The sequence below is a fragment of the Phascolarctos cinereus genome, unplaced genomic scaffold, assembly GCF_003287225.1.
Source record: "Phascolarctos cinereus isolate Bilbo 61053 unplaced genomic scaffold, phaCin_HiC Scaffold_5;HRSCAF=322, whole genome shotgun sequence".
Lineage (NCBI taxonomy): Eukaryota > Metazoa > Chordata > Mammalia > Diprotodontia > Phascolarctidae > Phascolarctos > Phascolarctos cinereus.
Genome location: NW_027555958.1, coordinates 246724241 through 246848152, shown reverse-complemented (window position 1 = coordinate 246848152; position 123912 = coordinate 246724241). Strand labels below are relative to the sequence as shown.

Below are 123912 nucleotides of genomic sequence, written 5' to 3'. Positions count from 1 at the left end.
TCCACCCAACACTATCCCTTACCCCCTTAACTGGGGGTGGGCTTACATTCTAAGCTCGAAAGTTTCTTCCTATCCTCTTAACTGGGAGGTGAGGCTTACATTCCAGGCCTGAAATTCAAAGACAAGGAAAGAGGCCGGAAGCTCAGGTTGGGGGTGGGGCAGGGCTTATTCTTTCTGTTAAGTGCTTAAAAACAGGGTCTAAGTGGGGGAGGATTTTGAAAGTAATAATCAAGAATTATTTGACCCTTTGAGGAGCCTTCACTTCTGAGAGTTCATTTCTTACACTACCTTCTGAACTCATTACCTTAATTACACTGAGAAGTCTTTACTGGGACATCCCATTCACATGCATTCCTGATTGTGTATGTCTCCTCTCTTTCCCTCCAGAGTATAGGGAAACAATCTCTTGTAGGATCAGGGTGGAGTTTAGGCTTTTTAATGCAGGCAGCCTTGAGACATCAAGGCTCAAAAACTATTACCCATGAAATCTTTAGGTTCACTTCTTAACTCCCTATCACTTTGAAATTTCTGAGGTAATTAGTCTCTGATAGTGCCCAGTGCTCTGGTCACCTTCATTTCCTTTTTGCCCTGCCTGTGGTCAAGGGCTTTTGTATTTTTTTTTTAAATTAAAAATTGTATTCAACTATCACATCTTTTCTCACTTCTCCCAAAATGTGGCTCCCAACCTCACCCCATACACCTTGGAAAAGAAAAAAGAAAAAGACTAACAATCCATTAGAACAAATCTGCATAGTCAAAGCAAAAACAAATTTATTATATTGGCCATGTCCTAAAATGTGTCTTCTTCTGCATATTTAGCCCATCACCCCTCTAACAGGAAGTGGGTAGCATTCATTATCACCAGTACTCTGGAATAATGACTGGATCATTGTTTTGGTCATACTTCTTAAGGTTTTCAAAATTGTTCATTTTTACAATATTTTTGTTATATAGTAAAAGGTGTTCTTTTGTTTCTGATCACTTTGTTCTGCATCATTTCATACAAGTCTTTCCAGGTTTCTCTGAAACCATCTTTTTCATCATTTCTTACAACACAATACTCTTCCATTATATCCATATAATATAATTTGTTTAACTATTCCTCATTGGATTGTAGCAGTTGCAAGTTTTCTCCTTTTCCACCATTGTTCTTGTTATGTAATCTTCCTGTATCCAGGCATAATCTCATAAGGAATGAAGTCCTAGGAACTTCCCCAATGAGTGAATGTGCTTTGGGATCAGGTATGCTGTGAAATGTAGTCTTCATCATATGCATTTTTTGTTACATAGATGTTCCTCACATAAAATGTTAAGGCCTTAGACATCTTCCAGTCTAACCTCTTCATTTTGCGGAAGAGAAAACAAGAACCAAAAATTGGGAAGTGAATTGTCCAAAGTCACAGAATGAAATAGTGGACTAGCCTGGCATATGCAACATACATTTAAATTGTTTCTGGTGTTAGAATCAGTACCAGGTGGCCATGCTAATTTATTAGCCAATATTTTGATGCATGCATTTCCTGTGTAACAGAAGGTAAGTCCCAGGAAGTGTTCGAAGGACAACCTTATGATGCTGCATGCTATGTATGCAGAGGGAGACATGACCCTTGGTTGGCTGAGAGACCTCCAAGACCAAAATATGAAAAGAAACTTTGGAGAAATAGAGAAATGGAGTTCATGGGAGAGAGAGAAGATAATAACTTTTGATTGAGGAGCCCTCAGAACCACTAACATGGAGGGGAAGCTGATTGAGCTAAGATGTTGTCTTATTCCTAAGTTGAAGAGCTCATTTATTCTTATGTATCTTATCTACCCCAATTCCTTGCTTACTTCTAATTTTCATAAATATGTTATTCACTGTTTGTGATTTTCTTTTGTATAACAATCATTTGGTTGGAGGGAGCTAAGCTGGTGAGTCTAAGCTAACTATTACCCTTCTCTTTAGGGCTGAGCAGGAAAAGTAGTCTTTATTCTAAATCCTTAACAGACCTTATTTTACACCTCCAGTTGTCTATTGGACATCTTCAATGAGTTGTCCCATAGGCATCTTAAACTTATCATGTCCAAAACTGAACTCACTATCTTTTCCCCAAGTCCTCCTTCCTTCCTAACTTTCCTATTGTCTACAACACTACTATCTTCCCAGTTCCCCAGGCTTACAACCGATGTATCATCCTCAATTCTTCACTCTCTCTCTCACCCTTTATAATCTAATATGTTATCAATGCCTGTGAATTTTACCTTTGTAACATCTTTCAAACATATCCCCTTCTCTCCTCTAATACTGCTTCTACTTCATCTGCAGGCCCTCATCTCCTCATGTCCGAACTATTGCAATAGCCTGTTGTTTAACTTACTATTTGGCAAAAATTTCTGGGAAAGCGGGAAAGCAATTTGGCAGAAACTAGGTATAAACCAACATCTCACACTATATACCACAACAAGGTCAAAATGGGTTCATGACTTAGACATAAAGGGTGATATCATAAGCAAATTAGGAGAGCATGGAAAATTTTACCTGTCAGATCTATGGATAAAGGAAAACTTTATGACCAAACAAGAGATAGAGAGCATTATGATGTCTAAATGGGATAATTTTGATTACATGAAATTAACAAGGTTTTGCACAAGCAAAACCAATGTAGCCAAGATTAGAAAGAAAACAGGAAACAGGGAAAAAAATTGTTACAGCAAGTTTCTCCAATAACGGCCTTATTTCTCAATTATATAGAGAACTGAGACAAATTTATAAGAATATGAGTCATTTCCCAAATGACAAATGGTTGAAGGATATGAACAGGCAGTTTTCAGAAGAAGAAATCGAAGCTATATGTAGTCATATGAAAAAATGCTCTAAATCACAATTGATTAGAGAAATGCAAATTAAAACAACTCTGAGGTACCATCTCACACCTATCAGATTGGCTAATATGATAGAAAAGGAAAATGACAAATGTTGGAGGGAATGTGGAAAAATTGGGGCACTAATGCATTGTTGGTAGAGTTGTGAATTGATCCAATCATTCAGGAGAGCAATTTGGAACTATGCCCCAAGGGCAATCAAACCGTGCATACCCTTTGATTTGGCAATGCCACTACTAAGTCTATCCCAAAGAGATAAAAGAAAAAGGAAAAGGACATATCTGTACAAAAATATTTGTTGCAGCTCTTTTTGTGGTGGCAAAGAATTATAAATTGAGGGGATGTGCATCAACTGGGGAATGGCTGAACACGTTGTGGTATATGAATGTAATGGAATACTGTTGTGCTATAAGAAACGAGTAGCAGGTAGACTTCAGAAAAACCTGGAAAGACTTGTATGGACTGATGCTGAGTGAAGTGAGCAGAACCAGGAGAACGTTGTACACAGTAACAGCCACACTGAGTGATGACTGACTTTGATAGACTTAACCCTTCTCAGCAATACAAGGATCTAAGACATCTCAAAAAGCCTCATGATGGAAAATGCCATCCACATCCAAAGAAAGAACTATGGAGTTTGAATGCACATTAAAGCATACTATTTGCTATTTTTTTTCTTCTGTTGTGTTTTGTTTCCTCTTTCTGGTGGCTCCTCCTATTAGTTCTAATTCTTACATCAAAAGAAAAAAAGAGGCAGCTGTCAAAAAAGCCATCTTTTTAAAGTATGACTTTCTCTTGTATTCCATTAACACCTAAATTTTCTCTATGTGGTTCTCAATTCCTTTATTTCCTTTCTACCTAATTAAATCCCTTCATAGTCAGGGGTAAATTGATATTCAAGAAAGGCCTCACAGTTGCTATTCTGTTCTCTGGGATCTGTTCTAGCACCAGATTACAACCTTCAATAGCTCTGGAGGGGGGAAAAATGGCTAGGTTGGCAATAGACATTTGTTGAAAAATAATGAGACATTGAAGACCTTAACATCTGATCTTAAGGACCTTTTTATTAGAATGTAAAGTCCATGAGGACAGGTGCTTTTTTTTTTTTAACCTTTACCATTTAGCATAGTGCTTGGTATATAGAAAGCACTCATACTTTTTATATACTTATCAAAAGTATAAGAGGGCATTATTCTATGTACACAAAACTATGTTATTTGAAGTGCTTTGACTTTCCCACAATTTCTCCTCCTTTAAAGAAAAAAATCATAATTCATATTTATATTAGACTTTAAGATTTACAAAATACTTTTAGGGGCATCTAAGTGACACAATGGATAGGGTGCCAGGCCTGGAGCCAAGAAAACCTGATTTCAAATCCAACCTCAGCTACCTAATAGTTATGTGACCTTGGGCAAGTCATGTAACCTCTGTCTGCCTCAGTTTCTTCATCTGCAATATAGGGGTAATAATAACAGCTACCTCCCAGAGTTGTGAGGATCCATTAAGATTAAAATTGTAAAGCACTTGGCACAGTGCCTAGCACATAATAAGTGCTATATAAATGCTAGCTATTATTCTTACTTTCCTCACAACAACCATGTGAAAGAAGAAGCACAATGTTTTGCAGTACACGACTTTAATAGACTTAGCCTTTCTCAGAAATGCACAGATCTAAGACATCTCCAAAGGTCTCATGATGGAAAATGCTATCCACATCCAAAGAAAGAACTATGGAGTTTGAATGCAGATAAAAGCATATTATTTGCTTTTTTTCCTTCTGTTGTTTTCTCTTTCTGGTGGTTCCTCCTATTGGTTCTAATTCTTACTTACAACATCACTAATGTGAAAATATGTTTAATAGGAATGTATATGTATGGCCTATAGCAGATTCTGTACTGTCTTGGGGAGGAAGAGGGGAAAAAATTTAAAACTCAAAAGCTTATGGAAGTGATTGTTGATAAATCAAAATAAATCAATAAATCATAAAAAAGAATTAAAAAACCGTAGTTAAAAAAAGAAGTGACGAGCAGGATGACTTCAGAAAAACTTGGGAATGATGCAGTTTAGGGGTTCAGGGATGTGAGGACTCCAAAATCACAACACATGGGTCCTGTACGAAAGAATTCGAACCAAGCCTTCTTTCAGCCAAAGACAAGGTTTATTAGAACATCCATCATATTGGGCAGACTCTATGCTAGAATTATATTAATCTACTATACCTCAATTATTTGTAGTCTTATCAATCAGTCTTATGAGATTCAGGGGCTTAAGGGTGCTGGGACCCCAAAATCACAACACCCAGGTCCTGTCAAAAAAAAATTCAACCCAAGCCTTCGTTCAGCTAAAGACTAGGTTTATTAGAACATCTGTCATATTGAGCAGACTCTTTAAGGAGTGTGAACATTACTGAGCTATTGGCTAGATCATAAGAATCTGAGCAGTGGCTAGAGTATAAGAATCCCAGCATCATAAAGGAGACAAGATAGACCTTATATACAGAAAGACTGTGGGAGGGATCTAGGAGTGGCCAAGTAGTCTATGAAGTAATAGAATTCCAGGGACCTGGTCCATGTGGCTAAGAGAGAATGGAGAAGTGGCCTAGGGCCATAGGGAGGTCCACAATGAAAGGCCAATTGATGAGACTATAGCCTCAGGGGAATGTCAGAGATTTGGCCATGTGGGAAAGTCCAGGGTTTTTCCTTTTTGGGGTCTAGATCCCGTCCTCTTCAGGAAGACTTATATGAATTCATGCAAAATGAAGTGAGCAGAACTAGGAGAACATTGTACATAGTAACAGCAATATTGTACATTGATCAACTGTGAAAGACTTAGCTGTTTTGAGCAATTCTGGAGAGCAATTGGGAAATATATCCAAAGGGCTATAAAACTGTGCATACCCTTTGACCCACAATACCTTTATTAGGTCTATTTCCCAAGGTGATCAGGAGAAAAAGGAAAAGACCCTATGTGTACAAAACTATTTATTGCAGCTTTTTGTGGTAGCAAAGAATTGTAAATTAAGGGGATGCCCATCAATTGGGGAATGGTTGAATATGTTGTGGTATATAATAAGGGCTGCTAGGTGGCACAGTGCATGGAGCTCTGGGCCTGGAATCAGGAAGACCTGAGTTCAAATATGGCCTTGGTACATGGTAGATACTTAATAAGTGCTTGATGACTGATGGACTGACTGTTGTTTAGTCATTTTCAGTCATATGTCCAACTCTTTGTGACTCCATTTGGGGTTTTCTTGGCAAAGATAATGAAATGGTTTGCCTTCTCAAGTTCATTTTACAGATGAGGAAACTGAGCCAAACAGGGTTAAGTGACTTGCTCAGGGTTACACAGCTAGTAAGTATCTGAGGCCAAATTTGAACTCATGTCTTCTGGATTCCAGGCCTGGCACTCTATCTACTGTCCCACCTAGCTAACAGTGGACTTAATGAGGATGGGATCTAGACCCCAAAAAGGAGAAACCCTGGGCTTTCCCACATGGCCAAATCTCTGGCATTGGCCTGAGGCTATAATCCCATCAACTGAACTTTCATTGTGGCTACACAATCTCCCAATTCTCTATTGCCCTCCATTGTCTTACCTCTCTATGGCCCTGCCACTTCCCACCCTTATCCTAGCTAGGCTCCATTCTCCCTTGGCCCTGTGGTCCAGGTAGGTCCCTGGTCATCCTCCCTCCCCCTCCCCCCCAGTCTACTTGGCCACTCCTAGATCCCTTCCACAGTCTTTCTGTATATAAGGTCCATCTTGTCACCATTAAGATGCTTAGATTCTTAAAATCTAGTCAATAGCTCACTAATGTTCACACTCCTTAAGAGTCTGCTCAATATGACAAATCTTGTAATAAACCTGGTCTTTAGCTGAAAGAAGGCTTGGGTTGAATTCTTTTGGACAGGACCTGGGTGTTGTGATTTTGGGGTCCCAGCACCCTTAAGCCCCTGAATCTCATCAGACTGATTGATAAGACTACAAATAATTGAGGTATAGTAGATTAATATAATTCTAACCTAATACTCCTTTTAGAGATAAGAAAATAAAAGAATGAGGGTTCAGATACAGCCCTTTTGTTCATCACAAAGGTAGAAAGTCTCACCTGGAGATGGGGTGGGTCAGATTCCAAATCAGATCTCTCTTCATACTACAAATCTATATCAGAAGAGGATCAATGTATATTGTGGGGCCAACATTATGTGATAAGATTTCCCTACAATCTGAGAGAAATGTTTATTAATAACCAATTAATATGAGGGAGATCTAGGTTTTTCCCCCCCTTTCTATTTCTTCATTTAATTACTAGGTCAAGGCAGCCTGGGAAGGACTGAGCTGATGATGAGATTGGGCGGGACCCCATCTAACAGAGAAAGTTTAGTTCTGACTAAGGGGTAAAGACCATCCTATCTAGATGAATTTTGGCCCATTGTTGCATTACCTAAATGGTCTGGGTGGAGGGTAGATCCTTTTGTATAAACTGCTGGAGGAAGAATGATATGGGTGTGGAGATGGGTCACTTTGTCCAAGAGTGATTAGAGTCACATTCCTCAGTTCATTAGAATAAACCAAACTCTCATTATAATCATTCTCTTGTTAATTGGGCCAGGATAAGTACTATATAAATGTTATCTACTATTATTATTCAAACAGGGTCCATGCAAAAGCATTGGAAAATAGTAAGCTGCAGAGAGGCAGAAATTCTGAACTTAAAGTACTTCAGAATGAATGATTGCTCTTGGGTATCCACACAACATCATCAATGATCATTTGGTCAAGTTGTGCAGAGACTTTCTCCTAGCTGGAATTGCAAGGAGCTAATTGGCTGCAGACACTGAATGAGGGAGCTGTATAAGACCTTATTCACAAAGTGCCTGTAAGTTCCACAAGACCTCATGTTTTTCCTACTCTGTAGTACCAGCACAGTTGGGGTTTAGGCATGTGCAGTTGGCTCAAGGATGCCTTCTGAATTGGATGTTCAAACTCTTCAATTTTGTTCCATGGAGCAAACAATACATTTCCAGCTTTCTAGTGTAAGGAGGGCAATAATTTTATTTCTGGCAGGAATTAAGGATGAAAAGATTGCTAGCCCCACACACCCTATTTCAATCTTGTTAAGTGAAGCTCTTGGGGGTGATTTTTATAGACCCCAAGGGAGAGGCATGAAAAGGGATACAAGGAATTTTCTTAAGTGAAATAGAAATCAGTAGTCAGAGAACAGTAACCAAAGCAGAAGCAAAAACAGGCTTAATCTAAACCTGAGGGCTTCTCTTGGCTTTTGCTAGCTGGCAGGGTGTGGTTTGGGGGCCTGACCAAGAAAAAATTGAAATATTCCCCAAACTAAGAGATGAGGCCCCCATTCTGCTGGGGAAAGACTTTAGAGCAGTTACAATTCAACAGATGACCGGTAGATGGCAGAAGAGGGTAGTCCAATAGGGCTCCATGGAGGGCCACGCAATCTGAGCTCCCTTTTGATCTCTGCCAACATACTGTCTGCTGGGCACTTCCTTTTGGATGTTCTGGAGGCTTCTCAAATTCATATGTCCAAGATAGAATCTGTTAAATATCCCATCAAACTCAGCTCTTCCTCATACTGTCCCATGTCAGTTCATGGTATTACCTTCTACTTTTCCTTCTCTCTCAATCCTACCCACGTCCAGCCAGTTAACAAGTCTTATTCATGCTACCTCCACAACCTCCCTTGCAACACTCCCCTTCTCTCCAGCTCAAGCAGCCTTCGCTATAATTTAGGCCCTTATCATCTCTCACCCAGACTGTTAAAATAATGAGTTGTTGTTGCCTTTTGTTTTCATGTAAGCCATTTCCAGATATATCCCCACCCCTACCCCTCAACCCCCAAGCTCTACATCCCATGACCATGACTTATAAATGGCCAGGTGAAAGGGATTAGACTTTTCCTGCTGAGTTGCTATGGTAGGATTAATCAAATTCAGGGAATGGCCTGGGGTCAAGCCAAAACTAATAAGAAAAAGCACCAAGCAGGAGTTAAAATCAGGTTAGCAAACAGGGTTGGATACAGAGATCCAAATCTCAGGAGAAGTAGACACAAGCTGAGATTGGTTAGGTTTCCCAAACTCTAGTCAGGATGCAGGAAGTACTCTACCCAAGGACTTGATTGGATCAGGATAAGATTTCCTACATGAGAGTACCCTCCTCTTCATAAAATGGAAACTTTATGAAGGCAGGGATTGATTTATTTTTGTCTTTGTATCCCTAGCATGTAGAACAATGTCTTATACAGGGGTGGGGGACTTGCTGCCTCGAGGCCACATGTAGCCCTCTAGGTCCTCAAGTGCAGCCTTTTTACTGAATCCAAACTTCTCAGTCCAAAGACCACACCCAAAGACCTAGAAGGCCACATGTGGTACTTGAGGTCACAGGTTCTCCACCCCGCATATATAGTAGGTGATTAATAAATGTTTGTTGAATTGAATTGCAGCTCAGCAGCCCTATCTCAAGGGCATCACCAGCTCAGCCTAAGATATTGATAATCATTTGAGATCAATTGAGCCCCAATAGGGGCCAAAAACCTGAATTAATCTTTTTCTGTCTGAGTGAACTAAAAACACCCCTTCCTGTGTCAGCAAATTTCAGGACCAGATGGAGCTCACCAACATTCTTCCTGTTCATCATCACTGAGCCCAGGATGTCTGGGACCAAACAGTCTCTTGATTAATGAGACTTTTCCTTGTTTTGTATCCTATAGACATATGTTATGTAGAGGAAACACATATCCCGGATCTATAATTTTGATTGATACTTTGACATTCTTCTATTGTATTTACAATCTATGCAATTAGGTAACTTCCTTTTTTTATGTTGTATGTTAGGAAACATATGGAGGCTATACTTTTTTTTTTGTAACACAGACATCCTGAGTCTGATCATTCTAAACTGTATAAAACCCCTCTCATTTTGCTTAATCTCCTAGTCAGAATCACATTCTGGCTTCCATGTTAACATGATTCGCTAGCTAAAAGGGAATAAACTATATAATCATGTATCACCTAACTTGTTTGCCTTCTTTAACCAAACTTTCAGGTTAACAATATCAACATCTTTATTGTAGAAGAGCAGCATTAGAGACAGAGAGATGGCTAGTCAGGGGCATTGGCTCAGTAGAATAAATTGCCCTGGTAAGGTATGCACCCAGACAGTAGTTTTTCACATGTGTGAATATTTCCTGGCTACCTTTAATCTTTGCAAATGTACTCTCCCCACATGTGTTCCCTATGTGCCTCTCACCAGATGCTATGAATGAAGGTGATGTGGTTGGGGGGAACCCCAAAACTATCAGGGGTCACAGTGTTGTCTGGAATGAATTCCCAGACTCAACCCATCTTCCAGTCAAGTGGCAAAAGTTTATTATGACTCTAATAAGGAGAAGTCCCTTAAAAGAACTTGAAACTTTATGGAGGTGAAGCTAAAGCATATATAAGAAAAATATGTGCCAACTGTGCCAATTAAATAGTTGGAGCAGTATTAGGGAGTGGTTAGGGAGTGGTGAGTTTTTAAAGAAACACACAGTTTTTGTATTTAGGGGGCAGGCAGTTCCCCCTCCCCCCAAGGGGGGGACCGAGGGGTGTGGTTTTAGGCCTGAAATGTCACTAAGTCAACTTAGTTGTCAGGGTTGTCCTGTCTGTTACCAATCAATGTCTTTGTTAGGCAAAATCAAGGGTGGAGAACCTACTGCCTCCCTTCTAAGTCCTTGGGTGAAGCCTTTCTACTAAGTCCAAGTTTTACAGAACAAATCTTTTTATTAAGGGGATTTGTTCTGTGAAGTTTGGATTCAGTCAAGGGGCCACATTTGAGGACCTAGAGGCCCACAGGTTCCCCACCCCTGGGCAAGATGGATTGGGAGGGGACGTATATCTTGACTTCTGGAATGTATTATGGTAACTAAGGAGAGTTGGCATGAGATAATTAGGGTGGTACAGGATGTTGTATGAGTCAGCATCAGATGGTCTTACGTATGCAAAGGAAATTCTTACTGGGAGAGAGAGTTTGGTTCACTGGGGTCTACTCACTCATGAGTTGTTGCCAAAGATAGGGTGTTTGGGCTGAGGAGAAACATAGTCTTAGGGCGGCGGTCCGAGTACCCCGTCAAAGGAACCTAAGAGATTTTCTAGGGTCAAGCAGCAGAACAGGAATTGTGGGAAGAGAATGGGCAATGCTGATCCAGGCCTTTCTGAATGCCTCTGCAGCCAATCAAATAACCCGTTTTCCACAGAGCTAATGACCAGAATCTATTACAGTATGTCTCCATATACCTCACAGTCTATCCAAGGTACTTCCATTTCATATTATCACAACTCTCCAGAAGTGGGTTTCCTAGCTTCACAGGTGTTCTGCACATGTGCCAGAAGTATGAAATAAAGTTCTCAGCTGAGATGTGGGGGTTGTGGGAGAATTGAAGACAGAAGAGATGTTTTGGGACAGCTTCTCTGGTGACTGAGATAGGAAATCAATTAGGGAAGAGTCATAGGATGACCTTGTTGTAGTGAAGACCCAGCTAAATTTAACTAGTATAAATTTTTTTTGGGGGGAGGCAGTCAGGGTTAAGTGACTTGCCTAGGGTCACATAGCTAGTACCTGAAGCTAGATTTGAGCTCAGGTCCTCCTAACTCTAGGGCTGGTGCTCTATCCACGATGTCACCTAACTTCCTCTTCTTTTCTTCTTTTCTTTCTTTTTCTTCTTCTTCTTTTTTTTTTGGAAGTATAAACTTATAGTGGATATGGTCAGCATGGTTTCCTGATGAGGAAGGTGATTAGGAACAAAGGAGGTAGGTAGATGGTGGAAGTAATCCAAGAATGGGGTTTGGGGTTTGGCATGTCGTGCTTGGCAACAGTACATGGAAACAAGGGATTTGAGAGTAGAGGATAGTGTGGAGTTGGCTCATGTAAGGGTTGAGTTTGGTAAGAGAGGAAATTGTAGCTAGAGCAGAGATAGTACTGGGATGAGGTATGAAGAGATTGGAGGTCATAGTGAAGACAGAGAGTTGGATTAAGATCAGTAAGGCTGAGGGGCAGATGAAAACATGAAAGATTATGATCAGACTGTAACTACCAGGTGTCTCTGTAAGGCATGATTTGGCTCTGAAATCAAAAGCAAAATGTATTTGTTCTTCCAAATTCCTTTCTCTCAGGGGGTAATTTGAACAGTACATTCCTCTGATTGGTCAGGTCCTCCAAGAGCCTCCATTTTAAGGAAAATTCCCAGGCCAGTCATATTTGTTTCTTCACTTCTTTCTGGGCTATACTGCTGACTCTCTGGACTATACTCTAATTCAGCAGCCTTCTAATTCATTGTTGGTGGAATTGTGAACTTATCCAACCATTTTGGAGAGCAATCTGAAATTATTCCCAAAAAGTTATTAAACTGCCTATAGTCTCTGACCCGACAATACCTCTATTTGGTCTATTTCTGAAGATAATTAGGGAAAAAGGGAAAGAACCTATATGTTCTAAAATGTTTATAGCAGCTTTCTTTTGGTGGCAAAGAACTGGAAATTGCAGGGATGCCCATCAATTGGGGAATGACTGAACAAGTTGTGGTACATGATTGTGATGTGCTATAAGAAATGATGAGCTCAATAATATTAGGAAAACATAGAAGGACTTGCACCAAATAATGAAGAGTGAAATGAACAGAACCAAGAGAACATTGAATACAGTAACAGCAGTACTGTTTTAGGAATGACTTTGAGGGGAGGGTGGTGGGGAGGAAGAGGGAGAAAAATTTTAAACTCAAAAGCATATGGAAGTGATTGTTGATAAATCAAAATAAATTAATAAAATTAAAAAAATAAAGATGTTATTGAAGGAAAAAAAAAGAATGACTTTGAGTGAATAAGTTATTTGGAATATTATAAATACCCAAATTAACTATAAAGGATATATGAAGAAAGATGCTATTTGCATCCTGAGAAAGAACTGATAAATAGAAGTATGTATAGAATAATTTTACATACATATGTATGTATGTATATATATGTATACATACACACACACACACACACACACACACACACATATTTGGGTCTAATGGTAGCCATCCCTAGGAGGGAGAAGGAAGAAAAAAAAGAATTTACATGGTAATTTTGTTGTATATTTGAAAGGAATAGCAAGTTGTGCATAGCAGATTTGCAATTTCATATGCAATCATCTTTTTTATTGTACTATGTTATGGAAATGCTTGTTTTATTCTGCAAGTTAAACATTAAAAAAATTAAAAATAAAGTCTTCTCAAAACTGAAAGTCCTTTCAAACTTCTCAAACTGAGGCTCCTTCCTCTGATTGGTCAATTCCTCTCTGCCATCAGTTGGATTTCTCTCTAAACTCTCTCTGGATTTCTTTCTCCACCATTCCCCTGTTTGGATACTTTCTTCCTTCTTACTTATTTTCATATGTTATCTTCCCCCATGGTGACACCCAGCACGTAGATAATTGCTTGGCAAGTGGTAAATGCACTTAATAAGTAATGTTGCTTTAATATGACTTGGTGAAACTTGTGGCTAGACTTCTGAACCAGAGTTAATCACCCAGGAGGAGATACCTTTTGCAAAAGAGAGATCAACTGTAGAGTTGAGAGAGAATTAGAGCTGGGCAGAGAAGCAGGCTTAGAGAGCCCAAATGAGTGAATAGCCCAGCAGAGACATTGTGCTCAGGGAGAGCAGTTTATACAAATCTCAGGTTTTTCTAAATCTTTCATATTCATCATTTCTTACAGTGTCATAATATTTCATTATATTTATGTCATTCCTCAGTTGAATACCCATTTCTTTGATGAACACCTAGTCCTTTGTTGTCAAAAAACAGTGCTGCTATAACTCTTTTTGTACATTTGAGGCATATCCCTACATCTTTAACCTCTTTAACTTAGGGGTATGTGCCTAGTAGTGTAATTGTATGTAGGCATATACCCAGAGTATGTGGAACTTGGTGAATCTGGGGACATAGTCCTAAATTGTTTTCCAGAAGGGTTGGATGAATTCACAGGTTCACCAATGGTACATTCAGTTTTCTTGTCCTCTTACGTTTGTTGTTTGTCCTTCATTTTTGAAGAGGACCAATGATATCACGAAGTGATGTCTTGACTTGTGCATGAACTGGATTGAAGTGAGGCAGAGTTGCCCAAAGTCATCAGGCTCAATCTCTCTTCCAGAGTCATCAAAGTCTAGTGGCAAGACAAAAGTCAAGATGTCTGGCGATGGCTTGGGATGCAGTGGATGACCTTGGAGTCTTTGATTTCTGACCAAGCTCTAAGCGCTCCATAGCATCTGCTTTAGTCATCTTTGTGTTTGTTGGAACAAATTGTTCTTATCTGTCCATTCTGCCAGGGGAAGTCTTCACATGCTTGGGGTTGACATTCCCCTAACTCACCAACGGATCTGAGATTTGCTGGCTACCCTCAACCTGGTTTAGCCTGTTTACCAGGACAGTTTTACTGGGGTGTGGCTTCTGTGCATGCTACAGTTTCTTAGAACCACTGGTGAGAGTTGGGTGAAAGTGGATACCAAAGGTGAATGAACACCTCTGAAAAGGGCTCAGCAAGCCCTCACGCTGGAGGTGCTAGTCCTTCCTGAACAACCCATACACCCTATGTCCTCTGATGGTCCCTCCAACAATTAGCATTTTCTTCTTTTGTCATTTTTTCAAATGCAGTAGGTGTTTTAATTTACTTTTTTCCTCGTTATTAGTGATTTGCAGCAGTTTTTCATGAGTGTTAATTGATAGCTTGAAAACTGACAGTTCATACCCTATGACCATTTATGCACTGGGGAAACGGTTCTTATTCTTAAATATTTATATCAGTTCCCTATATATTTTGTACATCATACCTTTGTCAGAGAAATTTGTTGTAAAGCTTTTTCTCAGTTAATTGTTTTAATTCTAATGGAATTATTTTACCTGTGCAAAAGGTTTTTTAATGTTTTGTAATCAAAATGATCTTTGATGATAATCTCTATGACCTCTATCTCTTGTATAGTCAAGAACTCTTTCCCTATCCATAAAGGTGAATTTATTTCATAGGTTCATAGCATAAAAAATTTAGTGCTAGAAGGGACCTTAGAGGTCATTAAGTCCAAACCCCTCATTTTACAGATAAGGAAACAGAAGCACAGAAAGGTTAAGTGATTCCCTGAGGTTCATACAGTTAGTAAACGTCTGAGGCAGGATTTGAACTCTGGTCTTCTTGTCTCCAAGTCCAACACTATACATTATTTCTATTTACTTGTAATGACATGGCCTTTTATATTTAGGTCCTGGCCCCCTTCGAAGCCCTCTTCCATGGCCTTGGTCTGGACGGGGGAGATGGGCCCAGACTTTGCCTTCTGCCTCAATCCCTAGGTTCTGCCTTTGTCCGCTGGCAGTCCAACATAGTTGCTGACCTCTGCTCTGTCTTTGTCTAATTCCTTGTGTAGTTATCTACTAGGAAAGGGCTTTTTCCACTAGTATGGCACAGATAGGTCTTGAATAGATATTAGAAATCTGTGCTGACCGCAGGTCTGTTAGGCCCTGAATACGGGTTGCTGGGCACCTCTTCCCAGACTCTCCTACCTTGTTCAGTCACCTGTTGAGAGCTGGCCCTATCCCATGTGCAGTCCTGGAAAGGTACTGAAAAGCATGCTGGGTTCACACCTTTTGGAGGATCATGTGGCACCCTACTCTGATACCTCAGCCCCTCTGTTTTCTTGCATATTCACCTACTAAGGAGCTTTGCTCCTGATAGAGCTCTGATTGACCAGACTTGATATCCTGCTGTATTTAGGTCTCATTTTCCAGAGATTATTCTGCCTTCAGTCCCCTCTCTCTCCCTTTTTTTGGTTGTTGTGTTTTTTCTTTTCTTTAGGCAATTGGGGTTAAGTGACTTGCCCAGGGTCACACAGCTACTAAGTGTCAAGTGGTTGGTCTCAGGCTGGATTTGAACTCAGGTCCTCCTGACTTCAGGGCCGGTGCTCTATCCACTGTACCTCCTACCTGCCCCTGGGACATACTTTGGGGTCTACTGAATAAGCAATTTTCTTCCCATTGGACCTTTACTCTCTGAGTAACTCATTAGTTTTGTCCTTCAAGTAGGATGCTGCTCAGGAACTCTGTGGTTTGTTCTCTTCCTTCTCTAAGGAGTATGATACATCAGGAAATTTCCTTTTCTTCTAAAAGATCTGATATCTGACCTCTGGAACTTGGGAACTGAACTTGGGGTTACCCACACGGCAACTCTCAAGGTTGGGACTCCTATCGTTGGCCAAATGGGCACACACATTTACTTCTTCCAAATGTTTCTGCAGAAAAATCTCTCAGTGCTTGTGTGCTACCACCTCTGGAATTGGGAAAGTCCACTTTCAAGATCTCTCCTCTCACGCTATGTGCAACCAAGTGCAACCCTTAGGTATCCCTGCCCAGGGCAGTCATTTTCGGTTCCTGGGGAAAGGGGAGTCTTCAACTGCACAAGTTTCCCTCCTGTCAGAATATTGTATTTATACTTCCTACCTCAGAGCTGTAGAGAGGAAGGTGTTTTATTCCCTTTAAAGCTCTACATACATGCAAATTATTTATTCATGGAGAAGATGGAAGCATGGTCAGGTAACAGAGTGTAACACAGCTCTGTTAAAAAAAAATTATGTCAGGAATGCTAAAGCTCAGAATAAGCTAAGGCTGGCAAGGGAAGCTAAGAACAACAGAAGGTTTTTTGGTTTGTTTATTTTGAAAACTATATTGGGAGAAAAGGGAGGATCAAAGAGGGGAGAGAGCTTTTACTTGGGGTGGATGGAGCGATGATCTCTGAAAACAGTAAATTGGAGCTGCTCAACTAATTTTGTTTCTCTCCTCTGCCAAGGATAATTTATCTTTCTCTAGAAGTGACAGAACAAAAATGACTGTTAACAGGGAATTGATATTTAAGATAAATAAGGAGATAGTAAGAGAACATATAACTTCCCCTGAATTCAAGCTTCCTGGCCCAGATAAACTGGATCAGCAATGAAAGAATTGGCATTCTTTGCTGAGCCACCATTAGTAATATTTGAAAGATCATAGAAAAGAGGACTGGAGAAAAGACTAATGTGTTTTTTAAAAGAGAGAGAGAGAGAGAGAGAGAGAGAGAGAGAGAGAGAGAGAGAGAGAGAGAGAGAGAGAGAGAGAGAGAAGAGAACAAAATTTGCAAATTAGAGGCCAGGGAGCTTGACTTTGATTTCCTGAGAAAATTCTAGAACAGATTATTAAAGTGATGGTTGGGGAATGTTTGGAAAGGGAGGTGATGATGGCAAAGAATCAACCTGGTTTCAAGAGCTAACCTTATTTCCTTTTCTGACACGGTTACTAGACTAATAGATAAGGAGGATTCTGTGGATATAGTTTGCCTAGAGCTTTGTGAAGTTTTAGATAAAGTATCTCATGCTATTCTTGTAGAAAAGATGGTGAGGAATGAACTAGATCGGTAGTCCCTAACCTTTTTCAGTGTCATGGATCCCTTTGGCCATCTGGTGAAGCCTATGGACCCTTCCTCAGAGTGTTTTTAAATGCATAAGATAAAATACTCAGGATTACCAAGGAAACCTAAGGATAGCAGAAATAGAGGGTTTTTCCCCCCCATACAAGTTCAGGGAACCCCCTGAAACTTATCGATGAATCCCTTGGGTAGTCCGTGAACTTTAGGATAAGAATCCCAGGTTTTTTCCCCATACAAGTTCAGGGAACTCCTGAAATTTATCAATGAATTCCTTGGGTGGTCCATGAACTCTAGGATAAGAATCCCTGAACTAGTTCAGTGGTGTCAAATTCAAATAGATACAGGGGCTGCTAAGCCTTATGTAAGGATCCCTGAAAGCTGCATATTGACTTAGAAAGTGATACTTGTTTATATTTTCCTTCTTCTTCTTAAAACATCAGCACATTAAAATCAGATAGAACCTACATTTTGATCTGGTTCAGGCAATACTCAGGAGTGTTGTGGGCTGTATGTGACCTGTGGGCTATGTGTTTGACACCTTTGAACTGGGTGATATTACAATTAAATTGATTCAGAGCTAGCTAGATGTCATTGTGTCAGGAGGTTTCCAGTGGAGTATCCCAGGGATCTATGCTTGGCCCTAACATTTTTATGAATGACTTGTGTAGCTTGAGCATGACATGGATTGCTCTCCTTTCCCCCTAACACATTCTTTCAATCTCTCTCTCTCTTCCTCTTTGTTTTTCTCTATCTCTCCACAAGCACTTTTATGTGAATGGATACGTTTCTTTTTAAGCTGATTTTTATCAGTATTCTACACACAATTGTTCTTTTTCTGCCTCTTTATAGCAATCAAAATATCCATATCACAAAGAGTCAGTAAACTATACTTGAATAAAGGCATAGATGGTATGTTCATTAAACTTCAGATAATACAAAGCTGGGAAGGATGCTAACATAGTGGATGCCGGAATCAGAAACTAAAAGAATCTTGACAAGTGTAGCATTAAGCTGAATCTAATGAAATGAAATTTAGTTGAGATAGATGCAAAGTCTTACACTTGAGTACAAAAAAATCAACTTGATAAGTCTCAGATACAGGAGGCAATATTCTACCTCTGTCCTTGTTAGAACATATCAAGAGTATTATGCTCAGGTCTGGTTCCTGCAGCTTCAGAAGCTGGAGAAGGTCCAGAGTAGGGAAACCAGAGTGGTGAAGGACTGACTTTATATCATATGAGGACTGGTTGAAAGAGCTGGATGTTTTTAACCCAGAGAAGAGAAGGCTGAGGGTAGAAGATGTGGACACATAATAACTGTCTTCAAGAGAGATAAGACTAGCTTGGTTTGACCTCAGAGGATAGAGCCAGGACAATGGGTAGGAACTGTCATGAGGTGATTTTAGGCTTGATGTCAGGGGAAAAAATATTCTAAATTAGAGCTGTCCCAAAATGGAATGGGGGTGGTGGTGGTATATTCCCCCTCCTTGGAGGTTGCCAAGAAAAGGCTGAACTATCACTTATTGGGCACGTTATGGTGAAGATTTGAATGTGGCTTCAAGGGCCACAACAGCTTGAGTGAACTTGGAGGCTCCCTGTAAGATATGTGCTTAAGCAGGACAGGCAATGTGGTATAGTGTAAAGAGCACTGTCTCCAGAGTTCAGATCTAGCCTCTCTGATCTTTACTGCCTGTGTGACTTTGGGCAAGTCACTTGACTTCCCTGTATATCATACTTTCCTCATGTATAAATGAGGGTGTTGGAAATTTGCATCTTGGCCATGTCCAAAAATGTGTCTCATCCTGCACGTTAGCCCCGCATATCTCTCTGGCAAGGGGTGGGCAGCCTTCTTCATTATTGGTCCTCTGGAATCATAGTTAATTACTGATCGTTGCCCACTCTGTGCCAGGCACTGGGCTAAATGCTTTTTCTATAAAGACTCTTTGATGAAATAATTGGAAGCCAGATTTACTACAGCAGGACCCAAAGTATCTCCACAAGTGTAGGCAGGAGAAGCTTAGAGACTCTGGGACTTGGCAGCAGCCAGATCATAATATCAAGATCATAATATCTTATGTCTTTCAGAGTTGTTCAGTTTCACAGTGTTGTTAAAGTATCAATTGTTCTCTGGTCCTGTGTATTTCATTCTTCATCAGTTTATATATATTTAAAAATTTTCAAAAAAAAATGAGGGTGTTAGACTGGGTGTCTTCTGAGGTCCCTTCGTGCTCTAGAGCTGTGATCCTATGATACTTATAACAGCCCTATGTTAGATAGTGCTGGCATTATCACCCCCAATTTATTTATTTATTTATTTAGTGAGGCAATTGAGGTTAAGTGACTTGCCCAGGGTCACACAACTACTAAATGTTATGTGTCTGAGGCCAGATTTGAACTCAGATCCTCCTGACTTCAAGGCTGGTTCTCTATCCACTGTACCACCTAGCTGCCCCTACCCCCAATTTATTGATGAGGAAACAGAAACTTAAAGTAATTACTTGCCTTACTTATCCTGGTTAAATGGCTATGACATGGTGATAAACAGTGTCTTCTCATTCTAAATTCTGTGCCTTTTCTACTTCACTGATATGTAGCCTGCCTTCTTATTTATCTGTTTTGTGACTTTTCTGAAAACAAACTATAAATAGATTTCCAGTCACTCTTCAAAGTCAAATAGCGAATCCAGTTTAATTATTTTACTCCTCAGGGACCCTTTAGGGGAAGGCAGTGAAGCTTAAAATCCATGAAATATCCCAGTCATGATTTATATTTAGGAAGATAATAATAGAGACTCACAGAAAGTAAGAAGTACTTGGTATAATGCAAAACCAGAACCCAACAAACCTTTGAGTTCAACTTACAAAAAAGTTTGACAACTTGTTGGACTGTTATGTGTATATAGCTGTCCACTGATACAAATTTGTTGAGTGAATGGCAGAAAAGGGAACCAGGGATTATTGATTTCATGGGGATGTGCTCTCCCTTCTCCCTTCCCCCTACCCCAATACACATGGAGGAACTTTCCCCCCTGTCACTCCCTATTCCTTTGGCAGCAAGCTGCATAGTTTCTGTGCCAGTTCTGTTTTCAGGGAAGTCAGATGACCCCGTTCCCTCTTCCTAGTAACTCTCAGCCGGTCCCAGCCCCTAAGATTGAGACCATGGGTTTCCTGCATGCTCTCTTGCTGCTGCCCCTGTATGTAGGTAAGGAGGGTGGGGAGAGGGAAGTAAAGATCATGAAGATCTTACCGGGAAAGGGGGAGAGGAAGGCTAGTGCTGTTCAGGCTGGGTTACTCCCATAGGTGTCCTCTTTTTCTTTTTTTATCTTTCTTTTTAATGCCCCTCTCTCTATGTCTCTCCCCACAGGCTTCTCTATTACTGCTCCCTCCTGTTCCAGGAATGTGAAGATTTTGGGTGGCAACTTCACTCTTAGCAACGGTTGGGCACCAGGAAGCCTCCTCACCTATACCTGCCCTCTGGGGCGCTACCCATACCCTGTGTCGACTCGGTTGTGCAACAGCAATGGGCAGTGGAAGTCCCTAGGAGCCTCTGAAGGCACCAAGGCAGTATGCAGATGTGAGGGGACAAGTGTTTTGTCCGGCTGTGGTACAGAGTCAGCCACCTCCCAGTTCTGACTATCCCCTGGCTCTTTCTTCTGAGTGCCCACTCCTGCCCCTCAAACCTTCTTGGCACTGCTCTTGACGGCTATGGCTTATTGCCAGGACCTAGGCACCCTGTTTCCCTGAAGGTCTCCAACTCTCCTCCCAAGCATGTTCTGCTCTCCTGTAGCATAGCTCAGTGAAGTATTGATTAAATTCCATCTCTGTGTCCAGCACTGTGCTAGCGTGTCAACAATCCCTCCCTTTGCCCTAGCATATACCATTCTTTTCTCTCCCTAGTTGTGCGCTGTCCAGCTCCTGTTGCCTTTGAGAATGGGGTCTATAGCCCCCGGCTGAGCAGTCACCCTGTGGGTGGCAATGTGAGCTTTGAGTGTGAGGATGGATACATCTTGCGTGGCTCTCCCGTGAGGCGCTGCAGACCCAATGGGATGTGGGATGGAGAGACGGCTTTATGTGACAATGGAGGTGACTGTCTAGGGGCACCTATGATTTGGGAGGGGCAGAGAGGAAAAGCCATGTGGTTGAGTGACTCCATAAGAGAACCTGGGGGGGGAGGGTGTATCTGTGACTACTAACGTTGCAATTTTGAATTCTTTGGGGCAGTTCTACTGAGGGTTTGCAAATTCTCAGTTCTGCTTTTCTTTAGCCCCATGGTGCTAGATATGACACAAGTGAAGGGTTTATTTGCTTCTGGATATCAAAGGGTCAGATATGGAGTTGTAGGTATAACAATAACAACTCACATTTATATGATGTTTTAGGGTTTACAAAGTAAAGCATCTCTAAGAAAAATATCTGGGGTTCTAGGCTGCCCAAAGAACTATGGCTCTCCTTAAGTCAAGGAGAAGGTATTGGCCTGTTGCATGGAGACATTGGCCTTAAATGTAGGTGAAGCAGGTGGCCACCCATGTGACATGACTTGAGAAGGCATAAGCCTTCCTGTCCAAAAACATCAATCTCCCTACAAATCTTTCCACTGTTTTAGCTTAATTGCTTTGGGTCTTGAAGACTTTTATTTGGGAGTCTTCTAATTAAATGCAAAAAGGGGGTGGGCATTAAAAGCTTTATCCACAACTATGTTAGGTATCAACTAATACCTAGTGGATGGCCATGCAAGAGCAAAGAAGAAATGAGTAGACACAGAATAGTAACTGATACAAGAGTGTGTGGATCTAGGAGAGAAGGAAAGGTTTGATGGAGTTGCCGAGAGGGCATTAGATATAAACTTCCTCTCACTCTTGGTTTTGCCTAGGTTTGCCCGGCTGTCTTGTTTTGGCTTACACACAATTTCACATGTATTTCTAAGTGTGTGGTTATAAAAATGTTTTCTATACATGAAGCAATGTGGCATAATAGAAAGGCACTGACTCTAGAATTCAGATCCAGCTTCTCTGATATTTACTGCCTGTGTGACTTTGGGCAAGCCATTTAATTTTCCTGTGTCTCATCCTTTCCTTATGAGTAAATGAGGGACTGGAAATGGCTTCTGAGGTCCCTTCACACTCTAAAGTTGTGATCCTATGATCCTTATAATAGTCCTATGGAGTTACCTGTTTCCAGATGTGGTTCTAGGTGTCTCAAAAGACAGCATATGGATACTTACAGAACTGTAAGGGAGATTAAAGAGGAGAAGAAAAAAAGAGAATGAGAGAGGGATATGGAATTTAGTGTTGTCTCCATTTTTCTTTCTCCTCTATTTACTTACAGCTGGGCACTGCCGAGACCCCGGAATCCCAATTGGGTCTGTGAGGACAGGGTACCGGTTCAGTGTTGGTGATCGGGTGAAGTATCGTTGTTCAGAGAAGCTGATCTTGATAGGGTCTGAGGAACGAGAGTGCCAGGCGAATGGGGTCTGGAGTGGGACTGAACCCATTTGCAGATGTGAGTAGCAGGTCTCTACCATCTCGTCCCTCTCTTTACTCCTCAGGCCAGCAAGAAACCCTCAGCTGCGCATAACAATTTGTAGTTTAAAAACATTTTCACATCTCATTTATGTCCATTTTAAAGGTTTGGAGATGAAGGTACTTATCACAGTGGTAAGACCAAGATTTAAACTGAGGTCTTCTAATTTCAAGTTCTGTTCACTGCATCCCGCTGGCCTCCTCCAAACCAGAAGTCCCCCTTCCTACCAACACATCATTCCTATAATCATGAGTTGAACATAAGCATCCCCCTTTCTAGGGGCAGCTAGGTGGCATAATAGATAGGGTACCAGGTCTGGAGTCAGAAAGACTCATCTTCTTAAGTTCAGATCTTAAGTTACCAGCTGTGTGACCCTGGGCAAGTCACTTAATCCTGTTTGCCTCAGTTTCTTCATCTGAAAAATGAGTGGGAGAAGGAAGCGGCAAACCAATCGAGTATCTTTGCCAAGAAAACCCCAAATGGGATCACAAAGAGTTGGACACAAGTAAACAACAAAATCCTTCATTCCCTGCAGCTTCTTACTCCTACGATTTCCCTGAGGATGTGGCCCCAGTCCTGGACACCGCCTTTTTTCAAGTCCTTGGTGCCACCAACCCCCTGATGCAAAAATCAGGTAAGAGCTAGGGAAGGGGGCAGGGTGGGGCTGAAGGAGATGGAGAGAAGGTGAGCCTGAGGGAAAGGGGGTGGTGCTGGCCTTTGAATCCAGAGGCAGAAGACCCAGCTTGAGGGCATGAGCAGAAGCTGAAAGGGCAGTTTTGGAGAAGAGAGCTGTGTTCTCAGGAAAGGCAGGGGAGGGCCTGTAAGACATAATACTATGAGGTGATATTTAAATTTATTACAGAAGAGCTTCCCAGTCATCTTAGGTCTGGAAGGTTGGAATCGGGGCTCTGATCCTTCCTTCCCTTCTACATTACACATGTCCTCTCTATCCCATTTTTCTCCCAGGCAATTTGGCCCGGCGCATCCAGATCCAGAGGTCAGGCCACCTGAATCTCTACTTGCTCCTTGATTCTTCCCAGAGTGTCAGTAAAGAAGACTTTGGCATTTTCAAAGAGAGCGCTCGACTTATAGTGGACAGGGTCAGGAACTGGGGTCAAGATGGACTTCACATTGTCTGTGTCTCTTCTTTTGAAATATAACTTAAAACCTACTTCCACCAGGAAACCTCTCAGATGGGGCTCAAGTCAATCTAATCCCTCCCACAGTCATTATGGACCCCCACGTAAACAATTTTATTTTGTTTTGTTTTGTTTTGTTTTTGCTAGGCAATGGGGTTAAGTGACTCACCCGGGGTCGCACAGCTAGGAAGTGTCCAGTGTCTGAGGCTGGATTTGAACTCAGGTCTTCCTGACTGCAGGGCCGGTGCTCTATCCACTATGCCACCTAGCTGCCCCGAACAATTTTGTTTTGAGTGCTCGTTGGCACCTTGTTTGTATGTGTTCTCTAATTATCTCTTGCCTGTGTGTGTTTTCAGCTAGACCATTCAGAGTATCTAATTCAAGGCTCTTCATATGTTGTGCTCAGTGAACATCTGTTAACTTCACTAATATTGACAAAATAACCATGTTGGACTAAGGTCCCTTCCGGTCCTGACATTCTATGGCTCTGTGTCTCTGTCCATCTTTCTGTTTTGAGTTTCATTTTTTGTACCTCTCTCCCGCTCCCTTACATCCTCCCTCACCCCTTCTCCCTCTCCCTCTTTCTCTTTCTCCCCTTCCCTCCTTCCTCCTTCTCTCTCCCTTTTCTCCCTCTCTCTTTCCCCTCCTCTCTCCCTCTTTCCTTCCTTCCTCCACCTCCATCCTTTTTCTTTCTATTTTGTAGGTTCTCATTATGTTCTCTTTGCCTCTGGCTCATCCTCCCACAGATCTTCAGCTTTGATGTCAACGTCAGTGTGGGCATTGTCACTTTTGCTAAGACTCCCAAAGTCATCTTGTCTGTCACTCACAAGAGTTCCCGGGAAGAGACTGAAGTAGCCAAAAATCTGGAGGACATCAAATATGGAGGTGCGGGCTGGGGAGGTTGGGAGGAAGGGAAGAGGAAAAGGGGAGGTGCTGCCTTCAGACGGGAAAGATTGAGAGCACAATTGGGGTTCTGGTTCTGTATCCCCCTCTCTGCTAGAAAAGTTTTGGGCTAGACATAGGAAGAGCGTTGTTTCTCAAGGGAATGTCATGAGATTCCAGGTGCTCTGGTTCCTCAGTGGCCACTGGGGATAGTATGGTCTCAGCTTCCAAATCCAGAATCTACTTGTTAGGGATGTTATAGAAGAGGTTTCCTCCCAGGTACAGTAGAAACCAGATGCCATCTGAGGTCCCCAACTACTTTGACATTTTGTGATTCTACGTATTTCTGCTTTCACCTCCTTCATGTTTGACCTAAAAAGAATGAAGGAAGGAAAAAAGGAAGGGCAAAGGAGGATCAGAGAAAACTTCAGTAGTAGGTAGCCACTGAGTTAGGCTTGGAAAGAAGGGAAGAATTCAATAGTTGGAGATGGGGGAGTCCATTTCAGGCACACAGCATTGTGTCAGCAAAGGTACTAGGTGTCTTTGGGAAAAGGTGGTTCAGGTTGACTGTGGAACTTTACGTTTCCTGTACATGGCAGGTGGGGATTGTCTGAGTGAGCAAGTATGCTATAAGGTTAGGTTCCTATCAGTTCAAGCTAGATTATGTAGAGCATTGAAGCCCAGGATCAGGAGTTAATGACAACTCACATTTATATAGTACTTTACAGGTATAAAGTGTTTTGTGTCCATTTTTTCACTTGGTTCTTCCCCTGTTGGGTAGGTCATAAACTTATTAATATCTTTTACAGATGAGCAAAGTGTCTTGCTGAAAGTCAGGCAGCTAATACAAGTCCCAGGCGGCACTTAAATTCAAATCTTCTGATTCCAAGTCTAGTACCCTCCCTATCCACTAGGCATTGCTACCTAAGAGACTACAGGATGCCATATTGGGATCTCTGGGTTTTTTTTTTTATCGTGACTCTGGACAGTGGCAGTTATGTAATGAATAGTTAGTTTGGTGTTCAACTATGAAAAAGCCCTTGATTTGTGAGTGGGAGATGGAATTGGAGCTCTGGCAGGACCACAGGGTTCTAAAAGTCACTGAGCCGCACCTAGAAGAGCATTTCTTACTGCTTAATGACTTCCTCCCCAGGTATGGCAGCTAGGAGTTGTCTGAGGGATTTTCTCCCTTTTGCTGATTTCAGACCCAGACATTGGAACTGGAACCAACATCTACAGAGCCATGAAGCAAATCTATGACATGATGAACAACGAAATGGCCAGTTACGGCACAAGGCAGAAGGAGTGGGAAGAAATTCGACATGCCATTATCCTTTTAACAGATGGTAAGTGGTACCTGGATGTCAATGGACCTTAGAACTCAGAACACAGGGAGGGGCCAGAAGCAGGGAGAGGTAAGGATATGTTTAAATGAGAAAAAAATCAAGGGTCTCAGTGAGTGAAGAAGAACCTTCTAGAGATAGTGAGATTTGAGGATGTCTCCAGGACTCCCAGACCTACTTAGGAATTCTCCCTCTATTTTGCCCACTCTCAAGAGAGAGCACCATATAAACTAACTTTTCTCACTCCTGTTACAATAATCAATCCACCAATGAGTATTTATTTGGCACCAACTGTGTGTTAGGCTCTCTGGGATTTGGCAGCTATGTGGGGGATGGGGTGGAGAGGATGGAACCCTGAGACAAGGATACCAATGAGGAGGTGATTGTAACAGTCCAGGTAAAAGGTGATGACATCTTGAAGTGGGGCAGAGGCTGTGTGAGTGGAGACTTATCAATAAGAGCTCGAAGTTCTAGAATACTTCGACACAGTTAGGCCTGGCCAATGCTTTTCCTCACCACAACTTTGTGACGTGAGAGGTGCCTATTTTAGGGATGAAGGAATTGAGAAGTGACTTGTCCAAAGACATAAAACCGGCATTTTTAGGAGTGGGGATATGATCTCAGGTGTTTAAATCCAGGCCTTCTTCTACTATCTTGTGCTGCCTTTCATCGCTGTTGTAGGAAAGTCCAACATGGGTGGATCTCCAAAAGCAGCTGTAGACCTGATTGAAGAAGTGTTGAACATAAAGGCAGACAGGAGGGATTATCTGGGTGAGTGCCCCATTTCTGCCTCTAATCATTGCATCCTTCCAACATGTCACTTTTGCATGGAGTTCCTGGACAAAGGATACCTGTGATTGTGTTTTATGGCCAGAGGTGGCCATAGAACAAATAACTCTGAATACTTTGATGGGTCAATTAAATTCTTTTTTTTTTTTAATTAAGAACCTACCATGTTTAAAATGTAGATTCTCCTCCATCTCTCAGTGGGAGTTACCCTTCCTTCAGGGTTTAACTCAGATTCTGTTGCCTCCTTGATGACTGCAGCAGAAAGTTTTTGCTCCTCAGCTATTCCTAGACCACTTTGTTTGGATCTTTTCCTTGCTCCTACCCTATGATATACCTCCTTGTATGTCCTTTTATTTTTCAATTTTGAATTCACCTTCTGACCCTTGCAAGAGCCTTGTACATTATAGATGCTCGATAAATTTGGAATTTGAACTTAAGGAGCTGTGCTAGGGGCTCTTGGAGAGACACAAGGATGACAATAATGATCTGGCATCTATACAGCACTTCAAAGTTTGCAAAGTATTTTACATACTACCTCATTGAATCCTTACAACAGCCCCATGAAGTAGGTGCAGCTAACAGTCCCATTTTGCAGATGAGGAAACTAAGGCTGAAAGGTTAAGTTTGCTTGTCTGTGGTCACACAGCTAGAGTTAGAGGAAGATTCAAACCCAGGTCTTCCTTACTCCAAAGTCCATCATTGTCAGTCAACAAACACTTACCAAGTACCTACTATATGCCAGGTACTGTGCTAAGCACTGGGGAAACAGAGAAAGACAAAAGAGAATCCATTCGTTCATAGAGTGCACAAGCTAACTGTATCCCTTGTGCTATTCTCCAACTGCAAGGCAATGTTATTCTAGGAGCCACCTAGAAAGGAAAAAAAGACTATTTTAGTGATAGTCTTTGGTGTTTTCATTTTGTGCATTCTAAGTAACTTGGCAAGGCTGTGGGATTTGTGGTTTAGGAGGAACAATCTGTCCAGGACTGAAAGATTGTAGATTCTTAGCTTTTCTAGCTGGAGCAAATTTAGGAGATAAGACAAGGTCCTAAGGGGCAGCATCAAATGCAACATTGTAGTTTCTTTCAGTGTTGGGATGGGGTAGTAGTGTGGTCCTCTGAAGCCAATGTTTAACATCTGATGGTGGGGTTGAGGGGCAGGGAGAAAGCGGGACAGGTAGTGGGCGGGAATGTATAACGGACACTTCTAAGTTTAATCTGCATTATTAGTATTTTTCCATCATTTTCTTGAATCTAGACAATCCACAGAAGAAAAAACCAAGCCCTGATTTGTTTTCTATTTCCGAGGTGTCAACACCCAATGCTGAAAATTTAACAATTAGCTCTAGCATACCCCTGAAAGCCCAATGGCCAAATGTGATTTTACTCACCCTAGAGATCAGTTAGATATATCACACTACATTGAGAGGGGCTAGATTTCTAGGGATTTCAGCTCTTCCTTGGAAGATGTTCAGAGTACCTTGCCTTTGAACTTTCTCCTTTAACTATTTTCCAACCTTTCCTGATCTCTAAACCTAATTTGGGCAGTGAGGTGGTGAAGTGGATAGAAGGCCGGACCTGAAGTCAGGAAGACTTATCTTCCTGAGTTCAAACCTTGCCTCAGACACTTGCTAGCTGTGTGACCCTGGGCAAGTCAATTAACTCTGTTTGCCTCAGTTTCTTCATCTGTAAAATAAGCTGGAGAAGGAAATGGGTAACCACTCCAGTATACACACCAAGAAAATGGGGTCATGAAGAGTTAGACACAACTGAAACAACTCAACCCAATTTTGTGCAGCAAACCTCTAGATCCCAGTTTCCTTAGTTAAATTCTGTTATATCTAAATCTCTAGTTATCTTTCCCTTTCTCCTTTTGACAAAGCCACCTTTATTGGATGCCTGATTTCAGTATCTCCTCTGTTTTCCCTTTCTACCCCCTCACTTCCGGATGCTCTAGATCACAAGAGCGTATTTTCTGGGATTTATTTAGAGTAGAATATATACAAGTATAGGGCAGCTAGGTGGTACAGTGGATAGAATGCCAGACCTGAAGTGAGGAAGACTCATCTTCATGAGTTCAAATCTGGCCTCACAGTGTTCACCCTTGGGCCTCATATAAAACTGTGAGCTATGACTCTGGTGAATTTATTGTGGAGATCCAGAATTTGAAAAAGCAGCCTCAGAGATCACTTAATTCAACTCTTTTATTTTCTGGAATAGGGATCTTAGGTCCATGGAGGTGAAAGGACTTTCCAAAGACAAGAAAGGTGGTGATTAGTGGAACTGGGATTTAGACCTCAATCCCCCAGCTCTAATGCCTGTACTCTTTCCATTTCACCATTCTGTTTCTGTAACCGTTATGTGGCATGGTAAATAGATCACTGGGCTAGGAGCCAGAAGAATGAGAGGTCAAATATGGCCTCAGATTGTTGCTAGTTGTGGGACCCAGGACAACTCACTTAACCTCTGCCTGTCTCAATTTCCTTACCTGAAAAGTGGGGGATAATAATAGCACCTACCTTGAAGGGTTGTTCTGCACATAAAGTGATTTAATATTTGTTAAGCACTTTACAAACTTTAAAATGATATATTGTTTTTGTTGTTGAGTCATTTCAGTCGTGCCCAGCTGTTCACGACCTCATTATGGGGTTTTATTGGCAAAAGATACTGGAGTGGTTTGCCATTTCCTTCTCCAGCTCATTTGACAGATGGGGGAATTGAGGTAAACAGGGTTAGGTGACTTGCCCAGGGTCACACAACTGGTGGGTGTCTGAGGCTGGATTTGAACTCGTGGAGATGAGTCTTCCTGACTCCAGACTTGGCACCCTATCTACTGCACCATCTACTTGGCCAAAATGATATATTAAAATTAACAAGCATTATTTGTAATTATACTTGTATTAATTATTATATTATATACCATATGATATATACCATATGATATATATTACATATTATTATGCTATATTTATATATTTTATTATTGTATATTACATGTTCAACAATAATATAATGACATATTAGGCATATATTATATACAGTTATATCAATTATATCTATATGCCTATATTATAATAAGCTTACATATTTATGTCATATATGTGATTGTATATGATGCATATATCCCTGCATTATAATTCCTATAATAGAATAAGAGCTAGAAAGGACTTTAAAAGCAAAATAAATAAATAAATAAATAATAAAAACAAATCTGGCTTTAGGCACTTACTAGCTGTGTGACTCTGAGCAAATCACTTCATCCTGTTTGCCTCAGTTTCCTAATCTGTAAAATGAGCTAGAGAAGGAAATGGCAAACCACTCCATTGTCTTTTGCCAAGAAAACCCCAAAATGGAGTCATGAAGAGTTGGACACAACTGAAATGACTCAACAAAGCAACAAATATAGAAAAACAGAAATAAAACATCAGGACAAAGTGCATATATATGATATATGAATGGAAATTATGTTATGTATTAGGGTCAGCCTGGGTGGTACCCACATTTTCTTTTTTTTCTTTCTTTTTTTTTTTTAGGCAATTGGGGTTAAGTGACTTGCCCAGGGTCACACAGCTAGTAAGTGTCAAAGTGTTTGATCTGAGGCCAGATTTGAATTCAGGGCCTCCTGACTTCAGGGCCGGTGCTCTGTCCACTGCGCTACCTAGCTGCCCCCTAAACTTTCTAACCTAAAGCTTTATCTCAAGTTCCCCCAAGCCTAGCTGAAGCTTCATGATACTCCCTAGTCTGAGAGCATGTGCCATGGCAGCCAGCTTTCTCAAGGATACCAAACAAAATGGTGATTTGCATATCAGAATAGTGCAAGTTGATTTGCTATTTGTAGACACTTGCCCTGTCTGAAATTTGTCCATTCATCTCAAACTCATTCCCAATCACTGAGGATGCTTCCTGGTCCCTTCTGAGATTCTGATGTTGCGCTCACATTCCTAGTCACTTAGATAGTGAGGTGTCTCCTCCCTTCTGCCCTAAAGGGGTCTGGGCTGGGGCATGAACAGCCCTCCTAGCTAGTCTTTCTCTTCACCCAGAAAACAATAACTCAGCATAACTGTCATTCCTCAATTTCACACACACACACACACACACACACACACACACACACACACACAATGGCACGTTACACGTTAAGCTTGTAGCTTCTAGTACTCGAAGCTGTATCTTGGAGCTTTCTACTTCCAAGCACACCAGTTGCCTGCTATGGGCAGCCTCCTTTATCTCTTACTTGGCAGCTGCATGGCCCAAGAATTTTGAATTCTCTTTTCTGCTCTCCACCAGACATCTATGCCATTGGTGTGGGGAAACTGGATGTAGACTGGAAAGAGCTGAATGAGCTGGGGTCAAAGAAGGATGGGGAGAGGCATGCCTTCATTCTCCCAGACGCCAAAGCCCTCCTCCAGGTCTTTGAGAATATGTTGGGTGAGTGAACTTCCCCTCCCAGGAGTCAAAGCCCAAGTGGTCAATATGTGATATGTGAGTCAAATGTGTCCCAGTCCCCCCTCTGCCCATCTCAAGGTGCCCTCCCCTGCCCATTTCATGTGTCTGAGATTGCTTACAAAAAGGTTTTTTTTAACCTAATTAAATAGCTCTAATGAGCTAGTAGCCACCAAGACTGAACAACCTGACCACTGATACCACTAAGTGACTGACTCCCCTGCCTCTCCCCCACCCACTTCCTTATACCCAGATGTCACTCACAATAGCAGGCCCAGATTAGTTACTGATTATAACTATAAAAAGAAGTTTGGAGCATGCACACATAGAGATTTCTGATCATATGCCTTTCTATTAGAAAAAAAAATGCTCACCATTAAGCTGGAAAAAGGACCCTTTTCAATTATCTCCTCTCCAAAATATCTAAATATCTCTTCACTCTTTCATCTTGTTCACAGATGTTTCCAAGTTTGTGGACACCATCTGTGGTGTGGGAAATATGTCAACCAACGCTTCATCCCAAGAGAGGACACCCTGGCACGTCACCATTAAGGTAATGGCTAGATTCAGAATTGGGTGTGCATGTAGGGGTAGAGAGAGTGAGGGGCTAGACAGCAGAGTCCCTAAAACTGACATGGTTCCCTCCTGTAGCCCAGCAGCAAAGAGACATGCCGTGGGGCACTTATCTCTGATCAATGGGTACTGACGGCAGCCCACTGCTTCCATACACAGAATGATACCAAGCTGTGGAGAGTCATTGTGGGTAAGGAGAGGAAGGGAAGGAGCCCCTAACCACAGAGGATCCAGGCTCTTGGTTCAACACTCTCTTTCTCTCCCAGAACTCCTGTTGCCCCTCAGGGATATAGGATCTGGGCTCCTCAACCTGCTACCCCATGTTCCTAGGAGATCCTAAGTTAAAGAGGGGTACAGAGATGCAGATTGATCAGCTGTTCATTCCAGAAGAGTACAATGTTTATGCTAAGAAGAACCAAGGCATTTCTGAGTTCTATGGTAGTGACATCGCCCTGCTGAAGCTGACTGAAAAGGTCAAGATGTCCAGCCATGCCAGGTAGAAGAGCCAGGGGATGTCTCAAGCAGTAGAAGGAAGGGACAAAGCCCTTGGGCAGGACTCTCCTGACACCTTTCTTCTTCCCCAGACCCATTTGTCTTCCCTGTACTGTGGGGGCCAATCTGGCCTTGCGGCGTTCACCAGCCAGTACCTGTTTTGACCATGGTAACGTGGGAGGCAGAGAGAATGATGCCCAAGTCCCAGGGGATAGCAGGGAGCTATGGATGAGAAAAGGGATCGGGGAAGAATTGGCAGGAGGTGGGGATTGGGAGGAGGGAGGCAGAAGATATGCACAGATGCCTGTGGTCTGGTATGAGGGGTGGTGTGGTGATGGTACCTTTCTCTCTGGCTCACAGAGAATGTACTTTTGAAGAAAAAAGAAATCCCTGCTCATTTTGTCTCATTGGATGATCAGATAATGGACATTGTTCTCAAGGAAGAAAATGAGGTGAGGACCCAGAAGGAGATCTGGCAAGGTGGGAAGTGATGGGTGAAGAGAAAGGGGCAGGAGGAGACAAAGCTATTCTTCAGACTGAGCTCCCTACAGGGTAGACCTAGGTATATGCTCTCAAAACTTGACCCCATCTCCTTTGTCCTCCTAGCCTTACCCTTTTCCCCAAGGGCCACTGGAGTAGAAAAATGGGAGGATTGCTCACTGAATTTGGATATTTAACTCCATTATTTAAGATGTGGATTGGAATCCTAGTTCTAGCATTGGGCAACCTTGGAAAAGTCACTTAAAAACTCTGGCCTTCTCAGTTTCCTCATTTGTTAAAAAGTGGGGGAAGGTGGGATTAGACTCTAATGTCCCTTCCAGCTTAAAATCTTTGGATTCTATGAGCCTTTGCAGTCTATCTCCCTAACATTCCTTCCCCTTTTCCCTCTGACCACCCCCCTTCCCCCATCCTAGCGGGCCCTGTGCATCCAAGCTGTCTCTCAAGCCAAAAACCTTTTCCCTAATCTCACCGATGTGAAAGAAGTTGTGACTGACCAATTTCTGTGTAGTGGTGCTGGAAGCGAGGCATCCCCTTGCAAGGGTGAGTGTGGAGGACCATAAGGTACCTGGGAAATGAGCGAGTCAGAGTTGGTGGAGGCTGAAGACTGGTCCTTTTGGTTATGGCTAATTATGCCAATGCCTAGCCCATGTCTTGCCTAAGGTCATGGAATGGTGGCGACTGGAGTGAGAGTGGAAAGCTTCACGGGAGCTGGGTTGATGATGCCTCTTTTCTTCCTTCCCATTCTTGGCAGGAGAATCTGGAGGGGCAGTTTTCCTTCAGAAGAAATACAGGTATTTTCAGGTGAGGAGACTAGGAGCTAACTGGGTTTGACTCTGGGGCAGAGATTATAGAATCCCTGGTACAAAGTGGGATACGGACACTAAGTTACATGGAAAGCTTTGAGGAATAGGTAGGGGCTGGGTTATCTTCTCACCAAATTTTCTTCTTTTCCTTATTTAGGTGGGGGTGGTGAGCTGGGGTCTACATAATCCATGTTCCTCAAAGACAACAAATCGTGCCCTGAAGACAACAGAACAAAATGAGGTGAAACGCCAGCCACACCCAGCTGACCCTAAAGCCCGAGATTTCCACATCAACGTCTTTCGGCTTCAGCCCTGGCTGAGGCAACATCTGAAAAATGTCTTACGTTTTCTGCCCCTTGGGCCAGCCTCCTGAATCCTGACCTTCCTAGTGTCCCTCTACTGACCTTCAAGTCTCAAGTCTCTTTGATCTCAGCCTGCCCTTTATAGCAGGGACCTACCTGGCCTCTAACCCTAGTCGTCCTAATGTTTGAGTTCTTTACATGGCCCTTCTCTTTCTGCCATATCACACTTCCATTCCCTCTCCCCTCTTCCCCAACTTTACTTTTCATTTCTATGTCCTACCCCTTCTAGGCATGCCTGGATTTTCCCAGTTGTGAAATTAATAAATTTTTGATATTTCACCGTACTCCCAACCACTGTTCATCTGTCTATGGGGCAAGGTTAGGTTCTGGCTAGAGAAAGTGCGTGGTGGTGGTGGTGGAAACCACTGAAAAGATTCCAGGAATTAGGGGAGGGCTAGAGGTCAGAGACCTTAATAGACAAATAGTCAATGGACTCTGTCCCCATTACCCAGGCCAGGGAGGGAGAGCTCAGGGTTGTCAGGGGAGAGTAGCTGGCTTTACTCCCTGGTCATTATGGGGAGCAGGGAAAAGGACCTGGGGTTTGGGTAAGGGCTGAGGGCCAGGGAATTTGAAACTGAATCCCTGATTCCTGGGCAGTAAAGTAAAGGGTGGGACTGGTATAGTTTCGGTTTCCTTGGCTGCCTATGAATAGGGCCTTAACACAAATACACACACAATTCCCCTTGGGCATTACTGAAAGTGATGCTGGGAGGCGGGGCAGGCTACAGGTGCCAGAAGAGATTGCATAAAGGGAAGTGGGGGGTGTTGGTAAGGGGAGAGCAGGAACAATCTAGTTTGGGATTAGAGTTTGGACTTGGACATTGAGTTTCGGCCCCTGATAGATTCAGAGAGAGACAAACTCAACTTCTTTACTCCCAGGGCCCTCTCCCCTCAGTTGTCCTGTTCATCAACTCCCAATTTCCCTCACCTAGATAGTTAGCAAGAGGGGCACATATATGTGGCCTCTGTTCCCATCACCATGAAGAAGACATTGTGTTCCTGGTTCTGTGTTCTTCCCCTGTTCCTAGGACTTGTACCTACAGGTAAGTTATTTGCCCTATCTCCCATTCATTGGGTCACCATTGGAGCAGAGCAGCTAAAGCACCCTGCCTTTCAAACCCTCTTAGATTACTTGTTTCCTGCTGTCTGAATTTCTGGCACTGTCACTGAACTGAATTAAAATCCTACCACTTCCATTTACTAGTTCTATCACTGTGGACATATATATATATATGTGTGTGTATGTATTTTTTTTTCTGTGTGCCAGTTTTCTCAGCTCTAAGATTGAGGGCATTTGAAAATCCTATGATCCTTTCTCTCTAGGTGTGAGTTCAGCACCATCTGAACCTTCTACTACCCAACCATGTCCTCTGGAAGGAATAGAGATCTTAGGTGGCTCTTTTAAACTCCTCAAGGATGGACAATTTCTGGAGTATGTGTGCCCATCTGGCTACTATCCATATCCTGTGAAGGTGCGAAGTTGCAAGCCATGGGGATCTTGGAGTACCTTACAGACACAAAATAAGAAGATAGTTAAACAAGCTGAGTGCAAGGGTAAGGAGAGCTTGGGTGATGGGTGGGAGGGGCTAGGGGTTAAGGTTAGGGCTGAGGAGTTTAGGACTGAAGTTAGATTAGGGTCTGTGGTTATAGTTAGGCTTCAAGTTTGGTTAAGTTTGGTAGTATTAGGTTAAGATGAGGTTTGTCAATAGGCTGGCATTATTGTTTAGGATGTATCGTTTGGGATTGGGTGTGAACCAGAGTCAGGGTTACATTTGAGTACCAGGTTGGGGGAAAGGCCTGGAGCATATGCTTTGATTAGCAGGACACAGAGAGTTGGGTTAGGAAACTGGAGGTAGCATGGTTGGAATCCTAATAGCAGTCCTAATCTCATCCCTGATAGTAACTCTGATTTTCACCTCAGAACACAAGACTTAAAGTCAATAGACCTGGGTTTAAATTCTGCCTCCAAAACTAACTAGCTATGTGAGCCTGGGCAAAGTCAGTTTCTTCAGCTGTAAAACTAGATACTTGGAAATACATATATCTCAGAGTTTTTGTGAGGAAACTACTTTGCAAACCTTAGATTCCTGTGTAGATAGGAATTATCATGGCTTGCTTATCTTTTTAAGCTACTATAATAATTATTATTAATTAAGAATCAGGGTTGAATTGAGGTTGTAGGAGATCTGTAGACATGTCTAAGGTAGTCAGAGGAAGATTCTATTCTTGAGACAGGGACTGAAAAATCAGTCTGAGGATTTCTTTCTCCCTTCTTACTCCCTGGCTTCCTCCTTTCCCTCGCTCTATTCCTGCAGCAATCCAATGCCCAGGCCCTGAGGACTTTGAGAATGGTGACTTCTGGCCACGAAAACGCTTCTACAATATAAGTGATCAGATCTTTTTCCAGTGCTATGATGGGTATACCCTACGTGGCTCTGCCAATCGGATCTGCCAGTCTTCTGGCCGCTGGGATGGATTTACAGCTATCTGTGATGCGGGTGGTGAGTTCTCCCCTCCACAAAACTCCCCCTCCTAGTTCCCCAGTTTCCTCAGTGCTAGGATGGATCTCCTGTGGGCTCAGCCTTGTTTCCCCCTGTCACAGGCTTGAGACCTTATCTCATTGGATTCCTACAGCGGGGCACTGCCAAGACCCTGGCATCCCCATTGGTACAAGGAAGGCAGGCAGACAATACCGAATGGAGGATAGTGTCACCTACCACTGTGGCCAAGGGCTCACCTTACAGGGTTCCCAGAGGCGTACCTGCATGGAGGATGGATCCTGGAGTGGCACAGAACCCTCTTGCCAAGGTGTCTCCTAAACCCTGCCTCATCTAACTCTGGCTCTGGGCCTGATCTGGCCCTCCCCCTAGAATTCCCTTGTACAAGCCATATTATTTATAGACCTGAACCATCTATACCGGGGGTAGGGGAGCCTATGGCCTCAAGGCCACATGTGGCCCTCTAGGTCCTCAAGTGCAGCCCTCTGTCTGAATCCAAACTTCACAGAACAAAAGAGGATTTGTTAAAGGGCTGAACCTGAGGACCTAGAGGGCCACATGTGGCCTTAAGGCTGTAGGTTCCCCACCCCTGACTTATACCCACTCCTGTTCTTAATCCAAAATAAACTCGACTATTCTCAATCTCCTATCCTGATTTGCTCCTCCCCCTCCAAACCCCTCTAACAATTTCTTTTACTTCCACAATTTCCCCTCCTCCCTCAACTCCCTGCATATGGTCACTCCCTTATTCGTCTACCATTCTTGACCCCAAAGACTCCTTCATGTATGATACCTCAGAGGAGGTGTTTGCTGCCTTCATCTCCTCCCTGACAGAGACAGTTGAAGGGGCTGATGCAGAAGATGGACACAGCCCAGGTATGTGCTGTGCTTGTGTGAGTGTGTGTGTGTGTGTGTGTGTGTGTGTGAACATATCGGGAACTAGTGGAGGGGCAACTTTTGGGACAAAGTCCCAGGAAGGAGAGTGAAGAGCAAGTGAATCTAGGGAAAGAGGGAGGTGGGCACACTGGGGGAGCAGTTTCCAAGCCTTCTATACTTTGTTTGCCTCTCAGGGGAGCAGCAGAAGCGGAAGATTGTCTTGGACCCCTCAGGATCCATGAACATGTACCTAGTGCTAGATGCATCAGATAGCATTGGCAAGAACAACTTCACAGGGGCCAAAAAGTGTCTTACCAGCCTCATTGAAAAGGTGGTGACTCCTTGGGCAGCCCGAGACTGATCCCAAAGGCCTCTTGCTGCCTCTCCTTCAAGTCAGCAAACATTTATTAAGCATTAATTAAATCTGTGTGACACATGGGGAGAAATTTTGGATAAGACTTAGTTCCTGCCATCTTGGAGCTTTGTCTAGAGGTGGGAGAGATGATGCAGACACAGTTAACTATAATAACAACGTGAGATAATAAGTACATCAAAGAGGCCTGAAACAAAGTGTTGTGTGTGGTCAGATAGGGAAAGTCCTTCTTGACTTGGGATGATGAGGAAAGGATTCCTGGAAGAGGTGGCGATAGAGCTGGGCTTTAAGGAACTGAAGAAGTGCTCCCTCTTCCCATGCCTCTATTCTTCTCTCCCCTCAGTCCATCATGCCACCCTACTCCCTAGATTCTCCCAAATTCTGCTGGCTTTAAGACCCCTGGACCCTGAACCACCTATTAACCACGGGTGCTCTACATCCTGGCTAACTGTCTAACCCAGGAGATACTTCTTCCTGTTACTTCCTGAGTCACCCCAGCATCTTCCTTCTTCTGCCAGGTGGCGAGTTACGGTGTGAAGCCACGGTATGCAGTGGTGACCTACGCCACGGAGGCCAAAGCTGTGGTCAAACTGTCAGATAAGCAAAGCAGTGATGCAGACTGGGTCACCCAGCAGCTGGAAAAGATCCAGTATAAAGGTCTAGCCACCCGTGCCCGTGGGGGTTAGAGGATGTTCCTATGGGGGTTAGAGGAAATTAGCAGTATTACCGTGGGATCAGGAAGTCATATATTGTGTTGGTGGTTAGGTAGAGGGCATGGGGGAAAGGCAAGTCTATCAGATAGAGAGGAAGGAGAGGGGATTGAAAGGTGGGTAAGAAGGTTGTGACCAGAGGCTTGAGGGGAGCAGATGATAATCTTGCTCCTCCTTGCAGACCACGAAGCAAAGTCTGGGACGAACACAAAACGGGCGTTGACGCTGCTATATGAGATGATGATCGCACAGGAGTCATCCCAAAATGACTATAACTGGAATCAAACACGCCATGTAATCGTGCTTATGACTGATGGTTAGAGGGAACTTCTTGAAAGTCTCCAACCCTTCCATTTCCCCTAAACCTTAGGCTCTCAAGGTGCAACTCCCTCAGTCCGTGTGACCATGCAGACCTCTTGGGTGATTCTTCACCTCCCTGGCCACTCCCCAATCCTTCTGTGAATGATTCCTTGTTTAGTCTTTTGGCTTCATGGCCACCTCTGGACTTTACCTCTCTTACCGGTCAGAGAAGTCAAAGAGAACCCTTGTCTCCCTATGCTGCCATGATTTCTAACTCTTTCCATCAGCTTTTTATGGCCCTGACCAATAATGTCATTTCTTCACACCTTAGCTGGCATGTATCAATCCGCCCTGTCACTCTTTTGGGAACATAGTCCTTACTTTCTTTAATACATGCAGGAAATTACAACATGGGAGGGGACCCTGTGGCTGCTATTGAGCAAATCCGAGAGTTTCTGGATATTGGAAAGAACCGGAAAAACCCAAGGGAAAATTATCTGGGTGAGTGGCCAAGCTCCTTTGAACAGTTAAAGCAAAGACCCTTATGTCTGGAGCACATACTTCTGCTTTCAGGGATTCAGGAGGCACTCAAGCTTTGCTCTCATCCTTAGATGTCTATGTGTTTGGGATTGGGCCCCTGGTGGACCAGGAGAAGATCAATGCTTTGGCTTCAAAGAAGGATGGGGAAAAGCATGTGTTCAAGGTTAAGGACATGGAAGACCTGGAGCGTGTCTTCTCCTTGATGATTGGTAGGAGCTTGGAGGAGGTGGGGCTACTACCCAATGATATAAGAATCTGGGCATCACTACTACTGTTTCCAGAGCCCCTGATCATTTAACTACTTGCTCCTGCCTTCTCTCCCTGGGAGTTCAGGGATACTTTCTGATGTCTAATCTCCCTCCATCCTGATGAAATCTTGTTTCCCTCTGTCCCAATTTTTCATTCCCATTCTAGTCTCTAATAACAGAATAATGGAATATTAAAGGCTGAGCTGTCCAAACCACGTGTCCCTTCTCCAGCTTTAACACCCTCACCAGCATGAGTTCACTCCCATCAAGGGAGCTAGGAGGCAACAACTCCCTAGTTTTCTCTCTCCTAGATGAAAGCAAGACTCTGGGTCTGTGCGGGATAGCATGGGCACATCAGAAAAGCGGACACTATGAAAGACAACCCTGGCATGCCACCATCAATATAATTGTGAGTGCTTGAGAATGGGCTGGAGAAGCGGGGAACAGGGTAAGAAGGTCGTATCAGGGAGTGCTAATAGCTAGGGGATATGACCCTTCTCTTGTACCCCACCCCATTTTTATTCACAGCGGTCTACAGGAAAGGAGACCTGTAAGGGAGCTGTTGTGTCAGAATACTTTCTGCTGACAGCTGCACACTGCTTTAATGTGGGTGACCAGGCCCATTCTATCAAGGTTGACGCAGGTGAGGCAGCTCTGGTTCCTTAGGGCTCTAGTTTTTAATTTCTCTCATTCTGGCTCCCTAGTATTCTCTTATCAAAATACTTATCAATGGGAATTTCCTGATAACCTTTATACCCACCTGAATACCACCTCCCACCCCTAACTGCACTTCCTTTATGCTCTTGATCAGGGAGAGGGAGAGTAGAGACAGAATTGGAGACTAGGGCCAGAGCAGTAGTTCTGAGGTGACTTCCTGATTCCCGTTTCCTCTTCCTTTATTCCAGGAGGTGTGAAGAACAGGGAGGTGGACACTGTCTATTTCCACCCTGATTATGACATCAATAAAAAAAAAGCTGAAGGGATTCCTGAATTCTATGACTATGACATTGCCCTAGTCAAGCTCAAGAAGAAGTTCATATTCTCAAAAGATCTCCGGTCAGAATCCCTGGGTCTGGCACAGGGCTGGAGCCTAGAGTGCAGCACTGGCCTTGAATAGCATGGTACTTGTTTGACTTGAGCTCTCTCTGTCTCCTCCGCAGACCCATCTGTCTTCCATGCACAGAGGCAACGACACGTGCTTTGAGACTCCCAACAACAACGACGTGTCAACAACAGGGTGAGATAAATAAGTCATCAAAAGATGAAAGACAACAGATGGATGTATAGTAGCGAAGATGTTAGCCTGTCTCTTTGTTTTTTCCCCCCAGAAAAAGAGCTGCTCCCTGAGAAGAATGTCAAAGCCCTGTTTGTGTTTCAGGATAAGAATTTGATACAGAAGGAAGTTTACATAAAGAATGGGGAGATGGTGAGGAGGGGGTGGGAGGGGCCTGAAGGAAGACCATTTCTCCTTAAGTTCCCCCTCCCATAAACCCATCTCTTCTTATTGTGGCCCACAGAAAGAGAGCTGTGAGAGAGACGCCCTCAAGGCCCAAGGCTATGAGAAGATAAAGCAGGTCTCTGATGTGGTAACACCCCGATTCCTCTGCACTGGGGGAACAGAACCTAATGTTGACCCCAACACCTGTAAAGGCAAGAAAACTTTCTCTTCAGTGCCTTTTCTCCAAAATTTGATCGTCTTCTATAAGCTTATTATGGCTTTCCCCCTCTTCCTACAGGGGATTCTGGCGGTCCACTTATTATTCACAAGAAAAGTCGCTTCATTCAAGTAAGTCTTTCTTTTCTTTTCCATCTCAGGAGGCAAAATGTTCTCCTGAGGCCACAGATTAGCATGGCAGCTCAGTTCTAATGGGTGAAGGAAATCCTCGAATTGTTCTCTGGCTCTGGGAAGGTTCTGCAAAACTTATGTGCTTCTTGGAATTTCCAGTGGGTACCACCCAAATGGTCAACATACCCTTCCCCCTAATTTTTCCTTAGGTAGGTGTGATTAGCTGGGGTGTGGTAGATGTCTGCAAGCACCCCAAAAGACTCGCTCCCTCCCATGCCCGTGACTTCCACATCAACCTCTTTCAAGTATTGCCTTGGCTTCGGGAGAAACTGAAGGACGAGGATCTAGGCTTCTTGTGAGACTTCCTATTGGAATGGAACAAAGGCATGGGAAATAGGTGTTGTCTGGGAAAATTAAAACAAAGAACTGCAATCATTCCTGTGTGAGTTCTATGTGTGGGGGGTTGAGGAATTCTGACAGCCATAGTAGTACAGCCCACACCAAACCAGATGACCTTTTTGATGGGTCCTACCCCAATCCTGGATGAAAGAAATTCAGAGGCTAAGGAGGTTAACTGAATATCCACCTCAGTGGTTTTTACTGAGACCTGGATGGGGAGTGGATGGGGGATGGGGGACGGGAGTGGGGGGAAGAGGAGGAGAGGGAGGAGAGGAGGGATTTTCCTTCCCCCTCTTCCAGCTGCCTAGAACCCATCCACAAGGTTTTCTTTATAGACATCATCATTGTAGACAATCTGGGTCCTCTTGTCCCGATGGCAGCCCTTAGGGCTGCTTTGTACAGCTAGGAAGAAAGGGGAGAGTATGTCAAGAAAACAAAAAACCTAGTCAGACCCACAGAGCAGGCCCACCCTTAGGTTCAGCTATGAAGTAAAGTTGGTCTTCAGCCCTTCTTTTCCTCTGTGGGGATCTGCAACCTCACACAGACCCCTGGAAATGTAGAGCCCCCTATAATACATTCATCTTCTCTGGACTGCCCTCCTGCCATTCTCAAGCCCATGAGTGGCCAACCCAGGCTCTGAGTAAAGCCCTTGAAGCATGGGTGAAGGAAAAGGGAAAGTGGAAAAAAACTGCCATTTTGAATTATATTGATTAACATCATTAAAAGCAATTTGTGTCCTTTGAAATGTCTATAATGATTTTACAAAGTAAAGACGTGGATAATGTTAATATTTAAAATTCTATCAGTACTACAAACAAATAGGATTATTAAAATTCTGAAAGGAAGTTGCATCCTTTTGTCAATAACACTGGTGAATTTTGGGTCTTACGTTAGATAAATTTGGCTTTGACATCTCTCTCCTTTCCTTTCCTCTCTCCCTCACAATGAAAACTTTCTATTATCTAGCTAAAAAGTTGGGAAATGGGTCCATTTGTTAATATTAAAGTGATAGGGACAGATAATGCAGCAATGTAAATATCTCTGTTCCAAGCTAACATATTAAAGGATACAGGTTTAGCTCAAAGTATTCTTATTCAAGTTCCTAACCCTTCCCAAACACATTCTGAGAACAATCTGACCCACCATCTTCACTTTTATGTACTACTGTCCTTACAGATACTCTCTTCCTTTCTTTAGAATGCAGAGAAGGAAATATCCCCCTTCCTAAAGTTAACTCCTCTGCCTGTGCCCTAAGATAACAGTTCTTCCCAACTCCTGGGAAATCTCATTCTCATTCTTCCAATCTCTTTAATTTTTATTCCTCCTTCAAATATGCATAGTTCTCCTACAATCTGAAAACAAACAAACCCCAAAACCCTTTGTTTGATTTTGGCTTAATTCTTCAACTAATATCTTATTCCTCTCCTTTTCACTGCTAAGTCTTTCAACTGATTGGTTTCCAACTACTGCTGACACTTCCTTACTATTCATTCCCTCCCTAAATCTATGACCATGTGACTTCTACCCCATCTGTGCTCCCAAAAAGTTCACCAACAAATAGGAGTAGTGGGAAGAGCTCTAGATTTGGAGTCAGAGCATGTGGTTTCTGCTATGTAATTTGGGACAAGTCATTTCACCTCTTTGGGCCTAATTTTCCTCGTAAATTGAGGGTGTTGACCTAGATAATCTCTAAACTCCACTCCAGCTCTAAATCCTATGGCTATGACTTTGTGACACCCTTGTTACCAAATTGAATGCCTTTTCCTCGTTTTCACTTTCTATGGCAAGTGACACTCTGGATTACCATTCCCCCTTCCCAATTTCCTGAAACTCTTTCCTCTTGGCTTCCATGACATGGCATTCTTCTGGCTATATTCTTATCTCTCTCTTTTCTATTCTTCTCCCTCTCTTTCTACATTTTGAGAGGAAATGGAAGGGAAAATGACTTAGTCCTCAAGGCTCAGTTCCTGGTTTTCTGCTCGTCTTTACAGCCTTACGGATGAACTTATCTTCTTTCATAATTTCAATTATTCTCTATGCTATCAAATGCTGACTTTCACCCACAACCTTAATATCTGAGTTCCAGGCTTGTATATGCATATAGGGCATTTACATCTGAAAGTTCTGCTATCACCTCAAAAATCAACATATCTAAAACTTAACTCATCTACTTCTCCAAAAAAATGACACCCTGAATCCAACTTTCCTATTCTTCCTAATTATTTAAGCTAGAAGCTTCCCTATAGAAAGAAACCTCCTTTTCTGACTCTTTCTTCCCCTTCCCTCTCACCCTTCTGCGCCCAACTCGATTTGGTTAATTTTTTCCAAATATCTTGAGTTCATCTCCTTTCCTTTCCTTTCCCTCCCCACCGCTACCACCCTAGTCCTGGCCCTCATCACCTTCTAGTGAGTGTAGGGTTATACAGAAGAGCAAGATGAAATAGTGGATTATTGTGGGGTTCAGCTGTGAACTGTATTCTTACCAAGGGAGCCCCAGACAGAATTGCCAGTGGCAGCATCTAGCATGGGCTGCTTACGAGCAATGCTAACCTTGAGTTGCACAGATTCTACCTTGGTCCCGTTGAGCTGTGAGGGGAGAGATGACAGGTGGCAGGAAGGGTCAAGAACACATTAGAGAGAATCTATTTCTGTCAGATATATCCCATGGGCAAAATAAGTTAGGAATGAAGAACATGAGAGATCCTACAGATTGAGAATGAGGAGACTGATGTTGGGAAGGCACTCACAACTTACACTCCCCCACTCCCAGTATTTTATGGAGGAAATAAAGGGATCAGGAGAAGGGACAAAGGGAATAGATTTAAGAATTCTGACCTCGGCTATTGCCTGATCTGCTGATTCCATCTTCTCATAGGTGACAAAGGCACAGCTGGGTGAGGATGGAAAATACCATCATCCTGGGGCCCACATCTCTTCTGATCATTCCCTCCCTCAATTTCTTCTACTAGGCCCAATATAAGACTTCCCTTCCCCACTCCCTCCCAACCTTCTGTCTCTTTGTTTCTGGCCCATGAGAACTTTCTCTCTCACTCCCTTGTATTTTTTCCCATGACCCCAAAGATCTTATTGCACCTCACTCTTCTCACTTCCTATTCCAAACCCTCCTTACTTTCGGGGTGGGTCCATGGAAAGGTCAATGATGTTCCCAAAGGGTGAGAAGGCTCCACGAAGGAGGGTGGGTGTCATATCTGTTCCAGATACATATAGTGTGTTTCCCTTACGTGGACCTCGGTACTCAGGGAATGAATCAGACCCTGTGAGGCCAGAGATCATGTTTAGGATCAGGGATCAATCCAATCAACCTGTTACTGGAAAGGTCATTGTGGACCCCACTTAAAAATTCTCTGAAACTTCCTATCCCCTAAGCTCATGTCACTTACTTCGGAAAGGGCCTTCTCGATCCCGGTCTCGGTCCCTGTCCCGATCTCGGTCTCTGTCCCGATCCCGGTCTCGGTCCCTGTCCCGATCACGTTCTCTGTCTCGGTCTCGATCACGTTCTTTGTCCCGGTCTCGATCCCGGTCTCGGTCCTTGTCCCTATCCCGGTCTCTGTCTCGATCCCGGTCCCTATCCCTTTCCCGGTTCCTCTCATGGCTGCGATCTCGACTTCGGCTTCGGGGTGGGGAGGCTGAAGAGGGGGTACCACTTCGCTCCTCATAGCCCCAGTCAAAGCTTCGGGGAGGGCCATCACCACCCCCTGGACCTTCTGATTCCTCCCCTTCTGGTCCTAGTTCCCGAAGCCGATCACTGGATGAAACAAAGCTGTAGAGACATATACTAAGGATGTAAGGTCCCTATCTCATCCCCTCCTCAGGGGTATATGCATCCTCCCCTTTCAGACCCTGGTTCCTTCCAGCCCAAGTCCCATGGCTCCAGGAACCCTGTCCCATCTCTAACCTCTCATATAGAGATTTCCTCTGGGGACGTCTGGATGACTAGATGGAAGAAAACAAAGAATGGCATGAAGAATAGCTAAGTTAATACCCAGAATCAGGTACCCAGTTGCCTAACTCATTTTTCTCCCCTTTCTAACTTTACTCAGCCTATTCCCACCACAATCCCTCCCTCCCCCTTCTACCCAATGCTTTCCAAGCACTGAAAATCCGGGAATTACCTCCTGCAAGTCATCATCGGCTGAGATGCTTCGCTGAAATGGCTGAAAAGTAGGGGCTGGGCCCTTCTCTGGATCCTAAGGGCAATAGAGTGGAGTTAGGACACTCTAGCCAACTGGCCAAAGCCTCCCTTCTTCCTCTTTTGTTTCTTCTCCCTTTTAAAAAATTCTGACAATCCCCATTTCTTTTAACTCCTCTCCAAACATGGCATGTGCTCAACAGAAATGCCCAAATATATTTCTAACTTCCTCAGATAACCTGTAATTCAGTAATACACTCTGGGTTTTCGTGACAATGCCCTCTTAGTTCCACTCCTACCAGTCTCACCACTACATATCATTCTCCTTTGTTTATTCATTATCTATATCCTGTCCCCTAACTGTGCGTGTACTCCAAGATAAATGTCCTGGGTTCTCTCTCTTACCCCTCCATATTCTCTCATTTGGTGAGCTTTTTTTTTTTACCTCTCATTGTGAGCAACTGGCTTAATTATAATTTCTATGCAGATAATTTCAAAATCTATATTCAACTCTATTGTCCCTGTGCTCCAGTCTTAAATTAATTGCTTATTGGAAATTTTGAACTAGATGTCTGTTAGGTATATAAAATGCAACATGTCTAAAACAGAACTCGTTTTCTTTTTCCCAAAACCTTCTTCCAAATTTTTCCATCTCTGCTGAAGGCATCAATATTTTGCCACCCAGGTTCACAATTGTGGCATTATCTTTGACTCTCCAACTTTGCCCCACTCCATGTATCTATCAGATACCAAATCTTGTCTCTACCTCCACAACATCTCCTGGGTATTCTCCTTTTTACTCACACGACTATAACCCTAGTTTTTGAAACCCTCATCATCTATTGCTCAGGTTACTGCAATAACCTTAGTCTCTCAACCTCCAAGTCTTTGGAGACTTGTTCTATCTACCTTTTCCAATCTATCCACACTAGAGTGATTTCCTAAAATGCAGGTACGACCACGTCACTTTCCTTTTTAATAAAGTAGCCAATGGCCAATGGTTCCCTATTGCCTTTAGGACTAAACATAAAATCCTTTGTTTGGCACTTAAAACCCTTTACAACCAGACCCCAACATAACTTCCCAGCAACCTTATATATCACTCCTATTCCTGCATTAAGAGGTCCACTCAGACTAATCTCCTTACTTTTCTTCACACATGATACTCCCATCACCCATCTTGGTGCTTTTTGCACTAGCTATTTCCTTTGTACAGGTATCATCCCCCAGCTTCCTCCTTACCTTCTTTAAGAATCTCTTGTTTACTTTAAAGCTTAGTTCAAGGACTACCTTCTTACTTTCCTTGATCTACTAAAGCTATTAGTCTCCAATGGCCCCCAAACTACCTTCTACTTATTTTGTATATACTTACAATACATACATGCTATCTCCCCCAAAGATGTAAGGGGGTTTCTGTCTCTGTATTCCCAATGCCTAGCACTAAGACTGGCACACAGTAAACATTTAATAAATGCTTTTTGATTGACTGATGAGATTACCTAAACCTTTCTTGAGCTTATTTTGTCTTTGGCTTGTACCAGCTCTCAGATATGTTCTATGAATATAATACCTTTGATATAAAGTAATTTAAAGTCAGAAAGGACCTTAAAAAAAATTCATCTGGTCTGGCTCCCTTATAAGCAAACTGATGCCCATAGAAAGTGACTATTCAAGGTTAAACTGCTACCACTTCTTTCTGTCCTAAAATTGCTTTCTTCCATCCTCAAGAAAGCCTTCCTTTTCCCACTTCAATTCAATTTGAATTATCTCTCAATGTGGCAAATCAAGACCGGACTAACCTGCCCTTTCCTTGATTCCCACTTACCTTCAATTTTCCCTCTAGAGTTCGTGACCGCTTGAAGCCAGAATTCTTGGTCTCCGCTTTAATGGCACTGATAGCTCCTGATTTTACCAGCTGTTTAGCCTGCTCTGTTGCTGTGGCTGTGTCTACCACAGGCTGCTCTGATAGAGCTAAGCAAGGAAGAACAGAGAAAGCATGAAGTGGAGGTGTTAATTTCACCTGACCTATGGGAGAAGTCCTTTTAAGTCTTAATTCCTTTTTCAGTCCACTGTTGGAATCCCTACCAAAATCCACCCCTCTTGCCTCAACCCCTATAATAACAGCATTTAACCCATTACTCACAGCGTTTGACGCCCCCCTGGCTGGCTGTGCTACTATTACTCTGCTTCTTAAGAGCCAATAATGCTTTTTTCTAGAGAGGAGAGAGAAGCAAAAGGAAAACAAAAAGAGTTAATGAGGGCCTTTTCCCACCCTAAGATCCTATAGTTTCTGTGTTGGGAGAACTTCCCATAAATTTCACTTATTATAATTACTGGTAAGAACTACTAAAACCATGATGTCCTGTGGCTCTCCAGGGTGCAATATTTAATGACACTGGGTTCACAAGTCACATACCTGCCTGTTGCCTATCAAGAGCTACTTTATATTAAACTTATTGATAGTGCTACATAGATTGGAAGGTGGTTATTCTTACAGTAAAGGGATCAAAAAAAGGATTTGGGATAAGGGCCTATCCTTCTCTTTGGCTCACTATGCTTGTTTGCTCACCTTTTTCTTGAGTTTGCTGAATTTCTTCTGCAATGCTTCTTCTTCCTCACTCAGTCCTGGGGGCAGCACCAACATGTCAGCTCCCTACTCTGAGCCAGGTCTGGCCCTCCAGAGACGCAACTGTATAGCAAAACAATCTGTCCAAGGGAGGTACCTTTTGCCCATCCATCCCCATAGCCTAAATGCTCAAGATATCTGAGAGGTAACCATTTCACCATGGCCTGCTCCAGGCCCTGCCTTGTCCTCCCAGTGGCATCCCTGGACTCCAAAGGGGAGAACGCTGAGAAATCCAGGACCTGGGTCAGCCATGTCACAGACTCCCAGGATAAAGAAAGAAGTCCATCTAGTCTGACTCTCATCTACTCTACAAGTGAAGAAACAGATTCTCAGAAGGGAAGTGGCTTGTTTGAGTTCACAGCGCTAGTCTAGGACACAAGTTCTGTCTAAATCCTAGCACAAAATCACTTTGGAGGAGGATGCTTTCCAGTCACAATGTAAGAGGTATGGTGTTCCCTCAGAGGTCCCTTTCTTCTCCACCCCCTCCCCCCATACCCTGAGGGCACTCTCAAATCAGGTCAATAAGCACTTACTAAGCGCTTACTATGTGCCAGGAACTGTGCTAAGTGCCGGGAATACAAAGAATAGCAAAAACTGTCCCTGCCCTAAAGGGGCTCACAGTTTAATAGGTGAAACAACATACACACGTTCTCCTGGAATACCCCCAACCCTCACATACATCGTTACTATGGCAACAGCGATCGAACTCCTGCCGCCCGACGAGATGATCATAGCAACTCCAGGGGTTCCCGAACGCCTGGGGTTCGGGCCGGAACTCCCGCCATGTCACCATAGTAACGGGGCAGGAAGACATAAAGAGCCGCAGGCTGAGGAAAAGGAGGGAGGGAGGGAGGGTCCTCACCTGAAAAGGCAGATGTTATCGCCTTCACAGAGTCCACAGCTGCAGCTTCCTCTGCCCTCCCGGGAAAACCAGACGGGCGCAGGGTGATGACGTTGGGGGGGGGGACCTGGAACAGGTAGGTTCTGTAACCAAGGGGGCCGGAGGGGAAGGCACTTCCCCTTAGGCCTTTGCGCCATTTCCGGCACTGTTCCCTTTCTACTCTCGCCCCACTACCTGCCTTATTCCTTGGCCTGAGGCCACTTCCGCCCTTCTCTCTTATGACATCACTTCGCCCTGTAGCCACTGGCACGCCGAATGGCGGCAACTTCCGCCATGCTGGAGGCGGGACTTCCGGAGCTTCGGTCCTCAACGCATTTCCGGCTTCGCGGCGATTCTGGGAGGCCGCGGTATGCTGGAGACAGAGCGACTGGGTAAAGGCTGGAGCAGATTGGGTGCTGGGAGTGGGTGTAACCTTTGACCTTTGCCCTGAGCCTGGACCTCTGCCCTCAGCCCTGACCAGTCTTTCTTGTTTCTCAGTGCTGCCCCCTCGGGGGCCCTTGGACTTGCCCCTCTGTGCCCTGGAGCTCGGATGCACTGGGCGCTGGGAGCTTCTGAGCCCGCCCCAGGTCTCGGACCCGCCGGCCGGCACCGTGAGTGAGCCCTGACCCCCCGAGGGCTGGCACTCACCCCAACCCAGAATGAACCAGTTTTTCTCCTTCTTCCCCGCAATCATTGTGATTCCATGTAGGGGAAAGAACTTTGGGCTTGTAGTCAGCAGACACAGCATCCTTCTTTGAGTGGTGCCGCTCACTCCCTGCGGGACCCTGGATCGGGCTCTTTTGGCGGGGGATGGGCGGGGGCGGTGAGGTGGGAAGAGGACCTGGCCCAGGCTCTACTTGGGCCTCAGTTTCCTCCTCTGTAAAATGAGGTTAATCATGATTAATCCTTTTCCTGCTTTCCTGATTTCATAGGGGAAGGGAGGGCTGTTGGAAGGTTTAGGTGAGAAAATGAATATAAAAATGTGCCATTGCCATTATTAATAATGTTAACAATAACAGTAATTCTTTTCAACAGTTATTCATTGAAATGTCAGTTTTTGTGCCCAACTTTGAGGAGGGAGGGGTGGGGAGAGCAGCATGTATTAAAGAAAGATGTAAGGGAAGGAAAGTGAGGTCCAGCCTTCAAGGAATTCACATTCTGGTTGGGGAGACCAAGGTACCAGGGAAGAGGATTAGTAGTGACACAGATATGTAAGTGCCCTTTACTAGGAAGCTATACTGTGAGAACTCTGGGACTTCAGAGGAAGTAGAGGCCTTTGAAGGCTGGGGGATGATGAGGTCTGGAAAAATCTAACTCAATTTAGTACAATATTGAATGCCATTTATAGTCTAGACATTTTATATTGGAAGTGGGATTCGAGGATCCTGTCCTAGTGGATTGCAAATTCCTTGAAGGCAGAGGGTAGAGCAAAAGTCCTTATCCTATTTAATCTTTCAGTTTCCTTTAGCACTTAAGTGTGTAGATAATACGTTCTTAAGAATTGGAAAGATATGAAGAATGACCACATTGTCTGAAGTCAGGGATTAACCCCCTTTTCCCCCTACTTCCTGCTCTCCTTGTCCTCACATCATTTTCTTTCCCTAAAGTTTTTACCTTTGCTCTTAATTTGCTCCCTTGCCTCTGATGATTTCTTTCCTCTCAGCATTTATTATGTTACCTCTTAGGTGAGCTAGCTAATTGTCTGAAGGTAAGTCTGGGGAGGGAAAGTCTGAAGGCAGACTGTATCTTTTATTTCTCCGTTCCCTTTAGTGCTTGTCATAGTGTAGACACATAGTATATGCTGAAGAAGTACTTATCAATGTATGCCTTTCCTTTGATCCTGCTATTCTTAAACTCTGACCTGCTCTTCACCTTCCACCTTCATTTAACAAGGAACCTTAATCTGTCTTTTTTCTCTCTTGAGCAATTTGTTCTCTTTCCTCTCTACCTGCCACTCCTGTGTTTCCCATTCTGTGTTTGTCTTCCTTTTGTTTTTCCAGCTCTCCCATGGACTACCACCCTGTGCCCCAGAGTTGCAGGGAGAGACTGAGCAACTGTTTCTGTCTTCCCCTGAATGGCTGCCCTTGCACGGTGTGGAACGTGTGGCCTGGTGAGAATGGTTCTGGTCACCTAATATGGGAGTAAGATATGATGGTGGGAAGGAGACTGATTCGTTTCTTCTGGTCTCCTCAGGAAATGGCAGAGGAAGACAGACCCCTGGTCTCTCCTGGGGCTCCCAGGAGCTCCTGTCCCATCAGATCTACAGGCTCAGAGACACCCAACCACTGGCAGAGTCCTGGGCTACAGAGAGGTTAAGGGCATCTCCAGTAATGTAAGACAGATAGGAAGAGAATAAGAGATGGATTTAGCTTCATTGTGTCACTGTGTTCTCTCCCAGGTCTTGTTGGAGGACACAAACCTCTCGGCCACAACTTCCCTGTCTCTACGCCGACCTCCAGGACCCCCATCCCAGGCCTTATGGGGCAACCCAACACACTACCCATTTTGGCCAGGTGATATTTGAGGAGGGAGAGTGGAGAGCAGAGTGAGGAAAAGGCTCCTGTGTCCTAAGGAAGCAGAGAGTGAACTATTTTTCCTTATGTACTAACTCATTTTTTCCTGCTGTTTGCCTTCCTCCCAGGTGGGATGGATGAACCTACTATAGCAGATTTGAGCACATGTGGGGACTCTGAGGAAGAGATTGACTTTGAGAAAGGTGAAGGGGGGACTAAATGGGCAGATTGAATTTTGATTGAGGATTGGAGATGGAAGGGGGATGTGGTCTCTCATTACTGTAGCTTTCCACTGTTGTTTTCCAGATCTCCTTACCATCCCACCGGGCTTCAAAAAAGGTGTGGACTTCACCCCAAAGAGTAAGAGTTTTCTCTGGTGTGGTGGAAGGGGGAAGGAAAGGTGTCAGAAGAGGCAGAAGGGAAATGGTGACTGTACTTCTATTTCTCTTGACCCCTGCATCTTGCCAGAACACTCAGCCCCTGCTCCTGGCCTCCTCAGTCTCAGCCATCTCCTGGAGCCCTTGGAACTGGGTGGAGGGGAGGAGGAGGAGGAGGAAGAGACTTCAGGAAGATTGGGGGGTCCTGGAGGGGACAGTGGTACAACCTCTACCTCTGAACCTCCATTGGTCCGTGCTAGTAGCCTGGAGGATTTAGTCCTAAAGGTAGATAGGGTATGGATGGGTGGATAACTTGGTACATTCTGTTGGGGAGAGGGTCTAAGAGTGGGATGGGATATAGAGGTCTGTGTTAGTCTGATGCTTTTTCCCTTACTCCATAGGAAGCATCAGCCCCCATGCCTCCTCCGGAACCTCCAAAGCCCCCAGTCTTGGAACAGTGGGCCATTCCTGTGGATATTACTTCGCCTGTGGGAGATTTCTACCGTCTCATCCCCCAACCTGCTTTCCAGGTCGTGAATCTCACCTTTTCAACTCCCCTATCTCCAATGCCATGTTCCATAGTCTCCTGCCCCTTCCTGATAGGTAAGATTCAGAACTGGTCCTACTCCAGACTCCAAGAGGTATACAGATAACATAAAAGCCACTACCCACCTTACCCGCTCCTGGCACAGGATACCATAACTCTTGTGTACCCCTCTGTGACATTCCCTTTTACCTTCAAATGAAGTGTGTGTAATAGGTGCCATACTAGGGCTAAAGTTGGGATAAGGAACCCTACCTTTACCTCAATATTCCTAGCCACTTTTCCCCTTCTTTTTCCTACTTATTTCTCTCTAGCGTGAATATAGGGTTATGGATCATTTTATTAAAGAATATTTCTACTTCTTCCTTTCCTCACTCACTGGATCCTTCTCACATCGTCTCTACCCTGTATCCATTCCTCTCACAGTGGCCGTTTGAACCAGATGTATTTCAGAAACAGGCTATTCTGCACCTGGAGAGACATGACTCTGTTTTTGTTGCTGCTCACACATCTGCAGGAAAGACTGTTGTGGCTGAATATGCCATTGCCCTTGCCCAGAAACATATGACCCGGTATGGCGGCAGGGAGAGGGTAGTCCTGATCTTATCCCTAACTTGTCCTTACTAGTTCAGCCCTCTTCCATCTCAGTGCCTGGGACACAAGAAGGAGTTCAGGGGAGCCTGTGGGAGATGATGACATGGAGAACAGGAGAGAAAGAAAGAGACAAGAGAAGAGATCCAATGAGGACAGACTAAAGTGGTTTAGAAGTGACCAGAGTTATTTTAGAAGGGCTTTCTGAAGGGGTGAATGTAGTGCCAGGTTTGGTAGGATTTGTGGAATGGACCTGGGGGAGGAAGAGGGAAGGAGATCTGAGCTCAGGAGCAACAACTCATGTGAGTGAAAGTTCAAAATTCCTTCATCTTCTCCAGTACCATCTATACATCACCCATCAAGGCCCTGAGTAATCAGAAGTTCAGAGATTTCCGAAACACATTTGGTGATGTGGGACTCCTCACAGGGGATGTCCAGCTACATCCTGAAGCTTCCTGCCTCATTATGACCACAGAGATCCTTCGGTGTGTGGATGTTAAGATCCTGGGATTCGGGATATGGGGTGGACCTGAAGTCCATGGCCAGAGTTGTATACATGCCTAGGATCTAGGGGGAAGGATTTAAAATTTGATTGGGAAAACAAAGTAGGAATCACAAGGGGGTCAGGTTATTAGTTGAGAGAAGGAAGTTCTAAGTATGTTTTCATCTATTTCTGTTCCTTCCACCTAGCTCCATGCTGTATAGCGGCTCAGATGTGATTCGAGACCTTGAGTGGGTGATATTTGATGAGGTCCATTACATCAATGATGCTGAGGTGAGGAGGGTGAAGCTGACGTTACCCCTAGGAACTGGCCTTTGGACGTTTCAGTCCTTTCCTGTCTAAAGGCTTCTTCCACCCCTTCACCTCCACTCCCAACTTTATCCCCAAGAAGGCCCCTATGACACAGCTTTCCTTTGAGGATAAAAGGAAAGGTCCTGGGGGAATAGGAGTTATGTCATCTTGTGCCTGATGGGGGCGAGGTAAATGGTGACTTGTATGTGTCTATCTTTATACTTGTTTGCAATGTTTGTGTATCTTTGATCTTTCTGTGACTAGCGAGGAGTAGTATGGGAAGAAGTCCTCATCATGCTTCCTGACCATGTTTCCATCATTCTCCTCAGTGCTACTGTCCCCAATGCCCTTGAATTTGCAGACTGGATTGGGTAAGGATCAGAGACAGACACAAAGGTTTGAGGTTTTGAGTGATATACTGTAGGAAAGGGGCACGTCCTATTATTTCCATATCTTTGGAGAGGATAAGCTGACGCTAACAGCCAGGAGGGCAGTCTAACTCCAGGGGGTGGGTGGTGGTAGTGATGCTGGTAATTTCCTTCAGCTCTCCCTCTTGATCAAAGATCATCACTAAACTTGGCTGGGCATGTAGTATTCTCATATTCACCATCCCTTGATCCCTGCCCCTTTGTCCAATGTAGATTCTTTGGGGAAAAGGATTGGAAGGAGGATGATTGTGGAGGCAAGGAGAATGAGTGATGGGATAAAGGCAGAAGGGTCATAGGATCATAAATTTAGAGTTAGGAGGGACCACAAAGGTCATCTAGTCCAGCCCCCTCATTTTACAGATGTGTTCACTGAGGCCCATAGGGGTTAACACGCTACGAGGTCACACACCTCACCCCTTCAGGAAGCCTTTCCCAAGGCATTTCCTAGAAGTCTTTGGACAAAAGCACGGAAATAGTCACAGAGCCAGAGATGTGATTCAAAGTGGGCAGTGGGGAGGAAGGGTGGTTACACAATGTTGTGACCTCTAACCTTTGCCCCCTTGCCAGGAGGCTGAAGCGTCGGCATCTCTATGTGATCAGCACAGCTGCCCGACCAGTTCCCTTAGAGCATTTTCTGTTCACTGGGAATAGTCCAAAAACCCAAGGAGAGCTATTTCTGCTTTTGGATTCACGAGGAGTCTTCCACACTAAGGGGTGCGTTGGGGGAGGGAGCAAGGAGTAAGCCATGGCTGGGAAGGACTGAACACCTGAGGCTTTATCTACCTTTCCATTCATTTGTCTTAGATACTATGCAGCTGTGGAGGCCAAGAAGGAGAGGACTAGCAAACATGCACAGACCTTTGGGGCAAAGCAGCCAATGCACCAAGGAGGGCCTGGACAGGTGAGATCTGGGACGGGAAGGGGGGGTGGATCTGCAGGAATGGATTCATTGCTTAATTGCTACCCTTTTCTCCCCAGCTACTTCTTTCTTCTTATCTAATCCTCCTTTCCCAAGAACCCCATTGAAATAGTTTTCAGCTCCTCCCCTTTTCAGTCTCCATATTCCTTGTCAGGGCCTCATGATCTCAGCCCAGTTCCCTTTGGTCTCAGACCCTGGCCCTTTCTTCTTTGCCCTCCAGGACCGAGGCATATACCTGTCCCTCCTGGCCTCCCTACGGAGCCGTGCCCAGCTCCCCGTGGTTGTGTTCACCTTTTCCCGGGGGCGCTGCGATGAGCAGGCATCAGGCCTCAGCTCTCTCGACCTTACCACTGGCTCTGAGAAGAGTGAGATACACCTTTTCCTGCAGCGCTGCCTTGCCCGACTTCGTGGCTCAGACCGCCAGCTACCTCAGGTATATGGGGCCTGCAGGGAGGGAAGGTTGGAGGTCTGTGGGAGATAAAAGCTGAATCAGGCTTTGGGTACCTTGTGACTCTATTGTGACACCCAAATTTTGCTTCCTCAACATTTCCTCAAAGGTACTGCACATGTCAGAGCTCCTTCACCGGGGTCTAGGTGTCCACCACAGCGGTATTTTGCCTATTCTCAAGGAGATTGTGGAAATGCTCTTCAGTCGTGGTTTGGTCAAGGTAGGATAGTAGAAACTTCTTGGGTAGGAGGGGATATGTGTAACCCTGAGAAAGTACCCAGACTTAGGAAAGTCAGATTTGGTGTCTTTGGAGGCCAGGAGAGGGAGCTTCTCCTAATTGCTGAACCCTTTTCCCCCAGGTCCTGTTTGCTACGGAGACCTTTGCTATGGGTGTGAACATGCCAGCACGGACGGTGGTGTTTGACTCTATGCGCAAGCATGATGGTGCAACTTTTCGTGACTTGCTCCCTGGGGAATATGTACAGATGGCAGGGCGGGCAGGGCGTCGTGGCCTGGACCCTACAGGCACGGTCATCTTATTGTGTAAGGGACGTGTGCCTGAGATGGCTGATCTGCATCGGATGATGTTGGTGAGTAAGTCTGGGGAGGTGGGTAGGGTGGCAGCTTCCTATCAACTCAGGAAGGCAGGGAAGGATAGCTCTCTTTCCCCATATAACTTTTTTTTATCTCTTCTAACCTTCCTTTTTCTTCTCTCTCATCTTTTATAAGGCAGCATCTCAGGGACCTCTACCTTCTTTCTTTCTTTTTTTTTTTCTTTTGTTTTGTTTTTGCTTTTTGGTGAGGCAACCGGCGTTAAGTGACTTGCCCAGGGTCACACAGCTAGTAAATGTCAAGTATCTGTTTTGAACTCAGGTCCTCCTGACTCCAAGGTTGGAGCTGTATCCACTGCACCACCTAGCTGCCCCCTTTACCTCCTTTCTTATAACATTTTGGGTGTTTCCATTATAGAAAGTCAAAGCTGGAAGGGACTTTAGATCATCTAGTTCAACTCCTTCATGTTCTAGATCAGGAGTGGGGAACCTGCAACCTTGAGACAACATGTGGCCCTCTAGGCAGAAGGTTCCTCACTCCCATTCTAGATGAAGAAACTGAGGCCCAGAGAAGGAAATGATTTGCCTAAGTTTGCATAGCTGTTAGAGCTGGAATTAGAATCCAGGTCTTTACCTCTCAATGAGAAGGGTGCAGTCAGTTCAGGTAGTCAGAGGAAATACCCTTGATTCTGGAGAGGGGAATGGAAGAATCCTTCCCATTTCCTTCTTCCAGCACTTTGATCCCTACATCTCATCCCCAGGGGAAGCCTTCCCAGCTACAGTCCCAGTTCCGCCTCACATATACAATGATCCTTAACCTGCTTCGGGTTGATGCACTCAGAGTGGAAGATATGATGAAGAGAAGTTTTTCAGAGTTCCCTTCAAGAAAGGACAGCAAGGTGTATATGCATGCACGTGTGCACATATTTGTGTGTTGGCGGGTGTTTGGGGGACATGTCTGGGTCCATGGAAGAACCAAGGAGTAGGAAGACTAGATCAGATCCTTAAAGAAAACACACGTGGGAGTTGGGAGGGGTCCAGAGCCACAGATCTGGCCTTTAAATTTCCTGAAGCCTCATCCTAGTCCCTCTCTCCTCCCCACCCTTACAGGCCCACGAGCAGACTTTGGCAGAACTGACAAAACGACTTGGGGACCTGGAGGAGCCGGATACGTCGGGTCAGCTGGTTGATCTTCCTGAGTATTACAGCTGGGGGGAGGAGCTGACAGAGACTCGGGGCCTGATCCAGGTGATGGAAGAAAAGGGAAATGGGGACATGGTGAGGGTAGGGGTGGGGACAGAGAGAATGCTGCTATCAGCATACCAGGGAAGTGACCTAAGGCAATGAAAAAACACTCCTGAGTTTATTTTTCAGCCCCTCCTCTGACATCTTGAACATCTCTTCCCAGCGACGGATCATGGAATCAGTGAATGGGCTGAAATCTTTGTCGGTGGGAAGAGTGGTGGTTGTTAAGAATCAGGAACATCGGAATGCACTAGGAGTGATCTTGCAGGTGAGGGGGAGTGGTCTGGGGACCCCTAGATTGAGGGATTGGTAAATTTCTTCCTTTGTTTTCTAACTTAAACTCAATTACATTGATATATTGTTGGGGTTTTTTTTTTTGGAGGTGGGGAGGGTTGGTGACTTTCACCTTCAAATCCCTTCAGGCCCTCCTCCATGTCCTTCCTCCATTTCCAGCGCTATCCCATGCTTTCCTTCCCTCACTATCCTGACTTAACACGTGCAATGGTAATCATTTGCATTGTTTACTGTGTCCTGGGTTTGTATTCTGAGGGCAGGATCTCCTTCATCACCCTCAGATAGGGAATTCCTTAAGGATAGGAAGCACATCTCTTGTCCAGGTTATGCTAGTCTAGGGGAAGATGGGTGTGACCTGAGTAACGCTGTTTGTCTCTCCCAGGTCTCCTCAGACACCACGAACCGAGTCTTTACAACTTTGATTCTGTGCGAGAAGCGGCCCCTTGAGGGGCCACTGCCTGGCAGTTCCAGCTCCCTTCATGTCCCCTATCCTGATGATCTGGTGGGTCACAAGCTGTTCCTGCCTGAAGGTAAGAGCTGGGTGGGAAGTGAGGCAGACACTTGGGTCAGGGATGGGGTAGGAAGGACAGGACAGGAACTTGATTCTGCTGTTCTGTCCTACAGGGCCTTGTGATCATACTGTGGCCAAACTTCAGCCAGGTGACATTACTGCCATCACAGCAAAGATGCTACGGGTGAATGGGGAGCGAATCTTGGAGGATTTTAGCAAGAGGCAGCAGCCAAGATTCAAGTTAGTAGCTTTGGATGAGAAGGGGCAGTTTGATGAATCAGGGAGAAAACTTTACCACCTTGGGGAGAAATGATTATAGGGTAGTGATGGTGTGTAGGCTCTCCAACCCTGGGAAAAGGGGGTTAAAAGGGTTTCTCATCTTTTTCTCTTAGGAAGGACCCTCCTTCTCCAGCTGTGACCTCTGCTGTTCAAGAGATGCTTCGCTTGGCTCAGGCACACCCAGCAGGGCCCCCAGCCCTGGATCCAGTCAATGACCTTCAGTTGAAGGAGGTGTCAGTGGTAGAGGGTGGGCTTCGTGCTCGGAAGCTAGAGGAATTGATTCGAGGAGCCCAGTGTGTACACAGTCCCAGGTTTCCAGCCCAGGTAAGACCACCCAGTACCTGGCTTCCCATAGGAGGTGGTTTCTTTCCCTGGTCTTTTTGCTAATATGTAGGGATGGAGTGATAGGAGAGGGGCACAATCTGTTCTTCAGCTCTTCCCCCTAAATTGGAAAGGGTAGAGGGAACCAATGTTACTCTTTCCTCCCCTTGCATCTTCTTTCTTTAGTACCTGAGGCTGCGGGAACGTGCTCAGATCCAGAAGGAGATGGAGAGATTACGGTTTCTACTCTCAGACCAGTCACTGCTCCTGCTGCCGGAGTATCATCAGCGAGTGGAGGTGGGAAGGAGCTAGATGCCTGGTGCCCTGAGGCTAGGGGGTCAGGGAGAAGGCTAGAATAGCCAGATAACTGAATTTTATACTCCTATTTCAATATCATCCTCTTCCCTATCCAGATTCTTCGGACATTGGGCTATGTGGATGGGGCAGGAACTGTGAAGCTGGCAGGGAGGGTGGCATGTGCCATGAGTAGTCATGAACTGCTTCTGACAGAGCTCATGTTTGACAATGCACTGAGCGCCCTTCGGCCAGAGGAGATTGCTGCTCTGCTATCTGGCCTTGTCTGCCAAAGTCCTGGAGATCCTGGAGACCAGTTGCCAAGCACTCTTAAACAGGTGAGGGACACATCCCTCACCATCACCCCCGTTCTCCCCCTCCTTCATTCACATAGGCCTCTGGATTTCCATCATTTCCCTTCCTTCCAGTATAGCTTCACACATCTCCAAGAAGACTTTCCTGATGAAATCCACCTCCGTCCTTCTAACACACTTCCATTATCAGACTGGGTTCTCTCTTCCTTAAGCCATAGGTGCTTTTTCTGTTTTCCCTCAGCATCTGGCTAAGGGCTTTGCCTGTTTACCTTTTCTTCAACCTTCCAGGGCATAGAGCGTGTCAAGGATGTGGCCCGACGGATTGGTGAGGTTCAAGTGTCCTGTGGCCTGAACCAGACTGTGGAAGAGTTTGTGGGAGAACTACACTTTGGGCTGGTAGAAGTTGTCTATGAGTGGGCACGAGGCATGGTGAGTTCCTGAGGGTAGGAGGAGAGCAAAGCAGCCATGCATTTGAACATCTGAATCTCTGGGAGAGCCAGAAGCTTATCACTTTTCCTTTCTTTGTAGCCTTTCTCTGAGCTGGCAGGGCTGTCAGGGACCCCAGAGGGCCTTATTGTCAGATGTATCCAGCGTTTGGCAGAGATGTGTCGTTCATTGCGAGGGGCGGCCCGGCTGGTGGGAGAACCTGTCCTGGGTGCTAAGATGGAGGCAGCTGCCACGATGCTCCGTCGTGACATAGTCTTTGCTGCCAGTCTCTACACCCAGTGATACTTCTGTAGTTCCTACCTGGTTGGTTTCTTCATGGCCCTCTGCCAAAGAACGGGTCATGAAGGAACCAATTTCTTTTTAAAAAATTAATAAAGCAGCAAATCATGCTAATGTGTGTGAGCCTGGGTATAGAATATTTCTTTAATGAGTTAACTAAGGCAGAGGGAGGACAAAAATGAGGACAAGATAGTGAAAAATGCCTTTATTGTGTGTTTAGGAAGGAGGGACCAGCCCCCTCTTGATCAGTCCTCTGGAGAAATTAGTTCCCTGGGCAGGGTGTCTTAGCAGGTGAAGGGAAGTCCTGGGTCACAGCATCCACATACCAGGTAGGCAGAAAAGCATAGGGAGCATCATGATGAATAGACACAGTAACAGGGCCACCTGGCTCCCAGGAGAAGAGGTGAACAAGCCTGGCAGGGAGAGCAAGAGAGACAAGTAAGGAGTGGGCATTCACAGGCCTAAGTCTTGAGAGAAGTAAAACTAGACATGAGTTCCTCACCTGGGGTCATCTTGAGTGACTGTGCTTTGGGCAAAACTAAGGAAAGCAGCACAGAAGTTCATACATACGGATGGATTCCAGCCTTCTCGGTAGCCTGAGGACAGAAATAGGTGGATGGACGTACAGTGGGAGACTAGAGGATCTAGGATTTCCAAGGAATTGAAGATAAGGGAAAGGATCCCAGTGTAGAACTCTGGAAAGAGTGGAGGTGTGAAAGTATGAGGTTATTATCTATTATTACCCTGATGAGCTCAAACATCTCCATGGTGGGAAAGGTTCTGAGTGATCGGATAGAACCTTCAGGATCTCGGAAGCCAGCAACCACACGTGGAACCCCAGGCAGGAATGACTGAGCCCACCACTTCAAGAGCTTGTGTCTGTGAAGCACGAGATAAAAGATCACTAGAGACCCAAGTAAACAGGGACCTAAGTATTTCGTCCTCTAGCTTTATTTTGATTTTGTATCCTCAGCTCAGCTGCATCAGTCTTACCGATAGAAGCTCCTCCACTGACCAGGGCTGTGCATTTCTTTTGAGGTCTTGAGCTCCACATAGCAGGCAGGTGGCTGTGTGGATGGGGCTTTAGGGTCTGTGCAGTCCACCTCCCCAGAGAAGAGCAGGGGATGGGTTCCTAATCGACTTCGTAACACTGAGCAGAATGCCACATTAGTGTTGACCTCTCCAGAAGGGTCCGGAGAGCCTCCAGGTGTGTCTATAGGAGGAAAAGAGGGAGTTAAAAGAAGGGCCATAAGAGAAAAGGCTTGAGATCAGAGATGAGAAAATACTTTGTAAACTACAAAGTGCTATGCTGACATATTTTAAATCCATATCAAGGCCCTCACCTGCACACATGTACTGTTCAAACTTGTATCCCATGTACATGAGTTCCCGGAGGAGAGGAGGACGAGCAAGTCGCTGTGCTCTAGCAGCAGGTGTTTCCACTTCACTCAGGTAAAGGGTGCCCTGTAGCCGTGAAGCTGCAAGCTGCCAACCTTCCCGAAGTTCATAGGGTGTTGTCAACAGCTTTGTCAGATGCCCTCGCCATGTCACCACAGCCCCTGCCAACCAGCCTGGGCCCCTATGAGAAGAGATTTACTTGTTAGGGGAAACTGGTCTGAGGGGAGGACGAATTCATCCAAAAAGGGCCAAGATTCGGGTATCCTCCAAAAAATATGGCTAAAGGAGGGAATTCTGAGGAACTTAAGTCACAGCACCAGGAAGGCTAAGGCTGAAAGAACTATTCTGGACTTCTTATCCCTTTCATCCTTTGTCTTTGATTATTCGATTTCTTTGGGACCTTGGACAGCATCTGGTTTCGAACCCCTCATTTTACAAATGAAGCAAGTAACTACAACCTGGAGGGTCATGTAACTTACCCAAAGTAACCAGCCTAAGGAAGACAACCCAGGCTTTTAGTACCTTTCCCAGGCAGAGCCGCCCTCTGGGCACTCACCCCTCTAACTGGCCTCGGTGCTCCAGGAGCCATCGAAGCAGGTGATCCAGTCCCTCCCGGGTCTCCTCGTCCCGGGGCCGGTAGCGCTCAGGGTAGCCTTCCCGGAGGTCGAAATCAGGGGCAGAACCGTGGGCTGGGGGAGGAGCAAAGTAACGCAGAGCCCGGGAGTCCCCGTGGTAGCGGCGCTCGGAGTCCAGGGAGAAGCAGCCCAGCTCGGAGGGGCGGCGATAGAAGGGGAAGGGGCCCGCGTAGAGGGAGGCATCGGTGGGCAGCGAAGGGGCCGGGCGGGCCCGCTTGGGAGGGCCCCCTGTCGCCCCATCTTTCATTTCCCCGGCTCCTCGCTTGGCACCTTGGGGCTCCATAGGCTTCTGCGGGAGCAAAGACGAGAACCCCCCCCGCCCCCAAGCCTGGGTGAGGGAGCAGACACCCCTCGCTTAACGCCTGGACAACCAAGGAGGGGTCATTTTCTTCCCTCCTCCTCTCTACCTTCTCCCCTTTCCCACCTCCATCCTCAGCTTCGCCCCAATTTTCCTCTCCATCGGGGGGAGCCTGAAGTTCTTGGCCCATCTGGACTTCTGGGGTTCTCTATTCTGATTTCTGCACCCCCCTTGCTCCTCAGCTCTGGGGTCCCCATTATGATTTCTGCCCTCCTGCTTCTGACCTGTGCTCTCCCTTCTCCCCACCCCCGCCCATGTTTCCTTCCATGTAGTTATTGAAGGGGCTTGGTGAGGCCAAGCTTCTGCTCGGGGCGGGGGGATTGGGTCGCCCCTCTGTCTCCCTCCCCCAGCCCCCTGGGTTTGTGTGACATCGTAGTAGTACCGGAAGCGCCGAAAGTGGGGAATGTGACTTGTCTTCATCTATGCATGACACAATCAGGAAGCGCCAGCCACAGACTTGCCTAGGGCTTCTCTCAGGGTGGGGGTGGATGCAGCTCTTACTCGAGGGGCAGGAGTAGGAACGTCCACTTAGCACGCGGTCCCTCCACGCCTCCACTCCGTCCCGGCGTAGCGCGGGGCTCGCGTCATCTCGCCGGGCTGGTCCCCATCTCGGCCACAGCGCTGGCTATGACGTCATCGCCCCGCGACCGTGCCGGGCCTGGGCCCGCCCCCCCAGTCGCCGGTCTCCGGCAACGCCTCATCGTTTACCCCGACATCCCAATTCCAGACCCCATTTCTACCCCCCAGGCTCTGGTCGCGGCCCCCCCACTCTCCCGTCCTCGCCAACCCTCAAGGGTCAGAGGTCCCGGGCTATGAGCCGGAAGCGTCCCCGGCTCGTCCCTGAAACCTTCGGGGCTAAGAGACGACGAGGACCGGGATGGTCCGGAGAGGAGCCCCCGGGGGTAGAGTCAGGTAACCCGGGAGGGGAACGAGGGGAGCCATGAGGGATTCCTGGGACGGCCCTCAGGGCTGGCTCCCGGAGAGAGGAGGGTCCGAGGCCCTGACGAAGCCCCTTCCCCAGGGTCGGTGCTCAGGGCTCTGCGGGAGCTGGGCGAGCTGTTCCCCCGGCGCCTCTTCCAGGACGCTCTACCTCCCGTCGCCCTCAAGAGCCAGGTGTACAGCCTCGTGCCGGACCGGACCGCGGCCGACAGGCAGTTGGTGAGGGGCAGGGGGCGGGCGAGAGGGACCCTGGGCAGTCTGGACCGGGGCATGACGGCTGTGCAGCTGGTGAAGGGAAGCACGGAGCCGGGGCATGGGCTGCTAGTGGGGGGACTTGGTCAGCTGGGTAGCTGGGTGGGACCAGGGGACTAGGGCCAGACAGCTGGTCAGAGGGAACCAAGGGCCCAGGAATTGAGCATCTGCCAAGGGGAACCAAGAGCCAGGCAGCTGGTGAAGGGGACCAGGGGACAAGAAGACCCAGTAGATGGTGACTAGTAAGGGGGACCAAAGGATCAAGGGACTGGTATCTGGTTAAGGGGACTAAGAGCCTGATAGCAGGTGAGGGGGCCAAGGGATCAGGGACCAGGGGCCAGGCAGTTGGTGTGGTAGACCAATGAATGGGGTCAGAGGCTGGGCAGCTGGTGAAGGGGACTCAGGGACCCAGGCACCGGCAGCTTGTGAAAGGGGAGCAGAAGCAATGGGGAGATGGAATTGAAGGGTGGCTGGGAAACAGCTGGCAAATAGAAAGATAGCTGGTGAGAGGAACAGCAAAACAGGCAATTTGTGTGAAGGAAAGAGAAAGATACTATATGGTGATGTCATATAGACAGCCAGCCAGTAAGAGGCATTGAGTGGACTAACGGGAGAGATGTATGGATAGTTGATGAAGGGAGACCGATTTTGAGCGTCAAACCAGCTATTAGCTACTCCTAGTTTCTACAAGCCTATACAAATGGGAAGATCTTTCCTATACTGAGAGACATATCAGAAAAGAGCCGTCCTTCACCACCTCCTCCCATTTTATCATCCTAGAATCTATTCTTCCCCCATATTAACTTATTCCCACTTTCCCCAAGCATAGCAATAGTTCCTTTTTTTTTTTAATTTTTAGGCAATTGGGGTTAAGTGACTTGCCCAGGGTCACACAGCTAGTAAGTGTCAAGTGTTTGGTCTGAGGCTGGATTTGAACTCAGGTCTTCCTGACTTCAGGGCCGTACTCTATCCACTGTGCCACCTGGCTGCCCCAATAGTTCCTATTTTGATGCCTCTCATTTTTCATCTCTCCTGGGACAGAGAGAACTTCGGGAACAAGGGAAGATTAGAGTCATTCAACTTGGCTTTGACTCTGATGCTCAGGGGATTGTCTTCACTGAGGACTTCAGGACCAAAGTGTGTGTATATGTGTATATGTGGGGTAATGGAACCAGGGATTGGGGAGGATGTTAAGGTCTAATAAGACTAATAGAAGGATTTCAAGGAAGGAGAAAAAAAGTATTGTGGAGGGAGATGCATATTCTGTGTGTGTCAGTCAGTCAGTAAGCATTTATTAAGTGCCTACTATGTGCCAAGCACAGTGGATAAAAAAGACAGTTCCTGCCCTCAAGGAGCTTACAATCTAATGGGGGAGACAATAAGCAAACAACTTTGTACAAACAAGTACTATACAGATAAAATAGGAAATAACTCTGTGTGTGTGTGTGTGTTGTGGGGGGAGAAGACACTATGAAAAGAAGTATGGGGATATCAATGGAAGGCCAAATTGGAATTTGGTTGCCCTTTCTCTCTTGTTTTCCTTCAGGCCCTGGAATCTTGCAGGGGTCAGCCATTTGAAGGGACAGTGCAGAGGTTTCTGGCCGTGGTGCTTCCAGCCTGTGGAGACCTCAGCTTTCAGCAGGATCAGATGATCCAAACCTTTGGCTTTCGGGACTGTGAGATCACGTGAGACTTGGGGCAGCATAAAACCTAGGCAACTGTCAACTACATCTATGGTCCTAGTTTAATCTTTCCCTTACTCTTTTAAACTCTACTCTCAATAACATTTTTTTTGCCTGGCAGTGATGCTTTCTCCCCCATCCTTGCTAATGGAATCATCTGGACTATCTGGGAGGGTTGAGAGATGTATATGTCACATGAGAGTATAGGATTTCTCCAAGTTGAATTTCATCACTTAAAAAAACCCCAAAGAAACATCAAGTTTTTGCAACAGTGACCCACTCTTATCCCTACCCTTATATTACCATACTGATGCTGGAACAGAACAAGGTTGGTTTTCCTCTTTTCCTTACAACATAATAGAGGAGATCAGCTTTTGTTCTTTTTGAAAGAGGAGTTAAATAGTCAATGAAAAAATATGCTGTTCATATCACCCCATGAAATTGATGGGTTTTGTTTTTTTATTTCTCCCACTGCAAAGGGACCCAAGCAGCTGCCATTCCCTCCTTCCTTAAGGTAGGAATTAAGGGGCTGTAGAGGATGATTCCTAGAGGTCACATTGTCTCTTCCCTTCCCTTCCATCCTAGGCAGCTGGTAAATGCCGGAGTCCTTACAGTCCGAGATGCTGGGAGCTGGTGGCTGTCAGTGCCAGGAGCTGGGAGATTTGTAAAATATTTTGTTAAAGGTGCTGATTTCTCATTCCCTTCTCTAATTATTCCAAAAGCATAAACCAGAGTTATTCCCCCCCCACTCCTGCCCCAACCAAGGATACTTAGGAGAGAGACCATCCCCCAGGACTAAGGCCCAGTGATCACATCCATTGTCTTGTCTCATCTGCTCTGCTCTCTTCCTTCTAGGGCGACAGGCAGTACTTGGGATGGTTCGAAAGTCCAAGTATCGGGAGCTGTCCCTTTCTGAGCTCTTAGGCAGACGAGCTCCTCTGTCTGTGCGGCTTGGCCTTCCCTACCATGTACATGATTTAATTGGAGGGCAGCTGCTTGACATGTAAGTATATAGCTTTACTTGTTCCCTTTCCTCCCTATTGCCAAGTGTTTCAACTACATCATGTAAGACTAGAGCTCTTCCTCATCATGATGATCTGTAGGCATTGCTCTTTAACTGACTACCCCAGTTTTCTATAAACATGGAGACCCTTATATCTAGACCCTAGTTTTTCCCGTCTAGCTTTCCTCTCACCCCTCCCACCCCCAGCTAGGTGGCACAATGGATAGAGCTGTGGGCTCTGGATTCAGGAAGACCTAAGTTCAAATCCTGTTTTGGACACTTACTAGCTGTGTTAGCATGGTCAAGTCGTTTAACCTCTGTCTTCCTCGCTTTCCTCAACTGTAAAATGGAATAATAATAGCATCTGTGTCACAGGGCTGTTTTAAGGATGAAATGAGACAATATTTATAAAGTGCTTAGTATAGTGCTATTTACATAGTGGACACTATATAGATGCTTATTTTCTTTCCCCTTCACCCTACAGTGTCCCCACCACATCTGGGACTCTCCTTCGCCTGCCTGAGACGTGAAGATTTGGGTTTTCTTTTCCCAATTCATCTGTTGGACTGGGGAATGAAGTAAGGTGTAGATATAACATGCAGCCAGCAAGACGTCTTGATGGAAGTGGCATCTAGGGAGGGGTTACCCCTTGAAGTCTCTGAAGTTGAGACTACTGTTCGGTTCTCTAGGTGGATGGGACAGATATCATCACTGCTGTTTACAGGTTTGGGGTTTGGACCATGCTTGCCCTGCCTTTGCCAAGGAGAAAGATTGGAAACTATGTCATGTTTTGCTTATTATCGCCTTTCACATAGGCATAATGTCATTTTGTTCTGGGGTTCTCTGTCTTTTTTTTTTTTTTTGAAATTGCCAAATAAACAATATCTTTCTGTGATGTTTTCTTTAAGTCCTCATTTAAATGTAAAATGTCTATTTGATGCTCAGTTGTAGGGATGGGCAAGGATAACTCTAGGTCTGGATGCCTCCCTCCATAACAGAATTCATATAGGAGAAAGGTAAACATTGAAAAGGGTCTCCAGTAACAGTATGGGTATTACTGTGATTTCAGTGAAAACCTACTCAAGCCTTAGAATCTGTGGTGGGTCTTATACAGAGTAGCATCCAAGTGTCACTAGGGTTATATGGGAGTGAAGGTTGTGGAGAGGAGCTGCATACCCTCACTTCACTTGTATAAATATCAGGATTGGAGAGACGACACACTTAAGAGAGACCATCCTGTTTCAGAAAGACCTATATTAAAGGGATCCAAGATTTCCTCACAGGGGCCCAGGTTTCCAGTACTTTCAGTACTGGGCTTTGGGCCAGTTGCATTTCTTGATTGTCACGTGTTTTCCCAGCTAAACTAGAGCAGGGGTGGAGCAAAGTCCAAAGTTATCTCCCCTAGACCTCAGGATAGCCAGAAGGGAGCCAATGGACAGCTAGGATTGACCATCCCTGCAGTCCTCTCAACCATGAAGCTCTTATGGATGCTGCTTTGGCTTTCAAGCCTCTTCACTTTGACTGTGCAGGAAGCCAGGTCTTGGGTCCCTGAGGGTTATGGAGAGTGGGGATGGGAGACCTAACAGCTATGGAACAAAAACACCCGGGTGTCTTGGGAAGCGGGGTCTTGGTTGAAGGCTAGGGGGATGGGTCAGTGGCTTGGGGTGAGGGAAGAAGGGAGCTCTATACCTGTAGGTCCTAACCCCACCCCCTTTCCCTTAGGCTGCTGATCTTTTCACCCGCTGTGGTTCGCCTGGGTGTACCACTTTCGGTGGGACTGCAACTCCAGGGAGCTCCGAAGGGGCAGAAAGTCAAGGGCGTTATCTTCCTGAGAAATCCATCAGGGCCCCCAGTGCACTGCTCTGAGGATGTGCCCTTTACCCTGGACTCTGACCATGACTATCAGCTACTTAGCCTCCCGGTAATTGTACCCCCAACTCCCTGCCCCCATCAGCCTACCCCTACTTGCTCCTACTGTCTTTTTGTGCCTGCCATCTAGTTGCTCTCTCCATTCTGTTTTTCTTTACATGCCATTTACCTCCTCGCCTCTGATTCTGAACCTACATCTGTTTTTCTGGTCTTGGTCCCTCCCCTGGGATCATTCCTACTTGGTCTTTCCATACCTCTGTCTCTCTCTTACTCTTCACTTTCTGCCTCTAACACTATCCCCATCTGCCCTCAGGTCCCACTGGTCCATGTACAGCGCTGTGGTCTCAGTAAGCTTTATGAGTCCCGTCACGTGCAACTTCTGGCCAAAACATCATGGCTGAAATCGACTCTGTCTCGACAAACAGACACTCAGGGTGTCAACCTGTTATTTTCTTCACGTCGGGGTCACCTTTTTGTACAGACAGACCAGCCCATTTACAACCCTGGCCAACGTGGTGAGGAGTCCATACCTTCAATTCCTTCTTATCCAACAACACAAATTTATTGCACAGGCATACCATGTACAGAATAGCCTTTCTTTGTATAGGGAAAGGATGAGAAAGAGGAGAGAGAAAAATAGAGCTTATGGAATCTCCTCCTTTGGCCCACTGACACCTGTATATCATTTCCTCTAGTCCGATTCCGAGTCTTTGCTCTGGATCAGAACATGAGACCATCCACGGATACCCTGACTGTTACTGTTCAGGTGAGTCCATGGCCTCTAACTCCTCAACTGTGACCCCTGATTTCTAACCTTCTGCCTCTAGGTTTATTCACTGAGTCCTTCTTCTCCTAGAACTCTCATGGCCTTCAAGTACGGAAGAATGAGATGTTTTCTAAAAGATCCATTTTCCAAGATGATTTTGTAATCCCTGACATCTCAGAGTGAGCTTTTTCTTGACCCCATCCCACTCTGGAATACCTTCATATATCTCCCTTAAATACCTTCTTACTTTCTACCCCTTTTCTCAGTCACCTCACTCCAGACCCCAGGGATTCTGCCTGCTGCATAGTCCACTCTTACCTGTACAGCCCCACAGATTGTTTCCCAAATTCCCCCATCGTATATAAGAACAACATTCTTTTTCCATTAGGCTCTTCTCTACCTGCTTATGCTGAGCCACCTCTATATTCCTTCTCAGGCCTGGAACATGGAGGATCTCAGCTCGATTTTCTGACAGCTTAGATTCCAACAGCAGTACTGAGTTTGAGGTGAAGAAATATGGTAAGAGCTGGAGACTAGGGAGATAGTGTCCTAAGGGGAGAAAAGGTTGGAAATGGATACTGGATCCCAAAGAGAAGGGATGTTTTCATTGCTGTTTGACATCTCTTCCCCTCTACTCTCACTTAGTTCTCCCCAACTTTGAGGTGAAGATCATACCTGAAGAGCCCTATGTGCTGGTGGCTCCTGGTGTTGATGTGAATATCCGATTGAATATCCAGGCCAAGTAATCCTTTCCTTTATTTCTACCTCTGTGTACTGTTCCCCAGTAACCCTTGCATCTCTCCTCATTTGCTCTTCACCCTTCCTTAGGACTCTTCCTTTTGCCCTATTTCCCCCTACCCCCACTGGGGCCTCTTCTCCCAGGGGTCCTTCCAAATATCCCTTGTCTCTAGGTATGTATATGGGAAGTCAGTGCAGGGAGTAGCTTATATTCGATTTGGAGTCCTGGATGAGAGTGGTGAGAAGAAATTCCTTCGAGGGCTGGAAAAGCAGTCCAAGGTAGGGCTCAGAGGTCATGGAAGGTACTTGGGGAGGGGAGGGTGATGGAGTAGTAGGTGGGATTTTCACCACAGATGTATGTTCTGTCTTTTATTTTCTCTTCCTCAGTTGTCAGATGGCCTCTGTGGCATTACCCTCTCAGGAACAGAGATCCAGAAGGCATTGGACATCTCTGGGATGGACAATCTTCAGGGGCTTCGCCTCTATGTAGCAGCTGCTGTCATTGAATCCCCTGGTGGGTGACCTTAGACCTCTCTACTCTGATCCCTGCTTTGGACATCCACTCATAGTCTCCTTTTCTCCTCCAACCTTCCCCTCTGAGCACCCACACACCCACAAACTCATTCTAGAGAGGGAAACTTGAGGAGATGGTGATCCCTGTGTCTTTCTGTCTCCATCGCTGTCCCCTATTTCTTTGTCTCTGCTTTTTTGCCCCCGACTTCTTATGTCTATCTATTTCCATGGACCCAGGGGGAGAGCTAGAGGAAGCTGAACTTACCTCTTTGCGCTTCGTCTCATCTCCATTTTTGGTGGATCTCAGCAGCACCCAGCGGTATTTTGTACCAGGAACTCCTTTCCTACTACAGGTCATTCCTGGGGGTGTTAAAAAAGAGGATAGGGAGGGAGAGTACAAGAGAGGTTGGGAGAGGCAATACAGATAAAGGGGATGGCACAGCGTTTTTTCTCTATTTCTTCTTCTCTGACTTCTCTTTTACCCACCCTCAGGCCTTGGTTCAGGATGTCTCTGGCTCTTCAGCCCCTGGGATCCCCATCAAAATTTCCACCAAATTTATCACTTCAGGAGTTGGTTCTAATATCCCGGTTCTTAACTTCAACACAGATGAGAGGGGTCAGCTCAGCACCCTCATCAATGTCCCCCAAGCCACTCAAGAGTTGCAGCTCACGGTGAGATGGGAACCAGATACTCTAGGAAAAAAGTGGGGACAGGAGAAGGGGGAGCCAAGAGCTGGATGGTTGTGTTGCTCAGGAGCAAGGTGGAGATCTGGCAGTTGAAGGACCAGATTGCTGAGTCCCTCTGACCTTTCCCTTTATTGCCTCCTTCTAGCTATCTGCAGGATCCCGCTTCCCAGCGGTGGCCACCCTTACTGCCCATTCTCCCCCTTCTGGAGGCTCGGGGCTCTTGTCCATGGAGCGGCTGGATTCCAGGCCTCCCCGTGTGGGACAGACGTTCACTCTAAACCTTCGTGCCGTGGGAGCTGATGGAGCTACTTTCTCCCATTACTACTACATGGTGAGGATAGGCCAGTAAGCGCAGGATTGTTGGAGCAAAGATCAGGGCAGAGGTGGACAGTCTTTCCCTGGAGGTGGAGAGAGAGTAAGGAAGACAGGTTAGAGAGGAAGCTCCTTTCAGATCCTTCTGTCTTGCCAACCACTATGGCACCACCAGGTCCTGTCGCGTGGAGAGATCATATCCATGCATCGAGTGGCAAAGGGCGCCGTGACCGCCATCTCGGTACCTGTGACCGCCCAGCTCGTGCCTTCTTTCCGCCTCGTCGCCTTCTATTACCACAATGGTCTACCAGTCGCCAACTCTTTGAAAGTGGATGTCCAGGCGGGGGATTGTGAGGGGAAGGTAACTGGGGGAGGGAAGGAGAGATGGAGGAGAGAAGATGTGATGCGACAGAAGTGGAGAGAGAGAGGGAGGGAAGAGGAATGGCCTCAAGTTCAAAGAAAGCACCGAAGATATGAAAAATAGTAAGGAACTTCTTCCTCCCAATAATGTTGCCCTGCTTTGTTTTTTTTTCTTTTCTATCCCTAGCTGGAACTGAAAGTGGATGGGGCAGAACTTCGACCTGGGAACCAGCTGAGGTTAAATTTATACACAGATTCCTTGGCCACTGTAGCCCTTGGGGCTGTGGATACTGCGGTGTATGCAGCAGGTGGCCAGAGGCACAGCCCTCTCCATATGAACAAGGTCCCCAGAGTGTCCACTTTCTCTTCCTTTTGCTACTTTCCCCTGACTCCTTGGCCACTCTGTCCCTCCCTCCAGCTCCCCCAAACTTCTCTCCTTTCAGGAGTCCTATTTTAGTTCCCTTGCAGACTTCACCCTTTTCCGTAGCCCTATCCCCCCATACTCAACGCCCTTTCTCTCACAGCCACCCTCCTCTTTCTGCTTCCCCTATCCCCCCTCTCACCAAATCCCGTACTTCTCCCTTTCCCTCAGTCCGTTCACTCTTTTCCCTATTGTCTGCTCTTCAGTGCCCATCTTCCAAAGCAGCTCTTGCATTTCTTCACTTCAGGTCTTCACTGCCATGAACAGCTATGACCTGGGCTGTGGCCCTGGGGGTGGGATCAGCGCTCCCCAAGTTTTTGAGTCGGCTGGTTTGATGTTTTCAGATGGACACAAATGGACCCAGCCCAGGAGCAGTAAGAACAGAGTTTGGAGGTGGGGGGAGTTAAAACAAGAGGATGGAGAGAGGATAGGGAGGGAGAGTGGAAAGGTTAGGAGTATGAAGGTGAGATAGTTTGAAATAGCAGTGGTCTGGGAGTCAGGAGACCTGCCGTTAACTAGCTGTGTGACCGTGGCTTTCCTTTCTCTGTGCTTCACTTTCCTTGTCTATAAAACTAGGGAGTAGGAATGGATTATCTTTAAGGCCCTATTCAAGATTTGATACTCTAGGGGTAAGGAGAGAGAATGGGAAGGGGAAAGGGAAGGGGCAGGTAGGGAAAGGATGGAAACAGTTTTCTATAAAGAAGGGAAGGACAGGACGTGGGATTTGTGTGACTCGGCCTCCATCCTTTTATCATCTGCTACTGTAGGTCTGAGATGCCCCAAGGAGAAGAAAAGCCGGAAAAGAAGAGATGTGGATTTCCAGAAGGCAATTCTTCAGAAGAGTGAGTGATGAGACTAGCGCCAGAACCTCAGCTGTATCTGGTTTGGGGGGGAGCATTCCTAGTGAACCCTCTTCCACTGCCCACAGTGAGTCAATACGTCGGTCAAGCCAAGCGCTGCTGCAAGGACGGGATGACGCCATTGCCAATGCGCCGATCCTGCAAAGAGCGAGTGGCCAGAGTATCAGAACCCACCTGCCACGAGTCCTTCCTGTCCTGCTGCCAGTTTGCCGAGGAGCTTCGTAAAAAGACTCGCGTCAGGGGCAGCATGGGGCTTGCCCGGGGTAACAGTGATGGGCAATGGTTATGGCCTGGGTCTCTAAGGTCAAGGGTAGGTGGGAATGCTGGTGGTGCCCAGGGCTCTGATCTTGCTCCCTCATCACAGTCCAGGACACATGGGAAGAGGAAGAGGAACTGCTTGTTGAAGATGATATCCTCATCCGGAGTTATTTCCCTGAGAACTGGCTCTGGACCCTGTACACAGTAGACAAAGTTAAAAAGTAAGGAGGCCAAGGAGACCTTCCAGATGCCACCCCCAGAACTGCCATGCTCCTTGGGGACCCCAGCATCCAGCCCCCAGGTTTGATAGACGTTCTTTCTGCTCCTCCCACACAGGGTGTCTGAGTTTGTTCCTGATTCCCTGACCACGTGGGAGATCCACGCCGTGAGCCTTTCCCAGACGAAAGGTAAAGGTGATGATGATACCACTGCACATCCTTTCCTCTTTGCCTTCTCCCCTCTTAACGTCATCTTAACAGGGAGTCTCCTGTCCCTTAGGCTATCCTAGTTAGCTTGTGGTTTCCCAAGGAGTAGCTTCCAGGAAGGGAGGGGAAATTCTGCTCATTGGTCTTGAAGCCCTGGGGCTACCTTGGAGAGTGAGCAGAGTCAGGGCCTTAGGGGCCTCCTAGGCACCTCAGTTAGTTGTGGTGGGACAGCTTATGTCCCTTCCTGTGCTTTTCCCAGCCTCTCCTGTGCTGCACCCTGCCTCAAAACTATTCTTTTTCTCTTTCCTTCTTAGTTTTTTTTTTTTGTGTGTGAGGCAATTGGGGGCTCAGAGTCACACAGCTAGTAAGTATTATGTGTCTGAGACCGGATTTGAACTCAGGTCCTCCTGACTCCAGGGCCAGTGCTCTATCCACTGTGCCACCTAGCTGCCCCCCCTTCTTAGTTTTTCTACTCCCCTAAATGCCCCATATAAATATAATAATAGTATATCATATATATGTCTTATATATATTATATATATAAGTATAATAATAGTATATCATATAGTGTATATATATATATATATGTCTTTAAGATCATTGACTTTATTGCCTCTTAAATAATTGAACTAATATTATTTAAATCTTATCAAAACAATAAATGTATCCCATATTATCATTTGGATTAATAATTATGTCTTTAATTCATTCATATAATTTCCCCATTCATGATAAATGAAATACAAACATTCAACGTCAGTCAACTATTACGTTGGCAATCTTCCAGGCTCCGGCCCTGTTGATAAACCACCCCCAAATAAAAATCCTACCTAATGCCAGGCAGTTCAGTTATGCCGCGTTATGGGCTGAGTAGCACTCAAATCATCACATATGCCTCGACGAAAAGCATAGAATAGCTGAATAGGGTATTATGGACCTGAAGTAACAACCAGTAGCCAGTCAAAGAACTTCTAGGTATGTCCGCAATTCATGGGCCTGCTCTGAAGGATCGCCCGTTCCTCCACTCTCACTGAGTGTATCATGCCTCCACTCTCACTGATCTCTATGACTCTATCCCCCCACCAGGTCTTTGTGTGGCTCAGCCTGTCCAGGTTAGAGTTTTCCAAGAATTCCACTTACATCTTCGCCTTCCCCACTCTGTCCGAAGATTTGAGCAGCTAGAGCTTCGACCTGTCATCTATAACTACTGGAATAAGAACTTGTCTGTGAGATTCCGTGGGGAGTGGGAGAAGCAAGTGGGGAACTGAGAGGAGAGGGCTACTTGATCCCCATGATTCTCTTCATTCCTCCTTCCCGTCTCTACCTTCCCCTCGCCCCCCAGGTGAACGTCCAGGTGTCCCCTGTGGAAGGGCTGTGCCTCGCTGGTGGTGGTGGCAGAGTACTAAAGCTAGAGGTGCCTGCTACCTCAGCGCGGCCTGTCTCCTTTCCTGTGGTGCCCACGGCTGCTGCTGCTGTGTCTCTGAAGGTCCTGGCCCAGGGCCCTTTTGGAGATGCTGTGTCCAAGGTCCTGCACATCGAGGTGAGAGATGGGACCCTGGACCCATCCTCCAACCTCACCTACCTAACAAATTCCTTCCTCAAACACATTCCCAAGTCCCCAAAACTAAGACTGTAGTTCCCTTTCTCATGGGACCAGTCCCGAAAATCTTCTGCCTGGCCCTCCTGCCTACTCCTAGGCTAGCAGCTCCTTTCCCTCTTTGCTGCATGCCACCCCACCCCCCAAAAGTCTCTGCAGCCCAAACCCTAGAAACAAGGGTTGAGAGTAGTCTGAGACATAGAGATGGCTCAGGCCTTGTCTCCTTGGCTTTTGAGTGATCACTTTTGCTTCCCTTTCACCTGACAGAGAGAAGGAGCAGTCCAGATAAAGGAGTATGCCTACAAGCTGAACCCCCTAGGTGAGTGATCCCCCAGACTCTTACTCCCTAGGGTTCATGCCTCATTTCTTGGTCCCCTACTAATGTCTGTCTCCCCTCAGAATGTTTGAGGAGTAAGATTTGAGGGAGAGTATTTAAGAATCTCCAGGGATGAGGGAATATGATATTCCCTTTCCTGGATCCCTGACTCCCTACTTTTCTTTAGACTTCCGTGGCCGGAGCTTCGATATTCCTGGGGAGAATCCATCTAATGTTATCCCCGATGGAGACTTCAGTAGCATTGTTCGTGTTACAGGTACTCAGTTCTGCTGACTCCAGATCCCCAGGTTGCCTGACCCCTAATTTTCCCCCAGTAACCTCTAATCCACCTTGTTCCCCCAGTCACCTTCCTCTGACCCCTATTGATGCTCCCCTTTTCCAATCCTATGGCCTCTGAATCCCACAGTAATCTCATGACCCTTCTGCACTTCCAGTCTTTCATCTTGAAGACTTCAGTCATGGATTCTTTTCTTTTTTGTCCCATGTAGCCTCTGAGCCCATGGAGACCCTGGGCTCTGGAGGAGCCCTCTCCCCAGAAGGGCTGGGGTCTTTGCTGAGGGTGCCCCGGGGTTGTGCAGAGCAAACCATGGTCTACCTGTCCCCTACACTTGCTGCTTCCCGATATCTGGACAAGACTGAGCAATGGGGGAAGCTGCCTCCTGAGATGAAGGACCATGCAGTGGATCTCATCCAGAAAGGTGTGAAGTAGAAGTAGGGGGCTGGGAAAGAGGGGGGTGAAGGTGAAGGTCAGGGGATTTGAGAGAGCACAAGATAAGAAGAGAAGGTGGGAAGAACCTGGGACGCTTGGAGAAAAGTAGAGAATCAAAAAACATTATTGGGGGGGTTGGAGGGGGGAAAGAGACGGGAGGTAGAATGGAAACCAGCAGCTCTTTTCTGTCCCCCAAGGCTATGACCGTATCCTACAGTTCAGGAAAACAGATGGCTCCTATGGGGCTTGGTTGCACCGGGATAGCAGTACTTGGTGAGATGGACCACCAGGAAAAGAGCAATGACAAGAGGGTGGAGAGAGATTTGGGCAGGACAACAGGGTTTCCCAGTGAGGGGGGGGACTGGGAATGGTGGTATGACAACGACAAGTTGGGGGGCTGTGCTGACTCCTACCTCCTCTTCTCTCAGGCTCACAGCCTTTGTCCTAAAAGTGCTCAGCATAGCCCGGGAGCAGGTGGGTGGCTCTGAGGAAGGGCTAAGGGAGACGGTCCAGTGGCTTCTGACAAAGCAGCTTGGCGATGGCTCTTTTCAAGACCCCTGCCCAGTGCTTCACAGGGATATGCAGGTGCTGGGGTCAGGGTGAGGTGGAGAAAAGGGGAGGGGGCTTGGTCCCTGGGTGAGGGTGGGAGAGACCTAAGAAGTGTCAAGTCTGCTGAAGGGCAAGGACATGGAAGGCTCTTTCCCTGCCTCGAGTGGTGATATCTTCTCTCTCTCTCTCTCTCTCTCTCTCTCTCTCTCTCTCTCTCTCTCTCTCTCTCTCTCTCTCTCTCTCTCCTCTCTCTCTCTTATACCTATGTTCTTTTCTTCCAGGGTGGCCTGGTGGGACCAGATGAGTCTGTGGCCCTAACCGCCTTTGTAGTTGTAGCCCTCCAGCATAGCTTGACTGCCTTCCAGACTTCTGAGAATAATCCTGACGAGGAGAGAATCAAAGAGCAGCTGCAGAGAGTGGTAGATGCAACACTCATCTTCCCTGCCCCCAAACTTTTCCCTGAAAATCCTATTTCCCTTGGGGAGCCAGAAATTCAAAGAGCCCCTTTCCCCCCTAGAAAGCCTCCATCTTACGTGCAGACTCATTCCTGGTGGGAAAGGTAGCTACTGGGCTCCTGGGATCTCATGCAGCTGCCATCACAGCCTATGCCCTGACCCTGACTAAGGCCCCCAAAGATGACCAGAATCTTGCCCATAACAATATTATGGCCATGGCCCAAGGAGAAGGAGGTAAGTGCCCAAGGACTCAGTCATGACCCTGGGAGCTAATAGATGAGTCTGGATTCTTGTGTTGGAAGGAAATAAGCACCTACCATGTGCCTATGCTGTGCTAAGTGCTTTATAAATATCATCTGATTTGGTCCTCACAACAACCCTTTGAGATGGGTCCTAGTATTCCCATCTTACAGATGAGGAAACTGAAACACATAGAGGTTAAGTGGCTTGCTCAGGGTTACACTAGTAAGTGTGTGAGGCCAAATTTGAACTCAGATCTTCCTAACTCCAGGCCCAGTGCTCTATCCATTGTACCACTTAGCTGCCTAGAAAACTGAGTCCATTGTGAAAAGATTTAAAGGTTTGTGGCAGGAGAAGCCCAGGCTTGGGAGGAGTCAGCAACTTGGAGGGTCAGGATGTAGGAGAGGATGAAAGAATTCCTGAGGGCCAAACTTCAGAGATAACAAAGGAAGGCACCAGACTTTAGGCTTCAGAAGAAATTTAGAAGAATAGCAGGCCACTCTTGGGATAAAATAATAACAGCCAAAAAACTGAAAAAGGAGAATTCAGGGATAAGGAGGCATAAGCATTGTGACTGTTTCTAACTCTGTGACTATTTCTGTCTCTGTCTCTCTTTTCTGCCTCTGCTTTTATCTTTCCTGCACCTCACAGATGACCTATACTGGGGTCCAGTTACTGGGTCTCAAAATAATGCTGTCTCACCAACTGCAAGTGCTGGTGGTGGCCCCTCGAATCCCACTCCCCTGGCTCCGGCCCTGTGGGTGGAAACAACAGCTTATGTGTTGCTCCATCTCCTGTTGCGAGAGGGGAGGGCTGAGATGGCTGATCAGGCTGCAAACTGGCTGACCCACCAGGCGAGCTTCCAAGGGGGATTCCGCAGTACCCAGGTATGGTAGGGGAGGGAGGCAGGGTGGAAGTAGATCTCCCTAAGTTCTAGGCTGGAGAATAATGTGAAGTTTTCCAGGACACAGTAGTTGCCCTGGATGCCCTGTCGGAGTACTGGATTGCCAGCCATACGACTAAAGAGACCACACTCAATGTGACCCTGAGTACTCAGGATCGCCAAGGAACTAAGGACCACGTCCTCCAATTAAACAACCATCAAACAGGGCTAGAGGACGATCTGCAGGTGACAAGCCCTTGGGTTGGTAGCTGAGGCTATTGGGGACTGGAGGAGGCGGGGCCTTTGTAGCCCTCAGAAGTGAGCCTAGAGATAGTGCCTCCCACCTGTGCCCCACCCAGCCTTAGCTCCCGACATCCTCTCTCCTCCCCACTTGTTCAGCATCAGAGCTGAGAGGGCTTAGCTGCTGCTAGGGAGCGTGGGTGGGGAGAGGGGCACTTATATAGCTCCTATTCTCTTCTCCCTCTCCCCCATTTTCTAGATGTCTCTGTTTTCCTTTCCTCCTACCATCTCCCTGTCTCTTAGCTAATTTCTCAGCCACAGAAGAGGGAATGAGTTGGGGAGTGGGCAGACAGCTTTTTTTCCTCCTTTGACATGTTTTTCTCTTCCTGCTTTCCAAAAGTTCCCCTTAGGCAGCAAGATCACCGTCAAGGTGAGAGGAAACGGCAAAGGGACCTTAAAGGTGAGAATTGGAGAGGCTCCTGGCACCACAAGAGGTGGGAGAAGAGGCCTGGGCAGGAGGTGGCAGGTGGGCCAGAGAGGTGAGCTGTGATTAGGAGAGTCAGAGTTAAGACTTACTGTTGGCTTTGTATTCCCTGCACTTAGCACAGTGCCTGGCACATTTTAAGTGCTTGGTAAATACTTGTTGATACTGACTGCCTGGAAGGCAGAGAGGGAATTCCTGTCTCTCTAGGAAGGGAAAGGACTTCAGAGACCTCTCAGCCCAGGGCAAACAGTTCATCTTAGAGCTGACATCATGTAGTCTAACCAGCTGTATCATGGAGAAGACCTGTGGTATGGACTGAGTGGGAGAGGCTGGTAGGTGTGGATCTAAATAAGATAAGGAATAGGGGTAGCTAGGTGGCTCAGTGAATAGAGCTGTGGCCTTGGAGTCAGGAGGACCTGAGTTCAAATCCAGCCTCAGACACTTAACGCTTACTGGGGGCAAGTCACTTAACCCCAATTAGGGAATAGGGACAGAATGATCTGGATTTCCCCCTCTCCACCCCAAATAAAATCAAAACCAAATCCCTTCTTCTTCCCCAAGATTCTACGTAAATTCAACATCCTGGAGGAGAAAAATACAACTTGTAAGGACTTCAAGCTGGAAGTGATAGTCACAGGCTCTGTCCAATATTCAGGTGAATGCAGGGTGAGAGGGAGGTCTGTGTGTTTGGGTCTCTGAGGGAAGTGGGGGCCAGGGAGGAAGATCCCTGGATCCCCTCTCATGCCCATATTTCAATGCTAGCGGCATCAAATGATGACTATGCATACTATGATGAGGAGGAACCCCAACTTGGAGATGACCCAAGTCCCTCAGTGTCCCCTGTGACACCCCTGCAGCTATTTGAGGGACGTCGGAACCGCCGGAAGAGGGAAGTGCCCAAGGCAGGAGATGAGAAGGAGGAGAGGGTGCATTATGAAGTGTGCATCTGGTGAGTGCCTGTAGGCTGGAGTGAGGGCAGGTCACCAAGGGAGGTAAGATCTTGGAGGTGGGTGGGCGTGAAGCCAGGGACTGGCTGATCAGATGCCTACATCCCAGGGTGGTAAACAAGAGGGCAGGCAGAGTTTGGATGGGAGGGGGTTGCTGTGGCAGGGGTTGAGCCATGGGGTCAGAGTTGGATAGTGGGGAGGAGAGTACTTGAGGGTCAGTAGAAGCTGGAGTCACCCAAAATATCTCCCCGCAAAGGCGAAGTAATGGGATCAGATTCCCTGGAATGGCTATCGTAGATATCACCTTGCTGAGTGGATTCCATGCGCTACAGACTGATCTAGAAAAGGTATGATCATCCTTCTTCCTCCCAGTTGGGTCACAATTATCTTGTTATCTCTGGAATCATAAGTTCTGGGTTCAAATCCTATTTCTGACATTTACCTATGTGAACTTGACCTATTCATTTAAATTCCCTATGCCTCATCTATAAAATGAGGGGACTGAACTAAGATAGTCCCTGAGTAGCCTTTCAGCTCTCAGATCTATATTCATACATTCTGTGACCTTCCAGTTATGTTCAGGAACCTGAGTTTAGGCTCTCTCCTCTCTGCCCAGACTCAGCCATCTTAGCTCCCACAATTAGTCAGTTATTCATGCCTAGGTGAGGCAGTCATGCTAGGGATTGTACTTGTCCCCCTTTTCTCCTTCAGTGGCTCAGGTCCTTTCAGTGGGAAGCTCTGTGGTGTTTCCTTGACCTCAGTGTTTTCTCCCTAGTTGACCTCACTCTCAGATCGTTATGTAAGTCACTTCGAGACCCAGGGACCCCATGTCCTGCTGTACTTCGATTCAGTGAGTATGTGTGTGTATCCATGGGGGGAGCATAGAGGGGTACAGAGGGACTCTAGCAGCCTCTGCTCTATATACGCCATGTTGTGCTGAGTGTCTAGGAAATACAAAGACATGGGTCCCTATTCTCAGAAAACTAACAGTTTAGTTAAGAGAGAGAAAACTCATATATAATTATGACTGGGCCCTCACTGTGGCAAGGCGTTCCTTTTATACCTCCTGAATCGATTGACCATTCTCCTCACCACAGTGGCTTTTCCAGATCTTTTCCTCTCTCCTCAGACTGCCAAAAGTTCCCCTTCCCCCCACCCTCTCAGCGAGAACCATTCCTCATATTTCACTGAAAAGAACTGAGATCATTTGAGGGACCCCTCTCTTTTCCCCTTTCCTCATCTCACATTTCACTAACGTCATTCGACTGAAACTTCTCTTTCCAAAATTACTAATGATCTCTTAATTGCCTGATCTAATGACCTCTTCTTAATCGTCATTCTCTTTGGTCTCTGTACCTTCTGATGCTGTCAATCTCCATCTTTTCCTTATACTCTCTTTTCTCTAAGTTTTTGGGCCTTCACTCTCTCCTGGCTTTCCTCCTACCAGTCTGACCTCTCCTTCTCTGTCTCCTTTGCTGGATCTTCATCCAGTTCAGGTGTGCTTACCATGGTAGTCACCCAAAGTCTCTCTCCTGGGCCCTCTTCTCCCTCTATTCTATTTCATTTGATGATCTCATTAGCTCCCATGGCTTCAATTATCATCTCTATACAGATGACCCTCAGATCTACTTGTCCAGCCCCCAACCTCTCTCCAGTTTCACATCACTAAGTACCTGTTAGACATCTGGAACTGGATGTTTCATAGGCATTTTGCTTTTGTAACATTTCTTGTATGAGCCCCCTAATGCCTGGTGACGCTGCTACTACCATGGTGCAGGCCCTCATCACCTCTTGCCTGCACTATTGCAGTAGCCTGCTGGTGAGTCTTCCTGACTTAAGTCTTTCTCCATTCCAATCCCTACTCCACTCAGCTGTTAAATTGATTTACTGAAGTGCAGGTTTGACCATGTTACCTCCCTACTCAAGTCAACTCCAGCTGCTCCTTATCATCTCCAGGGTCAAATCTAAAATCCTCTGTTTGACACTAAAAGCCATTCATAACCTAGCCTCTCCTCTAACTCTGCAGTCTTCCTATGCCTAATGTTCTCTCCATCTCCCCATTCTCCAAGATCCAGTGACACTGGCCTCCATGCTGTTCCTTGACCAAGTCACTCCATCTTCTATCATCTTCACTGGCTGTCACTGAGGCCTGGAATGCTCACTCTGTGCATCTCTACCTCCTTGTTTCCTGGCTGTTACATTTTAGTTGTGTTGGACTCTTAATGACCCCATTTTGGTGGGGGGTTCTTGGCAAGGATACTGGAGTGGTTTGCCATTTCCTTCTGTAAGGGCCCCCTATTTTATAGTTGAGGAAACTGAGGCAAATAGAGGTTAAGTGACTTACCCAGGGTCACATAGCTAGTAAGTGTCTGAGGCTCAGGTCTTCTTGACTTCAGGTCTAGCACGCTATCCACTGTGCCACCTAGCTGCCCCTCTTATTTCCTGAACTTCCTTCAAATTGCAGGTGAAATCCCACCTTCTACAGGAAGCCATTCCCAGTTCTCTTTAATTCTAATACCTTCTCACTGAGATTATCTCCAGTTTATCCTGTGTGCAGTTTGTATACTGTGTATAGTTTGCACACTGTCTACCTCATTAGCCTGTGTCCTCTGTGTGAAGGGACTCCTTTTTGCCTTTCTTTATATCCCCAGCATTTAGCATAGTTTTTTGGCACGTAGTAGGTGCTTAATAAATGGTAGTTGACTGACGTGAAACAATGGGAAATAATATAAGACAGCATATGACTTAAATAGCTTTATATTAACTTTATATATATAACTTTAAAGTTTATAAGGCCCTTTGTTTCAATGAAAAGTTAACCAGAGGGAAAAAGCAAGACAAATCACATCACACAGAACAAAGAACTGATGAGTTTATAAAGTACTGAGATCTAATCCTTTTGTAGATCCAGCCTAGCCACAGATTGGTGGACTGAAAGTCAACATTGAAAATGCTCATTCATGGGGCAGCTGGATGATGCAGTGGATAGAGCACCGGCCCTGAAGTCAGGAGGACCTGAGTTCAAATCTGGCCTCAGACCAAACCAAAAAAAGAACCAAACTTCTAGGGGGCAGCTAGGTGGCACAGTGGATAGAGCACTGGCCTTGGAGTCAGGAGGACCTGAATTCAAATCCGGCCTCAGACACATGATACTTCCTAGCTGTGTGACTCTGGGCAAGTCACTTAACCCCAATTGCCTCACTAAAAAAAAAAAAAAAGGAAAGAAAAGAAAATGTTCATTCATTCACCCATTTATTTATTTATTTTTATTTTTTATTTTTCGGCTAGGCAACGGGGTTAAGTGACTTCCCCAGGGTCACATAGCTAGTAAGTGTTATATGTCTGAGGCTGGATTTGAACTCAGGTCCTCCTGAATCCAGGGTTGGTGCTCTATCCACTGCGCCACCTAGCTGCCCCATTCATCCATTTATTGAGCATTTATTAAGTCTCTACTGTATGCAGAGTACTGTATTAGTTGTTGAGAGTTAGAAAGCTTAAATCAAGAAAATTCATATTCATGTAATGCTTTGAGATTTATAAGCACTTTCCTTTCAAACAGAACTGTGAGGTAGGTAGGGCAAGTTGGGTTATTCCTATTTTGTGTCTTTTCCTGTAATGTAATTTACCCTTGTCTGTCTCCTCCTTTCTCAATGCATTTTCTAAGATCAGATTGATCCACTTATTTGGATCCATTTAACCCACTTGATTAGATTTTTTTTTATCATTACATCAAAGTCAACTAATATCCACCCTCTTTATGTATACTCCTTTAACATGGTGTAATAACAATACAGTTCTCAAGGGTTGCAAGTGTCATATTCCCTTGTAGGGGTTTAAACAGCCCCCCCCATTAACAACGTATTGTATCTTTCTGTCCCATTTACCTTTTTAAGTCCTTCTTGAGTCCTGTACTTGAAGATCAAATTTTTTGTTGAGCTCTGGTCTTTTTATCAGGAAAGTTTGGAAGTCTCCTATTTCGTTGAATATCCACCTCCTCCCTTGAAAAATGATGCTCATTTTTGCTGGGTAATTGATCCTTGGCTGCATTCCAAGCTCCTTTGCCTTACGGAATATCATGTTCCACCCTGCGGTCTTTTAATGTAGAAGCTGCAAGGTCCTGTGTAATCCTGACTGTGGTTCCATGATATTTAAATTGTTTCTTTCTGGCTGCTTGCAGCACCTTCTCTTTCATCTGGTAATTTTGGAATTTTGCTATTATATTCCTTGGTGTTGTCAATTTGGGATCTCTTTCAGGTGGTGATCGTGGATTCTTTCTATGGTTATTTTCCCTTCTGGTTCTAGGACTTCAGGCAGTTTTCCTTTATGATTTCCTGAAAGATACTGTCCAGGCTCTTTTTTTCATCATGATTTTCAGGTAGTCCAATAATTTTTAAATTGTCTCTCCTGAGTCGATTTTCCAGGTCGGTTGTTTTACTGATGAGGTATTTTACATTTTCATCTATTTTTTCATTTTTTTGTTTCTGTTTGACTGATTCTTGCTCTCTCATAGAGACATTAGTTTCCATTTGTCCAATTCTAGTTTTTAACAGATTGTTTTCTTCTGTTAGTTTTTGTACTTCCTTCTTCAATGGCCAATTGTGTTTTTTAGGGACTTGTTTTCTTCAGTGTACTCTTTTGTTAGTTTTTGTCTTCCTTCTTCAATTGGCCAATGGTGTTTTTTAGGGACTTGTTTTCTTCAGTGTATTTTTTGGCCAATTGTATTTTTGAAGGACTCTTCTACCTCTCTCATTTGACTATTAAAATCCTTCTTGAGCTCTTCTAAGAAGGCTTTTTGGGCTTCAGACCAGTTCATATTCCCTTTTGTTGTTGCAGATGTGGGTTTGTTGACAATGTTGTCCTCTTCAGAATTTCTGTCTTGATCTTCACTCTTCTCATAATATGAATCTATGGTATGTTTCTTTTTACTCATGGTGTTTCTTTATTCCCTTTAAAGAGATTGAGCTGTCCTGCTGGGGAACAGAGGGTACTGACCCAAGCTTCTTGTGTTGGGAGCCTAGGTCTTGATCACTGGCTTTGTGTGCTGGGGATTCTTATGCTGGCAATTGGAGGCTGTAGGTTTCTGGCAGCTTACCTCGTGTTGGGCTGGAATCAGCAAGGCTGGAACTTTCAGGCAATTCTAGGTTGCCTGCTTTTCCTTTCCTTTAGCTTTCTTCAGCTCCTTTTAGATGGGTGCTGCAGGGTGTTTATCTGCCTGGGGCCCCCTGCAGTGTTGTCTCCCTGGTTTCTGCTAATGCACTGGGAGATTCCTTTGCGGTAGAGTGCTGAGGCACCTGGTGGTTTTCTGAGCTGGTTTCCACCGGTTCCCCCAGCCCTCACTGAGGCACTCGGAGGTCCAGGTGTTGGTGTTTGCCCGTTCTACCACCTGGGCTTCAGGATTTCTTCACAATTGGAGGCTGCAGGGCTCTGACAGCTCACCTGGTGTTGGGTTGGAATCAGCAAGGCCAGGGCTTTAGGAAGCCTTTAGGTTGTTTTCTTCACCTCCTTTCAGATGAATGCCGCAGGGTACTTATCCACCTAGGGCCCCTTGTAGTTCTGCCTCCCTTATTTTTGCTGAGGCACTGGGAGACCCATTTGCTGGGCTGCTGCACTGCTGCTCCCCGTCTTTCTTCTAGTTCAGGTGTTCCAGGGGTTTTTTTCTGGGGTGATATTTTCTGGGTTTTCAGAGGTTGATGGGGGAGAGTGAGAGCGACTACCTTTTCACTCCACCATCTTCAGTTATTCCTGTTTTATAGAGGGGGAAACTGAGGTGTAGAGAGGGAAGAGATTTGTCCAGTCTCCTCCCTTCATGTGTGGTGCTTTTTGCATGAGACTCTGTTGCCTTTCACAGAGCTTATAGTAGTTTAAAGACAATGGAAAGATGTGGGTTAAACAAGTGGACACCTTACTCATTCCCATTCCTTCCCTGAACCCCATCTCCCCAACTCTGGTTGAGTCTGCTTCACCTTCTCTGTCTTATCCCAGAAATTCTTTCATTGGGCCTAAAGGGTATCCTTCACAGACCTTGAAAATGTCTCCCTTCCTCTTCTTCTTGAGGTCCCTATAGGTTAGGGATTCTTCATTTGATAAAATCAAGGGGTCTCTGAACTTTGGATGGGAAAACACATCTCTTTTTTACTTACCTCTGACTGAAATGTAGCATTGCCTTTGATCTTTTAAAAATAGTATTCTGAGTAAGGGTCTTTAGGCTTCACCAGACTGCCAAAGGGGTCTGGGATGCAGAAGAGCCAAAGAGCCCCTGCTCTGGCTGCTCTTCTGGAAGCCCTACCCTCATGTTCAACCATTTCTCTCTGCCTCAGTCACGTGCTTGAAACCTGCTAACATGAGCCATTGTTAAAGCTGGCTCTGCCTGTAAGTGAAATTAGGTGTTCCAACAGGCATTGAGGTCCAGCATCATTTCATGGACAGTGTTGGTTACTGCCGCCAAGACTGCCCGCTGCCAGTAACCCAAACAGATTGACTTTGTCTTCAGGTCATGCCCTGCTGCTTTCTCCCAGCCCTCCTCTGACCTACTATGAAGTTCCCATTTCTAATTAGACCCTGGGATGTCTGTAGTTTTCAGCCCTTTGATGACATCAAGATGATAGACATTGCTCATGTTAGTAAGTTAGTAATCAATTGCTCATTGGCTCATGTTAGTAGGTTTTAAGCAAACTGTTTGAAAATATGAATAGGGCTGATACCTAAACCAGGAAGAGGCAAATCGGAGAAAAAAATATTATAGACCAATTTCCCTAATGAATATTGATGCACAAATTTTGAATAAAATATTAGCAAGGAGATTACAGCAATGTGTCACCTGGATAATACACTATGACCAGATGGGGTTTATACCAAGAATTCAGGGCTGGTTCAATATTGGGAAAACTAGGGGCAGCTGGATGGTGCAGTGGATAAGTCTCCAGCCTTGGAGTCAGGAGGACCTGATTTCAAATCTGGCCTCAGATACTTGATACTTACTAGCTGTGTGACTTTGGGCAAGTCACTTAACCCCAATTGCCTCCCCAAAAAAGAAAAAATTAGGAAAACTATTAGCATAATTGACCATATCAATAACAAAACCAACAGGAATCATATAATTATCTCAATAGATGCAGAAAAAGCTTTTGATAAAATATAGCACCCATTCCTTATTAAAACGCTAGAGAATATAGGAATAAATGAAGCTTTCCTTAAAAATGATAAGTAGTAGGGGCAGCTAGGTGGCACAGTGTATAGAGCACCAGCCCTGGAGTCAGGAGGACCTGAGTTCAAATCTGGCCTCAGACACATAACACTTACTAGCTGTGCAACCCTGGGCAAGTCACTTAACTCCATTGCCTCACCAAAAAAAAAAATGATAAGTAGTATCTGTCTAAAACCATCAGCAAGCATTATATGTAATGGAGATAAGCTAGAAGCCTTTCCAGTAAGATCAGGGGTAAAACAAGGATGCTTATCAGCACTATTATTCAATATTGGACTAGAAATGTTAGCCTTAGCAATAAGAGAAGAAAAAGAAATTAAAGGAATTAGAATAGCCAATGAGGAAACAAAACTATCACTTTGCAGATGATATGATGGTATACTTAGAGAATCAACAAAAAAAACTACTTGAAATAATTAACAACTTTACCAAAGTTACAGCATGGAAAATAAGGGTAGGGTTTCCAGAAGAACAGCTATAAAAGGGGCTCTTTGCCTTTTCTGTGTCCTAGACCCTTTTGGCAGTGTGATTCCAGTGAGTGTTCAGACCTCCCCCAAGTTGATATTGCCATCTCCAACTAAAGAGAAGTTCTCTGGCAGCTTTTGGTATTGCAGTATTTTAAACACACAGCAATAATACAGACTAAGAGAAGAGTCATTACATCACATGATATAATGAAAGCAGATGAATCTGGTGACAGGATTAGAAAGGAGAAAGCCTGGAAGCAAGGAGACTGGTTAGGAGGCTTTTTTAAGAAATGAGGCTTGAGGGGCAGCTAGATGGCACAGTGGATAGAGCACCAGCCCTGAAGTCAGGAGGACCTGAGTTCAAATCCGGCCTCAGACCAAACACTTGACACTTAATAGCTGTGTGACCCTGGGCAAGTCACTTAACCCCAATTGCCTAAAAAAAAAAAAAAGAAATAAACTAGGCTTGAGAGGATGAGGGCTTGGACTAGTAGAGTAGTAATGAGAACAGGGGAAAAGACAGATAGAGAGATGTTTTGAAGGAAAAAATTAGTGGGTAACTGTTATAGGTGATGGAAAGGAATTATAGATATCTCGTAAGCTGGCATCTAGGGAGCACAGTGGTTAGAGCCCTGGGCCTGGAATCAAGAGGTCTCAAGCTGAAGTCTGGCCTCAGATACTTACTACCTGTGTGACCCTGGGCAAGTCATTTAACCTCTGTTTGCCCCAGTTTCCTCAACTGTAAAATGGGCATAATAACAGCACCTACCTTGTAGGGGTTATTGTGAAGATCAAATGGGATAATATTTATAAGGCTTTTACTTAGCTTGGCATGTAGTAGGTGCTATAGAGATGCTTATTCCTTTTCCTTCTAGGTTTTAAGCCCTATTGCCTTGAAAAATGGTGGCACCACTGATAGAGACAGGGAAATCAGAAAGGGGAGTTGGTTTAGAAGGAAAGATAAATCCAATTTAGATGTGTTGGCTCTCCCCTATTACTTCTAGGATCAAACAAAATTCCATTTGGCATTCAAAGCTTTTCATTACCTGGGCTCTTCTTATCTTTCTAATAATTTTCTTACACATTGATCTCCTCCACCCACTTTGTGATCTAGTCGTACCGGCCTACATTGGTGCTGCTCCCCTACGATGCTCCGGTTTCCCACTCTCAGACCTTTACAACTGGCTGTCATCTTAGAGCAAATGCCACCTTCTGCAGAAAGCCTTTCCTGGCCTCTCAGCTGCCCATACCTTCCTCTCTGTCTTCCATCTACTCAGCATCGTAGATTTATAGATAGAAGAAACCCCCGAAGTTTTTTGCACTCCACGCTTTTATTTTGCAGATGAGGAACTTGAAACCAAGAGAAATTAAATGACTGGCCCAGGTATATATAATTAGTAATTAGCAGAACCCAGATTTAACCCTGGGTCCTCTGATGCCAAATCGAGTGCTTTTCCTTACTACATGATATTATTTCTGGATTAGAATAACAGACCAAAATGAAGATGGAGCAGAGAGCAAGGAGATAATGGAGAAAGCGAGTGAAAGAGAGACAGTAGACTTGGGGGGCAGGGATGGTCTCAATAGCAACTTGAGCATCCTTACACTGTGACTCCAGGTTTCGGCATCTCGGGATTGTGTGGGCTTTGAGGCTGTGCAGGAGGTGCCTGTGGGGTTAGTGCAGCCGGCGAGCGCTGTTCTTTATGACTATTATGAGCCTGGTGAGTAGAGAGAGGGAGTATGGGAGAACCTGGGCCTCTGCCTATGGTGGGGCAGGAGCAGGGAGGAAGGGGAATGATGGGATAGCATGGGATCTGCAAAGACCTTGGGCATTCTGGGAAAGCATAGGATTATTTGGAATTCTTGACTATTTGGAGATGGAAAGGGAGTCCTGAGCCTGAGGCTCCGCCCTTCTTCCATATTATTGTGCCATGGACTTTTCCTCCTCTTCTTCATGGAGCAGTAGGAGGGGAAATGGGGAGACAGGTTTGTGACTCTCTGTGACTTCTTCTTCCTCACATCAGGAGAGAAATGTGTTGTGTTCTATGGGGCCCCAAGTAAGAGTAAACTTCTATCCACGCTATGCTCTGGGGATGTTTGCCAGTGTGCAGAAGGTGAGTTATAAGCAATAGTGGTTGGGTAAGATATGGTTCCAGGGGGAATATGACACATACTTTTTGGAGCTTGAAGGCACCAGAGATAATGAGAGAGATACAGAGAGAAATGGAGGCATAATGCTTCATTTCTGTGTTGCTGTTCTCTCCTCCTCCCCCACAAAGGGAGAAGGCAAGAAAAACAAAACTATTATAAACACATATAATTAAGCAAAGCAATTTCTGCATTGGCCATATCCAAAAACACCCCAAAGTAAAAAAAAAAGTTTATTTGTGTTGTGAGTGTATGTTTCATCTTGAGTTCTGTGAAATTGTGGTTGGTCATACACATACATTGTTTTTTCCTCTCTCTTTCTTTGCTCATTACATCTTTTGTTTTCCCCTTTCTTAGGAAAATGTCCTAAAAAATACCGAATCACAGAAGTGGAGAAAATGGAGGAAGAGGTCAGGATGAACTATGCCTGCTATGATCCACGTGTGCATTATGGTGAGTTGATAACCCTCAGGCTTTTGCCTTTTCCTTTAGGGATCCAGGAAGCCTAAGCCCTCTAGTTCTCCAACTTTTTCTAGACACCTCCCACCCCTCAAGCTTTTGACGTAACATCCAGCCATAACAAATGTAATTCTCTCCATCCCTGGGGTGACCTCTGCTCCCTTCTTCCCAATAACAGGTTTCCAAGTTGAGGTTCTCCGGGCAGAGGACAAAGCCTCCTTCCGACTCTTTGAAACCAGAATCACCCGTGTTCTACACTATAGTACTGACAGGGGCTGCAAAAGTTGGGTGGGGGTAGCTGGGGAATGGCGATATGGATGGCAGGTGGATATCCTTGCCCCTCTAATGTTTTCTCTTTCCCCTAGCTCAAGATATCAAAGCTAGTGTTGGCCAGACTCGAAACTTCCTGGTCCGAGTCTCATGTCGCCTGCAGCTGGAGCCTGGGAAGAAATATTTGATCATGGGGCTTGATGGAGTCACCTTTGACATTAAGGAACAGTGAGTTATCTGTGACTCAGAGACACCCTGCCCCTTATGTCCTTGGCTTTTCTTCCTCCTTCCCTTTGAGGACCCAAGCCCCTCCCTCCCTTGGGGACTCATGGACCCAGGCCTTCCATCCCTCTCAGGCTCACATCCCTTACTACCTCTTTCCTACATAGGCCCCAGTATTTGCTGGACTCCATGACTTGGATTGAGGAGATACCTTCTGAAAAGAACTGCCAGGCCCTGCGATATCGGTCTGCTTGTGCCAACCTCCATGAATTCCTCCAGAAATATGAAACACAGGGATGTCAGGTTTAGGGGGTGACATCCTCTCCCTCCCCTCCCCTACCTCCGTGGAATTTCCTCACTCACGGTACCCTAAATCTTGTCCTTTACATCTGCCCTACACTCTCTCATCTCTTCTTCCTGAAAGGAAGGGAGGTCTAATTCATCCAGGACTATACTCTTGACTTCCTCTTTCCCTCCTATCGTCGTCTCCCAAACTAGAGGACAGAGAAGAGCTTAATAAAAATTCATTTGATGATCAAGTTAGTGGTGTTTGTGTTTTCTCCGATCCCTGTGACTTTCTCTGGAACATTGCTCTTGGATATATGACCTCTACATCTATGACCATTGTACCCTACTTCCACTTTCCCTAACCTTTTGTCTTACCCAGTTACTGTGACCCCTTCTAGCTTCTCCCAGACTCATTCTTCATTCCTTTGACCTTTTAGCAAATTATGACACTTAGGTCTCCTCCTACACCTTCTCACCCACCTCTACTCTTCTGCCTACTTTATTACTCAGTCAGCTACCCATCCTTACCTCTAGTGACATGTCCATTATAACTTTGGAATCGATCCCTTTGGGAACATGTGTCTATCAGCATTATATTACACATTTCATGGCAACAAGTTCCTGCTTTCCCTGATCCATTTTGCTTGAATTATTCACCATCCTGTCCTCTTCCCATTTTGGTCTGCTCTCCTTTTATTCCTTATTCCCTTTCTTCTCTTTCCCTTAAGACCTATGCTTCCCCTGGCTCTGGCTCTATTTTCCCTCTGGCTCTCTCTTTCTCTCTGGCATCCCACCTTTTGCTTTGTCCTCTTTCACATCTTCCATTGGTACATATAACATAATACAACGAACACCAGCCCACTGTTGGCCGTGCATTGTGTTAAATATTGGGGAAGTAATTGATTAAGAAACAGCAAACTCCTTGACATAGATGATCTCACCTGAGCCTTACAGTAATACTATGAAATAGATAGTATCCCCATTTTACAGATGGAGAAACTGAGATTCAGAGAGGTTGTGAGTTATTTGTGGCCACATAGCTAGTAAGTGTCAAAGTAGGGATTTAAATGCTTGTTTTCCTAAGTCCAGCATTCTGCCCACTATGCCACACTGCCTCCATGGCAGAAACCAAGGATGGATAAGGAGGCATGTGGTTAAGGTTATCCAGACTTTGTTTCTGCCATTGAGGTAGTATGGTATAATGAAAAGATTACTGATTTTGGAGGCAAAGGGCCTAGGTTCAAACCCTCATTCTGTTATTTACTATCTGTGTGACCTTTGGCAAATTATTTAAACTTCTATGGTCCACAGTTTGTGTAGAACTTGTGGAACTGGGGAGTGAAGGTAAGGGTGGGAGGTATCAGATTAGTGAGCTCTAAGGTTCCTTCTGACCCTAAATCTTGCTTTGTTTTGGGTTTATTTTGTCCTTGAACCAATGTTCACCACTTCAAGAAAAATGCCAGCAGCTCAGTGGGAGTGACATTTAAGATCCAATGGTAGTGATACTTGTCCCTGGGAATAAGATTGGGAGGGTAACCTTGGGAAGGCCTAGGTTGGATCCTCCTAATTCATCTTTCATACAAGAAATCTTCCCATCTGATTAATTCTGAGTTTAGCTGTGTAACCTGACATATACTTATACTATTCTTATACATGCATTGAGTCATTCTGAGCCTCGAGCTTAGGCCTAGAGGACCAGTAGTGATGCTATTATAATCACGTCCTTGCTTCTTCCTCTCATAGCAAATCTCTCTAACCAGGGCAAACTAAGCTGTGATTTTAGCATCACTTATTGTTTTCAATCTAAGACTATAGTCAATATTTGTTCTCAACAATAAACAATCCTTAATAACTGAATCCATCCCAAACTATAGCTATTGGAACTTGCTATTTAAGGTTAGACCTTATGGGACTGTAATTGATATTATTCTGAGTCTGATTCCAGGTTTGATCATCAAGAAATGTTACTGAGCCAATGATCCGCAATGCTAGTAACCCCATAGGGGTGGAGTTCTGTCTCATGGGGAAGTCTGGGAAAATGACTTTTGGCATGGACTGAGGTCGGGTTTTCCTGACACAATTTCCCCATTTCCTCTTAAGTGGAAAGTTTCCCACATGGCTGACTCTAAGCCAGGCCTGCACAATGTACAGCCTGCAGTCCACCAAAGGATTTTGGGTGGCTTGTGAGAAATGTAGAGTTGCCACTGTGCGTGCTCTCCTTTTTGTCACATGACCCTTGGCAATCAACCATCATCAATCCGTCTCTAGTCTAACCGATCTGCGGCCCGAAGAAGTTTAGCTTATTTTAATTTTGGCCCCTACCTACTGCCACGTTGTGCAGGTCTGCTCTAAGCCTTACTATGACATTTTCTTTTTTCTTTTTTTTATATAATATTTTTCTTTTAAATGTAAAAACAATTAACTTTTTTTTAAATAAAATTTTGAGTTCCAAATTTTCTCCCTCCTCCCTTCTCTCTTCCCTTTCTAAGATGGTAAACAATTTGATATATACGTACGATCGTGTAAAACATATTTCCATATTAATCATGTTGTGAAAGAAGAAACAGAAAAAAAGGGAAAAAAAACTCAAAAAAATTGAAGATAGTATGCTTTGATCTGCATTAAGACTCCATTAGTACTTTCTCTAGATGTAGATAGAATTTTCCATCATGACTCTTTTAGAATTGACTATGACTTTTTCTCAATACAGTAGGCCACCTATTTGACTCTTGCCTGGGATTAGCATAAAGTTAGGGAAGCATTTTCCCCTTACTATGGCTATGTTCCTGGTTTTCTTTCATGGCAAATCTCTATAATCATGGCAGGTGATCAGTATGAGCACGATATTAGATCTTTTATCTAATAGGCTAATTCTGGAACACATTTGAGCTACAGGTATAAGATACAGGTGTATAAGATCTGAGCTATTCAGCCTAGAATTATAGTTCTTTCTTTATCCTAAACAACTGAATAGATGAGTACTTGGGCTTGCCATCTGCCTGTTATTTGTTTCATATATATATTATATATATATATATTATATATACACACACGTACACACACATACATACATATATATATATATTCCTGTATATTATATTTTATTATAATATATAACATATATAATATATATCCCAATGTATTATATAGATGGTATAATATTTACATTCATACATATATATTCTTGTATAAGATAAGGTCCTTTAATATCTCATAATGGTATGGAAATAATTAGATAATGATGTAAGGACATGTGAAGTTAGTGAGGTTAATATATGTGTTTTCTGTTCTGTGTTAAAGAAAAGAATTTCAGTACAATTAGTTATCTTAAATCAGTTTGCTTTTTAGAATCACATCATACTCAGCTCTACCCCACTCTTTCTTTTGAACTACTCAATTACTATTGACAATCTTATACCTATGGTTTACATTTCCATGCATAAAAAGTAAACAGTTTGTCTTTACTGAGTCCCTTGTAATTAGTCTTTCATGTTTACCTTAGATCTTGTATGTCAAATTTTCTATTAAGTTCTTTTTTTTTTGCAATAAAATCCTGAAAGTCTGTCAATTCATTGAATAGCCACTTTTTTTTGTTCAGGATTATATTTAACTTTGCTGGGTATGATATTTTTGGCCATAACCCCAGTTTGCTCTTCAATATATAGTGTTCTAAGACCTTTGATCTTTTAGTGTAGCCTCTGCTAGGTCTTGTGTAATTCTAATTGTGGCTCTGCCACATTGGAATTGTTTTTTTTTTTTTCTTGTTGCTGATAATATTTTTTTCCTTGACCTGGGGGTTTCAGAATTTGGTGGTTTTCCTCTGAGGATCTCTTTCAAGTGGTAATTATTAGATTTTTTCTATTTCTACTTTCCCCTCTTATTCTAACACTTCAAGACAATTTTCTTTAATTATTTCTTGTATTGTATCAAGATTCTTTTTCTGATCATAGCTTTCAGGTAGTCAGATTATTCTTATGCTTTCTCTTCTTGATTTGTTCTCCAGATCAGTTATTTTTCTTATAAGATGTTTCATATTCTTCTCTATTTTTTATTCTTCATATTTTGTTTTATTATTTCTTGGTCTCTTATAACTTTGCTGGCTTCCCCTTGCCCAATTCTAATTTTCAAGGAGTCATTTTCTTCCTTAAGAGTCTGGATCACCTTTTCTAGTTGGTTGGCTTTCTTTTCATAATCTTCTTGTTTTTCTTGGATTGTTCCTCTGTCTCTCTTACTTGATTTTTGAAGTCTTTTTTGAGTTCTTCTATGAATTCTTTTTGGGCAGGTGAGCATTTGACATTGCTCTTTGGGGTAAGAGAGACTTTTTTGACTTCAGTATCCTCCTCTGAAGACAAACTCTGGTCTTCTCTATTCCCATAGTAACTGTCTATGGTTGGGTTCTTTCTCTTTTGTCTGCTCATTTAAAAAAAAATTTTAGCAGCTTGTTATTATAATCACCTGTAATTCTGGGGTGTGGGGGATGGTGCCTCTGGGCTGAGGTTTTTTTGGCTGTTATTTTTCATCTTTGTTCTGGGTCCAACCTCTGCTCTCCTTTCCCTTCAAGCCACAGCTAGGGCCCCAGGCAGACTATGCTGGAAATGAGCTTGCTTCCTGAGAACCCTCCAGTGGCTATGACCTTCAGTTCTCCCCTCTGGCTTGGAACCAAGACCAAGAACTCAGATCTCTTGTAAGTGCCCACAGCCAGCAGCGTCCCTGACCCACTGCTTCTTCACTTACCAGGCATTTACTGGTTCCTTCTCACCCAGGACCTTGTCTCACTAGCATAGCTGGGCCTGGGTCCCTTGTCAGCAGAGGCTCCCTCAATCTTCCCCCACTCGGATGCCCAGCTCCCCACACTGTGTGGGAGGTAAAAATGCTTGTGGCTGAGGTAAGGCTACCTCCCAACCCAGCCTCCCTCAGGGCTTGCTGCTTGTTGTTTCAGTGTGTTTACACTTCACTCAAGCTGAATCTCCATCCTGGGATCTTTCTTTGGATCTTATCTAGTTGTCCCAGGAAGACCACTGCTCTGCCCCAACTCTTGCTTATTTTTGCCACTCTATGTTCACCCTGAGGTGCTGTTTTGTCTTGTTTGTGGAGGAAATCTGGAAAGCTTGGAATTTTCTGACCTACTCTGCCATCTTCCCATAATCCTCTCCTGCAACTAGTTATCTTAAGAGAAGAATAATCCATGGAATATCTTTGTGTTACCTCAGTGAAATAGTCAATTTTATTTGGGTTTATTATTTAATTTGCAATTACTGCCTGGGTATTGAACATGTCTTGAAGTATAAACATGTTTTATTATAAACAACTTATTTGATATGCATATGTTTTGAAATTGATTACTCAATGTATTTGCATATCTCATCCCAGGACCTTTTGCAACAACTGAAGTTAACTCAGCAACTTTTAAGTGAATTCATTTGTGTGTTAGAGGTCATCCTCTTATAAAAAATGTTCTGTTATCTGTGTTTTATAGGAGGATTAGATCTTTCTCAGTCTCTACTCCTCCTAAGGGGGGATATGAATTAATTAGATGTAATTGTAATTGGGATTAATTGGAGTTCTAAAAAAATTAAGGAAACATTTTGAGAAAACAACAAGGTCAAATGACTATTTGTAATCTAACATGTGAGAATTCTACCTTCTGTGGTATTTTAAATTGTTTGGCTTTTGAATTTTCAGTTTGTATTTGAATTCCTAATATCAATATGACAATTTGCTAATTTATATCACAATGCAAGTATAGGTAATGAACTGAAGTTTCTTCCCTTTCTGGAACTTGAATCTGAGGTGAAAAATGAAATAGATGAATAGCAGATGTTAAGTGATGGTGGAGTCAATGCCAATTTAAAAACCACTTTTTAGTCTTAGCCTGAATAACTATATTGGTAGATGTCAAATTCATAACTAAAAGGGCCCATTCTACAAGTCAGATCCTCACAGAGTCTTTTAGATTCTCCCTTCAGTCCGTTGTTGGCAGTGTCCAAATATCTGGTTTAGATAAGGATTGGAGCAGCAAGGAATATGGAAAAATGTAAATTCTCTGGTCTAGAGGTTCCTAATTTGATGTTCTTATTAGAGCCATAACATTTGAGCCAGCTCTTAACATGACCTGGTTATTGGCAAAGCAAACTTAAAATGCAGTACTAAAATGTATTAGGATCCATTTTGCGAGAAATTTTTGCAGAAGAAAAGATGTCTACCAGTAACCTGAACCAGATAAACAAACCTGCTAGAAGAAGCTGTTCTGAGATCCTGCCTATTCCAGAATGCCTAAAAGGAGAGATTCCCAGATCACCAGACTGCATTAGATGTTCTCAGAAACCAGAGAGCTTTATGAGATGTCTAAGCCCTAAGATATGAGGGACTGGTGAAATGGACAACGAGACTGAGTCACCCTTTTCTTTTTACTTCATCCCTTGTACCTTTGTTCTGAGTAAGTCCTGCTTGCTGGAGGGGATTGCCTCCAATGGCTCCTGTCAATACGCTGGTCAATCTTTCTCCCCTTTCTCCCATATTATACCATTTAGTGATTCATTGAGAAGATGGTATCTTCTCAGAGAATTGGAGGGGGGAATGACAGGAATATTAATATAAAATGTAATATTCCCTTCTTTGTCCAAAGGCTATACTGACTTCTTCTGAAAACATAAAAACCAAGCCTAACAACTCAAAGATTTTCTTTTTGTCGTAGTTACCTTTCTTTGTGACTCTTAACAATATTAAAAAATATTTGGGTTCTGAGAAGACATTTATTTCTTGTTCCTCTATTACATCTACACATTTAATCTACACATAGTCCCTTCCAAATAAACAAATGTGTATACATTTCTAGGTTTCAGTTCATGTGTTTTCATTTCAAAATGTCTACTCAGTTCTGGCCTTTTTTTTTTATCAGGAATATTTGAAAATCCTCTATTTCATTAAAGGTCTATTTTTTTCCTCTGGGTAATTATACTTAGCATTGCTAGATATATTATTGTTTGTTGTAAGCCTTTATCTTCTTTGGAATCATTTGGAATATCATATTTCATGCTCTCCTCTCCTTTGTAATGATAGTTGCTGAGTTTTGTGTGATCCTTTCTCTGTCTCCTTGATACTTGAACTCTTTATTTTTGACTTCATCCAGTATTTTTCCCTTTGACCTGGAAATTTTGGACTTTTTCTTTTAATGTTCCTGGGAATTTTCATTTTGTGGTTTCTTTCAGGAGGTAGTGAGTAAACTCTTTCTATTTTCACTTTACCATCTGGTTCTAAGAATTTTGGACACTTTTTATTTATGGTTTCTTGAATTATGGTATTCAGACTTTTTGGTCATAATTTTCAGGTAGTCTAATAATTCTTAGATTATTTCCCCTTGACCTATCAGTTGTTTTTCAATTTTTAAAATATTATATTTCTTACCTTTTCAGTCTTTTGATTTTGTTTGAATATTTCTTATTGTCTTATCTAGATATTTCCCACTTGACCTATTCTAATTTTTAGGACTTTAAGTTCTTGCAAGGGGAATGTTTCCCATCATCTGTCCTAATGTATCCTTTCCTTGCTATTTTAACTCCCCACTCCTGCAGCCACTCTATTTTATATTTTTGTTTCATTTCTTCTAGGTACTCCTATAATCCTTCCAGCCAGTTCATTTTTTTTTTCTCTGAGACTGAACTTGGACTTGTGGGGTTTCTTTCTCCCTTGGGATTTGCTCCTTGGGAATCCCCCAGACTGAGGTATTTCCTCGTGTATTTGGTGTTTTCTTGGTTTTCTCATCTCAGTACCCTCAGTTTCTAGGTTTGGAGTTGGGGAAGTCTGTACTTGGGTCAAGTTCCATTCTTGCATTCCTTAATGAGGTGGATAAGTCCTGCCTAGTCCTGAATGTATAGCCAAAACTGGACTTCCCTCTTCTGTAAGAATTGTTTAGTTTTGTCTTCTGTTGTGATTCAGACCCAGGCTGCCTGAATACCACTCAGGGCCTCTCCTCTACTGTGTCGGCTGCTGACTACGTCCTTTTCCTCCTGCTGCTGCAGGGACTCTTGGGCCACCCTGACATGAAGGTCCCTCTTCTGTTGCATTGGGGCTGCTTTGTGCTGTGTCCTCTCTCTATCCCAGCTTTTACACTTTGGGGTTTCTGCAGGATTATGGCCATTCTTCTGTGCATCCTGGGCTGAATATAAGAATCTGTTTTCTTTATTCCTTTTTTAACTGGCATATTTTTGAGCTTTGTGGGGAATCTGCGCTCCTCTAGGTCCTAACATGACACCATTTCCCCACTAAGACTAGTGTTTCCCAAGAAATATCCCTTTCCTGGTTAAAAAGCTAGATTTTGGAATTATGCCATCCAGGAAGTCTCCCGTCTTTATAACTAGAAGAGTAGGGCTCAGAAACCACATTTCTTAGTGAAATACATGCCTATCCATTGCCTTCTTGGCCCACTGATACCCTCTTGCCTATCTGAATGATCATTTATGGGATTGTATATTGTGTATGTTGTAAGGGACCTTAGATGTCACTGAGGGATGAGGAAATAGGATCTCAGAGAGATTAAGTGATTTACCCAGGGTCACATAGCTATTAAGTATCTGAAGCAACATTTGAGTTTAAGGTTTTCCTAACTCCATGTCCAGCACTCTGTATGCTATGCCTACTACCCCCAGTGATGATGATGATGAGGAGGAAGATGAGTATTTAGAGACAGTGAGTGCTAACAGGGTTCCTGAAGACTCTTTCCCTCTTCATGTGTCAGTCTCATATTAAAATAGAATCACAGAATTTGAGAGTTGGCAGGGACCTCAATGGTCTTGAAGTTCAACTCACATATTTTTTTTTTAATATTGGACTTTATTAAGAAGATGATAGATCAACAATTAGTGTATGCAAATTTTCTGGTCTATATAATTTTTTTTTGTAAGAACCATTGATGAACACATTGAAGGCATCCTCAATGACAGCATTAGTAATAATAATAATAGGCACTAAATAAATGCTTTTTTCCCTTGTTCCATGATCTTCTGATCACAAATAGCAGGAGAGGCAGAAAAAGGTATGCCATCATGGACAAAGTTAGTATGCTTAGACAGTAAGACTTGCATAAGAGTCTCACATGAATGAGTGTCAGACCATCCAAATGGAAGAGATCATAAATCTTTTTGAGTTTTGAGTATCTGAGTACAGTAAGGTCGGTTCTCCTTAGGGATAGCCAAAGCCCAGGCACCTGAACAGCTCAATCAATCCATCAACAAGCCTTTATTAAGTACCTACTATGTCCCAGACTCTGTGCTAGAAGCTGGTTTTTTTTATTATTATTGTTTTTATTTTGATTTATCAACAATCACTTCCATATGCTTCTGAGTCCAAAATTTTTCTCCCCCATCCTCCCCACCACCCTCTCCAAGACAGTGCACAATCTAATATAGGCTATGTATATACATTCTTATTAAACATATTTTCAGATTAGTGATGTTGTGAGTACAAATTAGAACCAATAGGAGGAACCACCAGAAAGAGGAAACAAAACTCAACAGAAGAGGAAAAAAAAATAGCGAATAGTATGCTTTGATCAGCATTCAAATTCCATAGTTCTTTCTTTGGATGTGGATAGCATTTTCCATCACGAGGCATTTGGAAATGTCTTAGATCCTTCCAACTCACATATTTCTAAATTTATGGTGTTGGGTTTAGGTTCTGGTTCTGGTTTCGGTGTCTCTACTATAACACTTGATAAGAGGTAATCCAGTTTCTGCATGAAGACCTTTAAGGAGGGGGAAGCCATCACCTCTCAGGGCAGCGAATTTCACTTTTGTATAAGTCTTACTGTTAGGAAGTTTTCTTTGTTGTTGTTCAGTCATGTCTGACCCTTGGTGACCCCATTTGGGGTTTTCTTGGCAAAGATACTGGAGTACTGGTTACTAGAGTGGTTTGCCATTTCTTTCTCCAGGTTATTTTTCAGATGAGGAAATTAAGGCAAACAGGGTTAAGTGACTTGCCCAGGGTCACACAGCTAGTAAGTGTCTGAGGCTGGAATTGAACTCAGGTGTTCCTGACTCCAGGCCCAGAACTCCATCCACTACATCATTTAGCTGCCCCACTAAATTTTTTCGGTCAAACCTAAATTGGCCTCTTTGAAGTTTTCATCCCTTATTCCTAGTTCTTCCCTCTAGAAGCAAACAGAATTAGTCTAAACTTTATTCCATTTGACAGCCCTTCAAATACATGAATGCAGTTATCATGTTTCACCCTGAGCCTTCCCTTTTCCAGGCTAAATATACTTGCTGTTTTCAACTGACTCTCATGTCGTGGATTAAAGACCTTCAACCCTCCTGTTTGCTTTCTTTTGTACACTCTGAGCTCATCAGTGTCCTTAAATTGTTGTACCCAGAAGTGAACAGAGTATCCCAGATGAAGTCTGATAAGGTCACAGTATAGTGGGACTAACCATCACATCTCTATTCCTGGATCCCTTTTAATTTAGCCCAAGATTACATTAGCTTTTTTGGTTGCCATATCACAAAAAATTTAACGTATCTCTACAGCAAACTTGTGTGTGTTTATTCAACTTCTTTGCCCAATTAAGATGGTTCTGGGAATTTTCTTTCTTTCTTTTTCTTTTTTTTTTTTTTGGCCAGGCAATGGGGTTAAATGACCAGAGTCACACAGCTAGTGAGTGTTCTGTGTCTGAGAACAAATTTGAACTCAGGTCCTCCTGACTCCAAGGGTGGGTGCTCTAGTCACTGCACCACCTAGCTGCCCCCTGTTTCTCTGGCTGTATCCTGTGCATGGTATGTTCTTTTTTTCTCAACGCTGCTTACTGGCTTCCCTGCCTTCTTTCAAATCCCAACAAAAATCCCATCTTTTACTGGAAGCTTTCCCTAACTTCTCTTAATTCTAGTGGCTTCCCTCTGTTAATCATTTCCTATTTATCCTGTATACTGCTTACTTTGTACATATTTGTTTGCATATTTTCTCCCTCGTTAGATAATAAGCTCCTTGGGGGCAGGGACTGTCTTTTGATTCTTTTTGTATCCCCAGTACCTGGCACATAATAATGTGGGTAGCTGAGGAAGTTAAAGCAATTCCATTTTGTCTGCAGTTCCTGTATCTTGTCCCTCACCCTGCTTGTACTGCAACCCCTACCCTGTCTGCAACCTTCCTTATTGGTGAAACAGTAAGGATAATCCTATATGTTAGGGCAGGGGTTATGAGAGATAGCTAACTTGGAGAAGAGCTTTTCCTATTACTAGCCTCCAGCAACAGTCTTGTCCAATCCTAAGGCACCCCATACCCAATTCACTACCTGCCTTAATTGAAACCTATATCAGCTTTGTCTTTTTGTTCCTTCAGGCAGTTTCTGCCTTTGCTGGTGAACTCAATGTATGATATTGGATTTGGGTTCTGGTTCTGGTTTGGGAGTTCTGGTTTGTGGCGGCATTGACAATTTTACCCACAATAGGCACTTAATAAATATTTATTGATTATTGGTAAGGTTCATGAAGTTCTCAGTCCCCTCACTCCACTCCATGTTTGTGTACTCCTTATCCACCCCGATTATGAAAGTAAATAACTAGTTTCTCCTTCCTCTTTTCTTTTTCCCTAGAATATTTTTTTAAACTCCTTTTCTTTCCTTTCTTAAACTTGCAAGCAGCAAGTCCTTTTTTCTTGAAGAGTAACATGACATCAGAGAGGTGATGCCTTGACATGCAAATGAATTGGATTTAAGTGAGGGAGGGCTGTGCAAAGTCACCAGCCTTACTTTCTCTGCTCACCCCCAACCCCCAACCATCTGGGTCCAGTGGCCAGATATGGATCTGGACAACTGGAGATAGCCCAGGATGCAGTGGGGGACCTTGGCCTTTTCAAACTAAGGTCTTTAACAGGTCTGAGTTTGATTGAGGCAGTGCCCATTCAGTGATTAAAGCTTAATGAAAAATGAGGCAAAGAATGGCCTCTTTAAAAGAAAAAATAGATCTGGAAGGGGAAGACCCTTAGGGTCTGGTGAAAACAGAAACAATTGTTACTTACATTCATTCTGAGCCAAGCAGGGCCCAAACAGTGACTAAGTAGGGCTTGGTCTGGGACCAGAGTGATTTGGGCTTAAGGCTGGTCTTTAAGAGAAAAAAAAATTAAAAAAGTTTCAGAGATTAAAATTTACATTCCCTTTGGGCAGAGCACTGGCAGGTAAGGGTGTGATACCCTATGTGGAGAGAGAAAAAAGAAATGAGAGAGAAAGAGAGAGAGAGAGAGAGAGAGAGCGAGAGAGAGAGAGAGAGAAAGAAAAGAAGAGAAGAAAGAGAAAGAAAGAAAAAAAGAAAAAAAAAGAAAGAAAAAAGAAAGAAAGAAAAAAAAAAGAAAAAAAAAAAAAAAAAAAAAAGAAAGAAAGAAGAAAGAAAGAAAGAAAGAAAGAAAGAAAGAAAGAAAGAAAGAAAGAAAGAAAGAAAGAAAGAAAGAAAGAAAGAAAAAAAGAAAGAAAAAGAAAGAAAGAAAGCCATGTTGCCTAGTTTGGTCCTTAGTGGGCAGCTCCTTCTCTACTCTACTTTCTTAAACTAACTGAACAAAACAAAACTGAACAAAATTACACATTATTATTAATAATCTCTTTGTATTATAATTAACTCCCTCTGTGACCCTTGAAGGTAGTAATCTTATGAACAGGAAACTTGTCTCTTCTACTTCTATTAGAGTCTAAGCATATTATCATTATTTAGCTTCTTTCAGCTGTTCAAATGTATTTACTTTTCTAGGTTTCACTGGACTCTTGAGTTTGCATTTCAAAGTTTCTACTCAGTTGTAGTCTTTTTATCAGGAATATTCAAAAGCCCTCTATCCTATCAAAGAGCTATTTTTCCTCATAGAATTATATTCATTATAGAGTAATTTATTATTTGTTGTAAATCTTTATCTTTTGCCTTTTGGAATATCATATTTCAAAATTTTCTATCTTTTATAGTTGTTACAGTATAGTCTTGTGTGATCCTGACTATGTTGTTCATTAAGTTCATTTTTTTCTGATTATTCATTATCTAGTGTTTTCTATTGATCTACTTTTTTTTGGATTTTATTAATTTATTGATTTATCAACAATCACTTCCATATGCTTTTGAGTTGAAAATTTTTTTCCCCCTTCCTCCCCCCCACCCTCCCCAAGACAGTGCACAATCTGATATAGGCTTTACATTTACATACCCATTAAACATATTTTCACATTAGTGAAGTTGTAAGTAAAAATTAAAACCAATAGGAGGAACCATCAGACAGATGAAACAAAACTCAACAGAAGGTAAAAATAAGTGAGAGCAATTTGACTTCCATAGTTCTTTCTTTGGATGTGGACAGCATTTTCCATCCTGAGGCCTCTGGAGATGTCTTAGATCCTCATAATGCTGAGAAGGGTTCAGTTTAACGTTCTTAGTCATAGCATAACGTGGCTGCTATTGTGTACAAAGTCCTCTTGGTTCTACTCACTGCACTCAGCATCAGACCATATAAGTCTTTCCAGGTTTTTCTGAAGTCAGCCTGTTCATCATTTCTTATAGCACAATAGTATTCCATTACATTCATATACCACAATTTGCTCAGCCATTCCCCAACCGATGGGCATCCTCTCAATTTCCAATTCTTTGCCACCACAAAAAGAGCTGCTATGAATATTTTTGCACATGTGGGTCCTTTTCTCATTTGTTTGATCTCTTTGGGATATAGCCCTAGAAGTGCTATTGCTGGATCAAAGGGTATGCACATTTTTGTAGCCCTTTGGGCATAGTTCCAAATTGTTCTCCAAAATGGTTGGATCATTTCACAACTCCACCAACAATGTATTAGCGTTCCAATTTTCCCACATCTTCTCCAACATTTATCATTTTCCTGTTTTGTGATGTTGGCCAATCTGATAGGTGTGATGTGGTACCTCAGAGTTGTTTTGATTTGCATTTCTCTAATCAATAACGATTTAGAGCATTTTTTCATATGACTATAGATGGCTTTAATTTCTTCATCTGAGAACTCTCTGTTCATATTCTTTGACCATTTATCAATTGGGGAACAGCTTGTGTTCTTATAAATTTGTCTTAATTCTCTATATATTTTAGAAATGAGGCCTTTATCGGAGAGACTGGTTGTAAAAATTCTTTCCCAATTTTCTGCCTTCCTTCTAACCTTAGTTGCATTAGCTTTGTTTGTGCATATCTTATTGTTTCTATCTTCATAACTTTCATACAACTACCACTTTAGTTTAGGCTGTTATCACCTCAACCTAGATTATTGCAACAGACTCCTAAGTAGTTTTTTACCTTCAAGTATCTCTTCACTTCAGATCATTTTCCTCTAGCTGAACCAATACTAGGGTCTTCCCAAAGACAATGATGTTACAAAAGTCTACCAATAGATAGTTTATATCTTCCATTATTTCCAGTTAGTCCTCTCAGTAGCAGGTACTCTTGAAATGTCTTGGGATGTAACTTGGCAAAAGCCAGCAGAGCAGATGAAAGCAAACTTCTTGTCTTCCTCTGCCATAGGAATCTGGTAGTAGCCACTCCATAAGCCCAAATCTCAGAATCACTGGCTGCCTAGTATCTACCGAGGGTATCTTGAATTCTTGGCGTAGTGTACTGGTCCATTTTGGTTCTTTGGTTCAAAGTCTGGAAGCCTGTACACATATGTTATCTTTTCATTCTTCTTCTGTACTACTACTTTTGGTGTATGTACAACTGGACTTTTTTTTAGGCAATTGAGGTTAAGTGACTTGCCCAGGGTCACACAGCTAGTAAGTGTCAAGTGTTTGGTCTAAGGTTGGATTTGAACTCAGGTCCTCCTGACTTCAGGGTCAGTGCTCCATCCATTGCACCACTTAGCTGCCCCATGATAAGCAGGTTCTTGAGATGGTCTCTGAGTTCATCTGTCACAAAGATATTTTTCCTGATTGTTCCCAGAATGAACAGGTGTCAGTGAACAGGATCCTGTGAGTTGCTCCTTGCCACACTCCACTCATGCAATGAGAATATTCGTGTCCTCTTACAGTCTTAGCCATTCCTTCCATGTTTGGGAATGGAAGCCACTCCATTGCAAAACTCCTTGAAATCTATTTCTGAGTGTGTTGTGTTATTCATTGTTGCTACTTGCCTTTGTTCTGCTGTAAACCTCTTTGCAAAGTGAAGTAGGTCAAAATGGGCAGGTATTGGGTTCCTGTTTGTCCTTTGCAGCATCCTGTTAATATCTTGAATGAGCTGGAATTAGTTCTAATCAGGGCTGACACTCCTCTGATAAATACAAATGGACCAAGCTTGCTCTGTCTTTCTTTGTTAGTCTCACTTTCCTTTCCTCAAATCAGCTAAATATCTAGTTTATTAATTTTTAAAAGCTCAGTCCAATTTACTGTATCAATAATCTTTTTGTTTTCAGTTTTATTTATTGCTCCTTTGATTTTTCATTTCGATTATCTCTACTTTGAGAATTATAAATTTATTAATTTTTTTAAAATTCAGGCTCACTTTGTTTATAATCTCTCTCTCTCTCTCTCTCTCTCTCTCTCTCTCTCTCTCTCTCTCTCTCTCTCTCTCTTTCTCTCTCTCTCTCTCTCTTAGGTTGCTGTCATGAGTGTTTAGAAATGTAGTCTCCTAAAAATTGCTTCAGTTGCATCCCGCAGATTTTGGTATATCTCCTTGTTAGTTTCTTTAACATAATTATTCATTGTTTCCATGAGTTGATAAATTAGGAAGTGTACAGAGTAGGACAATCAGGATGGTGAAGAGTCTTGAGTCCATGTCATTGCTTTGTTTGGATCTAGAAGGCAGAATCAAGGAAAATGGAAGGAACTTTTAAAGAGGCAAATGTATGTATGATGTCAGGAAAAGCTTCTCAACAAATTGTTATTTTTCAGATTGACTTTTCTTTAGAGTTTTCTTGGCAAAGATACTAGAGTGTTTTGCTATTTCCTTCTCCAGTTCACTTTATAGATAAGAAACTGAGGCAAATAGGGTTACATGACTTGCTCAGGATCACACAGCTAGTAAGTGTTTGAGGCTGAATTTGAACTTAGAAAAAAGAGTACTCCTGACTCCAGGCCCAGCACTCTGTGCACTATGGCGCCACCTAGCGGGCCTCTTAATAAATAGAACTGTCCCAAGGTAGAATGAACTTCTTAGGGAATAATGGGTTCCCCTCACTGAAGGACATCTAACAGAGGCTGGATGTTCACTTATCAGGTATGTTACCGTGGGTGTTCCTTTTGGGCTCTGTGTTGGGCCACATGGCCATGGGAGTTCCTTTCAGTTCTGAAATTCTATAATTCTTTGATCTATTCATTTTTTAAAAGTACTTTCTTGTATAAATTAAAATTTTTTGGTTATCTTTTAAATTCTGAACTTTCTTCTTCCCTCCCTCCCCGCCCCACACTGGAGAAAGTCACCATTTCTTTCTTTCTTACACACACACACACACACACACACACACACACACACACACACACACATCATACTATGCATATTTTTATTTATCAATTCTTTCTCTGGAGGAGGATAGCATCTTCCTTAATAGGTCTTTTGTAGTTGATTTGAATCTTTATAATACTCAGAATAGTTTACTCATTCACAGTTATTCTTTGAAAAATATTGCTCTTACCGTATACATTGTTTTCTTGGTTCTGCTTATTTTACTCTTTATTATTTCATGCAAGTCTTTTCATGTTTAAAAAATTTTTAAAAATTTGTTTAAAATCTAAATACAAAACGTGCATAGCAAAACATAGAGGATTCAGTATAAAACAATAAATTTCCATTTCAAACTGTTTACTTTTTTTTGAAAACCTATGTAATAAATACTACACATTATTTTCAAAGCCAGCTTTTCTGTGCTTTCTTCTAAGTATTCTTTTGTTCTCTGCTTTGTGCTTTTTATTTTTTTCTCCCTCCCTACCCTGCCCTAGAGAAGGCTACAATTAAACATGAACACACACACACACACACACACACACATATAACATACTATATATTTATATACATATATACATATACACACGTACATATATATAAGAGCACACTATAAACATTTCTATTTGTCAGTCATGTTTTTCTAAAATCAACCGGCTCATCATTTCTTACATTATGGTAGTATTCCATCACAATCAGATACCACAACTTGTTTAGCCATTCCTCAATCGATGGGCATCCCCATAATTTCCAGTTCTTTGCCACCACAAAGAGAGCTGATGTAAATATTTTAGAACATATAGGTTCTTTTCCTTTTTCCCTGATCACCTTGAGATACAGACCTAATAATGGTATTTCTGTGTCAAAGGGTATATATACAGTTTTATAGCTCTTTGGGCATAATTTCAAATTGCTCTCTAAAATAATTGAACCAGTTCACAATTTCACCAACAGTATATTAGTGTCCCAATTTTTCCACATCCCCTCCAATACTTGTCATTTTTTCCTTCTATCATTTTAGCCAAACTGATAGGTGTGAGATGATATCTCAAAGTTTTTTAAATTTGCATTTCTCTAATCAATAATGAGGGGCAGCTAGGTTGCACAGTGGTTAGAGTGCTGGGCCCAGAGTCAGGAAGAACTAAGTTCAAAGCTGGCCTCAGATACTTACTAGCTGCGTGACCTTGGGCAAGTCACTTAGCCTTGTCTGCCTCAGTTTCCTCATCTGTAAAATGAGCTGAAGAAGGAAATGGCAGACCACTTCAATATCTTTGCCAAGAAAACCCCAAATAGGGTCACGAAGAGTCAGACATGACTGAAACAACTGAACAACAATAAGAAATCAATAATGATTTAGAGCTTTTTTCCCGGAAGACTATATATAGCTTTGATTTCTTCATCTAAAAACTGCCTGTTCATATCCTTTGACCATTTATTAATTGGGAAATGACTAATATTCTTATAAATTTGACAAAGTTCTCTATATTTGAGAAATGAGACCTTTATCTGAGAAACGGTATATAAAATTTCCCCCTAATTTTCTTCTTTCCTCCTAATCTTGGCTACATTGTTTTTATTTGTACAAAACCTTTTACATCTAATGTAATCAAAATTATCCACTTTATATCTCACAATGCTCTCTATCTCATTTGTTCATAATTCTTCTCTTATCTGTAAGTCTGCCAGGTAATATGTTTCATATTCTTCTGATTTATGATATCTCCCTTTACATCTAGGTCATACATCCATTTTGAACCTTATTTTAGTGTAAGATATTGGTCTACGCCTAGTTTCTGCCAGACTGCTTTCCAGTTTTCCCAACAATTTTTACCAAATAGTGAATTCTTATCCCAAAAGCTTACATCTTTCCATTTGTCAAATACAAGATTACTATAATAATTTACTATTGTGTATTGTATTCCTTTCTGTTCTATCTTTCTATTTCTTAGCTAGTACCAGATAGTTTTGATAATTACTACCTTATAATACAATTTAAGATCTGGTACTGTTAAACCTCCTTCACTTAATTTTTTTTCATTAATTTCTTTGATTTTCTTGACCTCTAGTTCTTCCAAATGGATTTTGTTATGATTTTATCTCTTCATCTTTAGGACAACATTATTTAGTATCTAAGTCTGAAATTTTTGTTCTTATTTCCCCTACCAATTACAATTTTATTTTATTGAAGTCCATAAAGAACATCTGGGCAGCTGGTGGTGCAGTGGATAAAGCACTGGGCTTGAAGTCAGCAAGATATGAATTCAAATCTGTAATCACACACTTATGAGCTGTGTGACCCTGGGCAAGTCACTTAACCTGTTTGCCTCAGTTCCTCATCTGTAAAATGAGCTGGAGAAGGAAATGGCAAACTGCTCCAGTATCTTTGCCAAGAAAACACCAAAGGGAATCACAGAGTTAGACACAACTGATTAAACAACTCAACCACAGAAATAAAGAATGCGTTCAATAATTTTGATTTTGCCATTTATTTTCTTTATGCCATAGCCCATGGTCAATTTTTGTAAAGTTACTCTGCAATGCTGAAAAATTGGCATACTCATTAAAATATCCGTTCAAAAACTGTCAAAGTTTGTCACATGTAATTTTTTTTTAACATGTTCAATTCAAATCTGTAACTTATTTATTTATCTTTCTGGCACATTTGTCTAAAACAGAAAAGAAGCACATTCTAGTCCGCAACAATCCTTGTTTAACTGTGTAGTTCTTCCTGTCATTTACTTCCCTTTTCCTTTAAGCATATAGATGCATAAAAGAGGCAATGCCCTGAATGGGAAAACTCTGCAAGTCCATAGTCTGGGATGGTGCCTGGCCTGGGGACAGCTAGCCAAAGAGCTCTGACTGGGACACTGAACCCTGACAGAACTCTAAGTCCAGACTCATGACAGGAAGGGAAATCAGCAGCAAGACGGGAAATCAAGTTCGGTATCAAACAGGACTGATGACCCCATTCAAGAATGAAAGCAGTGGGGGGTGGAAGGGGAGGGAAACCTGGCTTTGACACAAATCCCAAATCAGGAACTTAAGGCCAGAGATGTGAGTGAACAGAAGAAAACATTGAACTCTGTGAAGAAATATTGTGAGTCAAGAGCTGCTAGGGAGGAAAACCCAGAACAATAGCTATTAGAAGAAGAAAGTAACCCCATAACAACTATAAGCAAAGCTTCTGCAGAAAAGAAAAAAAAACTTTAGCTTAACTAAAAGAACTACAAAAACTCCTGGGAAAAAATGAAGCAAGAGAAAACAAAATGAAGTAACTGCTCTGGAGGAAAAAAATTGGAAGGAGAATAAATAGCTTAGAAAAGAAGGTTAAAAAATATTATTCAAGTACTGGGCTCCCTAAAAATTAAAATTAACTAAATAGAACTGTTTTTCTATGAAGTGAAAAATATTAGCTCAAAATAAAAAGACTGAAAAATAGAAGAAAATGAAATTTATCAACTATTGAAAATAACTGATCTAGAAAATACGTTAAGGAGAGATAATTGAGTAATTATTGGATTCCCTGAAAACCATGACAAGAAAAGTACCTGGATACCATGGTGTTCATAAATAAATACTTTCCTGATTTGTTCTAAGCAGAGAGAAAAGTAAAAATAGAATTAAGCAGTCACTTCTTGAAAGAAACCCAAACAATGTCATAGCCAAAATGTAGAATTTCCAGATAGAAAAAAAAATACTACAAATATCCAGAAAGAAAGAATTCAAGTACTAAGGAACCATAGTCAGGATCATACAAGACCGGGCATCTACTACTATAAGGAAAAGAAATCTTGGAACATGATATTCCAAAAGGCAAAAGGTAAAAGTTTACAACCAAGAATAACTTACCCTATACAAGTGAGGGTAATCCTAGGCATAAGGATAGGCTGAGCTTGCTACCAATGCTTCCACTTTCATTGTAAGTTACAGTTTTAGAGAGTTTATCTAGAGCACTGAGATTAAATGACTTCCTGAGAGTCTTAAGGCCAGTATATGTCAGAGATAGGAACTGAACCTAGGTCTTCCTGGCTCTGAAACCAGTTCTCCCTCTGTTGCCACTCCTGGAGTAAAAGACTTTTCAGCATTCATAATGAAGGCATCAGAGCTGAGTAGAAATTTGAATTTAAATACAAGAATCAAGAGAAACTTAAAAGAGTAAATACATTGGAACTATTGAAAAGGATTAAAGAATGATCAAGTATTTACATTCTAATAAGGGAAGGGGAAAAGCATTTGTTGAATATCTAGTATGTTATGCCAAGTATCTTTATGAATATTATCTTATTTGATTTTCACAACCCTGAGAAGTAGGCACTATTATTGTCCTCATTTTACAATTGAGGAAATAGAGGCAGACAGAGGTTCAATAATTTGCCCGGAGTCACACAGCTACTAAGTGTCTGAGATAATATTTGAACCCAGACATTTTGACTTCGGGACCAGAGTTCTATCCCCTGTGCCACCAGTTGCCTCTAATAAGAAATGAGACAGGTGTCCCTTCATAAGCCTAATGACTTCAAGCATCACATGGAAAATGAAATACATTATGTTGCTTCCCTGTTACCTTCCTTAAAATGATAGGAATACAAAGTATATCCAGTGAGGGAGCTTAATTAACAGGGATACAATATCTGAATTGTCTCCTTTGTTCATGCCACCTAAGTTATAACTGTTGCATTCCATAAAGTCTGGTCTGGTTTTTGAATTGTTTGGTATGTAGCGACAAGCTTAGAATTTAGGTTATTTGTAACTGAACATGCCATCCTTTCTCTGTGAAGGTAAACATACAAGGCTTGCTGGAGAATGTATATACATATTTATACTAGCTTCCTATGTGAAGATTTTCTCTTCTAGAACCTAATATTTATGAGTAAACTCTTCAAGGAAAGCTGCCACCCCTTAAAGCAAAAACTCTATCATCTTTCCAGAATGCATTTTAAAGCTATTTTCCCTGGCAATAATCAATTTAGAAGCAAAAAGTTATCTGTTGGGAAGCAACAGAATTATGATTATGATTATGATTATGATTATGATTATGATTATGATTATGATTACTCTGCCTACATAGGCAATTTGTTGCCTGTCACTGTTTTTGCCTCTTATCTATAAATTGCTGAGATTTTCTGTTTCCAAAATTATGGTAATGCTCATCTTAGCCCAAATGAAGTATTTTTTTTTCTTGATAGCTTCCTATTTTCTACAGATTAGGTCCCCACCCCTCTGCCAACTGCCTTCTCCCCCTGAACACGTGATCTTGTTTATTCTGAGCTTTTCAAACACACACACACACACACACACACACACACACACACACACACGCAGAGAGAGAAAGGATGACATTAAACACTCCCCAGCATTGCAAAAAATGTCAAAGGTTATTTAACCAGCTTAGCTTTCAGAAAACATACAACAATAGTTCCTCTTTGAGTGTGCCTTCAAAGTGGAGATTCTATGGCCTTGAACTTCTCCTTGACATCTTCTAACAGCCCCTGCTAATTAGTTAACTCCAAAGCTCCTGACTCTGTCTTAAAAGCTTTTTTGGTATTTGGGGCATGGCTGCACTTGCTCCTGCCCTTTGATCTAGCTTCATCCAAAGTTAACCCACCAGCATTATCTTGGTTCAGAATCGGTGGAAAAAAATGCTTCAAAGTCCAGAGACACTGAGGAAGCACAGGAACCCAAAATTCAACCAGCATATGTCCAAAGTGAGCAATTCAGTTCTTGATGTCATGTGGGTTTAAACTGGAAGGTTAGAAGAAAGAGGACAATGGTCATGACAAGTCTTGAAAAGATCAGATTCATTTATCCACTAATAAGAATCGTAAGAAAACACTTGTCACATTTCTTTTTCTTGTGCCTGTGAGAATTGTGGGAGCTATTACCAGAGATAGTCATTATCTTTCTTTTCATTAAAAAAAATCATCCTTAGGGTTTATGGGAAAGGGAAGAGAACAGGTATTTATTTTTTAAAATATATCATTATTTATTTATTTTTAGTTTTCAACATTTGCTTTCATAAGCTTTTGAGTTTTAAATTTTCTCCCTCCCCCTCCCCTCCTCTCTCCCCAAGACAGCATGCAATCTGATATAGGCTCTACATACACATTCCTATTAAACATTTTCACATTAATTATGATGTAAAGAAGAATTAGAACCAATAGGAGGAACCACAAGAAAGAAGAAACGAAACAAAACAGGAGGAAAAAAAGAGCAAATAGTATGCTTCAATCTGCATTCAGATTCCATAGTTCTTTTTCTGGATGTGGATAGCATTTTCTATCATGAGATTTTTGGAGGTGTCTTAGGTCCTTGCGTTGTTGAGAAGAGCTGAGTCTATCAAAGTTAGTTATCGCACAATGCGGCTGCTACTGTACACGACATGAGAATAGGCATTTATTAAGAGCCTACCATGTGCCAGGGACTGAGCTAAATGCTTTACAAATATTATTTCACTTGATCCAAAAAATACGTTTATGTCAAGAAAGACATAGGGAATGTATAGGGCATAGGAGAAGACTTAAGAATGTATTTTCCATTTTCCCTGAAGACACTGCTTCAAATTAGGGCTTGGTTGATACCTGATCCTGGTTAAACTGCTTGTTGATCTGGATTTAGATAGACATGTAGTGGTGGATAACAATCCAAAGAAGGTGATGAAGGTATTTGGGCAGGACCACTCAGAAGAGGATGTTAAAGTCCAGAAGCAGCTTGGCCTTTAACATCATGATTCTGAGGAGAGAACCTGAAGGGGTCCCCACAATCTCCCTGAAAGAACCTAATTCTTCTCCAAGGACCTTGAAGGGAAAGCAGCAGCACAATTACAGCTAGGTTTTACACAGCTGAGGTTTGCAAAGCATTTTACATATGTTATTTTACCTGATCTTCACAATAGCACGGTGAGGTAGATGCTTTTTCTTTTCCCTGTTGAATAACAAACTGAATAAACAGATAAACAAACTGAAACTAAGAGAGATTATGTGATTTGCCCAGGATTACACAATTAGTTTCTGAGACAGGATTTAGACTCAGATTATCTGGACTTTGAATCCAGTACTCTAACTACTGTGTCACCTAGCTGTCACCTATAGATACTATATTTCTGTATCCTGAAGGGAAGATTAAAAAATTCTGGTTTTGGGGCAGCTAGGTGGTGCAGTGGATAGAGCACTAGCCCGGGAGTCAGGAGGACATGAGTTCAAATCTGACCTCAGACAAATAACACTCACTAGCTTGTGTGACTCTGGGCAAGTCACTTAACACCAATTGTCTCACAAAAAAAAATTCTGGTTTTATATTCACTATCCCTTTTAATCAATCACTGTCCTAGAATGTCCTTTAAAAATTTTTGACGCTGGAAACTTGGTTTTCTTCTCTTTTAATAAATGAGCTAATGGTATTTGTATTTTATTTTTTTAAAGTAGACTTTAGTTTTACTTACCATTTTAACAGTTTTTTCTTTTAATTTGGTTAATCTCTTTTTTGATGTTTAGGATTTCTACTTTGGTGTTTAGTTTGAGGTTTTTTGATTTGTTGCTTTTGTATTTTTTTTTCAGTTGAATGTCCAGTTTAGTAATTTTTTTCCCCTTTTGTTGATGAAGGTGTATAGAGAGATAAAATTTCCCTTTAGGATTGCTTTGACTGCATCTTAAAAGTTTTAGTGTATTCTCTAATTGTTGTCCTTTTCTTTGATGAAATTATCTATTGTTTAAGTGATTTGTTCTTTGACCCACATATTCACTCAGATTAAATTATTTAATCTTCTTTATGTATGAATATATTCTTCAGATGCCCTTTATTGACTATAATTTTATTGTATTGTGGTCAATAAATCATGTGTTTAATATTTCTGCTTTTCTACATTTGTTTGTGAGGTTTTAATGGTCTAGCACATAGTCAGTTTGTGCTATGCACAATGAGATGATCAATATTCCTTTCTATTTCCATTAAATAATTGTTAATGCTCTATCATGCCTAACAGTTGTAAAATTCTATGCAAGTCCTTAACTTCTCGTTTATTTATTTTTTTAGATTTGGCTTTCTAAAACTTTCTAAAATTATCTTTCCTAAAGTATACTAAGTTCTCCAAAATATAGTTTTGCTATGTATTTTTAACTGTAATTATTTGCCTTCATTTATTTTCTTTAGTAGAATCCCTCACTTCCTTCAAGATGTAAGCCTAGTCGCTAACTTCTACATGATGCCTTTCCTGATCACTTCAAGTGCTAATGAGTGCACCATTTCACTAACTGTCCTTCTTATTTTTATGTTGCATCTATTTACATATGTACATGCTATCTTCCCTGATAAAATATAAGGTCTTCAAGAGCAGGAATTGTTTAATTATTTTTGTCCTTTTATTAATTGACTTCCAGATATTTTGTACATTTCATGATTGTTTTGAATGGAATTTCTTTTTCTGTCTCCTCCTGCTGAGTTTTGTTGGCAATATACAGAAAGGCTGCTCATTTTTGTAAGATTATTTTATATCTTGCTGCTTTAGTACTGTTGTTTATATACATTTTATTATCTTTAGTAAAAAAAAAAAGGAGGGGGGAATCCAGTTAAATCACTGCTGAGAGGCAGCTCCTCTACAGGTGGCTGATAAAGGTCCTTCTCACATGTTATTACTTCAAAACTTTTCTTGACTGTTTCTTAACTATTGGAACCATTGTCATTTAGAGTCCTCTCAATGTAGTGTCTTGGGATGGTACCAGGAAGCTTCAAGCTGATAGCAGACATTCACAGTCCAAAGCTGTCTCTGCAAAGCCTGTATGGGGGACAAAGGGCAAGCATTTTGGGAAACTGATGGTCCAGCCCTTTGTTGTTTCTTCTTTTTTCCATCCATTCATCCATCAATAAAGGTACCCACTATGTGCCAGGCACTGTGCTAAGTGCTAGGATAAAAAAAAAAGAGAGAGAGAGACAAGTCAATCCCTGCCTTCAAGTAGTTAACAATCTAAGGGGAGAGAAAGCAAGCAAACAAAAATGTACAAACAAGCTATATACAGGATAAAGAAGAAGTAATTAACAGAGAGAAGATATTAGAATTAAGAGGGGTTGGTAAAGGCTTCCTGTAAAAGATGGAATTTTAGTTGGGACTTAAAGAAAGTCAGAAAGGTCAGTATGTGGAGTTGAGAAGGGAGAATATTCCAGACATAGGGGACATGCAGAGAAAATGCCCAGAGCTAAGAGAGGCAACAGCCAGGAGTCCAGAGTCACTGGATCAGAGGATGTATTGGGGAGTAAGGTGTAAGAAGACTAAAAAAGTAGGGGGGTGTATTTCAAAGCAGCCTTATTTACTACAGCTTAAATTAGTTTTGGTTGGGATTGGTTTAGAAATGAGACAGAGTACAAAAATATTTATAGCAGCTCTTTTTGTGGTGGCAAAGAATTGGAAATTGAGAGGACGCCCGTCAATTGGGGAATAGCTGAACAGGTTGTAGTATATGAATGTAATGGAATACTATTGTGCTATAAGAAGTGATGAGCAGGCAGACTTCAGAAAAACCTGGAAAGACTTGTATGGTCTGATGCTGGGTGAAGTAAGCAGAACTATGAGAACATTGTACACAGTAACAGCCATGTTGTGCGATGACTAATTTTGAAAGACTTAGCTCTTCTCAGCAATACAAGGATCTAAGACATCTCCAAAGGCCTTGTGATGAAAAATGCTATCCACAAGGAAGAAAACTATGGAGTTTGAATGCAGATTGAAGCGTATTATTTGCTATTTTTTTGTTGTGTTGTGTTTTGTTTCCTCTTTCTGGTGGTTTCTCCTATTGGTTCTAATTCTTACTTACAATGTCACTAATGTGAAAATATGTTTAATAGGAATGTATATGTATAGCCGATATCAGATTGCACCCCATCTTGGGGAGGGAGGTGGGAAGGGAGGGAGAGAAAAATTTGAAACTCAAAAGCTTATGGAAGTGATTGTTGATAATTCAAAATAAATTAATAAAGTTTAAAAAAAGAAATGACACAGAGTCTTAAGTTTGATTTATATATAAGTGTATAGTAAAAGTATTTATTATTAAGATTAATAAGTAGAATAGAGTTAGAGTTAATAAGTCCCAATAGATAACAATAACATATTTAAGTCTCAATCGGCATCAAATCTTGTCACAATCAATCATCACCATCAGGGGAACCATTTACATCTGGACCACATGGGCTAGGGAGTCCCGGCTGTCAGCCTCCAGGGTTCCAGAGGGAAAATCCCAGGCTACACATCTGTACCTTGAGGGAGATTTCAAAGATAAAGTCAGGTCTACACACTTTTAGTAGTTCCTTCTATCAAAGAAGTCAATTTGCCAAAAAATACGAGATCTGTGGGAAAGGAGCTGATCTCCAAACTATCCTTGAGAATATTCCTGTTTATGAATATCCTGTTCCTGGATGGGTGGACAGCCCTTCCTGGGAGCAAATACTATAAAGAGTCCTTCAACGTCTATAGAGCAATGAGATTAATATGAAAAAAAGAGTCAAGGTCAAATTGCAGGCATACTGAGTGAGATCAGAATGTCTTTTTTTGAATTCATTCATCACAGGGTGAAGGCCAGGCTATGAAGGGCTTTGAATACCAGAGGATATTGTATTTGATCCTGAAGGCAATAGGGAGCCACTGGAGTTTACTGAGTAGGGAGAGTGACATGATCAGATCTATACTTCAGAAAAATCACTGGGGGCAGCTAGGTGGCACAGTGGATAGAGCACTGGCCCTGGATTCAGGAGGACCTGAGTTCAAGTTCAGCCCCAGACACATAACACTTACTAGCTGTGTGATCCTGGGCAAGTCACTTAACAACGTTGACTAGCCAAAAAAAAAACACCAAAAACCAACAAACAAACAAAAAAAAAAAAAAGAAAAATCACTGGTGGCTGAATGGAGGCTGGATTAGAATGGGGAGAGACTTGAAGCAGGTAGACCCACCAGACGGCCATTGCACTGTGTGAGGGGATGAGGGCCTGCAGCAAAATGGTGGAAGTGTCAGAGGAGAGAAGGGGGCATATCTGAGAAACGTTGCAAAGGGGAAACCAACAGACCTTTGTCACAGTTTGGATATGGGGGGAGGGGAGAGGTGAGGTGAGAGATAATGAGGGATCCAGGATGATTTCTAGGTTGGGAGCGAGAAGGATGGGAGAATGGCATCGCCCTCTATAGTAACAGGGAAGGTGAGCAGAGAAAGGGTTTAGGGTTTTGTTTTGGCCATGTTTAGTTTAAGATATTGGACCACCATCTAGTTTGAGATTCTGAAAAGTAGTTAGGGATATGAGATTGGAGGTCAGTAGGAAGGTTGGGACAGGATAGGTAGATTTGAGAACCATCAGCTTAGAGATGGTAATTAAGTCCATGGGAGCTGAAGAGATCACCGAGTGAAGTAGTAAAGAGGGAGAAGAGAAGAGGGCCCAGGGCAGAATGCTGAGGGATACCTATAGTTAGAGGGCGTGATCTGAATGAGGATCCAGAGAGAAGACTGAAAAGGAGTGGCCAGATTTGTGGGAAGAGAACAAAAAGAGAGTAATGTCTCAAAAACCTAGAGAGAAAAGAGTATCCAGGAAGGTGATCAGCAGTGTTGAAGGTTGCAGAGAGGTCAAGGAGAATGAGGATTGACAAAAGATCATTGGATCTGGCAGCTAAGATCATTAGTTAAAGAGCAGGTGGTGTCAGATCTATGGAGAAAGGAAGAATTTATGACCAAACAAGAGATAGAGAACATTAAGAAATGCAAAATGGATGACTTTGATTATATTAAATTGAAAAGGTTTTGCACAAAGCCAATGCAACCAAGGGAAGCACAAAGCTGGGAAACAATTTTTATAGCCAGCGTCTCTGATAAAGGCCTTATTTCTAAAATATATAGAGAACCGAGTCAAATTGATAAGAATACAAGTCATCCTCCAATTGACAATTTTTTTTGGGTTTGTTTTAGTGAGGCAATTGGGGTTAAATGACTTGCCCAGAGTCACACAGCTAGTAAGTGTTATGTGTCTGAGGTCAGATTTGAACTCAGGTCCTCCTGACTCCAGGGCTGGCGCTCTATCCACAGCACCATCTAGCTGCCTCCTTTTTTTCTCCCAACTGATATATGGTCAAAGGTTATGAACAGGCAGTTTTCAGAGGAAGAAATTAAACCTATCCATAGTCATATGAAAAAATACTCTAAATCACTATTGATTAGAGAAATATAAATCAAAACGACATTGAGGTACCACATCACACCTATCAGATTGGCTGACATGACAAAACAGGAAAATGATGAATGTTGGAGAAGATATGGGAAAATTGGAACACTAATGCATTGTTGGTGGAGTTGTGAACTGATTCAACCATTCTGGAGAGCAATTTGGAACTATGCCCAAAGGGCTATAAAACCATGCATACCCTTTAACCTAGCAATAGCACTTCTAGGGCTGTATCCCAAAAAGATCATAAAAATGGGAAAAGGACCCACATGCACAAAAATATTTATAGCAGTTCTTTTTGTGGTAGAATTGGAATTGGAAATTGAGAGGGTGACCATCAGCTGGGTGTGGTATATGAATGTAATGGAATACTATTGTACTATAAGAAATGATGAGGAGGTGGGCTTCAAAAAAACCCAGAAGGACTTATATGAACTGATGCTGAGTGAAGTGAGCAGAATGTTGTAGGAGAATGTTGTACACAGTAACAGCCACATTATGTGGACTGACTTTGGTAGACTTGGCTTTTCTCAGCAATGCAAGGATCTAAGACAACTCTAAAAGACTCACAATGGAAAATGCTATTCACATCCAGAGAGAGAACTTTGGAGTCTGAATACAGATGGAAGCATACTATTTGCTCTCCTTTTCTTTGGCTGTTTTGTTTTGCTTCTTCATTCTTGCGGTTCCTCCCATTAGTTCTAATTCTTCTTTACATCATGACTAATGAATAATATGCTAAATATTAATGTGTAAGTAGATCCTATATCAGATTGCACACCATCTTGGGGCAGGGGGAGGAGAGGGAAAAAATTTAAAACTCAAAATCTTATGGAAATGAATGTTGAAAACTAAAAATAAATTAATTATTAAAAAAGGGCAGGTGGAATGATAAGGTAAGAAGTCAGGTTATAAGGGCTTATGAGAGAGTGAGAGGAGAGAAAGAAGCCTTTTCAAGGAGTTTAGCAACATAGGGCAGAAGAAATATAGGATGAAAGTTAGCAAGGCTGGAAAAATGGTGTTTTTTTTTTTTAGGATGGAGGAGACATGAGCATGTTTGTAGGCAACAGAATGAGCCAGTAAACAGGGAGAAACCAAAAATAAGTGACCGAGTGGGGATGCCGGAAGGGACATTTTGTTGGAGGAAATAGTATGGAATGGCATTGTTTGAGCAGGTAGAGGGGTTAGCCTTTGTAAGGAGTATAGCCACCTCATCATGTGTGACAGAGATGGAGGACAGAGTAGCTGAGAGGTGGGGAGGGGAAGCCATAGGAAGTTTGAGGAGAGATGAAAAGGTTTGGAAGAGCTACAGAGGAGAGTAGGATAACTCATTGATAAGGAAGGCATAGCAGCATTGCCTAGCAGCAGTGAGGGCCCAGTTGAGGTTGTGTAACATAAATTTGTGGTAGACTCATTCCAAATGGGTGCATTCTTTTCTCTACTTTGTTCAGCAGCATATGTGTCAAAGCAAAGTTGGGAATCCCCCCCAAAGGTGGGAGTGAGCCAAGACCGAGGTTTGACAGGGAATAATCAGCAAAGCTAGGGATTCAAGAGAAGGGACAATGTAGAAATGAATTTGTTCAGCAAAGTTTCAAGATGGGGAAAAGAGGAGAGTGGCTGATGCAGGGGTGATGATCTAATATAGAAGTGAGAGGTCAAGGGATTGCAGTATGGGCATAGAGGATGGTTTTGTAAGGGAATGCAGTTGGAGAGGTGAAAAGCCAATAGATTATGGTCAGATGAAGAGATTTCAGAATTCTTAAACATGGTGTTGGTATATTTGCAGGTGATGGCAAAATCAAGGATATGACCATTGAAGTTACTTTTAAGACTTTAATTTTATTCTCCTTTTTTAACTGTCAATCTTTTTCTTACATTTGCCATAAATATACATACACACACACACACACACACATATATATATATATATATATTTTTTTTTTTTTGAGGTGGTAAAAGGAGCTGGTTTTGATCAGAAGACCAGACATCCACTGAGTTAATTTTCAGGGAAATAAGTCTCTTAGTACTAGCCTTTAGGGAAGAACACTCATTTATAGCTCAAGAACTACCTCCTGACTAGAGTGTTTTTGTTTTTCTGAAGCTTTCTTTTGTAGTACTCTCCATAAGCCCGAGTCTCACACTTAAGAAGTCTGCCAGGGGTCGACAGGAACCAGATTCTCTAGCATATGACTCCAGCTTCAATTCTATAGGGCACAAAAGTGTACCCTTCACATTCTCCCCAGTCATCTTTTTATTCTCTATTATTTCAGCTGGTTTCAACTGGACAATGTCAGAGGTTACTTCCTAAAATGCCTAGAAGATGGAAAGGCAAGGAGCTACATGAATGCTTATCCTAGTAATGCCTTTTTTTCTAGGAAGAGAAAAAGACTTAATAACCTGCAGCTTCTAAAGAAGAATTCTGTTTGTTTTCATTAATGTATAAATAAGCTTGTTTATTTTTTAAGCCTTGGAAATTGGTGGCAATACATAGAGTACTGTCAGACAGAAAGCTTTCTAACTATTTGAGTGGGGGCTATGAGCCAAAGAATCCAGAATTCTCCCAAGGAGTCAGGAGGAGAGCTCTGACAAAAGACTGATTTGGGGGCAGCTAGGTGGTGCAGCGAATAGTGCTGTGGCCTTGGAGTCAGGAGAACCTGAGTTCAAATCCAGCCTCAGACACTTAACACTTACTAGCTGTGTGACCCTGGACGAGTCACTTAACCCCAATTGCCTCACCAAAAAGAAAAGGAAAAAAAAAAGACTGATTTTGGCCTTGGCAGTGGAAGGTTTGAATTCTAGTCTTAGCTTTATCGCTAAGTGACTCTACACAAGTGACCCTACTTAATCTCACTGATACTCAGGTTCCTCATCTGGAAAACTGAGGTAATAATACCTGTCCAGCCTATTTTACAAAGTTACTGAGAGAAAGCTGTAGATCTCTAAACTGCTGTGTTATTTTTATTCCTGCCGTTGTCCAAGTTTGGGGGTGACCAGGCGGCCCTCACCTTCCTGTGGGTAGGAATTATATGTAATTATTAGTGTTTGTGTAAGGAATGTATGAGACAAAAACTGTGATGTATAGTGGGGAGAAGGGTGGATTCTAGAAAATGTCTGAAAGAAAAAGAAGGTATAGTTGACAATCAGTTAAGTCAGGGGATTGGACTGGGTGGTCTCTAAGACCTCTTGTAGTGCTGTCATTCTGGGTGTCTGTGAATCTGTGGATTCTGTGCTTTAATCTTCCTTCCTTCCTTCTTTCCTTCTTTCTTCCTTCTTTCCTTCTTTCCTTCTTTCCTTCTTTCCTTCTTCTTCCTTCCTTCCTTCTTTCCTTCCTTCCTTCCTTCCTTCCTTCCTTCCTTCCTTCCTTCCTTCCTTCCTTTCTTTCTTCTTTCTTTCTTTCTTTCTAAATACACGGGTTCTCTTATCTTTCCCTCATGTTTGGATCTTCCCTTAGAATAAAGAGCAAAATGGAAACAGGAAAAAGCAGTTTAGTCAAATTAACCAATACTTCAGCCATATCTGATAGCCTATAATAATATGTCACAGCTATAGTCTCCCACTTCTGCAGAGAAAGGAAGGAGGAGAAATTTCTTTCTTTTCTTTTTTTTTGTTGAGTTTTAAATTTTTCTCCCCCT

At 43.4% G+C, this 123912-nt stretch overlaps 7 protein-coding genes across 14 annotated transcripts; 5 read left to right on the top strand and 2 right to left on the bottom strand.

The window, feature by feature from the left end:
* Positions 1 to 20420: 20420 nt before the first annotated feature.
* C2 (complement C2) lies at positions 20421 to 34466 on the top strand. 2 transcript variants are annotated; one of them, XM_020974306.1, is made up of 18 exons: positions 20421 to 20538; positions 20701 to 20910; positions 21234 to 21419; positions 22662 to 22835; positions 23392 to 23490; positions 23823 to 23956; positions 24742 to 24880; positions 26083 to 26223; positions 26902 to 26991; positions 31296 to 31436; positions 31910 to 32004; positions 32103 to 32214; positions 32355 to 32520; positions 32609 to 32685; positions 32877 to 32968; positions 33431 to 33557; positions 33769 to 33818; positions 33978 to 34466. In XM_020974306.1, exons 1-18 carry the CDS (start codon positions 20436 to 20438, stop codon positions 34191 to 34193), a joined length of 2352 nt encoding a protein of 783 aa, XP_020829965.1. In that variant the 5' UTR covers positions 20421 to 20435; the 3' UTR covers positions 34194 to 34466. The 2 variants fall into 2 exon arrangements, with proteins under 2 accessions (XP_020829965.1, XP_078011591.1); XM_078155465.1 differs by having other exon boundaries at positions 20432 to 20538; positions 20701 to 20940.
* Positions 34467 to 34937: 471 nt separating this feature from the next.
* Positions 34938 to 41948, top strand: CFB (complement factor B). 2 transcript variants are annotated; one of them, XM_020974307.2, is made up of 18 exons: positions 34938 to 35225; positions 35506 to 35736; positions 36498 to 36683; positions 36817 to 36990; positions 37455 to 37556; positions 37751 to 37887; positions 38448 to 38586; positions 38821 to 38955; positions 39339 to 39440; positions 39551 to 39688; positions 40039 to 40136; positions 40256 to 40370; positions 40633 to 40783; positions 40888 to 40964; positions 41056 to 41153; positions 41245 to 41377; positions 41464 to 41513; positions 41723 to 41948. In XM_020974307.2, exons 1-18 carry the CDS (start codon positions 35162 to 35164, stop codon positions 41870 to 41872), a joined length of 2280 nt encoding a protein of 759 aa, XP_020829966.1. In that variant the 5' UTR covers positions 34938 to 35161; the 3' UTR covers positions 41873 to 41948. The 2 variants fall into 2 exon arrangements, with proteins under 2 accessions (XP_020829966.1, XP_020829967.1); XM_020974308.2 differs by lacking the exon at positions 36817 to 36990 and having other exon boundaries at positions 34939 to 35225.
* Positions 41949 to 42083: 135 nt separating this feature from the next.
* Positions 42084 to 49695, bottom strand: NELFE (negative elongation factor complex member E). Of its 2 annotated transcripts, none has more exons than XM_020974309.2 (11): positions 49551 to 49695; positions 48632 to 48751; positions 48206 to 48275; positions 47888 to 48033; positions 46046 to 46120; positions 45829 to 45866; positions 45314 to 45693; positions 45043 to 45187; positions 44748 to 44802; positions 44463 to 44498; positions 42084 to 42314 (listed from the first exon to the last, which is right to left on the bottom strand). In XM_020974309.2, exons 2-11 carry the CDS (start codon positions 48704 to 48706, stop codon positions 42111 to 42113), a joined length of 1224 nt encoding a protein of 407 aa, XP_020829968.1. In that variant the 5' UTR covers positions 48707 to 48751; positions 49551 to 49695; the 3' UTR covers positions 42084 to 42110. The 2 variants fall into 2 exon arrangements, with proteins under 2 accessions (XP_020829968.1, XP_020829969.1); XM_020974310.2 differs by having other exon boundaries at positions 44396 to 44498; positions 49551 to 49690.
* Positions 49696 to 49870: 175 nt separating this feature from the next.
* On the top strand, positions 49871 to 60834 carry SKIC2 (SKI2 subunit of superkiller complex). 2 transcript variants are annotated; one of them, XM_020974305.2, is made up of 28 exons: positions 49871 to 49960; positions 50067 to 50179; positions 51569 to 51678; positions 51762 to 51879; positions 51967 to 52081; positions 52210 to 52284; positions 52388 to 52420; positions 52550 to 52743; positions 52860 to 52988; positions 53429 to 53574; positions 53932 to 54078; positions 54284 to 54368; positions 54651 to 54757; positions 55382 to 55528; positions 55619 to 55715; positions 55954 to 56166; positions 56291 to 56401; positions 56541 to 56771; positions 57494 to 57631; positions 57843 to 57980; positions 58141 to 58245; positions 58654 to 58801; positions 58896 to 59022; positions 59175 to 59385; positions 59569 to 59679; positions 59796 to 60014; positions 60279 to 60419; positions 60519 to 60834. In XM_020974305.2, exons 1-28 carry the CDS (start codon positions 49939 to 49941, stop codon positions 60717 to 60719), a joined length of 3732 nt encoding a protein of 1243 aa, XP_020829964.1. In that variant the 5' UTR covers positions 49871 to 49938; the 3' UTR covers positions 60720 to 60834. The 2 variants fall into 2 exon arrangements, with proteins under 2 accessions (XP_020829964.1, XP_020829962.1); XM_020974303.2 differs by having other exon boundaries at positions 52388 to 52441.
* A 440-nt stretch (positions 60835 to 61274) lies between these two features.
* DXO (decapping exoribonuclease) lies at positions 61275 to 63737 on the bottom strand. Of its 4 annotated transcripts, XM_020974312.2 has the most exons (6): positions 63174 to 63483; positions 62671 to 63038; positions 62060 to 62295; positions 61710 to 61929; positions 61460 to 61595; positions 61275 to 61360 (listed from the first exon to the last, which is right to left on the bottom strand). In XM_020974312.2, exons 1-6 carry the CDS (start codon positions 63207 to 63209, stop codon positions 61352 to 61354), a joined length of 1005 nt encoding a protein of 334 aa, XP_020829971.1. In that variant the 5' UTR covers positions 63210 to 63483; the 3' UTR covers positions 61275 to 61351. The 4 variants fall into 4 exon arrangements, with proteins under 4 accessions (XP_020829971.1, XP_078011593.1, XP_078011594.1 ...); XM_078155467.1 differs by lacking the exon at positions 63174 to 63483 and adding an exon at positions 63490 to 63737 and having other exon boundaries at positions 61275 to 61595; XM_078155468.1 differs by lacking the exon at positions 63174 to 63483 and adding an exon at positions 63609 to 63737 and having other exon boundaries at positions 61275 to 61595.
* Positions 63696 to 67878, top strand: WHR1 (winged helix repair factor 1). The gene is made up of 7 exons (XM_020974314.2): positions 63696 to 64019; positions 64129 to 64265; positions 65340 to 65435; positions 65845 to 65984; positions 66566 to 66663; positions 66836 to 66983; positions 67468 to 67878. The coding sequence occupies exons 1-7, from the start codon at positions 63920 to 63922 to the stop codon at positions 67511 to 67513; spliced, it is 765 nt and encodes a 254-aa protein (XP_020829973.1). The 5' UTR covers positions 63696 to 63919; the 3' UTR covers positions 67514 to 67878.
* Positions 67879 to 68381: 503 nt separating this feature from the next.
* Positions 68382 to 91942, top strand: C4A (complement C4A (Chido/Rodgers blood group)). The gene is made up of 41 exons (XM_020974300.2): positions 68382 to 68520; positions 68706 to 68904; positions 69166 to 69367; positions 69548 to 69618; positions 69709 to 69797; positions 70055 to 70137; positions 70264 to 70360; positions 70530 to 70635; positions 70744 to 70870; positions 71107 to 71222; positions 71362 to 71541; positions 71702 to 71887; positions 72044 to 72229; positions 72416 to 72571; positions 72897 to 73023; positions 73417 to 73491; positions 73578 to 73772; positions 73874 to 73988; positions 74104 to 74174; positions 75279 to 75418; positions 75535 to 75732; positions 76057 to 76108; positions 76293 to 76382; positions 76615 to 76824; positions 77033 to 77108; positions 77264 to 77420; positions 77666 to 77803; positions 77902 to 78073; positions 78731 to 78966; positions 79044 to 79208; positions 79603 to 79662; positions 80248 to 80341; positions 80449 to 80635; positions 80890 to 80980; positions 81409 to 81483; positions 89923 to 90025; positions 90329 to 90418; positions 90810 to 90905; positions 91090 to 91173; positions 91277 to 91409; positions 91571 to 91942. Exons 1-41 carry the CDS (start codon positions 68456 to 68458, stop codon positions 91710 to 91712), a joined length of 5235 nt encoding a protein of 1744 aa, XP_020829959.1. The 5' UTR covers positions 68382 to 68455; the 3' UTR covers positions 91713 to 91942.
* Positions 91943 to 123912: the final 31970 nt, after the last annotated feature.

Bases quoted from the DNA above. Each gene is read 5' to 3' on its own strand.
- C2 (XM_078155465.1), top strand. From the start codon at position 20,436: ATGACCCCGTTCCCTCTTCCTAGTAACTCTCAGCCGGTCCCAGCCCCT. The intron at 26,224-26,901 runs GTAAGTGGTACC...TCGCTGTTGTAG, and splicing joins CATTATCCTTTTAACAGATG to GAAAGTCCAACATGGGTGGA. The intron at 32,215-32,354 runs GTAAGGAGAGGA...CCATGTTCCTAG, and splicing joins GCTGTGGAGAGTCATTGTGG to GAGATCCTAAGTTAAAGAGG.
- CFB (XM_020974307.2), top strand. From the start codon at position 35,162: ATGAAGAAGACATTGTGTTCCTGGTTCTGTGTTCTTCCCCTGTTCCTA. The intron at 37,888-38,447 runs GTGGTGACTCCT...TTCTTCTGCCAG, and splicing joins TTACCAGCCTCATTGAAAAG to GTGGCGAGTTACGGTGTGAA. The intron at 39,689-40,038 runs GTAGGAGCTTGG...TCTCTCTCCTAG, and splicing joins TGTCTTCTCCTTGATGATTG to ATGAAAGCAAGACTCTGGGT.
- NELFE (XM_020974309.2), bottom strand. From the start codon at position 48,706: ATGTTGGTGCTGCCCCCAGGACTGAGTGAGGAAGAAGAAGCATTGCAG. The intron at 45,694-45,828 runs GTTAGAGATGGG...ATGTCTCTACAG, and splicing joins AGGAAATCTCTATATGAGAG to CTTTGTTTCATCCAGTGATC. The intron at 44,803-45,042 runs GTAAGGAGGGTT...ATCCTCACCCAG, and splicing joins TCCATGGACCCACCCCGAAA to CTGTGCCTTTGTCACCTATG.
- SKIC2 (XM_020974303.2), top strand. From the start codon at position 49,939: ATGCTGGAGACAGAGCGACTGG. The intron at 52,989-53,428 runs GTCGTGAATCTC...TTCCTCTCACAG, and splicing joins TCCCCCAACCTGCTTTCCAG to TGGCCGTTTGAACCAGATGT. The intron at 54,079-54,283 runs GTGTGTGGATGT...CCTTCCACCTAG, and splicing joins ATGACCACAGAGATCCTTCG to CTCCATGCTGTATAGCGGCT.
- DXO (XM_078155466.1), bottom strand. From the start codon at position 63,209: ATGGAGAGGAAAATTGGGGCGAAGCTGAGGATGGAG. The intron at 61,930-62,059 runs GTGAGGGCCTTG...TTCCTCCTATAG, and splicing joins TGAACAGTACATGTGTGCAG to ACACACCTGGAGGCTCTCCG. The intron at 61,596-61,709 runs GTAAGACTGATG...CGTGCTTCACAG, and splicing joins CAGTGGAGGAGCTTCTATCG to ACACAAGCTCTTGAAGTGGT.
- WHR1 (XM_020974314.2), top strand. From the start codon at position 63,920: ATGAGCCGGAAGCGTCCCCGGCTCGTCCCTGAAACCTTCGGGGCTAAG. The intron at 65,436-65,844 runs GTGTGTGTATAT...GTTTTCCTTCAG, and splicing joins CTGAGGACTTCAGGACCAAA to GCCCTGGAATCTTGCAGGGG. The intron at 65,985-66,565 runs GTGAGACTTGGG...CTTCCATCCTAG, and splicing joins TTTCGGGACTGTGAGATCAC to GCAGCTGGTAAATGCCGGAG.
- C4A (XM_020974300.2), top strand. From the start codon at position 68,456: ATGAAGCTCTTATGGATGCTGCTTTGGCTTTCAAGCCTCTTCACTTTG. The intron at 78,967-79,043 runs GTATGGTAGGGG...GAAGTTTTCCAG, and splicing joins GGGGATTCCGCAGTACCCAG to GACACAGTAGTTGCCCTGGA. The intron at 80,981-81,408 runs GTATGATCATCC...TTTTCTCCCTAG, and splicing joins TACAGACTGATCTAGAAAAG to TTGACCTCACTCTCAGATCG.